This window comes from Cryptomeria japonica, chromosome 9, assembly GCF_030272615.1.
Source record: "Cryptomeria japonica chromosome 9, Sugi_1.0, whole genome shotgun sequence".
Taxonomy (NCBI): domain Eukaryota; kingdom Viridiplantae; phylum Streptophyta; class Pinopsida; order Cupressales; family Cupressaceae; genus Cryptomeria; species Cryptomeria japonica.
This window is the reverse complement of record NC_081413.1, coordinates 110,604,524-110,748,702: the sequence shown is the minus strand read 5'-3', so window position 1 is coordinate 110,748,702 and position 144,179 is coordinate 110,604,524. Positions and strand designations below refer to the sequence as shown.

General features: G+C 37.5%; 1 protein-coding gene across 1 annotated transcript; it reads right to left on the bottom strand.

Moving 5' to 3' along the window:
• Positions 1 to 31,028: 31,028 nt before the first annotated feature.
• On the bottom strand, positions 31,029 to 89,208 carry LOC131062796 (ras-related protein RIC1). Its single transcript, XM_057996530.2, has 8 exons — positions 88,972 to 89,208; positions 57,885 to 57,957; positions 57,617 to 57,664; positions 57,482 to 57,529; positions 57,152 to 57,223; positions 35,781 to 35,936; positions 31,863 to 31,966; positions 31,029 to 31,497 (listed from the first exon to the last, which is right to left on the bottom strand). Exons 1-8 carry the CDS (start codon positions 88,983 to 88,985, stop codon positions 31,404 to 31,406), a joined length of 609 nt encoding a protein of 202 aa, XP_057852513.1. The 5' UTR covers positions 88,986 to 89,208; the 3' UTR covers positions 31,029 to 31,403.
• Between the last annotated feature and the right edge of the window lie 54,971 nt (positions 89,209 to 144,179).

The window sequence follows — 144,179 nt, the reverse complement described above, 5'->3', positions numbered from 1 at the left end:
TTTGAAATTTTTAGGGTAGGGGTACAATTAGGGATAAATTTAGGGCGTAGACTTGGCAAGGTGCACGCGTTGATCATTGTTTCAGCGCGTGCACCAATGGGTTAGCGCGAGCGCTAGTGAATAGTACGGGTGCTCGCTGGGAGGAGGTGGGTAGAATAGGTTTTTTGGGGGAGGGGGAATGATTAGCACGGGTGCTCGAGCTTCGACATGGGCGCTCGCACATCCGTGTGGGTGGTCAAGAGTTTACGTGGGCATTCATGCTGGTGCACGGGCACTCGTGTTGACAGAGTCTTTAGGAGGGTTTGGAGAGGGTCAAGTTTACCTATTAGCACGAGCACCTGCAGATTGGCACGAGCGTTGGACAAATCAGCATGTGCGCTTGGGAGGGGGGAGGTTAGGCATAGGTTTAGAATTTTTGGGATAGGGTGAGGGTATGGCTGGTTCTGGAGGGTAAAATAGGACTTGTGGACATGGAAATAATGAATTGGTTTGGTGTATGCAAGCGGAGATGGGGCCATTGGCTTCGAGGGAGCATTGGCCTGCTACTATGAGTTTATATCAGGAGTTGGGGCGTGATGAGTTGGAGGTGCTAGCTGCTCTAGGATTGCACTATGTGGGTAGGTGGCCAAGGATACAAGCTCATACTGGGATGATGACAACTTTAGTTGAGAGGGGGGACAGTCGGTATAACACCTTCCATCTTCCTACTGGCGAGGTGACAGTGACTCTTTTGGATGTATGGAGGATCTTGAAGATCCTCATTTGTGGTGTCATCCTAGAGTACCACTTGGATGCAATGGATTTTTATCTTTGGGAGGTTTATGAGTATGAGACCCCACCAATGCTGGACAGGAGTAGGATGCACTTGGGTAGGGCGATGGGTATTCGATGGATTCCTCAATTGCTACTGGTGATTTGTGGATTCTTGAGCTGGCGGATTATAAATGAACTAGGCGAGCATGGATTTCCTGTTGGATGGAGTAGGTGCCTTTATTTCATGGTTCATGATGGCATGCAGTATGTGTGGGGAGTTGCGATGTTAGCTCAGTTATATCATGATATGCATCTGGTGGTGTATAGGGAGTATGCTAATTTGTCAACAAGAGTGACACTTCTCCACATCTGGGCTTGGGAGCACATTGTGGTTACTCGGCCACTGGGTGTACAGGACAGGCAGACTCGATAGCCATATGTGGATAGGTACAGGGAGCTACTGCACTATACTCAGATAGGGTCTGTATGATTTTGGCAATGGATTCTTGGATGAGCTTATGCAGTTTACATGGCGACCATTTTTGGGGTGTGAGAGATGGAGGGGTGACTGGTAGCTGCACTGGGCTGGGGTGGAGATGTTGATGTTTGGGAGATCAGTGTAAATTATGGAGTATTATGCATCGTATAGGGTGGCGAGACTCAGAAAGGTTCAGGATATAGTGGGGGACATCCTAGTGTATCCTCAGATTACACAGGAGGTGAGATACTGGGGCGTGACGATGAGTCCATTGGAGGGCAGGACCAGTTTTCAAACCATGTCTCATTTGGTCTGGGATGTGCAGATGGGGGCAGGTGAGGATACAGGAATGACAGGAGGATCTAGGAGCTGGTGGGAGGGGCACTTGCCAGTATGTCTTACTATTCCTGGGGTTTTGGAGGATGATGAGCTACAGCTGGCCGTAGACCAGGTAGTTGGTGGTGAGGATGATGGCCTAGGGGAGAGAGTTGTGGTTGGTGTAGGGTGTGGTGCTGGTGGATAGTAGAGGAGAGTGAGGGTGGTATCGAGGAGGGAGAGGGAGAGGGAGAGGGGGCACTAGTAGGAGAGATCGCAGAGGCCATGGGTGGCAGGGGAGAGGATGTTGTACCTATGGATGTTCCCAAGGCATAGGTGGAGGAGAGGGGAGGGGTATCACAAGCTGATTTTGACAAAGTATAGTAGGAGTGAGATACTACCCGAGCGAGGCTCCATTCTTTTGAGGATGAGCTCCAAATAGAGAGAGCTGGGAGGGAGAGTCTCAAGGTAGAGGTGGAGCGACTGACGCAGGAGATAGAAAATTTGACGGAGAGCCTCCATACAACGACGACAAAGGTAGATGCCCTAAGATAGGAGAGGGAGGAGTCTGAGCAGATGTTAGAGGAGGCACGGATAAGGACAGCTATAGCAGCCCTTTAGGATGTTATCCGTCAGCAGGATGATGATCTAGAGGGGCTATAGGGCAGAGTGCAGAGGGCAGAGGTAGATGTGATACACCTACAGGGGGAGAGGGATGCAGCCCACCAGGTGTTGGTTCCTGTAGGACTTGGGCAGATATATGTTGACATTATGCAGCAACAGGATAGGGCGGAGAGGGAAGTTTGGGAGGTAGAGTACTACAAGGTATTATATCACGGAGCAGTACCTGTGGCACAATGAGCAACTTCTTACACTAAGAGTGTGTGATCTCATAGGACATAGAGTCAGTCGCCCACATAGAGCCAACAGACAGGTGGATCGGTGGGTTTTAGGCCACCAAGAGCAGGGGAGGCAGGAGGTTTAGGTGGAGCAGGTACAGTGGAGGGGGTGGGGAGATAGGAGGGGAGAGCTAGCTCCATTTTGGCTTATGTAACATATTTTGACCCTTCAGGGTGATCATTGTATTATGACAGACATATTCATCCCTTTTGAGCATATATATATGATTTTGTGATGATGGATGATGGATTCTCTTTATTTTCTTATGATGTGACGTATGGATGTAATTATGGATATGTTGTGCTGACCTATTTGTGATGCAGTGTAGATGCTTATATATGTATGCCTATGATATGTTGCTGACACGTTTTTGGATGCAAGATGAGTGATCGGGATTTTTGATGTGTATATATGTTGCATATGCAAATGTATGATGGATATGTAGATATAGATGATTTATGATGCAATCTATATGAGGAATGAATGTAATGTCATGATAATGTAATGTAATCTACGTGGCTGAATTAATGATGTATGTGATGAAATCTAAGTGCAACCTATGTGATAAATATTTGTGAAAAAATGACAATCTAAATGAGTAGTGTAATGAAATGAAAAAGTAATGCAATCTATATGAATAATGTAACCTACACGGATAAAGTGAATGAATAATGTAAAGAGGGAATATGCCAATAATAACACAATGATCTTAGATAGAAAATAGAAGAATAATGAATAGACGGGGAATGGGGGAAATTGAGGACTCCATGGGGTTATTAGATTAGGACTTTATGGAATGATGGTGAAATTTGTGCACAAAAATGTGGAGAGCCAACCTAGTTTGATATTGCCTCGAGTGACTTGCACCACTGATTATAGGAATTAGGATGCCATGAGAAACCCAAGGCGTGGACTGACGCACAGTCAAACGGGAATTCCCTACACACAGTTATGTAAGTGTTGATAAACACTAATACAAAGTTGTGGGTATGTGCAAGGAAACCCTCAAACACACCAATGCCTCTTGTACACGAGAGGGTAAGTGTTGATAAACACTAGTACCAGGTCGTCGGTTTATACAAGAGAGATCCAAAATATGCCATGCTATGAAACTATGTCCCAGTATGCACCTATTGTTAACATACCTGGATATGGAAAATCCGGACAGTCATAAATAGATGCAGTCATAGGGAAAAAGATGCAACTCTAAATGAAAAATCCAAAAAATTAAACAAGTCATTTACTCATGACCAACTGATACCTCTTGCCAAGAGTAGGATTAGGATGGAGGATTAAGTTGCCAGGCGAGGGAAGGATTCATCCCTAGGGTAAAGGATAAAGTGGGTGGACTTTTTGGATTTGGGAAAGTGATTATATGGCCTGGAAGATTAACTTGTGGACTTAGGATTGTTCTGAAGACTTCATGAAGCTCACACAGAGGCACGGAAGCTTAGTTGATGGGATATTCCTTATTCATGATTTAGGCGAAGACTCATCATCATACGCGTGATTTATTCAGAGGTGGAAGGGAAGGAATGTTGCGATGGATGGATTGGATGGGAGGGTGATTGGAGCACCAATCTGATAGACAATGGATCCGGTTAATTTACCTTAGCGCCTGCATGGAGGTTTTCACCAAGGTACTTGTCCATAGCGCCACAAAGTGGTTTTCACTGATGGATGAATTTTTAATTTTTTTAATTTTTTTTTTGCATGTCACAAGGTGCCTATTTGCCAGGTTTTCACCAGAGTGACGATTTTTTGAGGATCTTTTTCTTATTTTTATGTATTTTTCATGATTTTTTTGATTTTTTTGATTTTTTTGACAATTTAAGACTTTCTGAGGACTAGGCATAATATTTTGAGTTGCACAATATTTATTGGATCATCCAGACGATCGCCTTCAGAAGTAGCCAACTGATAGGCCCTTGATCCATATTTCACTATGATTACATATGGTCCAAGCCAATTAGGCTCGAACTTGCCTTTCTTTTCTCTTTCTTGAAGGTTTTTCTGATTCTCCATGAGGACAAGATCACCAATTTGGAATTCCCAGGTTCTGAATTTCTTGTGATAACTCATGCGTAAACGGTTCTAATATACCTGGAGTAGGTTCAAGGCCTTGAGGCGCCTTTCATCTAACAATTCTAGCTCTTGTAGGTGGGCAATTCTGTATTCTTCATCTGGTAGGATATTTTGTAGCGATACCCTTAGAGAGGGGATCTCGATCTCAAGGGGGAGGACAACTTCAGAGCCAAAGACAAGGGAATAAGGGGTGGTGTCTGTGGGTGTGCGGTTGGAGGTGCGGTAGGCCCAAAAAGAAGGATGGAGCTAGAGGTGCCAATCACGGCTAGCTTCATTGACTGTCTTTTTGAGGATTTTGATTAGGGTTTTATTAGAAGCCTCAACTTGATCATTACCTTGGGGGTAATATGGGGTGGAGAAGCGATGTTGGATGTTGAATTTCTAGCAGAGTTCTTTGACATCCTGGTTTTTAAATTGTCTATCGTTATCTGTAATGATAACTTTTGGAATGCCATATCACCAGATCAAGTAGTTCAGGATGAATTTGGATATCTGCTTTCCAGTGGTAAAAGTAAGAGGAATAGCCTCTACCCACTTGGTGAAGTATTCGGTGGTGGTGATAATGAATTTATGCCCATTGAAGGATGAAGGGTGGATATTCCCAATGAGATCGAGCCCCCACTGTGAGAAGGGCCAGGGTGTAATGAACGGCTGCAATTCTTGTGATGGTGCATGAATCTTGTCACCATGTTGTTGGCCAGGGATGCATTTCTTCATATAGTTATATGCATCTACTTCCATTTTAGGCCAGTAATATCCTTTTCTCAAAATCTTTTTAGCCAAGGTGAGCCCACTTGAGTGTTCCCCACAGATGCCTTCGTGTACTTCACGTAATGCCCATTCCACCTCTTGTTTATCTAAACACCTTAGGAGGGAACCATTGAAATGCCTTCTGAATAGGGTGTCTCCAAGGATGGTGTAATGAGCAAATCAGCGAATGAAGGTTTGTTGTTGGGTTTTGGTAAGGTGTGGGGGAATGGTGTTGTATATTAGGAAAGCAAAGGTTTCTTGGTACCAAGGGGACTTGGGACCAATGAGTACACACACCATTTCAGACTCTGGTATATCGTATGCCGGTATAAATAGTTGCTCGACCAAGAACTCACACTTCTGACTATGTGCTGGCATTTGAAGGAGGGAGCCAATGGTGGCCATTGCATCTGCAGCCCTATTGTTTGTTTGTGGGACTTGATCAAACTTGATTGTTGTGAAGTGTTGCTTAAGATCTTCAACCATGCTATGATAGGGAAGGATTTTATCATCTTTTGTTTGGTATTCGTTATTGACTTGTTTTATGAAAAGTTGGGAATCGTCATAGACTTGTAATTCCCTTATCTTCCACTGGATAGCCAAGCGTAATCTTGTTATGAGTGCCTCATATTTTGTGATGTTGTTGGTACATGTAAAATCTATCTTGTATGACTTTGGGATACCATCTCCTTGAGGTATGATCAATAGTATTCCTACCCCCGATCCATTTTGGGTGCATGAGCCATCAAAGTACAATTGCCATGTGGAAGATGTGGTGACAGTCATAATGAATTCATCCAGTAATTCTGTGAGAATAGGATGGTCACCTAGAAGTGGAGTGTCAGCCAACTGGTCTGTGATGACTTGTCCCTTGATTGATTTTTTGTCTACATATTCAATGTCAAATTTGCTTAAGAGCATGACCCATTTAGCAGTTCTTCTAGTGAAGGCAACTTTTGACAAGAGATATTTAAGAGGGTCAATCTTAGCAATTAGTTTTGTTTTGTTGTTCAGCATATAGTGTCAGAGTTTTTGTGTGCTAAACACCAATGCGAGGCATGCTCTTTCAATGGGGGTATAATTGATTTCATACCTAACTAGTATTTGACTGATGTAGTAAATGGCATGTTCCTTCCCTTGATCATATGTTTGTGCCAGCAATGCCCCCAATACCACTACGGTAGCACATATGTACAAAATAAGAGGTATTCTAGGAGTAGGAGGCATAAGTACTGGAGGTGATGCCAGATATTCTTTTAGTTTTTCAAAGGCCTTTTGACACAAGCAGTCCCATTTGAATTCTGTGTCTTTGCACAACCGGTGTGCAAATGGATGGCACTTATTTGCTAGTTATGAAATAAAACATCTAACAAATTGGAGTTTCCCCTAGAGGCTGCGCAGCTGTCTGAGAGTTTTCGTTGGAGGCATTTCCATGATGGCTTTTACCTTTGTAGGATCAACCTCGATGCCTCTACGAGAAATAATGAAACCTAGTTGTTTTCCCGATGTGACCCCAAAAACACACTTCTTAGGATTTAGACGCAATTTGTATTTTTTAAATCTTTCAACGATCTGCTTTAAGATAGGGATGTGTTCTTGTCTTGTCTTTGATTTGCCTAGCAGATCATCCACATAGTCCTCCATAATTTTATGCAAGAGTTCATGAAAAATTGTCGTCATGGCACGTTGATATGTGGCTCCAGCATTTTTGAGGCCAAAAGGCATGACCCAATAACAAAAAGTCCCCCATGGTGTTGTGAATGTAGTTTTATGTTGATCTTTGTCTGCAATCCTGATTTGATTATATCCAGAGAATCCATCCATAAGTGATAGCATCTTGTGCCCTGTTGTAAGGTCCACAATCATATCTATGTTGGGGAGTGGGAAATCATCTTTAGGACAAGCCTTATTTAGATATTAGAAATTAGTAAAGATGTGGATGCCCCCAGTGGGTTTGCTGATAGGTACAATGTTGGAGGCCCATTCAGTGTAGTCTATTGGTTTCATGAATTATGCATCCAACATCTTTTGGACTTCTACCTTGACTAGGAGTGCAATATGTGGATGCATTTTGCGCAGCTTCTGTTTTACAAGATTTGTGTATGGGCGGACAACGAGATTATGAACCACCAAGTGAGGATCTAAACCTAGCATATCGGCATAGGACCATGCGAAATTGATTTTTACCTCTGTAAGGAAATTGATGAAGTCTTGTTTCTCTTTTTCTGTGAGGGATTTGGCAATGAGCACATTTTTTGGAATGTGTTTGGTGCCCATGTTGATATTGTCTGTTTCTTCTATCAACAAATTTGACCTGTCTTGAGGAAGGTAAGGGAGGTCAAGTCCCTCATCGTCAAGTGCCTTTTCTAGGTTTTCACTGTTGGATATGCCCTTTGTTTTTATTTTTTGCTCATCCAAAGGTGCCTCGAAGAGGTTTTCACCCAGGGAATCATGTTTTTTGCTTTGATTATCTTTTTTGTGGCTAAGGGCATTAACCTGACTACCAAAGTATCCCTTTTCATGTAGTTGAATATCATCTACTCGGTTGCAGTCTTCTAAATTTTGCATAGTCGGGATAGTAATGAGAGCATTATCATCGACGCAGATATCTAAAGTGGGTTTGTCTTGTTGGCCCCAGTCTATGAGTTTAGGATGGACAAGATGTAGCTCATGTGAAATGGGAGAGGTTATGGGGGTGATGGCATTGACGTGAGTGTCAAAGAAGATATCATTTTCATATTCATAAGGCATTTCATGGAACTCCTCTTTGTTAGAGCTTTCGATATCCAAGGAAGGACTTGAAGGGGCACCAGAGATAGTAATCTTAGGCACGGGGGTGTACCCGAGGCCTTTGTTGTACTTGTAGGAGATAGAATTTATGGGTGCGTTTCTTCCTTTCTCCTCTGGTCCCAAGTCATGTCCTTTGTAACCCATTTTTTCAACTATAGCTGATGCTTTTGGATACATTTTTTTAGATATTTTTGCTAGATCTTCATCTTCTTCACGGTACAACCATGAAGAGACATATGTGTCGAGGCTCTCCTCATCAAGTGGGCCCCATTGTTGGAAGGTGGTATCTTTGCATTGTATGACCGGCTTCTGATCTTTTTTGAGCTCTTTTGGTTTTCCAAATGACTAGATAGGGGGAGGTTGCCTATTAATAAGACATCCTCCAATTTGTATTCTCCACGGCCATTATCCAAGATCTTGATTTGTGTGTCTGGTTGGGATGAGGTGGAGGCAATATTTGATGTGTCAGATGGAAGAGTTGGCGAGGGTCTATTTAGTGGGCAATGATATGGACGTTTCCCCTCTAAGAGCTTGCAATATTCAAAAGGTTGTGTATCACCTTTGATAGTGATCTCTCTTCCATTGAAGGGGAATTTGATGCATTGGTGATAAGTGAAGGGTACGTCTTGCAAGGAGTGACTCCATGGCCGACCAAGGAGGGTGTTGTAGGGGAGATCAAGATCTAGTACTTGGCAAGGGGTTTCAATTGTGATAGGGCCCACTTGAAGAGGTAAGGTGATCATGCCCTTTGAAACTCTTTCCATATCATCATATGCTTTTATTGTGATCCTTCCTGATGTGTCTACCAGGTTCTCAGAAAGTCCTAATTGTTTTATTAACTTGTATGTACACAGATTGAGTCTAGATCCACTGTCTATCAAGATACGTTTGACCTTGTGTTTCTGGATAAGGGCTTCAATGTGCAAAGGCTTATTATGGTCTTCATCTATAGGAGCATCATTGGAAGTGAATACAAGATGTTGTTGGGCAGCAAGGTTTCCAATAAGAGCTTGGAATTGGGTAGCATTGATATTATCGAGAACGTGAGACTCAAGGAGGGCTTGTTCCAAAATTTCTTTATGGACAAGGGAAGTCTTGAGAAGTTCTAGAATGGAGATCTGTGCGGGGGTCATCCCAAGTTGGTCAAGGAGGTCATATCGGCCGGTGGAAGACATGGGTGGAGGGTTTGGTAAGGGAGGAGCTCCTTGGACGGTGACTTTACCTCGGTGCGTGGTTACATTGTAGTCATTCTGAGAGTAGGGGGTGGAAGGTGTATCACCTCGAATGACTATCCTAGCAGGATTAGGTCTTCTTTGGGAAGGGGGGGGATTAACTCCTTGGATAGTTATGACACTTACATGATTTTCTGCGGGCTTAATGCGACCTACTAAAGAGTCAAAGTAGGCTATGTGATTAGTGTAGTCATAGTTCACTGCATTAGATGATGAGCCTTTTCCCTTATCATGTTTCAAGAAGGGTTCCTGATACATTTTGAGTTTGTCATTGTTATTACCAGGTTTTGCATTTGCTACTTCAATTTCACCCCCATCAATGAGATCTTGTATGTAGATTTTAAGCTTCATGCATTTTTGTGTATCATGTCTCTTGATACGATGATACTCACAATATTCATTCTCATTATACCACCTAGGTTTGGGTTGATTGGGATCAAACGGGTGAGTGATCGGGAAAACCACTATGCTTGCTTGAACAAGCTTTTGAAACACCACTTCAATAGGCTCAGCAAGAGGAGTAAAGTCTCTTGGAGTCCTGTTATTGGATCGGGGTGGTCGCCCCTGGACTGAGACATTGTTGTGGGGCTTTTGGGATTGATTTTGATTGTTTTGATTGTTGAATTGATGATTAGTGGTGGTGGGTTTTGGAGGAGAGGCCACGATCTAGACCTGTTTTGCATCAGTTACATCATCATTGACTACGTTCTTGTTCTTGGACCAGAATTTTGCTTTATCATTATGATAAGAGGAAGAATTTTGAGTTGATTTTTTTGTAGTGTTTCAAGGTTCCTTCCTCTAACAAGACACGTTCGAGGGCTAGGCCCTTATCAGTCAATTTTTGGAAAGATTTAATACATTGAGATGTCAGAGGTCTTGAAAGTTCGGGCACTAGGTTTTTTTGAAATAACTCAATTTGGTGTTGTTCTGGCATGTCCCATTGGAATTTCTTGATGAGGTGTCGCCATCTTTGCAAGAAGTTGGCGAAAGTCTCTCTGGGCCTTTGCTTTGTGTTACACAGGTCCATCATAGAAACATCATTAGCCATGTTATAGGCATAGTGAGCCACAAACATTTTGCCAAGTCTGGAAAGGAGATAATGGAACCTCGTGGTAAGGACGAGAACCATGCCAGGGCATCTTGTGTGAGACTCTTGGGAAAGATCCTTCGAAGGTATAGATCACTATAGAAGACTTCTTGGCATGGGATGTGAAATTCCTAGACATGGTCGCGGGGGTCCCCTTTTCCTTCATACTTGGTGAATTTAGGGATCTCAAACCCTGGGGGGTAGGGTGCAACTGATATGGACGGGTCATAAGGACAAGGACAAAATTCCTCAAATGAGTAAGGTTTCCTCTTATTAGTCCCTTCTTTCATGTCCTTGATGATGTTTTTCATGTCCTGAATTTCTTTAATGAGGTCTTGTTGTGGATTTTGGAAATGATGGATTGCGTTCGCCCGTAGAATCGAATGAGTCATGGAAGGTGCACCACCACTAATGTATTGATATGATGAGTAAGTGGAAATGTGAGATGTGATGACTGATGTCCCAGGGACTTGAGTGATAATTGGTTGCAGCCCACAAACTATTGTGACGGGATCAAGTATTGCCCGAATGAGGTTAGCGACATTGTTGACAGGAAGTGAAGTTTGTGGAATAGAAATATATGGTTGAGTAGAAGAAGATGTTATAGAGGCATGTTGGAGAATAGATGAGATCGGATTTGCTAGTGGTATAGATGGTAAGGAGGAAGAAGGTGGAATGGAGACCACGAGGGGAGGTATCGTGGGTGTTATTGATTGAGTTTGAATGATTGGCGGGGTCGTAATTGATTGAGTTTGAATAACAAGTGCAACATTATGTGTGGGAGTGAGGTCTCCTTGTGGTTGTTGGCCAAGGGTGGATTTATCAAAATCAGGTGGGAGTTGAGCTCCATTTTCAAGGAGGGTCTTAAGAAGCGTAGTAGGATTGTGTTGGATAAATTTCTCAATCATCTCTTGGTTATAAGAGTCTGCTAGGAAAGTTTGCACTTCCAGGGAGAGTTCATCTTGGTTAACCATATTAGGATTTTGCGTTTGATCTTGAGTGCTAGGTTGCACACTTTATGTAGGATCTTGTGTAGGATCTTCATATAGGACACTAATGTCTGGCATACCATATTGTTGTTCGGCCATCTTTTTCTTTTGAGATCGAGTTGTGAGCATACAAGAATAATCTTAGAAAATATTGGAGGAAGAAATTTTTGATGAGAGGACTTAGCGAGACTTTTGGATTTTTGGATTTGTCCTTGATGAAAAGGGATTTTTCTGATTGGTAGGGTCCTTGGATTAGAACCTGGATTTGATTAGGATTGACACCTTAGTCCTGGGATGGGGATCTTAGGTGGTAGATGAAATCACAAGCGAGGTAATGACCAAGTTGGGTAGAATTTAGACCTTGGAGTGATGATTAAAAAGCCTTTCTTCCACTAAGGGTTGACTAATGACCCTAAGCAAAGCAAAGGCATAAGTTAAGAGTCTTGATTGACTCAAAGGATAAGGATAAGGTACTTGGAGAGGATTCTTATTCAAGCACAAGAGCCAAGTGATTAAGGATGAGGTCTAAATGGAACTTCACAAGGAATGCAACCTTAACATGAGGTTAAATTGGATTAAAGGATGATTTGATTTGGATTTTGAGAATTGATTTGATAATTGAAGGTAATTGATTTTGAGATTGATTGATGTGCTAAGTCCTTAAGAAAATATTGAGGATGGTTTATTGAAGAGGGATGATAGTGATGATTAGAATAAATTTGGTGACTAGGCTATCCTTGGCATGAATATGACTCAATAGATGATTGGTTCGGATGGCAAGTTGTATGAAGGGACACGACCACCCTGATTTTGATGATAATTGGTGTTGAAAGACAAACCTGAACCGGGCACGGACTCTTAGTTCATCACTAGCATCAAACTCATTGCTATGACCATGGACGTAATCGTGGTAATGATGCAAGAATGTCCTATGTTTAAGCAAAAGTTTGTGGTTTGTATACCAAAATTTCTGACGTCTAATAAGTTGTGCTTGTGTGAGCTTCTTTTTCTTGATAGGTCGATGGATTGACTTCTTAGGATGTTTATACAACTTAGGTTTATGAAACATGAAACGGACGGAGTTTTGACGCAATTAGGACTTTGCGTGGATGGTGACTTGGAGGATTGTTTGCTTTTAGACAATTTTTTTTGCAAAGTGTTTGAGGATAATGATGTGTTTTTAGTCTACTCTTGGCAAGCAAGTATCAAGGAAAGCAAACACAATGATCAAATGAATTTTAGCTCAAAGACACTCATGCTCATGTACAACATTCTTAAGGCTGGCAAGGACAATAGTCATTGGATCCCAATCGGTTTCCCAACTATGCTTACCCATAGTGGACACTTAGATGCTTGACCCCACTGGCTCCCCTCCACGGCACTCAATTCTTCAGGGTAGCCAAGCATCAATTCCCATGAAAACTCCTCATGGCAAACTTTGTGTCTCTACTAAGGGTCGTAAAAATATGGGCGGCTTCGGAGGTCCGACCTCTTGCACCAATGACTAGAAGGTTTTTGGCCACTATGCACAAGGTGTTTAATATGTCTTCCTATTGGGAGCTACCCTTCATAGTTGTGCAAGTGCAATTGAGGCCTATAGCCCAACGAAGCACCAAGAACTTAGTAGTCACGCAAGAGTGATTGAGATCTCTAGGATCCTACTAAGCACCCAATGTGAGAGTGAACTCTCATATAGCCCCAACCATTGACCCTTTCATCATCAATGGCCTATTTATTATAGTGAGTTGGGAACCCTAGGTTCGGGTGTACTCACTTGGGTCATTCCCCTCTTACCTTCTCAAAGAGCAAGTTGGGAGGGCAGGCCCGCTAAAAGTAAGCATGCAACAAACATGAAAAACTTGGAGGGTCTGGATTTCTGATCATCTAGCTAGATGAGAGCATACTCTACTACCTTTACGCTTTTCATAAAACATACAAGACAATGGTTCATTTATCATTTAATTAAATCTAGGTGCCTAGTTAAAAAAAGACACAATATTTGGTTAGGACTCCTAGGCAACCTGCAAAATAGTTCGGATTAGTAGTTTTTTTTTGTGTGTTTTTTAGGTCTTGGAAGATCGAGAAAAGCTGCAACACTCAAAAAAATAAAATCAGTAGTCACTGGCCTGCACATACAGCACACACGCTGAAATGCAGTCAATCGCGCTAAACTGCCTGTGCAGGCGCCAAAACACCTGCGTACACGCTGCAAATGACAGAAACCAAAAATAATAAGAAAAAGAAATAAAAGTAGACAGAATTGTGATTTTATACCTGTCTGTCATGCAAGTCTAGATCGGTCACGTTGAAACGCCTGCACCTGTGCTGAAACGCCTGCTCCCATGTTGAAATCCTGAAAACAAAGAAAAAGGGTTAGCAGTTTAAATTTTGAAATTCAAATTTCAAAAACCAAATTTTTGTTGAGGGCGGGAATTTTTGAAAATGGTTGCGCTAGTTAAATTTCTTAAACAAAACAAAAACCGGGATAATTTTGAATTTTGAGAACGGCTGCACTGATGCGGTGATGCGCCTACGCACACGCTGAAGAGGTATGTCTGTCGTGTCGAACCCAAATCGCTCGCGCTGATTTGCAATCTATCGCGTTGTTCTGATACCTGTGACTTGTAAACTCAAAAAAAATTAGTTTTTAGGGACGTGGGTCCCATCGGGGCGTGCCAAAATGAAGACGAGAAAAGCAAGCAAGATAGATTTGGATTGTTTGCATACAAATCAAACACTAAAAACATAAGAATATGAAGCATAAATCAAATCACATAGAAAACATGAAGACAAATGCTTTTTACCTTGCAAGACCTTTACCTTCTCCCTCGGATGGAGCTTGGACGAAGTCGAAGTGCGCCCAAATGCCTCCAACATGATGTCGATTTGCTCCTAGATTGTTTGATGTGGTTGGCTCTCCAATATTGTGCACAAATGGATGTGATGAATTTGGAGGATGAGATGGATAATATGGCTAAGTATGGATGAAGGATAACTTTGGCATGATGAGGGTGCAAAGATGATTTCCTAAGCACAAACTAATAGCATGAAGTTGCTAAAATTGGAGATGAAATGTGAGGGGATGGAGTCCTCAATTTATAGGGAGAGAGGAGGAGAAATGAAGGGCTAGGATTGACCCAAGATGGAGGGTCAGGATTCCTTGTGAGCCCGCACAAGGCCCAAGAGGAGGTGTGGAGACCAAGAGATATGTCTTAAAGGCATTTCTTGTCTCCACACTCCTCAAGGTACATTGGAAGACTTCCCAGTGTGCCTTGAGAAGAGCAAGGGATGGGACATTTCTTGAGGAATGGAAAGGAAGAATTAAAAATTCTTCAAAAGGGATGCTCATGGGGATTGGAGGAATAAGGAGGAATTAAAAATTCCTTGGAATATGAGATGCCTAGAGGAATCTGAGATTTTGAAAATCTCACATTCACCTAGGAAAAGGGCATTTAAGGAGAGTGGTTGGATGGAAGGGACAAGGAGTTGACTTTGTGGCTAATCATGATGATTAGCCACTAGCAACTCATTAGGAGAGGGATTAGAGGAAAGATTAGGTGGGATTAGGGTAGATAAGATTTGTAGGACGAGAATGAGTGGAGGAAAATAAAATTAGAAGAATAATGCTAAGTGAGCTTAAGGAGTTTCTAGAAGAATTTATTAGGTTAATGATGGTTAGGAAAAGGTGATTTGTAGGAATCACTTAGGTTAACTAATTAATTGAAATTAATTAGTTAAGAGGAGGAATTTGAGAAGATTTAATATTGAGGATTTTTTGAAGAATTAAAAGGGGATTGATTTATTACAGACTATAGTGACAATATTAATTATAATTGATTAATATTGAGGAGAATTAAAAATTGGCATGATTGATGAATTAATTATGTCAGGAATTTAAAAATAATTAAAATAATTATTTTTAAGTGTCTACACTAGGAACTAAACCTACTTCCACAATGATTACACTTAGAAGGATAATGGATCCACTTGGATTAATCACAAATCTAATTGAAAAGGACTGAGCACAAGGCGAATTCAATACTCCTCGAGTTTAATTTGATAATGAGTTATGGAAAGATGTAAATTGAAAGTAAGATCTAGGGCTAAACATGTAAAATTGATAGTAATCAACATGCATAGACAGTCCCATATCAGATATGCAGACATAAAGTATAGATCTCAAAAGAGGAAATAGTGAGGAACCTATGTTTGCAATCTAAGTTTGGAAGTGCAGGAAAATGGTGCTTGGGACGACCTTGTCCTCGAAATATCGGTTGCAGACAACTAAAGTATTTCAAAATCAAGATGTTACTCATGCTTTCCTTGAAATTTCATCAAAAACTTGTCAGACAGTAGGGGCAACCTTGTCCTCCAATTTTTTCCTCTACAAAAGCTAGATTTGTATGTCTCTATCTACTCTTCATGAATCTATAATTGTTTCTTTTGAGTCTATCACCTACACACAAAAGAAAATAAATTGTATTTTTTATAGGGGTTTGCTTAGGTCAAACCCTAGGTTTAGGATTAACCGTATAATTGAATTGAAATTGAAATGGATTTAAAATATAAAGTGTGACTTAAAAAGGTCAAATGCTAGATTTGGAATCAAAATTTTGAAATTGGAATATTATGCATTGATGAGTCTTTCTTTGAAGTCTTCGTGAAAAGGTTGATGTTGTCATTTAGGAATGTATAAATGTCTTCATAATATCTTGATCATGGATGCCATATTAAATGCTTGAAATCTGAATACTTGACCTCTCCTTCACTGCCTTGATAATGCTTGATTGATTCCTCACTTGAATTCGAATAATTGAGTGGAGAGATGTGAGATGGATACATCTCAAATGAGGGGGTAAGGCTTTCTTTTATACCTCATCTCATCAAACATGTTTAAAAATTTTAAGCAAGTCAACATGGGAAGGGAATTCCAACCCATATTTTATGACCATTGTAGGGTCCAAAATTGGGCCCCTTTATGCTAGACAAGGGCGCCTGGGGCATCATTGTCCAGCCTATCAGGGCTAAACAAAGGACCACTAAACTAGGTGATAGATGAAGATTGCAATTTTAAGTCGGTGTGAGAAGAATCAAACATGATCAAAACACGAAAGGCTAGAACGCTAAATTGAGGCCTAAGAGTATGAAATTTTATAGGGATACAATTTACGATGCTACAATATACTTACCTTCGCTTTCAACATCTAAATCCACCAATCATTGATTTTTCCCTAGGGCATCTCATCCTGCACCGTGTGATGAAAAAAGATCACTCCTTCAAGTGATTTTCTAAGGGTGCAAGGATCTATGGCGACATCACTATCTCTTTACTTCTTAAAGACTTTGAGGTCTCCTAACTTTTCTACTTATCCTTTTGCCTCCAATGTCCAATTCTTCCTCATTTGGCCTTATCCTGCAACTTTTGATCCCTACCCTTGAGTTGTCCACTCCGATGTGATTCTCCTCCTTTAGGCTTGCCTCTGAGAGGAATAGCATTTTCCTTCGTGCCAAAATAAGGTAAATCCACACCTACACTTCCCCATCTGTCAACTCCTCCTATGAAAAATCTTTGCATGTGCACCATTGCAAACTTTTAGCTAATTATGATACACATATGTTGTGTATATTGATTTAATTATAAATATTATTGTAGATATAATATTGGGTATTATTAATGTGGGTGTGAATGTGCAGCTTAATATTCCATGACCAATATAAAATTATAAAGATTCTCAAGAAACCATTGTTGTAATTCCCCAATATGCCTAGACCTTATTTGAAACGAAGGTTGAGGATTTCTTGTGTAAATGTGTTATGTCTTGTTATTAATTTATAGTTATTTTTATTATTAATTTGGAGTTAAGTTTGTGCTTAAGTATTAAATCTTGAATGTGAATTTAAGAGGATATTTTTGAGGTCCTTTAATAAAATGTTTCTTGTTATTTGAATAAAATTAATCTCCTTTAAAGTATGGAGATAGGGCATTATTTCCTTTTAAGTATGAATAAATGTTTAATTTTTGTTTTGTTAAAATGGGTGTTGCATATTGTTGTTGTTTTTATTGTGTAAACAAAATGTGTAGAAAAATATCTTGTTATATTGTGTTTATTATGTTGAAAATCATTGGGATTGGGAGATTTGTTGTGCTAGATATGGATATTCTCATTTGAGTTAAGAGTCGCCCATGTATTGGGGTTGAAAGAGATGTGGACCCCTTCTCAAAAAAAAATCTCTGTAATATGGCATTAAATGATGAGTTTTGTTGTGGAAAAGAGATTTTGACATTGAGTGTCTATTTGTTAAATGGATTTTATTGTGAAAAATATATTTTGAGGTGATTATTTTGGTTGTGAGCATATAATTTGGATAGAAAAACATGTTGATATGATGCGTGATTTGTTGATATTCAAAAATATTGAGAAAATTCAAATTTTATTTATATTTTTCTAAAATATTAGTGTGTTCCTTTGAATCCCCTTTATTATAGACCTTGAGAGAAAAAATTGTATGTGTAAGCTATTTGAGTAGTTACAAGTTTGTATGTATATTTTGTGTTGTGAAACTTGAAATTTTTAAGCCTCCTAGCTAGGAGATGCAAGGTGAGAATACCTCCATCGACTTAGATGATAAACTTTGTTTTGTAGATTTTTGGAACAATAGAAGAAAAAAAAATTATGAAGACTTACTTTGATTTTTGAAACTATTAGACTATTGTAAATCCTCTTTTGAGATGATGTGAATGTTTTTATGTGTGTGTGTATTACACTCTAAACTTATTTAAACGGTATATTTATTTCTACTTTTGTATATAAGGTTTGTTAAATGAGAGATTTATTTATATGTGTATTGAAAATATGAATTATTATACAAGAAAAAGACATTGTATTTTTTTTTTAAAAATGTTTTAATCAACCCTAATAAGAGTATTGAAAAATAGATATGTATTATTGTAGTAAATAAGGGAAAAGGTTGAATTAATTAATAAATTTAAAAATAAAATAAAATAAAATAATTTATAAAATCTATTTTTCACTAAGATTTCAAAAGAAAATAGTAAAGGAAAATAGATTTAAATATTTCTATCTATAAATCAAAAAAAGAAAAGAATGCAATTTACTTTCTTATATTGTAGAATATGTATTTAAAAATGTGCATCAATTTTTTTTTAAATAGCATTACAAAGTCAATTTTAAATCATGATGAAGGATACTCCCCTTGCAAACCCAAACACAAAACAAAAGGAGAGAAATAGACAAAAAAATGCAAGAAAAAACACCTGCTTTCTATTATCCCAATGAAATGAAATTACAAAATTCAAAAAATGGTATGCTACAACCACATGGGCTTTCTTATTACAATAATCTACAATCATAGTCACAATCTGCACTACTACCTTCTGAAACCCCCTTGTTTGCCTTCTTTATCTAGAATGTTTAATCGTCTTGGAATACTGTAAAAAGTGTAACTCCTATTTGGGTTCTTAAGTCCAATTGTCCATTCCTGCTCAAGAAAATATTTTGGAATTTCCGTGGATTTTGGTAGTTCAACTTCTCATGGTCATAACTTTTGATCCGAGCATTGGATTTTCAACTACAACATATCATTGGAAAGCTCTTGAAAAAATGATTGTCTAGAAAATGTGAACATTAGGGAACATTTTATTTTTCAACCATTTTTTGGGGAAGACTCTTGGGTAGGTTATACAAGCATTGACAACATCATTGAAGCTCAGAAAACTAGAATTTTTCTAAAACGAAGGTGGGGTTGTAGGGTTGGAGACTACATGGATTTATTCAATGAGGATTATTCTCTAGGATGACAATGGAAAGACCTCAACATCAACACTTTAAAATTAAATGATGGTTTAGGGGTACACAGCTCTAATATCAATGCTGACAAAATATTTATGATCACATGTTGAATCCATTCAGCATTGTCTAAAATATAATGTCTTTGATCTTAGGAGTGGGGCGATACAATTTTAAAAATTATTAGCAATCATAAGGCCCTCAAATTCAATCCTATTTATCATGGGCTTGATCTAATGCACAAAGATCAAATTGTGTTATGTGGAAATGATCTAAGAGAATGTATGTCAATGAACCTACTTGCCTTCATATTCTTACATGTGTAATTTTTTTAAGGTAGCATCTAGAGACACTATTAAGGAGATGGTCATATTGATAAGTGATTTTGTTCTCCTAGGTCAACCCCCTTTGTAAGTCAAATTATCAATAATGAGAAATATCAAAGACATGCAAACATACAAATAGCCTAGATGAAGATGATTATAGATTTGATTTCTTTGATTACTTTCAAAACTAAAGTACTTATGATCACCTCTTAATGAAACTAAGTGCACATTGAATGTCTTTAAATACCATGAAATAGAAACATGTTGCACTAACATGTGTTAAGTTAGCTCGTAACAACTAACAAAAGTAGGTGAGAAACTTGTATTTTGAATTTAAAATTTAAAATTTTAGGTTCATTTGTGCATATTGTAGGTTTAGGGTGAATCTTGAGTCACTCAAAAAAGAAACTTGAGGATAAAATTTTAATTTTGATGTTTGAAAAGAATATAGGAAAGTTGGTGTGAGTGATGGTAAAATAACACTTGATTAAATGGTGAATGTATAGGAACGGGTGTAAACAAGGGTAAATAAAGGTGGTTATGGCTTGGATCATGAGCCAAATTAAACACGAGTATACTACTTGTCAATATGTTATTGCATTTAAGAATTTCTACAAAGGTAAGCACTAAAGTAAATGTGAAATGACATAGGTACGCACATTTCACCATTACAAAAAGTCGCGATATGTTAATGTTGAGGCACCTATCTAATCAATGTGACAACTTTAATATGTTTTTTAAGACTAGTATCTCTCAATGAAGTGTGTGTGTGTGTGTGTGTGTGTGTGTGTGTGTGTGTGTGTGTGTGTGTGTGTGTGTGTGTGTGTGGTGTGTGTGTGTGTGTGTGTTTACAAAAGCACATGTATAAACTTATACCTATAACTGTTGGAATCCAAGAACACTAAGAGGGGGGGGGGTGTAAATCAGTGATCTACCAGAATGATCAGTTTTAACCTTATTAAGACATGCATTCACCAACCAGTAAACCGGTACATATAAATTGAAAGAAGAAAAGAAATCAATAAGCCAATCACACAAATGAATACCATAACACAGAGAATTGTACGTGGAAAACCTCAAAGAGGAAAAACCACAGTGGGATTTGTGACCCACAATATCAATCCACTGGCCATATGAAGAGATATTACAAAATATGGGGGCGTGCACTTGCAGGAAGGCTTACAGCCTAGAGCACACTGCTCATCACAAAAAGGATTCTCACTGACTACATAAAAATCTAGACTACAATCTGGAAGAATGAGTGAACTGCAATGATAGCATATCCTATGCTTGAATACAGTTCTGGTTAAGCTTTGTTTGTTCCGGTTCTGATACCCTAAACCCTTACCAGAATAACCTCTTACATAATCAACATTCCTCGCATTACAATTATCTCTCTCATATCCTTTTTACATCCTAACATATTACAAAATGATCTAATCAATTGACCTATATACCCTTACAATCCTTCATGCCTTATGTCGGCTTACATAGATAATTACAAAATGAATATACATGTCGGCTCAATTATATATATACATAAACATCGAAATCAATTGCCGATTGCCGGATCTCCCAAATTATGTCATCCTCCAATACCTGTAACCTAATGAAATCATGTCGGCATGTAATGTTGATACCCAAAGAATTCCTCCTACCGGTGAATATACATGTTGGTGCAAGTGCTGGTGCCGGTGAAGTGTCTGTCGGTAAACAACCAAACCAAAATATGAAGCCGGAACATGTTGCCATCAATGACAACATATTGAAACCAATCAAATGAGTGTCGATTTCCAACAATCTCCCCCTTTGGCATTGATGGCAACACTCATGTGAAAAATGATAATGGTTTCCATCTGTCAGTTTCATTCTGAGACTGCTCCCCCTAAGCTAAATATCCATCTGTGATCATGACCTGAACAAAATACTCCATACCTCCAAACTTGTCAATGTCAAGAATATATTTTTCACCTATACCTCCCCCTTTGACATCAATGCCTAAAAAAATACCCAAAACCGGGACGAAGAATGAAATTTTGTACAAAGAATGTCCCAAAATACCTTACCGAAGCTGAATTTACTTGAAAATTTCCGGATAGGCTTTCTCCAAAAGCTCTAGATAGGTATCCCAACCTGATTTGAGTGTGTCAAAAATAGATACAAGTCCATTAAGCATATGGGCATATCACTCTTTATCCTTAAGCTCCGTCAGTGTGGTCTTACCAACCATATCAATACACTCCTTCTTATGTACAGTCAATGAGTCCAAGCGAGGACTCACCAATCCTCCGAGACCTCTAGCTCTCCTAGTGATTTTATCTTTATCCCTCTCAAGAGTTAAACTTGAGCTTCCAAAACCAAAATCTGATCATTAATAGATGTAGTCAAATAATTTGAGCCATCAAAAGAATTGACTATACCTACAATCTTCTCCTGAGTATCCTTAATCCTTTTATCTAAATCTGTTGTAAGTAAACCTGTGTTACAACATACTCTGTAAATATTAGTACATTGCCTCAAAGCTCTATCAATCAACTTCAACTTATCATTTATCTCCTTCTTCTCCAACTCAATCATCTGGTCAAATGTTGCTCTCTTAGCCTGTGTAAACCTCTCCAATTCTTGTTGGTTTGATATCTGTTGTAAAGATTGAAAGTCCTTAGAAATGTTCTCTGTGATTATTTTAAGCTTGCCGGATGGGCTTGCTCCTTTGTCAAATTTGCACTCCGGGAGAAGTCTGTGTAAAATAGGGTAGACTGTTCAATAACTCCTTTGTCCACAGATCTTTCCTTCATCATCTTCTATGTAGCCATCATCATGAGCTTAGTAGAACTCATCTTAGTTAAGCTCTTATGTTCTACCTGTGAGGTGTCGATTGACAACAATGATGCGCTCACTACCGGTTCCTTGTCGGATTCCTCTCTCTTCTCCTCTGATGGTTTGTTAACTTTTATAGCTTCCTCTTTTGCACCAATGGCTTCGCCACTTGGTGCAGTATCAGTTACTGTCGGTTCCTCCTTATGAACTGTGATCTCAACCTATACATTCTAATCCAAAGGACTAATGTCCTCGATATTTGTAACATGTACACTCCATGAATCTGTCGGTATCACCTCTATGTCTTGTACATTAGATTCTACCAGGGGCTCTATATCCAATATCTTAATGTCCTTCAAAATTGTAGATGAGGTACCCATTATACCTTTACCTTTCTCTTCAATCGGGATGCTTGTAGTGTCAGTTTTAGCCTTCGGTGAAGTATAGAAACCAAGGTTTTTAGCAAATAATTGAACCCATGCCTTGTGGGTCTTAGTGACTATCTCATTAACCCTTCCTACCATAAGACTAACTATCATGTGCTTGTTGTGAAATATCTTTCTGTCTGCAACCTCAAGAGTCTTGTCCAACTCCTCTCGAGTAATGGATGCACAAGTAGTTAACAACTCTTGAATCTTTATATGCTTGTCCTTCTCCATAGCTGATAATCTTCTACCATATAAATTGTCATATAGTTGTGTCGATATTTGATTCTCAATTTTCAACAAGGTTTTCTTGTATATATCCAAATATAATAAAATTGCTTCCTCAACTTCTCTCTATTCAACATCATCTAAATGCTCATAATAAAATTGTACATTTTTCAACATACCATCCTTAGTAATTTCATCAACCAATTCTGCACAAGTCTTGGGTGGAATAATAGATACATTACTGGTGGCAAGTACCATATCAGTGTCATCCATCTTCTTTCTTCTTCCAATACTGGATGGAGAAGAAGGTGTTTCCTTTGGAGCTCTCTTCTGTGCTGGTACCTTGATTGTAACCTTCCTAACCAGTTGCTTCCTTGCTTCCTCCTTAGATTCTTCACCTTTCTTCCTTAATACCCTCTTGAATGTTAAGGGTGTGTCATCCTCAGATCCAGAGTCTGATGGAATAGGCTCAATAAATATTTCAGGCTCTTTCCTCTTCCTTCCTTTTTCTAGAACAACATCAATTAATACCTTGATGTCCTGAGATACTTGTTCAACAAATTTTCTTGCCTTGCCCTATTGTTTCTCCCTCTTCTTCTGATTAAACTCAATTTCAACCTCTTTCTTCTTCTGTTTTGCAGTACCAAAGGATTTCTTAGCCTCATCAATAGGTGCATCAATTAACATCTTTACATAAGCATCCAAAATCTGTGCATCAACTTCATAACCCATCTCTTCAATCCATATATTATGGGGCTTGACAACTTCCATCAAAGTTTCATCCTAACCATGAAGCATATCTCGGTTGATTATTTCTCAACAATTTTCTTTAGAACCCTTTCTCTAGAATTCATAGCCTTCTGGAATGCCTTGAAGTAACCCCATACCTTATCATCTTGCTGACTACCCAAACTAGCAATAGATTGTTTCTATTGTCTTCCTACCAGGATATCAAATGCCCACTGTCTCTTCCCAAAACTAAGAGTTTCATTAATGAAAAATAGCATCAAACAGACAATAAGATTTCCATACCAGATTGTTCCCTTCTTCTCTCCTTTGATCTTCCCTAGGTTAATTAACAATTCATCTAACATCCATCCATAGAGATCTAACTTCTCATTTTCCCTCATGATCTTATGTGTTGCATAAATGCAAGAGCTAGAAACAAAGTTTAGACGGTTGGATTGAGTTACCTTGTATCCAATAACCATGCTTCTGAATCTGATGTCTATGTCTGTGATGGTGCTAACCTTCATCGATCGTCGGTTTGAAGTTGCGTTGGTGAGCTTGTTAACCTGATCATTAGAAATCTTCTTCTCCAGTCACTGACCAATCTGCAGCAACCCGGTGTTGGCCTTGATGACCTCCTTTGAGATCTTATAAGGTTTGTCCAACCAGATGAATCCTCCATACACTCTGCTCAAAACATATCTAACAATCTCATCCTCAAATTCAGGAATATCCAAAATGCCAGCAAACCCTAGATCCTCAATGTGCTTGTACTCAGGCTTGATCTTTCTAGAATCTCCCATTAACTCGCTCATATACATGCTCTTAATATCACTAGTTCCCAAATCCTCAATGTGGCAGTGAATGTATGCTTTGACATCTTCCATATATACAACTCTTTTCGAGACACGGGAAAAAGCGCCAACCGAATCATCCAAGGTGGCAATATGCAGACATCGTTTGAAAATCGGCCTAGGACGATCCTTTACCTCAACAGTACAATTTGCAATAAAAGTAGGTGCAAAGGATGATCCCATTTCCATGATGAAAGATAAGTACCTGAGAAATAGTTGTCGGTGAAAACCCTAAGGAACTCTTCTGATTGCTGGTGAAATCGCTCAAGAAGATATCGATCGCATTGAATCACCTTAGACTCGCTCTAAATCGCTATGAATCGCTCTAAATGCAAAGTGGTCAGAAATGAAGTGGATTCAACCTTTTATCCTCTAAGAAACCCTAATCTGTCATTGATATGAATGCCTTCCAGTGAAAGATATCGGATCTTGGTCAAACATCTCCATGCCGGATAAGCATTTCTAATGTCTGGAACATCTTCCAGAACCTCTTTCCAGGGCTTAAGCATTATTATCATGAATTTTGCCTACCCCTAAGGCATCTGCCTCAGTTACCGGATGAGCTTCCTGTCGGTGCAGGAGCAACCTCCTCTGTCGGTTGAGTAACCAGAGCATTCCCATCTGTTGGTTGATCATCTGACTTCCTGGCCCATTTCTTGATATGATCTTGCTAGATTTCATTGACCTTCTTTTTTCCTTTATCATTTGATCCATCATTATTAACCGGTGGATTTTTGCTTCTACAGAACTTAACTATGTGTCCAACCTTGTTGCATGCATAACATGTAACATTGTTCTTTTGAATTGCTTTGCGAAAATCAATATAATTGTTTGACCTACACTGATTATCCATATGTCCAAATTTTCCACATGCATAACATTTAGCATTCATTCTGCAATCTTTTGTCTTATGACCATACTTATTGCATTTAGAACATTGACTGGGAGCATAATTATAGTTCTGATTTTCTCTATTTCTACATTACCTAGCCATGTGACCAAATTTATTACAAACAAAGCATCTACCATTAAATTTGTAAGCATCAAGCTGCCTTACCGGTACCTTCTGGTTTTGATCTTCATTAGCAGTACCGGAACTCTAACCTTGTTCAAATCCAAGTCCACTGGAATCTCCATTTTGTCTTTGACTTTTCAATAATTCATCAAGTTGTGTTGAACTAACCTTGAATTTGTCCTTGTACTCACTTGCAATGGTCAGATCATCACTCAAAATTATCATTTGTCTCTCAAATTCTTGTTCATTACTCTGGGATTGCATGAAATCAGTTCTCAACATATCATTTTCATGAACCAACCGAATGCATTATTCAGATCTAGCTTTCAGGGATCTCCCAAGGTTTTCTTCATTCATCTTCCGATCTTCAATCTCCTTTGATATTCTCATAGTTAGGGCTTGCATGTCATTCCTCATGACCATGTTTTCTTGACTCAGCTTCTGACATCTTTCATTAAGGGCATCTTTCTCATCATTATCTTGATTTTGCAGAAGTTCCTTCTTCCTAGCTTGAACAGACAACAACCTCTCCTGTAGGATAAGAATGAATTCCTGAGTAGAATTCAATTCATCTTGTAACTTCAAGTTCTTCATCCTTTCAGCATCATAATCTTCAAGTGCTACCTCAAGTTGTTTCTCCAAACTCATATCCATGGATTCCAGATTCAAGATCTTCCTCAAGTTGCTAAACTTCCTCTGAGGCACAAGGCTCTGATACCAATTGTTGGAATCCAAGAACACTGAGAGGGGGGGGTGAATCAATATTCTACCATAATGATCAATTTAACCTTATTAAGACATGCATTCACCAACCGGTTAACCGGTACATATAAGATTGAAAGAAGTAAAGCAATCAATAAGCCAATCACATAAATGAATAACAGAATTATACGTGGAAAACCTCAAAGAGGAAAAACCACGGTGGGATTTGCGACCCACAATATCAATCCACTAGTCATATGAAGAGATATTACAAAATATGGGGGCCTGCACTTGTAAGAAGGCTTACAGCCTAGAGCACACTGTTCATCACAAAAAGGAGTCTCACTGACTACAATCCGGAAGAATGAGTGAACTGCAATGATAGCATCTCCTATGCCTGAATACAATTCTGGTTAAGCTTTGTTTGTTCCAATTATGATACCCTAAACCCTTACCGGAATAACCTCTTACATATTCAGCATTCCTCGCATTACAATTATCTCTCTCATATCCTTTTTACATCCTAACATATTGCAAAATGATCTAATCAACTGACCTATATACCCTTACAATCCTTCATGCCTTATGTCGGCTTACATAGATAATTACAAAATGAATATACATGTCGGCTCAATTACATATATACATAAACATCAAAATCAATTGTCAATTGTTGGATCTCCCAAATGATGTTGGCCTCCAATACCTATAACCTGATGAAGTCATGTTGGCCTGCAATGTCAGTACCCAAAGAATTCCTCCTACCGGTGAAGATACCTGTCGATGCCGGTGTCGGTGAAGTGTCTATCGGTAAACAACCAAACCAAAATATGAAGCCGGAACATGTTGCCATCAATGACAACATATTGAAACCAATCAAATGAGTGTCCATTGCCAACAGTAATATATTTGTAGACACTTATATATTTATTATGTGTACATATACATATATATTGTATATGCATTCAAATATGTATGTAAATATGCTTACATACTAAATTTTTTTGAATTATAGTAGATAGCTGTATTTAAAATAACTGTCTATAATAATGTGTTGTGTGAATTATTTGTATACACATATATTATACATATGTATTTGTAAAGTAGGACATACAAATGTGCGTGTGTGTGTCTGTAGATACTCAAATACCTGTATTTTCATGTGTTTTTGTATTTATATTGTATATTTACAATAGTATATATATTTTAAATAAATCTATATAAAAGATATTGAAAGATATGATACTATAGAAAGGTATCCAACCTATGTCACAAATTCAATATAATTACCTTGAAATTACTATCTCTTGTCATCTTTTAAATAGATGCATTAAAATATCTACAATAATACTTATATAGGTGATAGCATAAAATAAACAATGAAAAGCACATAAGACAGACATTTTATTTTTTCATTCAATAAGTTTTTGTCATAGTTACAAGAAATTTTTGATAGTATTTAAGTCAATTTTACATTAAGCTTAAATTAAGCTTGCATTACATTTGACATAAATTTACATCAAGTTCAAATATTTGCACTTCAAATTTACATCAAATATATGTCACGCCCTAATGAATTGCATTAAATTATATAAACAAGGAATAATCAACTTGACTAACATGTAACATATGAACAAGAACTAAACATAACATAAAATATAAATGTGCTAAAAAAATTGTTTTCATTTAGAACTTTCATCCTCTATAAAAAAAAAAAATGGATCAAGAAAAAGAAGGAATAGAAAGTTTCCAAAATTAAGACTATATCTTTGAAACCACTAAATATAAATAGAATGTTTTGAATCCAACAGTCAAGTGAAGTTAAATCACAAGAAATATTCAAGTGATTGAATATAGATTAACACCAACCATCAAAAATATCTATTTTAATATACAAGGGGGGACTTTGGTTATATTTATCTAAAAATATGCCTTTAAATTCGCTATCCACTTTTTGTCATTAATTTATAATTGTATATTTTGTTTAATTTTAATTTTTGTTACTAAAAATATCCTCCCAAGTCTAAACTGAGCTCAAAAAGCAAGAGATGACCCTCACCCTAATAGAGTTATCCTTTAACCCTCGAGGGTTTGTTAATGAGCTAATTTCACTCACATGACATCAATCCTTACTCTATGAGTGAAATTTAATTCTAAGAGGAGCAGCAAAAGTTTTGAGACCCAACATATTCAAATCTAATTAATCACATATTATGGACTTTAAAAAAATTAATGCAACACAAACAAAAGGCATTATTGAAGATCCAATAAAAAAATCAACACAAGATTGAAATTAGTGACTATAAATAATTGATTGGTTTTAAACTGGTTGTAGGCATTATGTGCGTGCAATTCGTCCCTCTTATATATCATTTCAGAGTAAATAATTCATATTTTTCACATGCTTTTGTCCTATTATCCATGGTGGTGATTTGGACATCATGCTCTTCGTAATGTTTATGGTGAAGATGCATTTTTAATGGGCCCTCTGATGTAAAAGGTTCATGTGCTTGTACTTCTAAACTTCCACAATCTCTGTTCTGCCCATTGTCTTTTATGGCTATTAAAACAATGTGTGGATCTTTTACAACCAAGGGGCCAACTAAAATCTGTACTTTTGGTCTGTGCTTTTTGCTATAAGCATTTTTTACTTTGTTGAATATAAATGTTTTAATTGACTCGTTAAGGTGAAAAACTCACTTAGTTTTCAAAAATTGTGTTAGGTTATCAAACCAATGGTTTAGATGAATGAGCAATATGAGATGCAATGAGAAGCTTTCACTTAACTTTCAAAAATTATGTTAGGTTATCAAACCAATGGTTTAGATGAATGAACAATATGAGATGAATGAGAAGCTACACAATATAAGCTAGACTTGCACCACATAGGTGCAAAGATATACCTGATATAGTTATAGAATACAAAAACCCTGTTCTCAGACCTAACCTCAGAGAGCATCTATATATAGTTGATTTTGTACGAAACATCAGATAGCCACAAATAATGCATTTAATACATAAATTTCACTCAATCAAGATGAAAATGCATGCCTTATATCCTCCAAATCTTCAATAATTATGCAACGTACATGTTCTAATGCATATTCATCTCCTCCAAGAAATAAGGACAAAACAAAATGTCGATGCTAGAACCTTTGAACATGATAACAAAAAACCTAAATGTAGCCCATCTGTGAATAAACTTAAGCAAGTACCAATTTTACATTATATGGAAATTTGGATTTCAAGCAAGGTTACATTTTAAACGTATCTAAAATTGACATGAAGCAACTAGTGATTCTGCTAAAAAATCCACTACATTTCAAATTCTAGATTCAGGCCTTAGACTATATCTAATTTCATCGTGTCCTGATATCCTTCATTTGAATAAATCGCTGTGCAAAGGACCACAAACTTATCGGTCAAGATAATGCATCTTCAAGCACAGAGCACACAAACATGATACTCTCAAATATTTAAGTGTTACTCTGTAGAGTTGAGCACAAGTTTGAAATTTCCAGGCAACCAAACCCACTAAGATTTCAAACATTTTTTAACATTGAATTTATTTTAGTAGGGTGTTTAGAAGCATTCCAGCTAAAAGAATATTGATTCAATATTATATTTATCAAAGTGCATCTCAGAGGTGGACTGGAAAATAACTCTATTATCATTTGTTCAATGCCAAGTAATAAAAAGCAACGCCATGGGAAAATGTATATTCCTAAAAAACTTTAACACTTTTATTTAGAATCTATATAAATTTGCAATGTGCACCAATGAACCAGAAAGATTTTGTTGATGATATAGCGTCGGTAGAAATCCTACAGGCCGACTCAGCAAGATCAAATGTGTGAATGGCCTATTGGCCTTACACATTTGATGAATCTATCAACTTATATTAATCCTTTAATATCTTTATTAAGTCACATATGCATTATCAGGTTTAATGATTAAACATACATTATCGAGTTTGACTTATCGGACTTGTTTCAAAGGGGCCAACTTTTGGTTAAAGTCTGCCACCCCTCATTTGAAGGCATGTGATGCTTCATGAAGGTCGTGCCTCCTTGATGAGATCCGACTCTTGGATATCTCCTTTTGACAGATATAAATGGACGTGGTCTTCCCTCTATGGAACTGAGATCAGACAGCAAGTTCGATCATAATCAGGCAGATCGAATTCATGTACAAGCAGATCAATTGATGGTGAGAAATTTATGTAGCATGCTCGGGGGTGATGATAAGAGCTTATCGTCTATGGTTGGGAAGGCAACAGATCTGATCTTTGCCTGTGGTTAACAAGCACTACCTTAAAATCAACATGGTATCAGAGCCAGGTCCAAGCTAGGAGCCCCAAGCACACGAGAGGTGTGGCTTAAGGGGGCCACTACCTTAAAATCAACATGGTATCAGAGCCAGGTCCAAGCTAGGAGCCCCAAGCACACGAGAGGTGTGGCTTAAGGGGGGGTGTTGATGTTGGAAATAAGCCACACCCGGACCGACGATGGACTGGTCCAAGAGGGGCCAGTAGCTCAGTGGTAGACCACTCCAGCAGCGTATGGAAGGTCCTAGGTTCGAGTCCTAGCTGGTCTATGTCTCAACAGATTCAATTAGTGAAAATGTTTGTAACAAGCGAAGAAGCAATGGAGGAGGAAATGAAAACCTATATATCAAAAAGCTCAAAACTTGTATGTTATTCACAAATGCTAGACTAAATGACACAATCAGTTAACAAAGGTGAAGGGAATGAATGGATGCTATCTCAAATTATATTTAAACCATTGAATAACACGTTACAGTGTCTAGTGGAAAGCCTGATGTAATAATCAAAATATAACAACTCACATTCCTCCAAAAATGACCAAAATAAGACCATTTAGAGAATTTTGAGAATGTTTATCACACTTGGCAATGTGTGAATAGTAAATCACTATACATTATTCTTAAATAGTAGTCAACTCCAATCAAGGAGATCGGATTTGCAATAGACAGTTGAGATTATAGGTCTCCATGAATTCTAGACCTCTTTGGAGCAATCACACAATACAGATAAATGAATCCAAATGTGTAGCCTGAGAAATCAATATTGTACAAGTCTTAACACAAATCTGCATCATCTATGAGCAGCAGCCACTCTTAGAGGCAACTGGTTCTCCTTTCATTTGAATTGTACTTGGTCTTGTAGTATTCATGGCCGGTTGACTGGCCATCCTGCAATAAAAACCATAGAGATTATGTAAATCTATAACATTGTTTCAGGGCACATTCCTCCCTTCCCCTTCCCCCAACAAAGTAAGCATGTTATAGCATTAGTCTGAAATTTCTTTATTGCAACAAAAAGTCTTAAAACTTTGAAAGCATGAGACAAGAATGATTAAAAACATGTGGTCCAGATCATTATAAAGCCTAGGCATGCACAGCAAACAAATATTTGAAGTATTCATAGGGAAAAAATCATACCTTACACTTTTTAAGACTTTTCTTTGGTTGAATAGTTTTCTTATTTAGTAACATTTTAACATCTCTTCCTTCTATTCCAAAGGGATATGAAAGATCAATGTCATAATACAACACACCTGTTCTTTATTTCAGCAGCCATGGTCATGAAAGCTTCCTCCACATTTGTTGCATTCTTAGCACTTGTCTCTAAAAATGGAATCCCAATCTCATCGGCAAACGACTGGAAACACAAGTAATTCACATTCATTCAGCAGAAGTCCAGTCTATAATAATTGCAAAGAAAGACAATCAACAAGATGAAATTAGTAGCAGAAAATTTATCAACACATAAAACACCAACCCAAGAATCTATTGTAACTTTGTCGACCCATAGTAGCAATACACTTAGAAAACCCATGAATAATCCCAAGTAATCATGACCCACCACATTTTTTGTGCCCTTACCCAAGTTTTCCCCAGATATCCAAAAGTGGTTTAGAGCTATACACACACACACAATTAATACAGAAAAGTAAAGAGCAAAGGCAGACTGAACATTTTTTATTTAAAGTTAGGGATAAGGTATTTTAGATTTTCTTGAAGTTTTAGTTTGAATATATTTCTTGTAGAAGATAAAATTTAAACTGAAATGATGGGTTTTCTTTTAATTTGTACCAAATGAGGGTTTCGGTTAAAAATGCAGGACTACCCCTGAAATGGTAGGCCAAGCTTCATGACAAAGCTATCCAGCCATTTGTCTTTTATACATATCCTTTTAGGTGAAAGTAAAAAATGATTCTTTGAAAGTCCTATGCATTTTTTTATAATTAACAATTATATAATGCATAACGTCTTTTCTTAATCTATACGCACTATATTTGACATAAAATAACAACATTACTTTATTTATATATTTTTACAGAGTACATTTTCATACACATGTTTCCATGGTGTATCAGATTATGTGAGATGATTTATCCAAACTAAACTATGTGGTTTAGAAGGACTCGTCCCTCATGACCTTTATGGTCCATTTAGCATTCATTGCATCTAGGTGACACTCACATGGATGAAGCACCAAAAGAAGAACCCAACTCTCACAGCCATGAATGGTCCACTTAGCATTCATTCAACCTAGTTGACACTTGCATGGGCATCCATTTAATCTAGGTGACATGTCATCTAGAGTGAATGAATGTTAAGTGGAGCATTCATGGTTGTGAGAGATGGGTTCTTGTGCTAGTTCTTCAAGTTGGTATTTTGTATTTGAATCTGGTTTTTGTATTGCTTTGGCATTTGATGTCAAAGGGGGAGAGATATCTATGAAAAAACACATTATCCTTGGGGGGAGACACTGTTACTTTGGGGAGAAATTGTTGGAGAGATTATTACTCTCTGTATCTGTATTTTGATTTCTGGTTAAATGATCTCTTTGGGAGATTGTTGGTTTTTGGTTTTTGGCATTTCTGTTTTGGCACTTTGATGGTTTTTCCATCTTGTGTTGCCATCAATGCCAAAGGGGGAGATTGTTGGTATTTTGGATGTGTTGCATTGGTTTTGTCATTGATGTCAACACTTGTCAACATTTATCAGCACTTGGAGATCTTTGATTATGTTCACTGGCAAGTCAGTGACTTATGCACAATCACCGGTATTTGGTTCACCGGCAGGTTATATTGTTCACCAACACTTGGAATGACTTGGAGACTACTTGGTTATGTCGAAGACACTATTTGATCACTTGGTTTTGGCGATTTGTTCATTGGTTTGCATATTTGTTGTTATTGGCAAATAGGTCCAAGTTATGCACCGGCAAGCATATCTATTCCAGATCAGCACAGCACATTATGAAGATGATTTGTTATTATTGTAAATGCATTGAGCCAACATGATGCATCACATAATGATTTTATTGTAATATCTTCTTTAGTGAGCCGACCTACTCAATTGGTCTTAGGCTATGGTATAAATGTAAGATCTCATTTGTGAGATTGATATGGCAATGTAAGCAAGTGTGAATAAGGTATATGCGAAAATAAGCAGAGCTATACACGTAGACATCATTTAAGATTGAAGGAAGCTATTGAGAAGGCATATCAGAGCTAAACCGGTACTGAATCCAGCATATGAAAATGCTATTTTGAGCAGTACATTGTCATTGGATTTAACCATCCAATTGTAGTCAGTGTGACTCCCATTTTGTGATTGAGCAATGAGCTCTAGGCAGCTGACCTTTCTGCATGTGCAGACTCCATATTGTACACACATACTATCTGCAGTAGTATCATCTGATTGTGGGTAAGGCTTCCCACCATGGTTTTTCCCCTTACAGGGTTTCCACGTACAAATATCTGTGTTATGTGTTGTGGATGTTATTGTCTTTCTGTTTCATGCATTAATCTTTACCGGTACTGCAATTAATTGATAAAACTGTCTACCGGCATAAAGTTTGGTTTACCGGTATTAAGAATTAAGTTTTGGTTAAGTTAATTTTGGTTTGAATTTATTGGACAACTGATTCACACCCCCCTCCCCCCACCTCTCAGTTGTCTCCAGGACCTAACACTTCACCCATGAGAGTGTCACCTAGATGCATTGAATGCTAAGTGGGGACTAGTCATGGTCATGAGAGATTAGTTATCTAAACCAAATCTGATTCAATGAGGATTGACTCAAAACTACACAGTTGAATCCCACATGACCTGCCAAGAAGTTCTAATGAGCATTATCTAGCAGCAACGAGTGCTAAGTGGATCATTTATGATGATGAGAGATGAATTCTTTTGAAGCACTTTACATAAAATATGGTTGATGAGCATTTGACTCAAAACTACAGAGTTGAATTCCAATAGGTTATCACTTAAAAAGTACATTGTTCTTTATTATATTGCTCCCTAGTTTTTGCTAAGTTTTTCAGTTTTAAATCCAGGTAATTAAACTCCATTTACACTTCTACTACACCATGTCAATGCCATGTAAATGGAATACTAATATGATTAACCAATTACAAACTAGACAAAAAAGAATCATAAAACATAGAAATAAAACTATTAGCATTGGGAATGACTAGAACTTATACACTTTAACAACCTAACAGGATGGTATTTATGAGCCCCTTCAAAAATTGCATCTCAATCACTCCGAGCCACTGTTTGTCACTGTTAAAGAAGTTTTGAAAAGTGACCCAGGATTTTCAGTAATAAGGATGTGTTTCAGTTAAAGATTTCAACTTCTAATAACCAGTATTTTAAACTCTGTGTATGTGCTTTACGCCAATTCATGATCACTTAAAATTCATAATATTATGTCAGGCATAGTTTATGTGAGAATGGCAACCAAAAATCCAAGTACATAGAACAGTTGAATCGAGGTCGTTGAAGACAAATATTAACATGAAACTGTCTCAAATGCCATGCACCAAACTGGGGTTAACATGAGATTATTAGACTTATGATATTGCTATGACTATGCTATTTTAGATAGGCTTTATGTATGATAATTTTTTAGTAAACTCCCTTTCCCTTTGCCTGCCAAACCTATTTTGGACATGTAAAGGATTATTGTATTTAGTTAAGAGAAAATTAGCAGTGGCTTTATTTGCAGGTGCCAAGCTCAATGCAGGAATTTTGGATGCCTTCTTGCATAGTTTTACACCTCCAGTGATATTGACCCAAATCCATGCGTATGGCCATATTTCTGAACTAACTAGTAAGAGACTCTAGTGAAAACCCTATTTTTACTTGACAGTAAAAACATGAAGTAATATCATATAAGGTCGTGGGGTTCAGATTGCCAATTAATACACTGATAAAATTAAAGGTTTTCCACTATATGCGAATATTTTCTGAGCAACACATGTTATAGAACTAAAAAGAGCGTTTATTGTCAAACCACACTCAAAACTAGAAAAACTGTTCAAACTAGTGATAAAGAAGAGAAAAGCTGCTATTTGTCTACAGTGAATTAAACAAATTTATAATACTCGGGGCATAAAGAAATTGACAGAAACAAACATGCACCTTAAGCTTTTATAAACAGTTATTCTATAAAATTACCTTAGCTGTTTGATAATCAACTACTTTCTTTGCAGTCAAATCATTCTTGTTACCAACAAGCAACTTATTCACATTTTCACTCGCATAGCGGTCAATCTCATTCAACCATTGCTTGACATTGTTGAAGCTCTCCTGGTCAGTGACATCATATACCACCTGCCAAAATTAAGAAAATTATTGATTAAGTTTGTTTACATTTTTGGAAAGCTTGAAAAGAATCATTCAGCGTACACTATTTGACATTTTTATTTTGGGGCTGAAAAAAAATTCTAAAATCATCCAATCAAGGATCCAAAAAAAAGATTTTGCACTGTATAGCTGGACCATAGAGTCTAGAAGTAGGGGCGAGAATTCCTGCACTCCTAGTAAGACTCCTAACAAAGGTGATTCATTAGTAGAGGAGATGGATACCATATCCATGGAAGATAAAAAGGAGGATATTTAACACTCAAAAGGAAAATTGGATATCAATCAAGGATATATATGTAGCATCCATAGCACATTGGCAAATATCAATGCTTTTATCCAGAATCAATCAGGCTCGCAACCAGATGTTTCAAGTGGCCACGGTGGATCATCCAAGCTAGTCAATCTTGATCCAAATGCTAACACACATATGGGATATAAGAACCTGATACCGAAGGTGAATATATGCAAGTTTGATGGCAAGGATCCCTTAACTTGGATCAATCAAATGGAGATTTTTTTTTTAAGTGTATCAGATTCCAAGTGGGCAAAAAGTGACAATGGCTTCCTTATATCTACCAAAGCAATTCAATTGGTATCAATGGCTATGTGTGCAAAGGAAGAAAAAGGCTCTCACTGTCACATAGTCAAGTTGTACAAAAGAGTTACAGTCACACTATAGTAATAGTGTGTCAGAAAACTAGTTTAGCCAATTAGCTAAACTATGACAAACAAGATAAATCAAGGATTATATTCAGTGATTCCATAAACTATCCTTGAAAATAGATACAATTCCAAAAGAGAACGTGAATGACTTATTTCTAGGTGATCTCAAGGATCACATCCAACATAACGTACACATGTTGAGCATTACTTCTATATCCACGCCTTTTGTCCTAGCACGCCAAGAGAAAGAGAAGTCATTAATTCCTAGAAGATAAGGGTTCAATAGCATAGGAGAGAAGAGCTTCTCAGCACAACCATTCACAACCCACTACATTGACTCCAACCAATTTGAAAAATAAAAGGCAAAAGGATTATGTTTTAATTGTGCAAAAAAGTCTTCGGACATGTAGTGTCGCAGTTAAAACACTTTGTTGGTGAAGCGGCCACCAAGGTTCAAACCCCTGTTGGGCCATTGTGCTCGCAGGCCTTGTGTCTTCGCTGGGTCGTTGTGCTCGCGGGTTTGAACAAGTGAAGTGTGGGGATGAAGTCCCCTGGTTGTGGCCTCACCGGTTCATAGCTCCAGGTCAAAAGCGTTTCACGTGGAGCCGGAGGGCGTGTCATGCCAGCGTCACCGATCACGTTAAAAAGTTTACCAGCCATTATAAAAAAAATTAAAAATAAAAATTGTGCAAAAAAAAAAAAATTGTTCTATATTGAAGGTACTCTTAAGGAAGAATATGATGAAGTTAATGCGCCAGAATAAGAATCAGGAGACCCCCAACCAACAATTTTTTTTCATGCATTTTCTAGCATGAGCACCCCACAAACTTTCAATGTAGTGTGTTTCATGAAGAAAGAGAGAATGACAGTGTTGATAGACTTAGGAAGTACTCACAACTTCATCAACAGAAAATCGGTTTTCTCATCTAAATTCTTTTATATATTCAACTCCAAAACTTCAAGTCATGATAGCAGATGGGGGCACTATCAATTGTTTAGGGAAATGCCATAACATTAAATTGTTCAAGGGAGAATATAAACTTGAGTGCTATATGTTTGTTATCTCCATTGGTGTAGTAGATCTTGTACTAACATATCAATGGATTACTAATTTGAAGACAATCAAGATGAACTTCCAAGATTTATTCATGTGTTTTCACTCAGAGGGAAGGATAGGAGAACTAAGAGGATTGTGCGCAAAGTCTCCATAGGTGGTAAGCTCTCATCAAATGCAAAAGATGCTTAACAAAAGTGCAGATGGGTTTGCAGCCCAATTGTTTTCATTAGAAGAGACTTCTACACCACTGGATCTGCAAGCAGTTGTAGCTATGCATGCAATAGTTTTTGGTGAGATGCCAAAAGCATTGCCTCCTAAAAGAAATCATGATCATGCCATTCAACTGGTACCAAAGAGCCAACCACCAAACATCAAGCCTTCCAAGTATCCATATGTATGAAAAAAGTGAGATCAAGAAGATGGTTCAAGAGACATAAGAAGCAATTATTATCAGGCATAACCAGCATGCTTACTCCTTTCTAGTAGTAATGACGTGGAAGAAAGATGAATTTGGATGAATCCTAACTATAGAGAGCTCAACAAGTACATCATAAAAGATAAGTTTCCCATTCTAGCAATCGACAATTCGTTAGATGAGGTTAATGATGTTTATTTTACCGAATTTGGTCTTCGTTCTAGTTATCATAGAGTTAAAAACAGAGATGAGATTGTACATAAGAGAAATTTTCAGACCCATGAAAGCCAGTATGAGTCTTTGGCAATGACTTTTGGTCTCACAAATGAACCATCTATATTTCAAATTTTGATGAACTCTATCTTCAAGCCATTTCTACAAAATTTGGTATTTTTTAATGACATCGTAATATTTAGCAAAACATGAGAGGAATGCTAGCAACATGTAAGCCACATCTCCAACATTCTTGAGTAGCTTGAATTGCATGCTAAGCCATCAAAGTGTGTGTTTGAAATCAAAGAAGTGGAGTATTTTGGTCATATTGTTTCACATGAGGGAGTCAGGTGGAGCCTTATAAGATCAGAACATTGTAAAATGGAAAATGCGTAGGATCCTCAAGAATCTATAGGGTTTCTAAGGGCTTACAAGTTATTATCACCAATTTGTATAGAATTATGGTAGTGTAGCATCATCTGTCACAGCATTATTGAAGAAGGATCCCTTCCAATTGAATGAAATAGCTACCCAGGCATTTGAGCAGCTAAAAGAAGCCATGTGCACAACTCTAGTCCTAGCTACTACACAGTTTTCTAAAACATTTATTGTGGAAAGTGATGCTTTCAGACATAGCATTGGAGTAGTGCTCATGCAAGAAGGAAGACCCATAGCATTTGAGAGCCACCAACTCAAAGATAAGAATTTGTCATAGTTCCACGGAGTTTCCTGATGGGGGGATGAGGGGACGGTTTCGGGGACTGGGGGACTGTTGTGACGTTTTCACACATCGCCCCATTGCAAATGGGGACCCATATTTTTTGCTTTTTAGGGTTTGTTCTTTCGGTTTTTTAGGGTTTTGTTAGCTAGCCTTTGCATTTTGAACGTTGCCCAGGGGATCACATAGGATAGCAAGTCCGGCTTGAGTGAGGTCCTGATCCTGAAATTTGGCTAAGTCTGGAATGCCCTGATCCTGAATTTGACTAAGTCTGGAAACTGAAAAAACCTCAAAAAACTAGATTTTGCAATATAACTCCTGGAGGTCTGAAACTACTCTCAAACATCCTGAAAGTATATATGGAATATAACTTAAAGTATAAGAAAGAAGAAACATAGAAGGAAATGTTATATTCCATAAAAATTATCCTGATAGAGAGTGCGAAAAGTCAAATTTCGCTCGTGTCCTTCTCCAAGGGTCCAGAGCGAAAAGCGCTCCTGTCCCTCTCCAAGGGACCAAGGCAAATCGCTCGTGTCCATCACCAAGGGACCAGAGCGAAAATGCTTAGTTGAGCCATTCCTGACCTTGTTTGGACGAATCGAGACATCAAAGGCATGGTGAAGGACGAAATGAGCATGATAGAGCATCCAGACTTGATCAAAAACAACGAAATGATGAAGTTTTTGCCTAGAGGGTCAAATTCGCTCCTGTCCCTCTCCAAGGGACCAGGGCGAAATACTTTGTAGCTCCCGTCCCTCTCCAAGGGACCAGAGCGATGTTCTTCATAAGGCGAGATTCAGGCGAAGATCAAGTCAAGTTTATGTTTGAAGGCAAGGAAGGATGTGAAATGAACTCATTGAATACAAATTGAAGATTTTGAAACGTCAGCAAGGACCCAAAATGCCTAGTTCGCTCCTGTCCCTCAGGAAGGGACCAGAGCGATTTTTGTTATAGATGATTTTCTTGCCAAGTTACAACCGATCTCAAGGCATGAATGAATGAAATGAAGTATGGCGAGACCGTTGAAGATAAATTTGGAAGCTGGCGAAGTGTGATGGAGACTACAAGTACAAATTCGCTCCTGTCCCTCTCCAAGGGACCAGGGCGATATCTTAGTTATGTTGCCTTTTCCTCAAATTCAAACCACTCCAAGTCAAGGAGAGAGGTGGCAAGGACATTTCGAAGCGTCTCAATCAAGCACAAAGCATCAAAAATTGCCAAAGATGAAGGATTTGCACCAAGACATCTAATTCGCTCCTGTCCCTCAGGTAGGGACCAGAGCGAAATTCCTATAAAGGCCAAGATTTTGAAAGTTTATCAAGTGTTAAGTGATTAAGGAGAATCAAGGGACTTCATTTTACGCATTGAAAGCAATGGCAAGTTGAAGAACGCAAGAACAAGCTCAAAACCTTGAAGTTCGCTCCTGTCCCTCTCCAAGGGACCAGAGCGATATTAATCATATTGGCTAAATCCCTCAAAGATCACGTAAGGTCAAGGTTTTGCAAGGTCGTATGAGGTCCAAGGCATGATTAGAAGGTGATATACAAAGACTTCAAACGTTAAAAGATCCTTAAATTGAACACAGAAGCTATATCGCTCCTGTCCCTCTCCAAGGGACCAGGGCGATTTGTATGGGATCCTTCATTTTCCTTCAAGTTCATGCCAAGTCAGGGTTTTTCGGGGTCACACAAGGTATAAGGTGTCATTTGAAGATGATATGCAAGAGTTTTGAACGTCAAAGTGTTACCAATTTGTGCAAGGAACTCATATCGCTCCTGTCCTTTGGACAAGGACCAGGGCGATATTTGCCAAAACACATGATATCCTTTAAAGATCACGTTGAAATAAGGTTGCACAAGGTTTTAAACATCATTTGGAAGGCGATACAAAGGGAGATAGACGTTAAATATTACCAGTTTGAGCTTAAAATGGAGAAAAGACAAGGATCGCTCCTGTCCCTCTCCAAGGGACAAGGGCGATGATCCTTTAAACATCAAAATGCCTTGTGAAAATCAAGTGGAACAAGCATGGAATGAACAAGCAAGGTTATTATTCACCATACGAGGAAAAGTTGATATCCAAATGGAGAATTTCAAGTGAAAACATTAGGATCGCTCCTGTCCCTCTCCAAGGGACCAGGGCGATATTACATCCAAGGGCATTCCTTCGCACAAACAAGTCAATCAAACTCAAAGGACCCAGCTAAAATGTCGATTTGAACGTGCAAATGAGGACTTTGGACGTCAAAATTGCAAGAATCATGACAAAGTTGATGGATCGCTCCTGTCCCTCTCCAAGGGACCAGGGCGATGAGGTACGTATCTTCCGTTTTCAAGTTTTGGCGCCCAAAGCAAGTATTTTTGAATTTATTTAAATGCTAAAAGTCGATATGTTTCGAAAATTTAATATTTAACTATTGCGCTTGGTATCAATTAATTATTTTGCCTTGTAAAAAATCGAAATTTATTAATTAAAATTGAAAGGCATTTAATAATTAATTAATTAATTAATTAAAAAAAATCGAATGGAGTGTTTGGTTTGGAGAGTCGGCCTTGTTATTTATGAAAAAAATCGTTTTTTTTGCTATATTTTTACAAAAGTCGGCCTTGGGGATGATAAGAGGTGAGCGCTATAAAGGGAGGGTGAAAATTGTTATTTTCACATCATTATTTGTCATTTCATATGCAATTTGGAGTATACAAAGGAAGTGCGAAAGTATCATTCAAGAGGAGGAGCGAATTTCAAAGGGAAGGTGCAAGCATTATCAAAGGAGTTCGAGTTTCAAGTTAGGCGAACTTGCCAAAGACATTGAGGAACACATCAAAGATATCCCCAAGGGTGGCGAATGGACAAAGAGGACGTTCATTATCCTTCAAGATCACGTCGAAGCCATCAAATTTTGATTTTTGCCTAGGCGAATTCCTCATTTTGCATTTTAGAGTTAAGTTCTCAAGTAAGGTATGGCAAGATCTCTTGTTTTAATTTCGAATTTTGATCGTCATTGCCTTAAGCTTGAATTTTCAATTTTGAATCCTTAGCTCAATCTTTTTTAGGAAATGATTAATAAAGGACTTATCATTAAGTTTCCTAAAATTTGCTCTCTAATTTATGTTATGTATTGCTAAATCATGTTACTAATTTTGAAATGTTGTGCAGGCATCAAATGGAGATCTCTTCAAGGAAAATCAAGCCGGATCCAGGACGGTCTTTGCCAGGACGGTCTTCGCCAGGACGATCAAGTTAGGACAAGGGCTCGTTGAAGAAGCAAATAATTTTAGAAGAGTTAATCAAAAATAACTTCTCAATGTTACCAAATTGAGTATCAACCAAGTGTCAGATGAGGTGGCATCCTAGTCATCACGTCTCCAATCAGTGAGGTCCATCTCAGCATGTCCAGATTCAATGTACTTAACTCATGGAAGGTGGCACAAACTCCGATGTACCTACCCTGGCTATCCATTGGTCGATTTTTCTAGAGAGGACATGTGTCCAAGCAATACAATTTTATCATTGGTCAAGCATTAAATGTTATGTAATGGTTGTAACAAACCCTAATTAGGGTTTTCATTGTAAAATCTTGGCCATTGATCTTGAATTGATCTAAGCCATCAAATTGTATTGTGGGCACTATATAAGCCCAGGCATTTCATTTGTAAAGGCTAATTAGCAATAAGTTAGAGATAGCATGTAAATAGTTGGAAGAGTTAGAATATAGTTGATAGAATAGTAATTAGAGTAGAATAGGAGGACAAGGCAAGAAATTGTTGCCATTGATTGTAAACAAACTCCATTTTCATTGAAGTAATGGTGAAGTGTGTCGTTTCTTGCAATTTGCATGGTTTCTTGTTGAGTCTTCAATCTTAGATGGTAGATGATTAGATGAATGGAGGAAATGTGATTGATTGATGGTGGAATTCGTATATCCATACTACTAGCAGTTTGTTGATTGCAGACTTGCCTTGTGTAGTCAACTGGAATCGTTCAGCTTAAGCTCAATTTCAATTTGTTGCCTCTTCATTGATATGCATCAACTTGGATGGTATCTATGTCTGCGGTGATGATTTGAACATCATAAAGCTCCCTTAGAAGATCGCACTAGTCTTGTGTAGATGTTCCATTGATGTCAAAACAAGATCTAGTTAGAGTTTCATCAAAAATCAAGTCATTGCTCCTACATTCTTAGTATTAGGATTAGATCCTCTCTTCGCCCTTATCCTTTTTTCATTTTTTTTCAAATCTGAGTTAGAGCCTGTGTTCCAGCAAAGCAGATCGGAAGTTCAATCATCACATGTAAGTCCCCTTGTGATCCCAGCAAATCACATCATACCACTGGAGCTTGTCCACACATAGAGACCCTACTAACAGAACCTTGGAGTCTTCCTAACTGATCCTTTATGCGAATCTTCAGCAGTTAGAGACTTTATTCAAGAGAGGATAAGATGCCTTTAGGTATTTTATTCTGTGTATGATGGTGTACAAAATACACGTCAACAGGGACCAAGGGCCTAAATTTGGCAATGGCGAGGGGAAGGCAAGGGGATGGCGGAGCGGTGGTGGGGGGCTGGTGCTGATATAAAAATAGAGGTGAATTGAAATCTTCAAGGAAAAATCTTCAATATAACATCTCTGTGAGTGCCCCGTGAAAGGCCAACTAGTTTTCACAAAGTTAAAGGTTGCAATCAGCATGTGACATATGGCAAGCAACCCAACGACATCCTCGGTAGAGGCAGCTGAGGTGACAGAAGTGGTGGTGCTATAGGGGGACGTTTCCCCCAAGTCTCCGAGTCTCGGAAATGTCCCCTTATAGGTAATGTAGGTTTTTTGGGGGGGGCGCATCCCCATGGAACACTGGAATTTGTTGATGTCAATTTATGAAAAGAAAATGTTGGCTACCTTGCATGTAGTCAAACAATGAAGACCTTATCTGATGGGAAGACACTTTATGCACAATAGTAAAGGGCAATAGATTGAAGCAAGGACTAATAAGTGATGCAGCAAAGATCTGTTTCCTTAACCCACCCAAAACAAAGGTTAATCCCGAAAGAGACAAATTGAATAAGCAAAGTTTCAAACTGAAACAAGTATAAGGTTGAGATAAATCATGATAGTCTCAAATATCTCTTGGAACAAAGGTTGTCATCTAAAGAACATCAAAAATGGGTCACCAAGATGTTGGGATATGACTTTGAGATAATATATAATAAAGGCAAGGAGAATGTTGTGGTTCATACTCTTATCTAGCAAGGATGTGTTGATGTTATAGCGACAGGAGATATCTTTCTCCCGACTGCTGTCGCAACCTCTATTAACATTTTAATTATTCCTTATGATAGCTCTCAGCGATTTCATATCTTTTCTAACTATTATGTTTTGTTAGGATCACTTTGTTTACCTAATCGCTGTCTTACTAAATACGTTTTCTTCATATCTTAACCGATTGTTAAGCATTATTAATTCTATGCGATTAAGTTAATTTTCTTATCAGGTTGCTAAGTGAATCGCAACCTTCTATCTATGGTCGTGTTCCTTCCTAACTGAAAGTTGTGTCATTTCATTGACAGTGAATTGTATTTATATATCCCTTTATCGGGATTATTAAAAGATATAGAGAGTGGTGCATAGATAATAGAGATACACACAAAATATAGCTGTGCGAATTCTAGACAGCTGTGCATGAAGATCTCTGCACTTACATGCTATGATATACGTGATCGGTCTGCTAAGTGTGTTTGAAGAAAAAGGCTGCAATATATATTGCTGTGTGAATATTAACTACTGTGTGCGATATATATCCTGCAATATATATATATACTGAATGCAATATATACATACTGCGATATTTATACTGTGAGCAAACATAAATAATCAATTTATTTGTTGAAGGTCATACTGCTTATACCCGTATAATACTTGTCAAGATTCTGGTGTACATATATACATTGTCTGTGTAGATATTGCTGTGCACACTTGCTTCATCTGTGAGGAGTTAACACACTCAGGTATATCGATTATCATAATTGATATCTTCAGCAACAGGAGATATACTCTGATATAATTTTTGAATTAGAACAGTAATATCACAAATATTGCTCTGTATCTCTACAATTTCAATTCTGATCCAAAATTTAACAGAATGAACCCACAAAATCACCATTATATGTCATTTCCATATTACACATAGATTGGGTGATTGAGGCATGAGAAGAGTGGGAGGAGGACATGGATACTCAAACTCTCATTGAGAAACTCCAATAGGATTCAAGTGTATCAACCAAATTCACAAGGAAAGGAAATGCTTTATGGTAAAGGACAAGTTGTACATATGCAAGAACTTAACCTTTAATTTTAAGGTGTTGGCAAAATTGCATGCTTCTCTAGTAGGTTGACAATTTGGATTCTTGAAGACTTATCATGGAATCAAGAGAGATTTTTTTTTTTTTTCGGGGGAGGGGAGGGCTAAAAGGGATGTTCAGATTCGTAGTAGAATGCATGGTATGCCATCAAAATAAAAAGAAGACAATAAGACTCCCAAGTTTTTTGAAACCCTTATCTATTACAAAATGGAGGTGGGAGGAGGTATCTATGGATTTCATCATAGGTTTGCCCAAATCTAAAGGAAAAAATGTCATCATGGTTGTTGTGAATCATCTCACCAAACATGCACATTTATATGCTTTGGCACACCCATTTGTAGCAAGCACTATAGCAACAATCTTTATGAATACTATTTAAAAAGTACATGGGACTCCAAAAACTGTAATGACTATGATCCTACATATTTACAAGTTATTTTGGAATGACTTCTTTTCATGCTTGGGCACTAAAAATATATTAATTTCCCACAAATAACCCATGTCTAAAAATGGCTACTCTAAAGATAGATCATCACTTCGAAAGTGGGGCCTATTGGTCTAGAGCTAGGACCAAACCTGCTTTGTTTTGGCCTTCTTGGTTATGTAGACCTGATATTTCTTAACAGCAACTCTCACATCATTTGGGTTAGGCAAGTTAACACAATGGATCTTGGATTTGTGTCAGCTGATCACATCCTTGTTCTGAACTATCATCTTGTGGTAATATCTATCATAGTTGTAGTAATATTTATCAAGCCATTTGCTCTATTTGTATCAAAACCAACAAAAATACCTAGATCTTCTCTTATTTGTTTAGGAATTTATTTTTCTAATTCAGTAGCATCTCTTGCATTAGTTAACATCATTCAATGGGCATTGAATGAACTCAGTAGAATATTTTTCCTGTTTTATTCTTAATCAACCAAGGCCTTCATATTAGCTTATAAAGTCTCCAATTTAAACGTAATGATCTCATCCCATTCAAAAGAATAATGTCTCTCGACTTTTGAAAATGCTGAGACCAACTAAATTTTTTGCTATTTACTTCAAATTAAAGCAGTTGAACTAGATCATTTAACACTATCCTTTTTACTGAGTTGTCTGCCATATTCATTTGCAGCTTTAGTTTATGAAAGGTTCTTACCACTTCAATTATTGATTGTAAACCTTTTACTAGTAACTGTTTTGTCCATGCATCCATTGATTGCCAACAAGCTGCAATTTGTCCGGTCATGGCCATGTAGAATCACCTAAACCAGAAGAAGATAACGGCTGAGTTGCCCCTTAAATCAAGTAAAGGCTTCACCAATTGTTCAGTAGATGCCATCAATTTTCTTACCTGTTCTATAAAACCCAAGTTATCCTAAACATCTCTATTTATTTTGTCCGGTAATGATGCGCTGCAGTAACTCCCAAGAGGTTCAAACCTGCCTCTCTGGTATTTTCCCCCACGGGTATTTCTTTCATAGCATAGTCATCTGCTTCAACCTCATATGGTTCCTTGTCTAGCAGTGGAAATGCAATCTGCACGTTAACATTCCTTGCTCATCTTGTCTCAACAATGTTTGACCTTTTGCTTTCTTCACTAAAGGATTTTATAGCAAAGAGATTGCATTTAGCTTCAACAGAGCAGGTTGAACAACTTCTCTTTTTCTCGTTACCATCCTCTCAACTCACTCTGGCACCTCCTTCCCATGTCTACAGACACTTTCTTCTTTGGAAACTGTACTTGTTTCTCAGTAGCTAGACTTTATGTTTGAGCTTATGGAGACACGGATGGCTCAGTGAGGTGAACAGGAAATTGAGGACATACTAGACTGATGGATCAGGAATTAATCATGTAATTTTAAAACTCTTAAATTGAATGTTTTGTATCAAAAAAAAGAAAAGCGATTTTCCAGATTTTTCAAAGAATTATTATTATTTTCCCAATACTTCAAAAATGCAATTCTTCCCAATAATACACAAAGAAAATTGTTTGCCCACAACATCAAACTTAAGGATTTCAGTAATCCTGCCATTAAACATTCATCTCAAATGCCTCATTAAGTGTTTAATAACAAAGATGCAAACCACAGTGATCCAAATTTTTATGTTCCATACCCTAGCAAGCTTTGTCAAGTCCTTGAAAGTCATCATCATGGACATGTTGAAATGTTGTCATTGATGTCAAAGGTACGAAGACAAAGTTGTCATCGATGTCTAAGTCACGTCAAGAAGGGTTTTGTTGTCTAAGCATATTGAAATATCCCACCCTATTCTGGATTTTTTTTTGAAAGTATATATTTGCAAATATGTGTTCAATGAAGAGAGTTTGCTGATGTTTTCAATCAGATTGCATTCAAACAAGATACAAGCATAAAAATGATATATTTACATCATAACATAAAGGATAAATGCTGTTTAGAATAAGTCTTCTTTTCAACTTCATGAGACGTGTTCAAAACATTACAAACAGATTTCTTGTAATGTCCCCTATTGGGATATTCCTATATTTTTACCCAAGCACCTTGTAAATGCACAGGTCTGCTATTTATAATATATATCAATCTGATTTGCTGCCTATACTCATATATATATGTATGTATGTATGTATGGGAATCCTTTCTATTCCATCAGGTCTGATTTTCTAGTTATTGATTCAATGTTTCCTCTTCTTTTCCTTCAATGCTTGCTTGATTAATGTTTGCAGATTTGTATTTGTGTTCTGATCTCTTTGATAAATGTTCATATCATTCTTCCACTATAGCAACTTCAAACAAAGTCATAAATTCTTCAAAAATCATACCCTGAAATTTGTCTCAAAAAAACTTAACAAATTTTGCCTAACAAATCCTGTAGAGAGATTTCCAGTTGAAACCTTCAACAGTCTGAAAATGAAGCGCAATGGTGAATCCTGGATTAATCCACACCAAAGATGGATTTGGATTTCCATCCAAACCACCGAAAAACTCCAAGGGTTTCAATCCTCAAATTTCCTGCAAGCTAGAGCTCCCAACTTCTTAAAGAGAAAATAAATTAACCAAGTATATGCAAATGAACTCCAAATGATATTTGTTTGCAATTGGGAATAATAATAAAGTGACCCCTTATATAATTTTAATTAACATAAAATCACTTTATGAATTAATTTTATATTCACCTTATATCTCCCAATGTTGCGCCTATATCCATAAAACACTTTATTAAATCATTTAAAACCTTGTAACTCCATAGGCACCAAAATAAAGTCACTTTATGAAATCAACTTAAAAATCACTTGAACCCCCTTTATGTCGTCATATTATAAAAACATTTAATATAATTAATATTATTATTATTAAAGTTAAACTTGATTTAACTTTAATAATTGTCAATATCAACTCATGGGAATAATCCATCCACTTTCTAGATATAGATATGATGCCAACTAACCACCCAGTGACTTACTATAAATTGTAAGTATGAGCAAAACATCCAAGTGACTTAATAAAAATAGTAAGTGTCAATCAAAGTGTCATGAATGATCTCCAAAAGGCACACCACAAATAAACTAGGACACTGAGCTGAAGGATACTGCAATAAGCACCAAAAGGTCAGCTAAAGAGCCATTGAACACCCTCAAAAGGGTCCCCTAATCACCACGTTAGCCTATGGGGACCAAAGTCATAGGCTAACCTCTAGAAATTATTAGAATAATATTAGCATATTTACTTATTAATGGTCAATAATGTAATCTTTAGTTAAGTTAGATAGTTTCTAATTTAGTCTTTAGTTAACGATTATTTCGTTAGAAACATCGTCTTTGTAATCTCTTTAAATAGAGCTTTCGTCTTTAATGTTAATTATACAATTACCATTATATGGTATCAGAGCAAGGATAAAAAAAATTTGGAAAATTTATCATTCTAATTTTTTTCTTATTGATATTTTTTCAAAAGCTTTTAGTGGGCATCCTTGTTTGAAAATCGAAGGTTTTTTTTGTCTTGAATTTTCGAGGGTTCGTGGCTTGCAAATCATGTTTTTTCACAAGGGTTTTTGTTCAAGGAAATATTGCGGCAAAATAATAGTGAGAAATTGTGTTTTTTAGTTGTGTATGCAGATCAATTTTTTTTGCTGGAAAGCGCCAACATTTGTGTTTCAAAATCATGGATATTTTTACTGCTGCGGTTTTTTTGTTCGTTGTTTTTGAGCCACAACTATTTTCGTGTGTCTATGACTAGGATTTCTACAACAATGATGCTCTTTTTCTACAACGTGCGGGTTTATTTTCCACATCGGACTTCCGAGACTGGATTCTTTTTCCGCATCATGTTTTTTTTTTAATTCTTGGCCACGCGATTTCCGTATTTCTTTGTGTCATGTTTTCTTTGCGTCAATTTTTTGTTGTGTGATCTCCTTTTCTGGTGTCTTTGTGGCCGCGTGAAGGCATCTGCATTTGAGTTCCTACCTATAGACGCGATTTTACTTTTTTGGGTATTTTCAACTGACCTAGGGTTTCATTCGACCTAGGGTTTTGCTAATAATTTCTCTACGACCTAGGGTTTTCAGCAAAACATTAAAAAATTTGGTTTTTCAACAAATATTGAAATCTATGCATTGGGTTTTGTGCCAAGGTTTTCAGTGTTTTTTTCTTCTTCCTTGGGAACTATGTCGGCTATTTCTTTGATCTTATTTTAAATCAAATAATTCTGCCTCATTTTTGTGTCTTCACAAAGTTGACCTCATTTGACCTCAGTATTTGTGAGTGTCTTTCACCAACATTATGTTGGAAAGCAGTTAAAAGTTCAATGGCCACAACTACAACACTCGGAAACAACGGATGCTCACCATCTTCGAGTATTGGTGCCTAGACGAAGTCGTGTTGGGTACTACACCTCATCCTACTGTCGTCGATAAAGATCAAGACAAGTATGACAAGTGCAACTGTGAAGCTATCATGCTCCTCAAACTATCTATCATTGACGATCAGCTACCACACATCCCTTCCAAGAAGACAACTGTAGAGATCTAGTCCCACTTGAAGGATCTCCATGAAATGTCAAACAAGAGCAAAGCGTTCTTTCTCAAGAACATGCTCTTTTCAATCATGATGGACAAGAAGATGTCTCTCCAGGAGCATTTGACAAAAATCAAAGATATTTGCAACCAACTAGAGGCTATCAATCGAAAAATGGAGGAAGAAGATATAGTGATCATCACTCTAAAAAGTCTACCTCCTGCCTATGAGCATTTCATTGAAACACTCAATATCACATCCACCAGTGTTGATCTCAAGTTTCTTGACCTCTACAACAAGCTTCTACAGCAAGATAGATGGAAACAACAGTCCGGGACCAGCACCAGTACTACCTCTTCTGAGCAAGATTTTACAGCAAAAGCCTCTGATAAAGACAAGGGAAAAGGCAAGTCCTTTCAACAGAAAGGTTAGGGCAAGCCTCCGGATAATCCTAAGGAGAACATTCAGTGTAACTATTGTCATAAGTATGGCCACATGAAGAAGGATTACAAGAAATGACTGGCATCTGACCAATCCAGACAGGGAGGGTTTCAGCAGAAGGCCCACGCTGCTACGCATCCTAAACAGGAGTCTTCCTTTAATGCATTCATGGCCATACGCCCATCTGATCATGTGAAATCATCTGCCTGGTACATTGACTCCGATGCCTCTCAACATTTCACACATCGTCGGGATTGGTTCACAAAATACACGCCTTTCACTAATTTTGTAATCTTTGAAGGAGGCGAAAGGTATACTGTTGTCAAAAAGGGCAACGTGTAGATTCAATCTAGACGGAGAAATTTAATATTTTTCAATGTATACTTTGTACCTGGCATGGAGCTGAATCTATTTTCAGTCAGACAAATTAAGAGCCATTCTCCTATGCTGGATATTGTATTCAGTTCAAACAAATGTAGCATTGTTGACAAGGAGACTTGCACTGCAATTGCTATGGGTCTTGAGGATCATGGTCTTTATAGACTTGTTGACACTAGTGATTCTCAGGAGCACACCATGGCAGCCAAAAGTAATTCCATCAACAATATTTGGCATCAGCGGTATGGGTACCTGAATGTGCACTATCTCTCTCAGCTAGTGTCTAGTTGTTGGTTTACCTGAGATTCAGACTCAACATCATGGAGTCTGCAGAACTTGTCAAGTTGGAAAGCAACATCGGACTCCGTTTTCAAATGGTGATTCTTGGAGAGCCTCCAAGGTATTGTAGTTGGTTCACACAGATGTCTGTGGACTGATGAACACTCCTTCAGTCACTAGATCCAGGTATTTTTTTTTTCTTTGATGATTTTAGTAGAAGAATGTGGGTGTAATTTCTTAACAAACAAATCAAAGGTGTTTAGCATGTTTCAGAAGTTTAAGGCCTTAGTAGAAAAACAGTTTAGTTGTCCGATAGTCACTGTTAGGTCAAACAATAGGGGAGAATTTAGTTCTTCTGATTTCTCCAACTTCAATGCAACACATGGCATTAAGCGCCAACTTACCACACCTTACACCCCTCAGCAAAATGGTGTTGTTGAGAGGAGAAACCGCACAATCACTGAGATGGCCCGGTCTATGTTGGAGCACAAAAATGTTCCCAAGACATTTTGGGTTGAAGCAATTTACACTAGATTCTACCTTCTAAACTAGTCTCCTACACAAACCATTAAGAAGATGACCCTAGAGGAAGCCTGGTCTGGTAGGAAACCCAAAATCGATCATTTGAAGGTCTTCGGCTCTACTGTCTATGTTTGGGTTCTAGATGCCAAGTGCACAAAACTAGATTTCAAGAGCTAGAAACTCATGTTAATGAGCTATAGTGATAACCACAAAGCTTATCGGTTGATTGATGTAGACATTGATCATCTCATATTCAGTCTTGATGTTGCATTTGATGAAGAACGAGGACCCTTTCAGCTCTCTTCTCCTGTTTTGAGCCCTAAGGATCAGCCTCTGAAGGCTAATGATTTAAGTGTTCGTCTTCCCTTAGGTCCACTTGATGTTGAGTCTCCCAAGCATGTTATTGCACCACCCGATTTTCCTCAGGAGAATATGAATCAGCATCCAAATGAATTTGTTCCAAGTACCCCCCGGTGATGTTGATCCTCCTAAATTGGATGTTGGTACTTCTACTCTCCGACCTAAGTGGTGGGCCAAGACCATTGGTGATCTTCATGATGATGAGCTTATTGAGTGTAGATCAACTAGAAGCAAGTGCAAGCAACAGAACACAATTAACTTTGCGATGATGGCTAACAATCATAGTGTCTATGAGCCTTAGACATATTCAGAGGCTAAAGGAATACCTGAGTGGGAACTAGCTATGGAAGTTGAACACCATAGTCTTCTGAAGAACAACACTTGGAAGAAACCCATTGGCTACAAATGGGTATATAAAATCAAGTATAAGGCTGATCAAACCCTTGATAAATACAAGGCTCACTTAGTAGCTAAAGGGTTCTCGCAAAAAGAGGGCATCGACTATGATGAGACATTTGCTCCTACAGCCAAAATGAGCACAATTCGGCTTGTCCTCGCTATTTCAGCCCAGTTTGGATGGAAAGTCCATCAAATGGATGTCAAAAGTGCCTTCCTCAATGATGATTTGGAGGAAGAGGTATACATGATGCAACCTCCTAGTTTCAAGGTTGTCGGTAAAGAACAGCAGGTATGCAAACTAGTGAAAGCAATCTATGGTCTCAAATAGGCTCCTCGGGCATGGTACATGAAAATTGATAAGTACCTAGTTGATCATGGTTTTTAGAGGAGTCCTGATTCTAATTTGTATGTCAAACAATCGGGTGATGATATACTTTTTCTTGTTGTCTATGTTGATGACTGATCATTACTAGGAGCTCGCCACATTTGATTGAAGAAATCAAACAGAATTTGTGTCACTCCTTTGACATGACAGATTTGGGACTTCTACATTACTGTCTCGGTGTAGAGGTTTGGTAGACAAATGGTAGTATCTTTTTATCTCAGTCAAAGTATGCCAGAAATCTGTTGGATAAGTTTTGGATGAATGACTACAAACCTGCATCTACACCCATGGAGAAAGGGCTGAAACTATCAGCCAAATCGGATTCACCTGTAGTGAATGAATCAGCGTTCAGGCAACTAGTGGGTAGCCTCATCTATCTCACTGCCACTAGACCTAATCTCAATTATGTTGTGAGCTACATCTCTCGCTTCATGACAGCCCCTAAAGCTGAACATTGGGTTGCAGCGAAGTGTGTGCTGAGATATGCGAAGGGCACTCCTGACTTTGGCATTTTGTACAACAGAAGCAAAGATCCTAGGCTCATTGGTTTTAGAAACTCAGATTGGGCAAGTTTTGTTGATGACAAAAAGTGTACTTTGGGTATGTTTTCAATTTGGGCACATGTGCAGTTACATGGACCAGCAAGAAGCAATAGGCAGTAGCTCTTTCCTCAACCAAAGTAGAATATCAAAGAACTGTAAAGGCAGCTTGTGAGGCAGTTTGGCTTTGAAGGATGCTTTATGACATGCAAATGTCTCAAGCAGGTCCTTCGCCCTTGTACCGTGACAATCAAGGGGTGCTGAAACTCGCCAAAAATCCAGTCTTCCATGAACGAACCAAGCATGTTGAGTTTCATTGTCACTTCATTTGCAAGCTTGTAAAAGATAGAACAGTTTAGTTGCAATATGTTACAACTGAGGATCAAACTACAAACACCCTCACCAAGTCTCTGAACCCAAACAAGTTTGTAAAATTTGGGGGGCAACTTGGTGTAGTTGATAGATTGACCATTAAGGGAACGTATTAGAATAATATTAGCATAGTTACTTATTTATGGTCAATGATGTAATCTTTAGTTAAGTTAGATAGTTTCTAATTTAGTCTTTAATTAACAATTGTTTTGTTTAGAAACATCATCTTCGTAATATCTTTAAATAGAGTTTTTGTCTTTAATGTTAATTATTCAATTACCATTATAGAAATAGTTGATGCCTAAAAAGGGGACATTACACATTATCTTTGATGTATGGACAAGATTATTAGAAGGTAGTCATTGATGTCAAAGGTGTATTGAAGATTGTTGGTAAGCTTATTGCAACTAGTTAACAAAGGATGTTTCCCTTGAAGATGCCTTCCTACATGAATGGGATGCCTCTCTTTATAAGACCATGCAATGGTATAAATAGAAGATGAGTGGGAAATAAAATAAGTCACCTCTATTCAAAGAGATGTCTCTTTTTATGAAGAGGAATAAGGATATGCAGATATAAAAAGTGATAGTGAAATGTGGAGAAGAAGATGAGTGAGTAGCAGGAAAAAAATATCATTCAGATTTGAAGAACAGACCCTTGAAGAGTAGTAAGAGCTAAATTATGAAGGAAAAATGAAGAATATTGCAGATCCACATGAAAGACAAGCAGATTTGTGAAGCATTTATGTCAGATTTATAAAGAAGAGTTTTATGCAGATTTGTGAAGCATTTATGAAGAGGAGATCATGCAGATTTGTGAAGCATTTATGAAGAGGAGGTCATGCAGATTTGCGAAGCATTTGTAGCAGAATTTTAAAGAAAAGTCATGACCATTCAAGTGGTCAGCTCCTTTAAGAAGAATCACATCTCTTCATAGGAATACGAAGATATATATTGGCATAAGAAATATGTGAAGTGTGTGTTGGATATATATATATATATATATGAAGATAAATAAAATGTTCAAAGGCAGTGATTAATATTTAGAAGTTTGTCTCTTTCCTAAGAGTTGCACCTTTTCATGAAGACACTGAGATATAAGATAAGGGTATGACTTGTGAAGATAAATTGAGTTTATGGAAATGGTCTAAGAGATGGGAGTGAGAATAAAGATATACCATTCAAACATAATCAAATTTATTAATAAAGAGATGCAATTGGCATGTGGAATGAAGAGTTATGTTTTAAAAAGGTGAAATGAGATGTCTCTAAATGAAATTGCCTCTCTTGGGAAGATATAAAGAGAGCATTGTGTGAGAGATAGAAAGTGTAGATCGAACAAAGAGTAATATCATCTATACACCAGCAGATCCAAATATATGAAGAGCAGACTTTTAAGAAGTATATATGCAGAAATTATGAACGGTTTATCTGCAATATTATAAAGATTTTACAAGTAGACTTATAAGAGTTTATAAACATTTATTGAAGATTATATGAGCAGATCTATGAGAGTATGTGAGCAGATTTATGGAAAATTATAAGAGCAGATTTAAGGGCAGAATTTGAGGATATGCTACAGCAGATTTATGAGCAGCGTATGAAAGATTGTTTGTGTGCATGAATGGCATGATTAAGAAGAGGTTACGGAAGAATTATATATCAAATACATGAGCAGATTTATGAGATTCTTTTGATCTCATTTTGTGAAGACATTGGAACAAACTTATGCATGATTTGTGAAAGACTGTTGTGAAGACTTCAACAAGGGTACGAGCAGATTCGTGGAGAAAAATTTGAAGAGGAAGTTTTCATACATCTATCATACTGTACTTTGAAGATTGGATCCTCCTATTCTAAGAGATCAGTAGGTTGGTGCCTACAAATTCAGAAGTGGGAGTTGGTGCTTCTAGTGGGTTGGTGCTCACAAATTGAATGAGGGGTTTGTGCCTACAAGTTCAGAAGTGGGAGTTAGTGCTTCCAATGGGTTGGTGCTCACAAACTGAATTAGGGGTTGGTCCCTCTAGTATGTTAGTGCCTACAAAATTTGTAAAAATAAGAATAATAAAAGCAATATTTTGCCATGGTTTTTTTCCCGTAAGGATTTCCACATAAATATCGTGTGTTCTTGTGTTATTCTCATGTGCATGATTATTGATGTTGAGTTAATGATGTTATTGAGATTGATAAAGTTTTAAATTGGTAAAATTTGCATTATACTAATTCACCCGTTCCCCCCCCCTCTCCCCCTCCCCCTCTCTCAATATAATCAGGTGCTCATCAAGACATACTACATATGTCACTTTATCATAGATTCATTACCTTATTGAAATTTAAGTGTTTAAAATCAAAGATAAAAACCACAATGATTCGAATTTTTATGTACTCTAGCAAGATTTGACAAATCCTCAAAAGCCATCATCTTGGACATGCCACATATCCCACTTTATCAAAGAGTCATTACGTTATTGAACTTTGACTAGCAAAATCCTATTGCACCTCAAATCCATTTCCTAAAACAATTACATTCCCCATCTTTTCATTACAGATTCTCTCTCTCAACAATCATCTACATCATCAGATGGATCTAAGAGTGCACAGTACCAAAAACAAACCTTTCCATATAAGTTATAACAATACACATGATTTCTCCGGTGTCACCAAATTGTGCAAAGCTAAAAATAAAATGAGCATAACCTGAGAGCCTGGTGAAACTTTTTTTTTATTGTTCAGGCCAGCAATAACATTATTTGCTTCATCTGTATTGTCTATTTAATGTCCATATTTGAAGTGGGCCATGCTCTATAATAGAATCTTATCAAATACATATACACCAAGGAACTGACAACTTAGATATGAAGTTGAAACCTCCCCAAAATTTTGCAAAATCTAGTGCAAGCAATACCGCACAAAAGATTACTATTTTAGGGATATTAAACTTTGTTTTTTAACCTAATTTAGACTTGCAGCATCAAAGCAACCCATTTGGTTAAATGTTCTTTAAGTCTTTCTATTGCTCTTCTTTTTATGTATACCTGTAATATTTCCTATAAAAATAAAGTTTATTTCCAACAAAAGGAAAACAAAGGTAGAATGTATGGTCATACTTACAATAATACCATGTGCACCACGATAATAGCTACTAGTTATCGTTCTAAACCGCTCTTGCCCTGCTGTGTCCCACTGAAATCAAACCATTTGGTTATGAGATAAGTGGGCAACAAATTCATCACACGGGAAGATTAAACACAAAGATTAAGCATAGATTGGGAAAAATAATATATCAGTAGAACAGTTTATTGCTTCTTTCATTATTTTATTCAAAGTAAATACAGATTTTCAAAGGATATCATGAGTTTCCAAATATTCTGCCAAAACATTATATGCATGTGTAAGTCATTATAACTGCAAAATACATAATGTAGAGCACTGATTACTCACAATCTGAAGTTTTACTGTCTTTCCATCCAGTTCTACTGTACGAATTTTCTGTGCAAGAATATTTCGCCAATAAGTTTAATTGACATCATCTATATTTATAACTTGTCTAGGAGAATCATAACTGAGATCACTTACAAAATCAACACCGATTGTACTGATATAACTCTCAAGATACGAATCATCCTGTAGTTAATATGAACAATAAACATAAGTATGGGTTCCTTCTAACTGCATTCCTCCAGCACAAAAAAATCAGATTCTATATACAACATTGCACCTCGAAAAGTAAGTACTAGAGATGAGATCCCTTCATTGTGGGGACAGAAAATGCACAGAAGGATAAATAAATAAGGATTTAAAGCTGATAGTCAATTTTATGAAAGGAAAGGTGGTATAACAGTACCGCAAACCTCAGCAGAAGACATGATTTTCCAACACCAGAATCTCCAATCAGCAGCAGCTTGAACAAATAGTCACTGCACAGAATACATGCTTCACAGTTGGAATAATCTTCTTATTGGAAACATGTCAATAAATTATAATATTAAATTAATCAAATATGTTTTTATAAGTACATTTTAAGGTTTACCATGAAAAGTGATCAGTAGGTATGCACAGCCCAAAAAACATATTATATACTAGGCAAAAAAACCTAGCAAACCACTGCACAACAATGAGTAGGTGGTGGATCATTCCAAGGATGGGATTAGCCCAAGCAGGGTTTACCCAAGGAAGGATCAAGGGCCACCCAATATTCCTTGCAAGTTTCAGTCTCAGCAACTTTCAAGGGCCTTCATCAGAAAGAAGTTTTGAATTTTGAAACTTTTGTAACACAGAGTTTTGTGAGAGGTTTTGTACAAACTAGTTTGGTAACATATCCATTCCTTACAAATTGCTTCAGTGAGTACCTTCAAGGCCAATGTTCCAAAAGGCTAAAAAACTATAATATACTAAGTGCACTCCACAAAGGAAATGAAGAAATCTCAAATGTTCCAACTTACAACAATATATTTTTCACATACAAAATTCCCTAATTCATTAAACGAGAACAAAAATTATTGAAAGGCTTCTAATTGGAGAACCTTTTACAATTATTCCTGTTCTGAGTTCCTGAAAATAGTTTTATAACATATGCAGGCAATCCAGACATAACACAATTCATTCAAAATGTGTGATCTGGCAGTTATATTCAATGTAGAATAGCCTAAAAATTGCAATGCCATATGATTAATACTACACATTTGATACATTAAGCAAAACAATGAGGACAATAGATCAACAAACCATTCTCTAGAACATTGGAAAAAACAATAGTCCAAGGAGTTCTGGGGCAATGGCACTGAGTGAAAGGAAGCTGAGGTGCAGAAAATGCTTCCAACACTGATATAATCAGGAGAGTGAATGCAAAAATTCTTTTTAACTCTTAACCATTACAGTTTTAGATGCACACTCAATTAAACATAAATAAATTAAACCAATGCAAACCATAACACCACGATTTACATGGGAAAACCCTTTCAGGAAAAAACCCACACTCCAAACACTCAGCTTAATTGTATTAATCAGCAACAACAACAGTTACAATACAATGTACAAAGCCAGTGCTCTACAAGAGTAATCACAACAACAAAGAATCCTGAAGTAATTCTGGCAACACGACGTCTCAGAAAATATTCAACCTGTCATACAAAATTAACTAAGGCACCACATATTTATAACCACTCCAACAAGAAGAATGGATGCCAAACTTGCATAAAAATAACCATCACCTAGGTGTGTACAAGAGTCCAATATGGCATGCTATCATAGTCAAGACTCGATGAAAACAGCAATTTACCAACTCGATACTACAAATTCCAACTCCAATCCATAATAGAAACTGCACAACAAGAATCTTTAGTAAATGTAGGAAGTTGCTATATCAATTTTCAATCCAATATGGGAATATATTACAACATCATCCTAAAATATAGCATCTTCCAAGTGGATGCCAACTTCCTAAAAAAGAGGAACCTGGTCATAATCATCACCTGTCATGTAGGATGTCACCTCACCAAGAGGTCCCGCAAATTGATATGACAAAATAGGAAGCTGGCAACTTAGAATAAAACGAATACATATCAAATAAACAATTAAATCAATGCTAGGACTCCAAGGTTGAGACACCTTAATCTCCAACATTCTCCTACTTGTTGAAGGCCTATCAAAAGTCTATAGTATCAACCATAGTCGAACTACTCGCCAAAAACAAAAACTCGCCAAGGCCCAAAAACAAAACTCGGCAAAAACTCGACAACTTAAAAATTTGCTTAAATTTAATTAGAAATACGGTTTTTTTTTTGCAAAATTCAATGATGAGACGCATCCAATGAGTCAATAAATGAGAACACAAAAGAAACAAGCTGAGTCTACATATATTTAATTGATCTAAATGCAAATTGGGTACAAAATGGCATCCTCTTGTGAAATGCTGATGTCTGATAGACTGAAACAAAATGAAATAGCAAATTGTTTTTGTAAAACTAAAAGTAAATACTACATCAAAACATTTTAAATCTTCCTCTTCCAAGCTCTAGTGAAAACTAGGGAAGAGTTAGAACAAGAGAGTCTAGTCCTAGGAGTCCAATGTGGCTCCTCCACCTCGCCAAAATGAGGTTGAGGGTAGCACCCCTCGCGGGGGTCTCAGGGTGAGAGAGAGAGAGGTAGAGAAATAGGTCTAGATCTTAGGGGAGAGAAGAGAGAATGAGATAGAGAGTGGTAGAGAGAAGGGATAGAGGAAGAGTGATAGGAAGATAAATAGGTCTAGAATTTGGGGCAGTTAAAGTGAGTGAGAGAGAGAGAATGCTGATAGGAGCCTACTGATTACTGAAATTTGACTGTCTGAAAATTTAAAAGATCTAAAACCTAGAATTTGCATTATAACTCCTACAGATCTAAAACCACTCTCAAACATCCTGCCAATATATACATGAAATATAACTTAAAGTATAAGTCACATAAGGAAAAAGACATTGAAATGTGACTTATACTTAAATTTTATATTTCATGTATCTATTCTGATGAAGAGAATGAGACTGATGCTAAAATCTTTCACACAATCGAATCCAGAAATGCTCTCTTGATTATGTTTGGTCCTCTTCTTTTTATGCAGCCGAGTTTTTGCCAAAGACTTGCCGAATTTTTGTGAAAAACTCGGCGAGTTTTTGTGCGAGTTAATGGCGTAAATACTCGCTGAGCAAAAAAACTCACAAGTTTTTCAAAACTCGCTTAATCACTCTACAAGTATTCCATCTATGTGATACAGAAGATCAGACTAATGCTAAAACATGTTTAGAACTACTCAAGGCCCCAAGGCCTATGGAATTAGAACACCATTTGAACTTCTTTATGCTCACTGGCTTTGTCAATGCATCTACAACATTCGCCAAATTGTCAGCCTTCTCCAACTTCACCTTTCCATCTTGTACCATATCACAAACAAAATGAAACTATACATAAATGTGCTTTGTTCTGGCATGGAAGGTAGGATTATTTGCTAAACAAATGGTAATTTGACTATCACAACATATAGTAATTTGTCCTACACCAAATCAATGTCTGAACACAAAATGGCTTCCTTACAAGCATGAGTAGCTACCAATAAATAAACTCCATAGCTGTAATAGCACCCACAGCAAGTGCTAACACATCAAACCATCCATGAAACACCACGAACAACTGGAGCACGAACATGATAACCAACAGCATCCAGAAAGCCATCTAGAAGCCCGCACCAACACCACTTATCACATGCATCAAAAGATCTTCAACAAAACTCTGTCGGTAAAACCCTTACCGGTGACCAAAAGGCTTACAAGAACAGATGATAGCTCCTGAGTCATCAAATCTCGAACCAACTGATCGTGATATGCATCTGAATAGCATGAATGACAAATCCAAACCAATTCCACAAACCAAAGCATACTGGATCAATATCATAAACCAACTGCTCTACCGGAACCCGATAGGCAGCAAAACAGCTAGTGTTGACATCAATGCAACACATAATCAATTCCTCCAAATTGCCAACAATCTCCCCCTTTGGCATTTTGATGGCAACACTAGATGTGAAAAACATCCAAGGGCCAAAAAATGCCAAACAAGTCTCCCCCAAAGGAAGACATCCAACAATCTCCCCAAGATAATATGACAATGAAGTTCTAAACCAATAGACCAAACTCCCCCAGTGGGATACAACCAATCTGAAATCCTGTTCCTCCTCCTTGTGCCAACAATCTCCCCCTTAGACTGATATCTCTGTTAAGCTTTGTTTTTCACATAAATATCTCTCCCCCTTTGACATCAATGCCAGAAATCTGACATAAACACCAAAGAAAAATCATAAATCCTCTGAACCACACAGCTGACTACTCCCCCTAAGTAGTAGCACCACCACATCAATCCGGAATGAACGATAGCACTGATAAATGCATACCGGACTGATGCCAATCAGCATCACTCAGGTCTCTACCGAAGGAGCAAAAACCCCCAATCTATCTCTGAAGTACTCAAATGATTCCTCAAACCAATCTGACTTCATTACCTTCTCCTTCAGAAAATTATACTTGATAGAAATGTGCTGTCTTAGAATGAAATACCGGATTCTTTGATATATCAATAGCAGCATAGTTATCACAGTGAATCAGAGTTCCGTGACTCGCGGCGAGTCACGCGAGTCACGTGAGTCAGCGGGTCGGGTGACCTCCGCCGGGTCACGGCGACCCTGACCCGGGCCCGGACGAGTCACAGGGTGTGACTCGCCTGACTCGCCGAGTCAGCGAGTCACCCTCTGACTTGCCGAGTCCGAGGGTCGTGACCCGGCCGGCGTAGCTTGCAAAAAGTGGACGCCAAAACAAAAAAAATACAACACATTTTTATTATGTTTTGTGCCATTTGCCTTTGTTATAACCCTAAAAGGGATTGCCATTCAGTTTTATGAGTGGACAAGAGGAAAAAAGAGAGGAAGAGAGGAAAAAAGAGAGCCATAGTTTTGCAACCAGCTGAGAGGAAGAGGTGAAAAGCTTGCACAAATCACATTGGGGCAGCACTACAGTTGCATTGAGAGCATCAAGGAGCTCATTTCAAACACTTGTCAACAAATTTGAAAGAGGTAAGTGTTCATTTTTATTGATTATGTTGGTTTTTTTTCTATATTTATGGATTTTTTCATTTTTTTGTTTTTTTTTTTATTAACTTCAGCTTTCCAAATCTATATTGCTGCTTGCATACTTCAATGATTCAATCACAATGACATAAATAGAACAATAGCATAGCAAACCCTAGACTTTTTTTTTGAAAAAATTGTATACATGTATTTATAATTTTTTCTAAAAAAAATCTAGGGTTTGCTGATTTTTCTGAATTGTTAATTTCTTTCTTTGAAATTTGAAAATTTTCAAGAAAAAACACAATGCACAAATTAGTCTTTGCTGATTTTTTTTAATTAGTTTAAAATTTTAAATTTAAAACTTTGTCAAACACAATGCTCAAATGGAGATTTGTAAAATTGTCTTATTGCAGCAGCCCTCACGTTTTGAAAACAATTTTTTTTCCTAATGACTCATCCTAATCCTCCACCTAGGAAACATGGTCAAAAAGATGAGGCATGGAAATACACTGAAGAATTCCCTGGTAGACAAAGAAATCAAACCAAGTGTATGTTTTGTAAGGAAATTAACCATGGGGGGATAAATAGATTAAAATATCATATTGCTGGCATACGTGGTCATGATACTGAGCCTTGTGACAAGGCAACTCCCGAAGCAATCCGTTTTTGTTACGTCCTATTAGAAAAATTTGAAATACATAAGCAAACAAAAAAAAGACAAAGAGAGGAGTTATGTCATATTGGTTCCCCTCCACCCACATCCGCATCCGGCTCCGCATCCACAGCTGCATCCATAGGTTGTGTTGGAGAGGGTTCTTCTATGCCTCCCTTTCGTCCTAGTGCTTCTGCTAGTGCCAATACTTCTATTCCTACTCCTAGTCACACTTGTGGTCCTAGAGTGCGAAAATCCAAGATAGACAATTTTTTTGTACCACGCACTACTCCTGGCGCACAGCCCTCGCTTGAGAGCATGTCTTGGAACAAGGAGGTCCATGATGCAGGAAGAAAAGCAATTTGCAAGTTTTGGTACTTCTGCAACATTCCATTTATTGCAGCCAGGTACTTTTTTATTTGATTGTTTTAAATTAAAATTTAAAATTTTATGGTTTGAATTTGAAAGTTGAAATTGAAATTGAACTTTTCTTATTTAATCTATTTCAATTTGTGACAGGTCTCCTTATTGGCAAGGCATGATTGATGCAGTAACCATTTGTGGGCCGGGGTTTAAAGCCCCTAGTGATACTGAGTTGAGTGGCCCTCTCTTGTTGGAAATGGTGGAAGATATGAAAGTTGACCTAGAGGACCACCGCCAATCTTGGAGCCAGAAGGGTTGCACCATCATGACAGATGGTTGGACTGATAGGAGGAATAGAACACTCCTAAATTTTCTTGTTTCCAGCGGAGGTGATTGATCATTTTACTTCTCTATATGCATTGTGATTGAAATTGAATAATTTACATTCTAATTTATTGATAATTAATTTGTTTTATTTTCAGGATCCACCATGTTTTTGAAGTCCATCGATGCTTCCTCACATGTCAAAAATGCGGCATACTTATGTGAGGCTATTGAGGAAGTTATAGATGAGGTGGGGGAAGAAAATGTGGTGCAAGTGGTGACGGATAATGCAGCAAGTTATGTTGCTGCAGGTAAACTTTAAAAGTTTTCTTTTAAGTTTTAACTTTTAACTTTTAAACTTTTAAGTTTTTAACTTTTAAATATTAATGGTAAAATTTCACATCTAATTCTTTAACTAATTTAAAATTGTTGCAGGAAAACTTTTGATGGAGAGGCACCCAAAAATCTTTTGGTCTCCACGTGCGGCCCATTGCCTTGACCTCATGCTGGAGGATATAGGTAAGCTTGGATGGGTGAAAGGATGCGTTGAAAGGGCCAAGAATATATGCAAATTTATTTACAATCATGCATTGGTCCTTAGCATTATGAGGCAATACACGGGGGAAAGGGAGTTGGCTCGTCCCGGTATAACGAGATTTGCCTCAAATTTCCTCACATTGAAATCCTTGTTAAAATCAAAGGCATCTTTGAGGCACATGTTTGTTGGTGAGGAGTGGACTTCCTCATCCTATGCTACGACCACTGCAGGGATGGATGTAGTAGATTGCATTTTTGATGAGCCAGGTTTTTGGATCCCTTGTGCAGAGATCGTGCAGGTAATTTTATAAATTTATAATATTATATGCATATTTTTGTTTTGTTTGCATTGTGCAACTTTGCAATTTTTCTTATTTTCATGCACACTTGTGAGTTAACTATTTTTGTTTAACATTATTTGCAGGTCACTGAGCCCCTAGTAGTTCTCCTACGAGTTGTTGATGGGGAGAAGCCCGCTATGGGCTACATATATGAGGGCATGGATAGGGCCAAGGAGGCCATTAGATCCATATATGCTGGAGTTGAGGATAAGTATAGGCCCATTTGGGACATAATTGATAGAAGATGGCATAACCAACTTCATAGGCCCATCAATGCAGCAGCTTATTACCTCAATCCATCATTTCGTTTCCGTGCTGATTTCAAAGCAGATGAGGAGGTTCTTAGCGGGCTATATTCGGTAGTACAACGGATGGTCACTGATACCACAGCTACACTTCTCGAGATGGATGCATTTAATAATGCATCAGGGGCAATCTTTGCCAGCCAATTGTGCAAAGAGGGTCGGACAAAATTGCAGCCAGGTAGAAAATTCTAAAGTTTATGACATGCATTTTAATTTTTCATTTTATAATCTACCTTTAAAGTTGGAAATGAGACTAATGTTTTTTTCTTTTCCTTATCTCAGATAGATGGTGGCAAATGTTTGGATCTTCAACCCCAAAGCTTCAAAAAATTGCCATCCGCATATTGAGCCAGCCATGCAGCGCTTCTGGATGTGAGCGCAACTAGAGCATGTTCGAGCACATCCACTCGAAGAGGCGAAATAGATTGTCTGTGGAGAGGTTGAATGATCTAGTCTTTGTTCATTACAACCTTCGTCTCAGGACCAGACAGATTTTGGACGATGACTCCTCTCCGATCACTCTAGAGGAAGTCGACCCCGAGTCCGATTGGCTCACTGAGTCCACCGATCCAGTCTTCACTGATGAAGACCTTGAGTGGGTTGACCAGGCAGACAAAGAGGCTGAGGCTGTGGCTATGGCAGAGGAGGAGGATAGAGCACGATCAGGCACAGCACCTATGGCTACTCAGACTGGCACATCACAGGCAGAGACTATGGCTACTCAGTCATCCAGGACCTACCTTAGATGCCTTTATAGGAGGCAGATAGACGAGGCTGAGCCTGAGCCTGAGCCATAGACTTGTTTTTTTTTACACTTTACAGTTAGATATATGTTTGGGAACATTTGAAGTCATGGATTTTATATTATACATTGGACAACATTTATAACTCTATATATCTATGTTTTCTAATTCCTTCAGCTACAATTTACATTTCTACGCATGTGATGGATGTATGTTTATGTATGTGATCAAATTAGCTTCTATTTGATGATGTTATAGTGTCTTTAAGCTTAATTCAATAATGGGTGTATGAAACAAGTTTTAAATCGTTAAAAATCTCTAAATTTCAAGGGTTTTCTTATTTTGCCGAGTCGTTGCCGAGTCATTGCCGAGTCCGAGCCGAGTCACGAGTCGAGTCAGCCTTGCCGAGTCATAGCCGAGTCCGAGTCTGGGAACTTTGGCATGTACAATAGGCCACTTCCAAACAATGGCAAGGTGGAATTCTGATTTTGTTTTACAACTGCCCCAATAGGCTGAGAACTTCAAAGCAAAAGATCAGAAAGATAGATCTATGCAATACAAATGTCAAATTGGCCAAATAAGATCATATGATGAAAGTACAATTTCTACCCACAATTGCTGCAAACTGATAGCATATTCTGAGAGTAGACAAAAAATAATGCACTTTCAAAAAAAACGGCACCTGAAAAGGAGTTCGTATGAGCCCAAACGGAGCCCTGGAAGCTGCAGAAACGGGGATTGGACAGGTACAGTCACCAAAAACTGAGAATTCTGAAGAATCTGTCCATCAAAATCAGAAAATAATTCCACCACGTGAAAGTACACGAAATTCTAGCCCATTTCAAAAAAAATTGCACCAAAAAAAGAGCAAAAATGAGCAAGATATGGCCATTTGAAGTTTAATTGCAAAATCAAAAAGCTCAATGAGAGGGGCCTACGAAAAAAAAATTTAAATGATGACGTCAGCGGATTGCGGGGTTAAATTTGACGGTCGTATGACTGTCGCCCAAACTTCACGGCTGAATGGGCACTGACTGTGCAAGTGATTTGGCAGGTGATGTGGCAGCCAACTGGGCTACTAACGTGGCACTGACTGTGCGCTGCTGACTGGGCAGAAGGTACGGATCCCAAAAATAATTTCCAAAAAAATTTATTTATTTTTTTTTTTTTCAAAAAAATTTTCAAACTGGAAAATAATTTTCAAAAAAAAAATATTTTTTTTTTTTGAAAAAAAATCCGAAAATTCCGTACCATACCGCCCAATTTGGGCAGAAAATTTCCTCCACACCCAAAAATTGATTTTCGCCAAAATAGGTCGAATTTATACTCAATTTTTATGGAAATGGCCTCCCGGACGCAATGGTGAGGTCGAAAACGCTCTATGATGCCTCCAAAAAATGCAGTCCCTCAAATCCAAAAATATAAGCCTTCCACAATGTCTCCAAAAACCAATCAATGAAGCCCCAATGGCTCTGATACCATGTGAGATTTTGCCAAGATCAAGAGCTCAATGAAAAGTAAAATAGAGAGACAAAATATAGGATAAGAATAAACTGTATTCTCATCAATAGATAAATGATCAATTGTTCAATTTTCATACAATGTAGATGAGCCTGCTTATATAGGCAAGGCTTATGGATATGTGAGCACACAAACATGACATGTGGCTCAATAAGAAACAAGGGTAGGTAGGAAATAGGTGTGGGTAGGTAGGAGAAACAATATAATAGTCCACATGAGGTGGATCACCCACTGAATGTGGAGTGTAACAACAAGATCAACACCATAAAAGGTGGAAATTCTCCAACACACTATCCCAATGTGGCACAAACACCCAAGTGTCTCATACCCAAACTACTATGAAATGCATTTCCTAAGTAAACTTAAGTAAAGTGTAATAATATCCATGATGAATAATTATTTACACCAACACAATTAAAGAAATTATGCATACCTCATCAGTTGCCAACCTTCTTCCTGTCCAATTATCTGATCTTCTGAATGATTTAACCTTACATACCTAGGAGTCTTCTGATTTTCTGTTCCTCTGCTCTGATCTTCAGTTATAGTTGAATTTTTTGATACTGTCGGGGTAACTGGTTTAACATTTTGTTCTGGTACAGGTGCTACCGGTTCAATTGTGATCATCTCCACTTCTGGTTCTCTCTCATAAGTTCTGATTTGACCTTTGTACAACTCATCCACCTTGACATGAGCACTCTCCACAATTCTCTGAAATCTTTTATTATAACATTAGTTTACCAAACCAGATCCAACAAATCTTCATCGGTTAACCTTCAAACTGACTTCTCCAAAGTCTAAAATAGGCTTTCAGACCACTACCAGGGGTAATGCAAGATATGTCGTCAATTTGCCTCCCCCTAAGGCGAATGCCTTAGTTGCTGGATGAGTTTCCTGTCGGTGCAGGAACATTTGTCAAGTTGCTGCAACACAAGAAAAGAATCTCGCTATGCCACTACAACCAATCACAGGTGAAACCATTTGCTATGTGGGGACTTGATTTTATCGGTGCAATAAACCCACCGTCATCAGTGCAACATAAATACATCTTGACAACAACCGATTACTGCACTAGATGGTCTGAAGCTCAAGCTTTGAAGAATTGTACAATGGATGCAGTAACTAAGTTCCTAGAAGAACACATTATTACAAGATTTGGATGTCCTAATGCTCTAGTGTGTGATAATGGTTCCGCTTTCACCTCTTTAAGATTTTCAAACTGGGCATTCAATTATGGGATAACCCTAAAGTTTTCTTCCAATTATTACCCTCAGGGTAATGGACTGGTTGAGTCAACCAATAAGAATTTGCTCAGCGTAATCGAGAAATTGTTAGAGAAGAACTCAAAAGACTGGCATACCCAGCTAAGGTTTGCTCTATGGGCAAACAGAACAAGAGCCAAAAGGTCATTGGGCACTTCTCCATATCATTTGGTTTATGGACAAGATCCAGTTTTCCCAATCCAATTGAAGATTCCAACACTGAAATTTATGCAAGAATATTTGGATCCAGAAGAGAGAGTTCATACTCATCTCTCACAACTGTTATTGTTTGGAAGAGCAAAGAGACCAAGCCCTGGAGAATTTTGCAAAACATAAAGGGGTAGTCAAACAATGGTTTGATTGACAGGCCACTGTGAAAGCATTCAGAATCTCCGATTTGGTCCTTTATTGGGATAAAGTCCATGAGCAAAAAGGAGATCATGATAAGTTTGATTGCTTGTGGAAAGGACCATATCAAATTGTAGAGATATTGGGAGAGAACGCATTCAAATTGAAAACTTTGACCGGAGATGACATTCCTTTGCCCATTAATGGGCAGTTTCTGCAGCATTATTTTAATGCCCTAAGTTCCGTGGTGGAACTTGTTTGTACATAGTTAGAGTAGTTGTTTTGTTTTCTTTTGTTTCTTTAGTTAGTTGTTCTGTGGTTTGCTTTTGTTAGTTTAGTTGTTTTTGCTTTCGTTAGTTTAGATGTCTCTACTTTTGTTTGCTTTCGTTTGCTTTAGGTTAGGAATAAAGAGGATTTATGTTAGCAAAAGGGTGATGTTGCATACCACGCACACTCTAGTTCGACCCTGCTAAGTTAGGTTTGGGGTATTCCTTTGGTAAATATTTGTGGAGAACTTCTGAATCTTAGATTAATTGTTTCTAAAGTATCTTAAAGTTAGGATTAGTGCTTGACTAGAAAGGGATTCATCTATTGTATCTCTACATTGAATTTTTCAATCATTATATCATACACACTTAATGAATTCTCTGAGTCATTTTGGTTTCCTAGGAGAAGTCATGGCAAGAAAACATAAAGAAATCATCGAAAGTCTTACTTCAGCACCACTATAATGCTCAAGCCCATTGTGAGCTTCATTGCTTACGAGCCAAAGTGTGGAAATATGTGAAAAGAAAAGAAAAGAGAAAGAAAAGAGAAGAGATAAAATCAGGACACTTGGCTTTTTTGGGTGTGCAGAAATCTCTATAGGTGTACACCTCAATAACAAAAACATAAATCGCCGGAAGTAGAGCAATCTCTATGAGATTATAGAGATAACCTCGCTAGCGCTATAGACGTTTGCTGGCAGCGAGGCTCTATCCAAGGATGCTTTTGGAGTTAAGACAAAATAACACTTAAACTATAACTTGCCATGATGGAACCGAAGAGTCATCTTGTTCTCGTGAGACGGGAATGAATGCATCTGCACACACTTATAATTGAAGGATGAAAGATCTTGATACAATCTAGGTTTCCTCTTCCTTTTTGAGTACCCTTCTTAACCGGCGGGTAAGTTAGCTATAATTAATTTTTGATTCTAGGTTTGAAATAGGTTTTATCTTAGGAATGTTCAAGAACATTCCCCATATGGAATCGCCAGATGTTGTGACCTTTTCACGCATCACCCCATTGCAAATGGGGACCCTCCCTTTTTTCCTGCTTTCTAGGGTTTTTGTTAGAGCCTTGTGACCTTCCGGCATCGGTATTGCCCAGTTTTGTTAGTTTTGAATGGTCTAAGTTTTGAAGTTGTGAGTCAACACCGTCAAAGTGCCTAGAAAGCTTGAAGAACAAAGATTGCAATCGATTTGAGTGGATTTGGACAAATTTCTATTTTTGGAAAGTTTGTTTTTTTGCTTTTTCCTATTTTTTAGGAAGTTTCGTTTTTGGGACTTTAAGCACGATTCCCGAAATGGCTATTTTTAAGAAAGTTTTTCCTATTTTTTAGGGATGCTTTCTTTTTCTATTTTTGGAAAGGGGATCTAGGGTTTGCATTATTGGCTCTGAGATTCACTGAAAATGATCGTCAAATTCCTCTAAAATTCAAGTTTTGTTCAAAAAGGCCAATTTCCTAAATTTCAAACAAATCCGAGAAGAATTGCACAAGTTATGAAGATTTGAAGTTTTGATCTCATGGTGCATGAATTTCACCAAGTCCACCCTCCTTGGTGCCTAAAATGAATGAAATCCGCCCTTGGTTGAGTGTAAGATGCATGAAGTTAATGAACTCCGCCCTCCCCTTGGTGCATGAAATCAATCAAGTCCGTCCAAGGGATTTGAAAGTGGCATGAGAAAGGTTCCTAAGTCAAGGCAAGTCCGCCTAGCAAACAAGCAATGTGGCATGAAGTTGATAAAGTCCGCCCTCCTTGGTGCCCAAGATAAGTCAAATCCGCCTTGAAGGAGATCGTAAGTGGTGCCTAAGCATGATAAAGTCCGCCCTCCTTAGAGTCATAAATGTGATGAAGTTTGCCTTGAAGCTAGATAGGAGTGGCATGAACTCAACAAAGTCCGCCCTTAACCAACATAAAGGTGCATATATTTTGCTAAGTCCGCCCTATGAAGAGGTTGAGTGCACAAGATGAAGGAAGTCCACCCTAGCATGATATATGGTGCACAAACATTACAAAGTCCGCCTTCCTATGTAGGGAATGAAATCAATAAAGTCCACCCTAATAAGATATTTGCTAATTTGGAAAGAAAGAGGGTGATGTCATCAAGATTTATCTTCAAAAGTTCGAACTATGGCTGATTTAGAAAGTTTTTGAAAAGAGAATATTGAAGAATGAGTTCGAATTGCAACTGAAAACCAATTTAGAAACTTGCTTTGCAAATTCAAAAGACTAAATGTCCAAGTTCGATGTATGAAGGACAAATTAGAAACAAATTTTAGAAGATCCTCTGTGTTTCTAATTAGGAAATTCGAACTTCATACAAATACCTTCTTCATTCTTTCATTTCTTCATTTAAAGTTCGAACTTTCAAGAGCAAGTTGAGAGTGTTTAAGAGAGATTTTGTACAGGTGAAAGACATTTTGAAGAGTTTTTGCAGGTTGGAAGTGATTTCAAAGGATATTTCAAGTATAAGTCTGAGATTTTCAACAATTTTTCAGAAGTTCATACACAGATTGAGGAAGATTCTTGACTGTTTTGAAGAACAAATTCACAGATTTTCTGAGACAGACCTCTGATTTTCTATCTTAAGCAGCATCTTTTCTCTTCTTTTTCATTTCTGAAGGTGAAAAATGAATCTTATGGGCAGATTATTGGGTTTCTTAACTGAATCTTTTCAAAGAGAAAGAACAAATTCAACTAATTTCCCTTCTTTTCTTTCTCATTTTCTGCTACATAAGTCAGTTTGATTGAACTAAATCGAATTTTGTTGGACATAGTTTGCTCTTAGGTTCTGATTTTTGATTGAGATCAGACCTTGAACTTCTTGAGTTTGGCGAATTTCAGGGGTTTTCTTAAAATTTTCAGAATATCCTAAATGTTGAAAAACCCAATTTTAAGGCTAAGTGTTGGAAAGAAAGTAAAAAAATCATGATATACTTAGCTACCTGTTGACGTGTATTTTGTACACAATCATACACAGAATAAAATACCCAAGGGTACCTTATCCTCTCTTGAATAAAGTCTCTGATTGCTGAAGATGTCGCAAAAAAGGATCAATCAGGATGACTCCAATGTTCTTTTATGTAGGGTCTCTACGTGTGGATAAGCACCAGTGGTCGTTGTGATTGCTGTTTCATCAAGGGGACTTACGTATCCGAAATGCAGGAACAAGATTTCCTAATACTAATGAATTCCAAAAAAGATCAAAAGGGTAAGGCTTGCAAGAGATAAACTCTAATCTAATCCTAAGAACAACTCAATGTAGGTTAGACTTGGCAAGATTCTACCAACTTCGGTATTGCCAGGGAATTACAACTTTACTGAAACTGATGTGATCTTCTAAGGTGAATAATGATTTTCAAATCATCAAGAATCATAGGCACTACCATGAAAGTACATATCAATGACTCAATAATGAATGAAGGTTTATGCAATCCAAATATTTCCAGTAGACCACACAAGGCGTCCTTACAATCAGCAAGAAGCTCATGGTTTGGAGTATGAATCTCACCAAAGATCAAACCCAACACTTAGTCCTTCAAATTTAAATACTACTTCGACCGAGAATGATTCAAGAAAGTAAACAACCATGAAAATAGCCACAAGAATTGCAATAAAACACCATAACTTCAATATTTTATTGATCTCAAAGCCATCATAAACAACAATTGTTTGATATTCCTTCCTCGAAGCTCAATCTTGCTACAAAATAACTTGCTTCTAAAACTCTAACTACTTCTTATTGCTCTCTCTTAATTCTATCTCTCTATCTCTATCTATCTATATATCTATCTATCTATCTATATCAAAATGAAAATGAATGAGGGTATATATAGCATCCTCAATTACAATGAACGGTCCAGATCAAAAGAAGATCAATGGCCGAGATTATGACACCTAAACCCTAATTAGGGTTTTATTACAAAAAGTCCCCTTTTATTGCACAACATTAAATGCATAGCCAAATATTAAATTTGGCACAAAAATTAAGGAAACATAGACCAATGACAATTAAGGTGCCACATCATCTATAACAACCTTTCTTCTAGAATCTTATTCCCTTTCCAATGCTCCTTTTTAGCATATGCAATGAATCTAGACACGATTCCTTCGATCTCAGCAATTGGAATCTCGGGAAGATTCTTCATTCGTTCCTCCAAGTGGATGACCTGATCGAAAGCCTTGAGAAGAGCAGTGTCCCATCCAGGTTCAAGTTCTTTGATCTTCTCAATTAGGAGCATGGTGGCAAACATCTGATCTCGTTGCTCATTTGTAATAACATTCTCATCTTTGCAAAAGATGACCTTGACTCTATCTTCTAATTCTTGCAAATCCACATCTGTCTCAACTGCAATCCTCCTGCCAAGAATAGCACATAATACTTCAAACACTTTGTCCTGGATCGGATGGATAATCTCTTCAACTTGATTGCATTTGTTACTGATGTCCTCAAAAAGAACTTCCTTCATCTGGAGTAAAGTTGACCATTGGAGTAAACTATGAGGTCCTCCATCTATTATCTTTTCTTGTGCTAGGATCATATCTTTATGTTCTGGCAAGTGAAGAGCTTCACTGATAGCTTCTTCTGCAAGATAAGCAAAAGTGTCTCCCTCCTTGGACACTATCGATCTGGATTGTGGATCATAATGGCGAGCACACTCGATCATCAACTCATGGCACTGGATTGCTGGAGGGAAGCCCGCCGCCTTGATAATGCCACTTTCAATTATTCTCCTTGCGACAGGTGATGGCTTGCCAATGTAAGGGACCTCTCGAAACTTCTTCACACTGAAGTTTCCCAAGTTGGTATCTCCAATGTTGCTCCATTTAGACACGATCTTGGTCTCCAATTCTTCGTTCTTTTGATCTTCCTTCATGAGGGCTGGACGACTGGTAGATGCTCCTGCCTTCGGGGTCGCCATCGTGACACCTACACAACATTTCATAATGAGTAATAGATTTTGCAATATAGAAATATAGATTGGATTAAAGATTGAATTTAGGAAACTTCATGATAAGTCCTTGAGTTATCATTTCCTAAATACGATTGAGGTACTGGAAATTCAAAATTTCAAAATTCAAAATTCAAGACTAAGACTAGGACGATTAAAATTCAAAATTTGAACAAGGGAACTTCGCCATACCTCACTTTGAGAGCTAACTCTAACAAAAGGATGCAAAATTAGGAAATTCGCCTAGGCAAAAATGAAGATTGAAGTCTTCAACGTGATCCTCCTCTAGCAAAGGCGCCTCCTTACTTAATTTCACCACCTTGAGGACAAATTCGCTCCACTTGCAACAAAATTCGCACTCTTCCTTGGATGGAAATTTCGCACTTCTCCTTGCCTTCTCCAAATCGCATGCAAATGAATGATTAAATGATGATTTGAAATGCGATATCATACTTCCCTTTTATAGGCGCTCACCTCTTTAATTACCTCTAGGCCGACTTGAAAATAAGGCAAATAATAACAAAAAATTAAAATAAAAGGAGGCCGACTTTTGTATAAATATAAAAATAAAACCCAAGTGCTCTCCCTCTTATTTAATTAATTAATTAAAATACCTTTGTAATTAATTGTTTCGATTTTTAAAAGGCAAAATTAATTATTAAATGCCTTGTGCGCACCCATTAAATGCCAATTTTAATTAAAAATATCAAGGTTCATCGAAATTTAGCATTTAATGCAATTTGAAAATGATGTTGGCGCCAAGACATGGGAAGAATAATGAATATTAACCTCATCGCTCTGGTCCCTGGGAGAGGGACAGGAGCGCTTTAGCATTTTGTTCTTGAATTTCTCGCTTTTAACGTTCAAAGTCACTTCCCTTACATCCAAACTGGCATTTTAATTGGGAACCTTGATCTTGATCTTATTCAATCTTTTGAATGAATGTCTCTTAGACCATTTTCGCCCTGGTCCCTTGGTGAGGGACAGGAGCGAACTTTGCTTTTCTCCTTGATCCTTGATCATTTTAATTGCCAACTTACGTCACAAGGCAAGAAATAACTTCATCCATTCATTCTACGCATACTTAACTTGTCCTTTGCAAGGCGAATTTGATATTTGAGTGATTTTCGCCCTGGTCCCTTGGTGAGGGACAGGAGCGAACTTTGTATTTTAGCTCAAAATTGTCAACTTTTAACATTAACTCCTTGCTCATCACCTTTCTAATGACATTTCAGACCTTGCATGACTCCGCCTTGATATGGTTTTTTGAAGGAAATGATTGTTTTAATGAATATCGCCCTGGTCCTTGTCTGAAGGACAGGAGCGAACTTTTGCTCCTTGTGCTAATCCTTGATCATATCGACCTCCAATTGTCTTCAAAGCGTAAAATAGTGTCTCTTACTCCTTCTTGAACGTTTGAAAAGGAAGTGGCATTCAAAATTCAAGCATACTTGACTATTTCGCTCTGGTCCCTTAGTGAGGGACAGGAGCGAGTTAGCTATTTCCATCAAATTCTCATAGTCTTTGTAACTTTGTTTTCCTTCGAAGCACCTCCAAACATCATCCCCATCATGCGTCTTAGCTTGGATCCGACCAAACTTGACGGAAAAGACTTGATATTCTATATTTCGCCCTGGTCCTTGACTGAAGGACAGGAGCGAATTTGCACTTATAAGCTCATCTGCGCTTTGCCAACTTTCAAATTTGTCTTCAATGGATTTATTATGCTCCCCTTCACTCATTTTTGACATGAAACTCGCTTCAACTTGGTGGGAAATTTGTCTTAGGAGGAAATCGCTCTGGTCCCTGGGAGAGGGACAGGAGCGCCTAGGCAAATATGGGCTTACTTGGCGTCTTGCAATCTTCAAAATTATCTTCAATAGAGTGGTTACGCCTTGTTTCATTTGCCTCAAACTCAAAACTCACTTCACCTTCGCCCGAAACTTGTCTTTTAAGCAAATCGCTCTAGTCCCTTGGAGAGGGACAGGAGCTATCATTGAAATTCGCCCTGGTCCCTGGGAGAGGGACAGGAGCGATTTTGACTCTTTGAGTAGATTTTCTCCATCGAGGTGCACTCAAATTGTATTCAACTGATAAAACACATTTTCTTTGTTCTCCTTAAATCGCGAAATCATTAAAATCTTGCAAGGACAAAGCAATCTTGGATTTCAAGCTCCGGTCCTTCAGTGAGGGACAGGAGCGATTTTGTCCTTCTAGCACATTTCCTTGTTTGCAAACTTCTTCAAATTATATTCAATGGACAAAAGATGCCCTCCTTGATCTCTTCCAATCCAAAAATCGTCTTGGTCCTGCAAGGACAGTTGAATTCTAAGAAACAAGCTCCGGTCCTTCAGTGAGGGACAAGAGCGATTTTGTCCTTGAGGGCAAAATCTCAACTTTTCATTGCAAATGACTAAATCCTGGCGTTCCATCATGTTGATTTCACCTTCCATTGCGTCCTTGACGCTTCAATTTGATCAAAATGAGGTCAAAAATGGTCTAAGTCAGTCATTTCGCCCTGGTCCCTGACTGAGGGACAGGAGCGATTTGACTTTAAACTTTAAAAATTTGCCATTTTGAGTCTCAAAAATCTTCTGAATCTTCAATTATTGCATCTCCTGGCGACCCTGCACAAGACAAATGAAGCAAGTCAATAACCCAGACGCATAAAATACCAATTTCGCCCTGGTCCTTGGCTGAGGGACAGGAGCGATTTTGCCTCTATAGCCAAAATATCAAGAATTTAGGCTTTAGTCACTTCACAAGGCATAACTAGGCTATCTCCAAGGCCAGGGGACAATTATCAAACTTTCCAAAATTTGGTCAAAATTCACCCGAACAAAATTGCACCATTCCATCACTAACACTTAGGCAAAATTTGAACTTGCTTTCAAAATTCCGACTGGACCTAGTCAGACACACCTGACATCCTGACAGACTCATCATATTTCAAAATTGCAATTCATGCGAGGATGCTCAATAAACTTTCAAAATTTGATTGGACTTCGGCTTGAAAATATCAAAAAAGGAAAACCCTAAGGCTTAACCCTAGTCCAAACGACTCACTCACTTACTCAAAACCCTAAAAGCAGAGAGAAGAACAGGCAAAACCTAGCAAAAAAGAGGGGGTCCCCATTTTAATGGAGCGATGTGTGAAATGGTCTACCAAACTCCAAAATCGCACCTAAAAATGCAGATCCTAACTTAAATTTATTCATTTCTTTTGCAGATTTGGATGACCTCTGAGGTTGGAACATCACGCAAAGTCAAGATGAAGTTCCAAGTCGACAAAGATTCCCCTTTGGAATCAAAAATGAACTCCAAGTGGAAACAAGTGGGTGATACAAACCTACGACACATAAACCTTAGGGAGTTCAAGAAGCGGATGCAAGGCATAGACACTCAATTACCTACAACGATAGCAAGGAGAATGATGCGGAGTGGTACAGTGCAAGCTGCTGGTTTCCTTCCAATGATGCAATGTATTGAATTGATAGTAGAGTGTTCCAAGCATTATAACCCAGAGAATAGAGAGATAGTAGCACCTGATGGAAGGATTCTCACAAATATTGGAGAAGTAGCAATTAGAGAGGCCTTCCATATCCCTGAATACCACAACACGGTCTATATGACCAGGGATGAAGCAACCCAGCTAAAAAATGACAATGTAGAAGAATATGAGGCTAATATCAATCATTCATGGTTGGAGAAACCTAGGAAAGGTGTTTCCAAGATACCTAAGCCCCTTGTGAGGGCATATTTCAAAGAAAATTACGGAGACCTCATCATTTTACTGAACAGAGTCATGGGCAGCCAGCAGGGTGCTCCTTGCGAGCCATGGATGTACTATTTTATCCATGAAGTAATTGCTGGAGTTAAGATGATAAACTGGGCCAAAATCATTAGTGATAATCTGGATGATCAGTCGAAAAATTTGGAGAAGAATAGAACCTTTTATATGAGTTCATATTTAATCTATTTTTAGCCAGGACATACAGATATAGGGGCCTTGTATGCAGAGGAGCTGTCAGAAATAAGGAGAACCAGTTCGCTGTCTATGATTGTTATCCACAACCGCACCTAGAGGAGAAATTTCATTTGAAAAGAGTTAATGATGCATTCCTAATGCATATCACAAGAACCCTTCAGAGAGATCTTCATCAGCGACTCTCTCAAGAGTCAAAAGATTTTATCAGCAGGTTTGGGTATTGGTATATCCAATATCCCGAGTTCACCTACTTAAGGATCCAGGGATTCTCCGGACAGCCGTATAGACTACCCATGTTTCCTACAAACAGAATGGTACTACTTGAAGTAGTAAGACAGTTGGAGAAATCTTTGATTGTGCAAAGAAGGAAACAAAAGACAAGAGCATCTTCTCTCACTATTGGAAATGGATTAAAAACATGTCCATCAACCCAAGCTGCTACACATGCCGACAAAGAGATTCAATGGTATCCATTCTTTCAATATCAAGCAAGGAGCCATTCCGATCCTTTTCATCGAATGAAACAAGTTGATGGAGAAAGGTTCGAGCATAGACCAGACCTTGAAGATTATTGGGCAAACGCAGCCGATAACTTCGAGATCAGAAAGAGGTTTTGGTCCAGGATCCCGTTGAACTTGATCAGGGCATCCAAGGAACGAGTGGCAGACCAACTTGAGGAAGACAATGAATATGAGCAGCCACATTATGCCACCCTAAAGAATGAACATCTTGCTCTAGTTGATTGGACAAAATCTGAAAGAGTTGACCTGGGTGATCTTATGAGACCTGTGATCGAATACTCCAAATGGTGGGCAGCTCAGAGAACAAAGCAACTCAGAGCAAGGAACGTTGCCTTCACCTATGATCTCATGGGGACTGATGAGTCCATGTCTTCGAATCACAGGAGTACATCGAGTAACCCAAGGAATCCAGATAGTGTTGGGTCAAGGAAGAGAAAAGAGCCCACTGAGAATTCCATAAGGGCTAAAGGAAAGAAAATCACTGGAGATGCAAATGTGAGCAGAATGCATAGGTCTGGTGAAGGTCATTCGACTATAAGCGCTACATCTACTGCTCCAGTAAGAATTGAAATTGATGAACAAGAACAAGATAGTAGAATGGGAAATAATGAGACAAAAGTTACTCCTCCCGTAATTGAGGAAATCATGGAGGAAATGGTTCAAGAACCAAGTCAGCCCCCTATTCCCATCAAAGTTCTAGAAATTGAGAACCTAGAACCTCAAAGAGAGTTCCTCGATGGCATAGTTACTACACCAAAGGAAGTTGAAGATAATTTTGATGAGAGTGGCATGGAACAATCAACCATCCCGGATTGGTTGAGGGAAAGAATGAAAGCCAAGGTTCTTGAGGAGGTTCATCAGGTAGAGAACACAGCAGCATTCTTGGCTGAATTAAATAAACTAGCTGAAATAAGACCACCCAAACCAGTTAAGAAGTTCTCTTTGATTCAGAGAGAGTGCAGGGTTCAGGTCAATACAGGTAGCAGTACCAAAGGCAGGAAAAACTCAAGACAGCATTACTCCTGAGGACTATGAAGTCACTACTATAAGTTTGGGAAAGACCACCAAGATTCAGGAAGTCCAGGAATTCGATAATACCTACAAATCCATGAAGGAGAGGCTAAACAAAGAGGTTGAAAAGAGAAAAAGATTGGAAGCTAAGAACAAACAATGGAAAAAGTATGTTCAACACTCAACAAAACCACTTGATCGGGAGGTACCAGTTGCTCCTCCTGCACCTCTTCCACTAGAGTCAATGAAGGATTATGAGGATATGAAGATTACATTCAAAGAGGCCAAAGGATGGACTTTTGATGCCTTGGAGAGTGCTGACATACTTGTTGCAAACCTAGTATTAGCATATGACTCCACCTCTTTCTTGTTAAGAAGAATCCAGGACATAGCTGAAGCTTGGGAAGATGTTGAGGAGATTCAAAACAGAATAATCCCACACTTGAAGACCATCAGAGGGCTTTCTCAACAGGATTTGGTAGATGGAGAAGTTATTCAGTCGGGGGACAGACATGATTTCAGCACTTGGTTCTTTGCTTTGACAGCTAGGGTTGAATCTTTGAGGAAATCCGAGGCTAAGTGTTTGAAATTGAAAAGATTGTCAGAGGTATTCAGGACAAGGTTTTCCTTGTAGCAGCCGAGATATTGCAGCAAGATGAAGTGCGAGAAAAACGTTTACGTGCAGAGAATCTAAGGGCCAAAATTCAAGGAAACTTCTTCAAAGTTTGAGGACCGACTCTCAAGGATGATCTCACCAGGATTTTGAGATTCTTACTCATTGATGAGAACTTCCTAGTACAGGCGGCTGACTGGGAAAACACTCTCGCCACATGTACTGATGACGTGGACATGGTTGATTACCAAATTGGCAGTTTGCCAAGTGTCACCATGGAAGAGGTTCGACTATTAGTGTCCAAATACATTGCATCTACTGAAAAGGAAACTGGATGCCCACCTCAATGAAATTAGCAGCTACGCCACTTGTCTACTATTTTGTTCAAATTGTTAGAGTTTTGGGAAACCTTAATTAGGGTTTTGATCTTTTAATCTGGGCCCTTGATTACTGTTCAATCTCGGCCATTCAAAATTTTTGGACTCCTATATAAGGTTGCCTCCTCTAATTTGGAGAGTGAGGTTTTTTGAAATATTGTTGCAAGGTCATTTTCAAATAATACATTACTTGTGTGCTTTTTCTTAAGGCTTTGTAATCTCTATTATTTGAGTGATTAGCAAGGTTTTCAATTTCTTCAACACCTTAGTTAGATTTTATTTCATGTTGTTAGATTGAATAAAAGATTTGATAAGTATTGGTTCGTGGTGTATCTCCGCTCATACTTTTGATGAATAGATGATTTTTATTCATTGTGTAAAGTTAGTCTGAGCTTTCCATTTTGTGTATGCTTAAACTTCCAATGATAAGCACATCCCTTGAAGATTGCATCCGCTTTGCGTAGTTGTCTTAAGTGAGGTGAAGCAAAGTGTGGTTTATTGAGTTCACCAAATCAATACCGTCTCTTAAGTTCATAGGAGTAGAGTAGACTTCTAAACCCTTATCCTTTTATCCTTTTTTGAGAGTCTTAACCCAAAAATCCAAAAAAAGAGAAGAGTATCAATCAATAAACCTATCTAAATCCCAAAGTTGTGAACAATTCAAGCGTAAGTCCCTTTGTGTATTACTAGCATATCGCAACGCCCATTGAGCTTATCCACATGTCAAGACCTGACAAAAGAAATCTTGGAATCGCCATATGATCTTCTAACAATCTTAGCATAGACGGTGGTTTTTCAAGAGAGGATAAATTATCTTTGGGTACTTTATTCTAATGTTCGATATATGATAAAGCGTACACCAACAGGACCCTTGCAATGCTCCTAACTAGTTGTGCAAGGACTCGGATGAGGACTTGTTTGTGATAAAGAAGGCATATAACCCTAAGATTCTGCTTATTGATGTTATTATTGCAATGGAACCCTCAAATACTCCCCCTTTCAGATATCCCTTGAAGTCTGCTCGTGTTCTAGACTCTGTTGTGCATGGTTGTTCTCACACCCTTGATAGGGTTGCTAAGGAAGTGGTGGTGAATAATGGACAGGTAGGTAGATCAAGTGGCTTCGGGGAAGAATGTTATGAGGATTGGGAAAAGTGGGCTATTGTACCATATAAAGGTTTTGCCTCAGTGGACTTGTTAGAGAATGCCATGTTAGAATTTGGCTCTAGGAAGGCCAAGGCCAAAAGGAAGAAACACACTAAGGTTGGTAAAAAAATCATAGCCCCTCCTCTTGGGGTTGAGCAAGTTTTTGAGTTTATAAGGAAAAGGGGTAGGCCCAATGGTTCCAACAATAAGAAACAAGATAGATCTAATCCTAAAGCTTAGCTGCCCAAATGTTACAAAACGTTTAGGGCTCCAATGGACACCTCTCCGTAAAGTTTTAAATGGACTTGAATTGTGTATCTTGGAATATAAGGGGTTTGGAGTCCCCAGACAAGAAATATGTGATAAAAAGGTTCTTAAAAATGAAAAAGAATGTTGATTTCCTTCTACTTCAAGAGATTAAAGCCATACAATTCTCCCTAAAGATCAACCTGAAATGTATTTGGAGGGAGGCTGAACATTTTGTCACAAATCACTCTAAAGGTATAGGTGGGGCTGCCATACTAGTATGTAGTAGGTGGGCCAAGTTTATGAAGAGGTGGGGCTGCTCCCCTTGCAATAGAATAGTATGGGTTATTATGAACTATAAAGACCAAGAGTATGGGGTCGCATCTATCTATGCCCCAAATGACCACAGGGAGCAAATTGAGCTCTGGAATTGGATTGCTCAGCTAGAGGACATACCTCGGATCCTTGGTGGTGATTTTAACATGGTGGAACATCCACAAGACAAGGTGGGTGGGAATAGGTTTGAGTGGAAGCCTAATGAGAAATTCTTCTGGTGTAGGATGCTTAATAAACTCGGACTGCTTGATCCTCTGGCTGGGAAGAAAAAAGATCTCAAAGAAATTTGGCACACTTGGTGCAATTACCAGCAGGGGAGCAAGAGAATCTATAGTAGATTGGATAGATTTTATTTCAATAAGGACTTGATCAGTATAAAGCAGGATGAGAAGGGTTGCACTGTGAAGGTTATTCCATACACCCTTTCTGAACATCATCCTATACATGCCACTTTTTGTCTCAACTCTTCCCCCCCTCTATCTTAGGGTGTGAGGGATGTTTTTTCACTAAACATCAGTTTGTTGGGTGATGAGGATGTTGTGTTTGCCTCATATATCATTAGACAATACAACTTTTGGAACCCCAATCTATCCAATGCTATTGACAGATAGAATCAGAATGTAGACAGTTGAAGAATTATTTTCCAGACTGGGGGGAAAAAAAAAGTAAAAGATGACAGGAGATTAGAAATTGAGTTGCATAATAACCTCATCTCAGTGGAAGGAGTCCTCCAGCTTCAACCGGGGAATTTAGAGGCTGCTGATAGGCTCAGAATAGCTAAGGAGGAATTGAGGAAAATTCAAAATGTGAGGATTCAAGGTGCTAAAATCAGAGCAAGGATCAACTAGTTAAATCATGGTGACAAAGGATCAAAATTCTTTTTCCATATCCTTAGAAGTAAGGAAGCCAGAGAACGGATTGATAACATATGTGATGAAGGAGCTAATATTTCAGATCAAGAGGGAATCGTAAAAGCTTTTTCTCAACTCTATCATAAGTTGTTTCCTACAAAAGATTTTGGCCCTATAAAGGAGAATGCCAGGAAAAATATAAGTTCTATCATCCCCAAAAGGATAGTGAGGAAGATATCCTTTTACTGGATAAAGATTTGTTTGTGGAAGAAATCCAAACGGCTATATAGTCCCTTAAGAATGACAAGGCCCCCGGACCTGATCGGTTGCCAATTGAATTCTATAAGAAAAATAGTAAGTGGATAGGAAATGACCTTCTTTTATACAAGGAAGCTATTGAGAAGGGCTCTCTGGGCAGGATAAGCAATAGTGGTGTGATTAAGCTCATACCCAAGGATGGAGACAAGTCTCTCATCAAGAACTGGAGACCCATCACACTTCTTAATGTCTCTTACAAAATTCTGGCTAAAATTCTGGCCAAAAGGCTTGAGAAGATCCTGCCTAAGGTGGTAAATAGTACCCAAACCGGGTTTGTTAAAGGGAGGTAAATTCTGGAGAATATACTCACTTGCTAGGAAGCAATGATCTGGGCACATGAATCTAATTAGAGTGGGTCTATAATGCTGATAGATTTTGAAAAAGCTTATGATAGAATTGAGTGGAGCTTTGTTATTATGATGTTGGAAAGTATGGGATTCCCCAAACTCTTATACCAGATGGTGAAAACTCTCATGAATGATGCCATGACCTGCGTTGAAGTAAATGGAGTTAGATCAAATAGCTTTTCTCTAACCAGATTAATTAGACAAGGTTGTCCTTTAGCACCCACCCTTTTTGTGATTGCTGCTAATGCGTTGTTTTTCTTAAGAGACAATTCCCTATCAACTAAGGTGAAGGGTATAAGTCTGCCTAATGCAGAAGAAATATTGAACATACAGTTCGCCAATGAAACTGCTATTCTGGTTGAATTGGAAGAAAATAAGCTGTGTGCATTAATGACTAAACTTGACATCTTTTGTAATGCATCCAGAAGTAAGGTTTCCCTGCCAAAGTCCATTATGTTGGGGTGGGATCTTCACCCACCTACCTGCTTTTCCAAATTCCCGCTCATGTGGGGTGGACCCAATCATCAAATCAGGTACTTGGGCATACCATTTGCTATCAGCCCGAACCTTAAGGAGATGTGGGAATGGGTGAAGGTTAAAATAGACAAGAAATTGAGAAAATGGAGTAAGCACTATCTCTCTTTGGCTGGGAGGTTTCAAGTTTGTCAAAAGATTCTATCATCCTACAACATCTACTATACCTCGGCTTGGTTGCTTAGTAATTACAAGTTTTCATTCATCCAGAAGCTAATTAGGGAATTTTGGCAGTCTGACGGTAAAGGGGGCAAGAAAAGACAAGCAGTCAAGTGGAGATGGTGCACCATGAGTAAGCAGAAGGGGGGATTAGGATTGAAAGACTTGAGAGTGCAAGGTATTGCACTTGCAACCAAATGGATCTTCAAAGCTCTGCAAGGGGAAGAGCCTTGGAAGATTCTGGTGAGACATAACATTGCATGCTTTGTCCCTAAGCAAGGCCCAGCCTGGAAAGGTCTATCATTCAGCAACTTGGTGGCTGGACATTTCTCTATAGCCCCAGCAAGCATGGGAAAGTGTGAGGCACCTTATCTCACATAATGGTCTAATCAATGATGATAATAAGTTATGGGGACAGAGGTCAATTTGGTGGAATTTGTCACATAAGGACAAACCACTGGCTCTATTACAAGGTTGTTCAGCAAAATCATGGGCAAGGAAAGGAATTCAAGTATTTGATGATATCTTTGAAAGGGGGAGGTTGTTATCCTGGCAGGAAATCATCTCTAGATATAATATTCCGCTATCCCAAAGCAGGACATACTCTGTTCTGAAGGCTGCTTGCTCCTCATTTCAGGGCCCTTCCTGTGTAGTAATGACTGCAATTGCTTTTCTTCCTTTACTTGGACTGATGGAACTGCTCTCCATGAAAAGTTATTTACAACTGTCTTGCTGATAATGATAACATTTTGAAGCATCTGAGCTGCTCCTGGAATCTTAACCTTACCCCTGTTACTTGGCAGAAAGTGTGTGTCCAATTGTGGCGTAGACCTATTGAACCCAAAAAGAAGTTCTTTATTTGGCAGCTATTGTTGAATAGGCTACCTCTTAAGAAGCCTGATGGGGAATTTAATACCTGTTCTTTCTGTAGACTCCCTAAAACTGTTTATCATTTGTTCTTTGATTGTTTATTTGCCAGAGAAGTTTGGTATATGTTTGGCCTTGCTATAAGCTGTAATATTAATGTCTCTGAAATATTATGCGGTTTTGTGGCCAAACTCAAGAAAGATTTCAATTTTTTTAGTCTATTCTTTCAGCAAATATTCTTTGGACTATATGGAAAATTAGGAATGATAGTATTTTTAATGGTAGATGCAAGGCACTTACTAAGTCTCTGAGGAGACTCATTATGTATGATGTTTGCTAATAGGTTACAATGGTAATGAGGCTATCCAAAAGGAAATTTGAGAACCTAATGAATGATGGCATTGCTAGAGTATTCAAGTGGGAAGTCTCTCATGGTTTCTCTTGGACAAAACAGGATGGGAACACTGCTCCCTTTGAAGCTGCCCTACACAACTTCATGAGGGAACTCAACAAGATTAAGCACAGAGAGCAGCAGCAATAGCAGGAGTTAGCAATCCCAGTAGCTGAAGTCTTCATACACCCGTACCTGGATCATATTCAGGCTGGGAAGGAACTTGTTTGGATGGATAGCCCTGCTGGTTGGACGGCTTGGTATGAGACAGTTGGAGACAACACCCCTCCTGATGGGGTCTTCCAGTTTGGACAGCTCCCCTCTTGATGAGGTGGATATATTTTGTAATAGAACTGATGTATTTTTCACTTCTGATGTATTTTTGCAGCGACGGTATATGGGCAAGGATTGTAATCTGGTAATATCTTTTACTTCTGATGTATTTTTTGCAGCAACTGTATATGGGCACGGGTGTAATGTGATGTTTCTGGGATTGGGGACCGGGAAATAGTTATGGTAGTCTTGGAATAGATATGTGGACTGTGAAGTTATGAACTTCCGCTGATATATTTTGTAATGTGACTCCTTGATATTTAATATAAAAAAAAAATTATCATTTTTCATTTAGTGCCATATATTATAAATTTATAATTTATGTTTCATAATTGTCAATGTTAATGCAAATTCAACAAGTTACAAGTTCTTCTTCAATTGAGTGGAATTAGAGTGCATACTCCATCTACCTGGTTAAACGCAACCTATTGGAGGCAAAAAAGATGAAGACTTAGTCTTTGTATACTCTAACAGTCTAACTTGTGTCTCTTGTGACATCAAAGACCTAATTACAATGAGAGGGTGACAAAGAATCGGGATCTGACTCCTGAGTGTGCCAACTTAAATGCTATGATTCCACAACTTGCTAAAGTCTCCATAGATGAGCAGCTACTAAACATAACATGGCTAGTGGGAATGGTGCTACAATCGATTGTGGTTCAAATAAAATTGAAGCAAATGTTGACTTTGATGCTCTCAATGAAAAACAATGTGAAAATTATTAAATATTGATTGTAATTTTCAATGTGTATTGACAATTGATAAATTACTAAATTATGAATTTATGAGTATTTTCAATTTTACAAATTATGACATAGTTTAATATTTTGTATTGAAAGAATAAAGATAAAGAAGATGAGGGGTGATCTGTTCCTGACATTACCCCGGACCCTGCTGATGTATGGGATAAACCAGATGACCGGAATCCTCCGCCTTCTCCGATTGGAGTTGCTCTCACCGCTTAAGCAGCTTTAGTTTATGTTGTTATGAGCTTTCTGGGCTCTGCCCGCCTGACTATGGGGCTGTGCTCTTGTATCCACCCAAACTTTTTTTGTGAATATGTGTACTTTAATTACTATTTAATAGAATCTGATGTAACTATTCATAAAAAAAATATTTTGTGTTGGCAATTATGAGTATAACTGTTTTTATTTTATAATGTTAAGACCCAAACCATGTACTTGTACCAAGACTAACGACTTAGCAAGATATATTACAAGTAGTTATATAACATCTTTTATGTAAGTTGACAACCACAAATCAACTGACTGCAAGTATATCCCTCTCAATTGCATGATTGAACAAGAATACATAATTAACAAATTAACTTATTATTATGGTAGGGATAAAGAGCTTCCCCAGCTTGTCAGACTATAGGATAGAAGTAAGTCAGTACACCTCCCGCCACGATTGCTCAGGTTCAAACCAGGCAGGCTCTTGTCCATGTGGTATAATGTGGTGATTTAGATGCTACATATGAAATAGAGCTCAATACTCTCTCCATGTGATGGATAAAGGGAGTTTGTCGTTCAAGATAAGAGCAACCTTGACGTGAAGAAAAATAATGGATACCAAACAAAATGTACTTATAAATTCAGTGAATTGCCAGTTCACAGCTCCAAAAAGAGTCTTTAAAATCTAGAGCACATTCTTTTTCAAAATAATTGTCACTCAATGGAAAGTAAAATTTAAGAAAACTGCAACAGATTTCAACTACACGCCATAGTAAACCCAAACCACTTAAGTGCACTATGTCATTTTCCATCCAGGGCAAAGATGCTCGAAACATAACAAGGAAGCTGTGCCTAAAATGTGTAGCAGCTGATCATATAAGATTCTTAAAAATTGGTCTACAAATAAAAATTAACTCAGTTGGTCGTATAGCATTCTTAACACTTGGTTTTGACCTAAAAATAGCAGCAGCTGGTTACGTGATGTTTTCATATTGGATTACAAATGAAAATTTGTAACTGCTGATCATATGGCATACTTAAAACTCAGTTTAGACCAAAAAAATTTCAACAGCTGGTTCAAATTCAATACTTAAAGTTTGGTTTAAAAATGTAAAATTGCAAAACTTGATCATAGGACAGGATTAAAAATAAGTCTAGAAATGCAAATTGCAACTGATGGTCATGCAACATGCTTCAAACTCAGTCCAGAAATTAAAAATCAGCATCTGGTCATATGAGACTTTTCGAAATCCGTCTGGAAAAGAAAAATTATAACAACTGATCGCGCGAAATGCCTACTAATCGGTCAACGATTGTTGATTAAAACTGCTTAAAATGGTCATATGAGACACATAAAAATCATTCTCTAAATGAACCTTACGGTTTAAAATTTTCATCACACACCGCGAGGGTTTAGAAACTTAAATTTTACATATAAATCTATTGCGGCAAGCCTTATTTAAAAACAATGTCCTTCAAACCTACAAAATAAATTACTTCTTTTGAAATACATACCAAACGGAAGCCTGAACACCAATAATTATATACACAAACTATGTAGAATATATGGTTAGATCCAATTAAATTCACTGACGCTATTTACTAAATTAGGGTAAAACCCATATACTACAACAAATGATCTGAAATCCAACTACATGCGCACATAAAACACCCATTCAATCCAGTAAATTAAACAAAGGTACCAGAATTTTCAGTTAATTTTTGGGTTACAGCACTTACTATTCGGGATTCATGGTGGAAATCTGCAGCAATTATTCGAGGAGAGCAAAAAATAATAATGATCTTAAACTGAACCTCAACCAATTGTCAAGTGCTTTTTAACTAAAATAAGATAAAACTTCAAATGAACTTAAACACTCTTCAAAATAGATCTGAAACCAAATCTCGACGATTTCCTCCAATTATTGAAGAAATCGAAGGATTTGTAAGACCGTCCACAAGCAGTAAAATAAGATTTGCGTGCGTATATTTTATAAAATAAGGCCGAGAGGACCGGGGCTTACAACGTCGAAGTTACCGGCTTCTTCCGGTTGCACAAATAAGAGAAAGGGAGGAGAGCTGGTCTAAACTGAATTTAAATGTTCTCATAAGCGGACCTTTATGAGATTAAGTACGTATTTTTTATTTAATTTTGTTGTCTTCAGGTCATGTTTGACACTTGTCTATTCAGGGATCAAAAATGAAAATCTTATCAAGAAGATAAAAAAAATTAAGTCCCTTCTTGGTAAGATTTTCATTTCTATTGTCTGGATAGACATTTCCTCATGTTTGTAGGTGTGTGAACTGAATTCAGTTCAGTCACTTAAAATCATAAAAAGTCTTTAATAACACCCCTCCTTAATCATAGTTTAGGTGAGACAAGAAGAGTAGGTCCTCACATCAAAGTCTAATAAGGTATCCAAGTACAATGCCTACGTACAATGCACTTCATGAAGAAGATGAGAAAACCCTATGGAAAAAAACTCCCCCCAAAATAAGAGAAAAGATAAGCTCTTTATATGATGAGAAATAGAAAACCCCCAAAGAGGGAAAAATATTTCTCATAAGAGAGGAGGAGAGAGATCATGTAGCCCCCCCTAATGAAGAATCTTTTGCACTGATGGTAGATGCACGACATTGAATGCTAAAGATGATCCATGCTCATCAAAAAACATTCCTCCCCTTGAGAAGAAATAGAACCACAAAAGCATGTAGGTTTTTGATATTATAAGCAACCAAAAAACAAGGGGGCTAACCCATAGGAACAACAAGGAGAACAATGGCAGAACCATTATCCGCATATAATCAGCAGAGTTACAGCCTTTTACCTCTATCAAAAACTATTATCATTCTACGAGAGTTTAGCAAAAATAAAGCAGAAATAAGAAGAGTTTTAGACATATGCCACGCAGGGCAATAGACATAGAAATTCAAACAAAAACATAACCTAACGCTATCCGCCCGCGGGCTACTAAACTTAAACAAAAAACTAGCTTTCCATCGAATTCAGAGAATTTACTTCTTTTTCCCATGGCTCCTCTTGGGGAGGAGCTTTCTTGCCCATTCCTTGGTGAGGAATTTAAACAGGGCCTTGTAGTCCTCATCATCCTTGCCTTTACCCTTGGACGCACTTTCCTGCATGAGGCACGGAGTGGTAGCCGAGCAGCGCATCACATTCAACGCGAATTTAGAAACATCATGCATTTTGGATTCCGCCGCCTCCAGTATGCTAGTGATATCCTGCACATTATCACAAAGGGCCACCATTTTTTTCTCCAGCTCCACCAGGTTTTTATCCTCCTCCTCTTTTATTCTACTTGCCTCCTCCACAACCATCAATTTTTCCAGTTTGAAAGTCGAGGAGGGGGGATTTGCAGGCTCCGGACTCTTTGAAGAAGCGGGGCTTTCAGAATCCTGGGTGGAACTGACAGAGTGAGGTGTCGGGTTATGGTGGAGGAAAACCACATTATCAGTTGGGATAGAATTTCCAGTGTCATGCGAAGAGGAGGGGTCTCTTAGAGATTTTTCTGAGGGTTTAGAGGCAAGCCTGCTAGAGCGACGGGGGGTATTGGCCTCGTCGGTGATATCCATGTCAGAATCAATCTCCTGGATTCTGACTTTCTTGGGAGTTCTGACCTCTTCAGGGGAGTGTTTTTTAGTTTTCTTGCTGCAAGAGTCAATTTTTGGGAGCCGAGGGGGGCTAGCATCATTTTTAGCAATAGGGTAGGTCGAAGGACTGGTATTAGTCACATTCTGGATGGAGATAGAACGGGGCAGGCAAAGAACGAGGTGGAAGTTGTACAGGCGAATAATGAGGCCCTAGTGGAGGATAGGGAAATCTTTCCCCTTTTTCTTAGCTTCGGCAATATCCTTTACATTAGCATCCAGAGAATGCAACAAGAAAAATGGAATGGAAATATAGTCCTTATTTCTCAAATGGCTAAGGAAAGGGAGATGGTAGTAATAGAAGATACCATACCTTCCCTCCAGTGTGAAACACTTCATCACAATGTAACAGACCTCATCCCACAGGGAAGGGAGCTCCTCCCGGTTGAATCCGCTCGCCCTTTTAACAGGGTTTTTGCCCTCGCAGAAGAACTGGTTCAGACTAGTGGTATCCGCAATACGACTCTGCTTTTTCCATTTCCTCCCCTCCAGAGAAAGACCTGTCGCCTGAGCTATGACATCTTCATTGATTTCGAATGAGATACCCCCCATGGTAACTCTTATGTCTTCCCAGGAATTCACAAATTGCTTGGAAAGTCTTTCATCGTTTCCCTTCATACTTTCCATGAACTTATCAATGCCGCCCTCCGAGCAGACGAACCACACCGCCGATTTAGCTCTAAACTCATCAACTTTATCGGGTTCCAGTCTGAGCCTGTCCCCCCCCCCATTCTTGATTCCTCCAGCTTAACAGAGTAAATGTGAGACCTTCTAGTAGAAACGCAAAGCCGAGGCAGGATTAAGGCAAAGTTGATATAAAATCATGTAAGTTGTCTTCCCATTCTTGAAAATAATATGAGAAAAAAAAAACTCAAGATGAATGAAGCCTCTAAACGTTGCTCAAGTGTCCCCATTTCAATGTTGAGAGGTATCCCAAACAAATTGAGTGCTTTAGGCCACAATGACAAAGATGACAATCTAGAATCTAATAAAGGCCAATGCAGATCATAGTCCAAAGGCAAAAATGATCCCTCTAAATGTTGCTCAAATGTCTCTAGGCCAATGGCAAAGTGTGATGAATGCTAATAAGATGAATTAGGTATCATAGGAGATTCAGGTACATTGATCATGAATGTGTGGTGATAGTTGGACCAATGAGAATCTAGGACTACCACGACATAAGCAAATATAGGCAAAGAGAGAACAAGAGGGTCTGAATATGCACCCATAACATTAGAAGAAGATGAATCAACTCCATAGGAGTTGTCAAAAAAGAGGATATGAATATCCTCATTGGTGTGCTCCAAGTCTACAATGTGGGACTCTACAAACAAGGATGCAATGTCTAGTAGAAATATGTCCCAATAAGCTATCTTAAGAAAACGATGGAAATATTGTCACACCAAACCACTGGAAGTTGTTAAAGAAACATCATTGAACTTGGAAGTAGCAACACTAGATGGAATATCCTCAACTAGAGGAGATGAAGTGTCCCTAACTATGGATGCAACCATATGTGAAGGAGTGTTGTATGGCACCTGATCACTCTATGAAGATGTGTCCAAACAAATTGGGGTGGTAGGTGCCTTAGTGAAGGGAACATCATAATCTCCAAACAGTTATTGGATGATGGACCAACGAACAAAAGTGCACTTAGTGTTCTCTATGTGATTGATTTATCCCTTGTAAACTGTAATGCCTATGAGTTCATAAGCTTTGTCATTTTTGTTAAACCACCTGTTCTTCTAATATTTGCCATGAGGATCAAGAATGAGTCCAAGGAGATAAGGTAGTACAGACCATGCTCATTATAGTGATTCAAGATCCCTTACTTCCAAGACAAATATTTCTCTAGATTAAGCCTGACATATAATGATGAAATTTTGGTTTAGACGACATGATGGATCCCCCCAAAGTGGAACTTTATCTCATTTCGTGATTGTATGAAGATCCCAATGACATCTCAGTTAGTCTAAAACTGAAGAATGGTAAGAAGAAGTGTTGAAGCATACAAGTTACAACACACAATACACCCCCCTTGATTCAATTTTAGAGGCAGCCCTTATAAGTGGCACTTTATGGGTGTAATGCATAGACAAATCCAAATGGAATGAAAAAAATAACTTTTATAATGAGAGTGTGATATCAAATCCATTGGATTGGGAAGGAAAAAATACACACTTTTACAAAAAGAGGCACTCAAATTTGAGGTGTCAAGCAAAAGTTATGCCAATTACAAATTTTCACTGATATGTCTAATGTAGCATTACAAAATTTTACAAATGTCTTGCAAAATTTTTTATAAGAAATGTGTTCGAAAAAGAGGGGTAAATTGAGAGTTTTGTTGAGATCATAAAAACCTGCTGGATTAAACTTGACAACTATCACTAGTTTGAAAGCAAAGCAAATGCAAATAAGGAAAATACAATTCCAAACTCAAATTGGAAATTTTCTCCATTATTTCGCAAGCAAAGCTTACTTCCTTCCACACAGATTTTAACTCTTCCAATTTAATGACTTGTCATATTGCACATAATTTGTCACCCAAAATAAGGGGAAAGTGCAAAAAAAATCCACATACAAAAATACTTTTCAAGTTTGTTCGAGAAAAGGAAAGTGTTAGTCACCTCAACAAAACATTTCACTAGTCAATTGTAGGTAGGTTTCCATGCCAAATATGATAAAATGTTTCCTTGCAATGGATCAGTCCAACTCACAAAAATATTTCGATGCGCTAGTAGGTCAAGGTTTAAATGCCTACCAAATAATGACAAAGTCTAATACCAAAGAAATGTCTTTACACTGGCCTTTACCTTTGATCCAAAAAGCTTGCCTAAAGGAGCTCCAAAGGGAGCCAAAATGCAGAGATCTAATGCCAAGACAATGCTAATATAGGAAGCCAAATGAGAAACAAGCATGTAGGCTACTAACGTAGCAAATGAACACCAAAATTAAGATCAAGATGCAAGTCACAGGTCTAGAAAATCAACTAGTTGATGCCAAAAGATAGTTGAATGCTTGGGAGAATTTGTGTGTCTTCGTTAATGAAGTCACTAGCTTTCAAAAAATAAGTAGTCGTTACTTTTTAAAACACCTCACAAGCAGAGGCCATTTAATGTGGGGCCTCACATGGGAAAAGTATTTAATTTAGTATCGGAGAAATATATTTAATAAAGTGAAAAGTTAGTATCCAAAATTAAATGAGGGGTTGATGGTTTTGTAATCTCATGGTATTAGTCACATGGTTTTATGTAATATCACTTGATGGTTTTGTGTGAACCTTATTCTTCAAAAGAAAGCACATGGGTAGTTGTCTAAGGTTGGTTAGTTGGACATTTTAGCCAAAGGGTTGAGAGCATCTCTTGTTAATATTTGTGAGAGTTTGAAGCATGAGATGGGATGTGTTCTTACATGCTTGTTCCCATGGAGTGTTGGTAGAGAGCTTGTGTTTTAGAAGTATTCATGGAGGACTCTAAAGATGTATTGTAATGATTTCATTGTTGAATAGTATATGAGCTATGTATGCTTTTGGAGGCTGGGTTTTTCCCTCTCAAGGGTTTTCCCAAGGGGTATCTCATGTCATATTTGATGGTATGTTATCCATTCTTTTGTATGTGGATTATGAATACTTTTTTGTATATATTTCATTATTTGGGTTACATGGGGATTTGTCATATATGGTAGGAAATTTCCTTACAATCCATTATAACATTTCTTCAATGGATAGCATCCATGTAACTAGACACTTTATCCCTTCCTTCATCCTTTTATTACCCATCCACCATATTTCAAATCCTCTTATCCACGTCCTTATCATCATCCCTCTCCATCCATGTCATTCCAAAAATCCCCAAAAAGTGGAAAAAGAAGAGAAATGATCTTTCAAATGGTAAAAAACACTTATTTTGGCCCCTTGGGCAAGTACCATGATGAAAACTTGGTAAACAAGCATCATGTGTAATTCTTATCTCCTTGCACTCTACACTTGGGGTAAGCTACATTCACACTATCCTACCTACCCCATCTTATCCACATACCCAAATATCTTCCATACCATATCCCTCATCTCATCTCCTTCCTTACATCCTAACCAAACCCATCCACCCCTCCCACCTATAATCTTGATAAAGATAAGGGTAAAATATCCATGCATTGTTTGAACAATTCAAACCTTACTTCCTCTAACAACCATATCTCCTATGTGATGTCCTTCCATCTCATACATATTTTTCCACCATCCATCCATAATGACACTCCTTTTCATGTGGGGCATCTTGTCTCTTTTCAACATATTCCCTTGAGCTACTTCCTCTTATTCCTCATCCAATATACTCCTATCTTGTATCAGTATCCATCCACTCAATCCCTTTATCTCCTATACAAGCAATCCTTACATCTTTTACCAAACCTTAGTTTTCTCTTTTCATTGTTTCCTATCCATTCCTTTATCACAACTATCATATCCTCCATGCAATCTTATCCTACCCAATATAATTATCCATACAATGAAAAAATCCCAAAGCATTCCATATAAGTGTTGTCAATCCTAATTCATGCAATCCAACCCATCATCCCAAAGCATTCATCAATTTTGATACAAATTAGTTGATAATTTATTGATAAAATTTAATCTAATTATCATCATAGGATACATCCTTCCCAATCTCTAGGATATGTATTATACTTATCATCATATCTGCTATCCTTGACATCATCAATGCATCCATCACCCAAATAGTTTTCAACTTGACTAGGAACAAAATCCTAATTTATTTTTGGTTTTTAATGCATGCTTTGTTATTGCTTATGTGTGTTATTATTATTTTCATCTATCACAATTTGTGTACCATAATTTCACAAGGGCAACATGGTCTTCCATATCATGGAACCTTTCATAAGGAATATATGTTTTCACTTGACCTTTTTTATCATGTACTTGACACATTGTCACCTTGGTTCCTACCCTAATACATAACAACAAGTACCATATAAAATATAGGTTGCTTACACCACCTTAGCATGAATACCATCCATCCTCCCTCTGTATCTATATCTTCGTCGTCTATATCTTTTTTCCATCCATCTTCTCCAATGTCCTTTTTTCCTTCTTCCTCCTATCCTCCCATCCATTTTGAGAGCACAATTATGTTCTTCAAAATGAGGGGGCATACAAAACTCTATCCTCATCATCCTTCCTCATCCTTGTAGTAACCAAGGTATCATGCCACTAGTCCTCGTCCATTCCTATCAATTGACTATATTTTATTATTATTTGATATAAGGTCACTTCTTGTAGTCATGATGCTATATCAAAGAGGGGCATAATGTACAACGTAAATTTGTCCATACCTAACCACACTTGGCTTTACCCCATCCTAGTCAATTAAATAAATATTTATTATTCATTTAATTCATTGACCCCTCGCTGTTAATTAAATAAATTTAAATATATTTAATTAATTTTAACCTTCACCTTTATTCCTCACCTTTAATTAAATAAATAATTTATTTAATTAAGTTTAACCTTATTCCTCAAATTCTCTCACTAAACTGGTTAATTAATACCTACTTGATTCATTGATTTAAGCTAATTAAACTTCATTACTATTTTTCCTTAATATTTAACTCCACCTCATGCTCAATTTGTGTCCATTTAATCCTAGTCATTAGATCCATCGAAATGGATCAAGATCTAAACTTGTCATCGCTTTACAAGTGTCCCTACCGCCCTCGTTCTCACACATGTGTGAGTATTAAAAGGTCACTTCAAAGCTACCCTACATATTACACATGTCATAAGGTAGCCACCCTACCTCTCCCACTTGTCTCTTATATGAGTCTCCTTATGGGTGTGCTCACACCTAGCTCTTAGACCAATGAAACATGTCCTTGTCATACTTCCACCTTTTGACACTTGTCACAAGGCTAAGCCCTTTATCCATGCCCTCACTCTCATTAAATCATATCCATCCACTAGACATTGAATCTTGGCCCTTGATTTTTCTCATAAAAAAATTATAAATTGAGGCCTTTACTCTCATTTTGGACATTTTCCCTTACCATACCATTGTGTTGCTATTTTTTTAATCCATAATATTCTATAATACTAATTACATGTTGTCCCATTCTCTATCCAATCTATCCTCATCATAATGTACCATGTTGCTTCTATAAGAAACCACATTCCACCATTCGTTACCCATCAAAAGGAGAAAATCAAGTGGAAGGGTACACTTCATTTTGGCCTGATCAAAGGAGAAAGATGATTTAGGTATAAGATTCAATTGATTGTTTTATCTTTTATGTTTAACAAATTTTATCTTTTTTAGACCTACAATAATTATTTATAATTTGTATATGCCAAATACAATGCATAAATGTGGATAGAGAGTGAATGGCTTGGTAATTATGCATGTTCATATATATAGGGATAATCATGCATAAAATTAATCTAAGGATATTATGTAAGGTTACATGCAACTTGTAGTTCATTGTGAGCAAGATTGCACTATAATTTTACTTAAACATGATTTTATGAACTAGTATACCTATATTTAAACAATATATGTAAAATATGCCGAGAGATATCTTATAATAGAAGAGAATCATCTGTAAAATAAATGTTCTTCTAAAATACTAAACAACAAGAATACAAATCCATTAAAGTCTTGCATGCAACAAGATGTGAATCTATCTGGAGACAAGTGGCGAGGGTTCTATTTTATTTGGAGTAATAAAATAACACCTCCACAAAAGCTGAAACATGGCATATTTCATGCATTTACCTGTCATTTGCATGTCAAATTGTTTCAAAAATGGATTTTTGTTTACGAACATTTTGATGTCATTGTAGATGCCTCTTGGCATAATAATTTAGGTGGCACTAAGATATAGGCACCTATATACCCATATATGTAATTATATAATTATGATATGCTAAGACATCAATCACTACAAGGTGACATCACAACGATGTGTCCACCTTTTGGTCTAAGTAGGATATTAAAAACTGATGTTTTCATTTTTTGTCAATTATAGGGAACAAATGATCAAGAATCTAGGGATGATGTAAATTAATGTGTAGTGGCATCTTCTATATAAATTCAGGATATCTAATTTTAATTTTTAAAAAATTATATCATTTTTTTATTTTTATTTTTTCAGTCAATATTTCTTATTATTTTTATTAAGTGACATCATTCCATAACACATAACTTTCATTAGAAGTTTTCAAAAAATACTTTTTTTAAACTTAGATCATTAACATCAATGTCTAGTGCATGGATTTTTTTTGGTTTTTTATTAAATATATTTTTTATTAATAATTTTTTAATTAGTACAAAAAAATTAGACGTGTATTATTATGTAACACATTTCTCTTAGCATTGTTATTGTTAATTTTATGATGGGGATGAGATCACTTGTTTGTGACACATTGGTTTATAGCTTCGAGTCAAAAGTGTTTACCCCTTTAAACAAATGCATTTCTCTTAGCATATACATCAAAATTATTATATTTTTTATTAAGACAAGAAAATCTAAGTGGAGTGTGTTGGTGTTTTTTTTCTTACAACCCTTGACCCTAAGGATCTCATCACACTTCAGATTAGGGAGTGAACTTTTGATATCGATTAGAAACTATCAATAGGTTAAGGACAAGGAAATCCAACATAAATAGGGCTTAACTAAGGGGCGTGTGCACAAAGATGGTGGTCAGAAAAGTGGACACCACCCAAAAAAAACTTGGAAAAACAAGTAGCGCGTACGCGGTTTTAAAATTTCAAATTCCCGCGTACGCGCTTAGGTTTGTTCTTCCCGAGCCTAGAAAAGGTAGTGCGTACGCGCTAAGCTTAGGAAACTGAGCGCGTACGCGCTACGCATAGGAAAATTAGCGCATACGCGCTGCTTATAGGAAAATGAGCGCATACGCGCTAATAATCCTAGTAAAACCGTGTACGCGGTGCCTGATGAAATTTTTTTTTTATAAAAACTGGGTCCTCATTTACCCGAAAAGCGCATTTTTTACTTTTTTTTTCCCCATTTTTTAAGCTAAACCGCGAACGGGGTGCGAAATTTGTCCTCAGGCTATGGATCAAGGTTAGTTTTTTTTTTTTTTTTGTCTTTCTTTCTGGTTTATGCAATTTGTTTTACATTTTGAATTTAATTTCATTAATTTTGATTAGGTTTTTTCATTTTTTGTTTCAAAAACCAGATTCTTCTAATCCAGAACAAGAACAACCAAATGCACCTCATGAAAACCCACAAGAACAACCAAATGCACCTCCTGAAAACACACAAGAACAACCCCCAATTCCTCCTTTTGACCGCACAGCCGAAACACAGGAAGAATTGATTAATCAGTTAGGGCAAAATACATCCAAAATCAATAGACTGATTGTAAAATTGAAAACTTCTGAACTTGACCATCATCAATCCCTCGCCACTAGCCTAGAAACATTAGCTAGTGGTGCCATAGTTGTTTCCACTGAAATTACCAAATGGGGAAGCTTTAGGGATAGGTGTCGTCAATTCTATGCCAATGGGCTATCATACGATGGAGTTAAAAACAAAAATATTTCTAAACAACAAATATGTGCCCTTTTTGTTGACCCCAAAACTGGTCAGTCATTACCTCCTAATGCAAAGAGGTTTCCCATACATTGGTGTACCAATGTGCAGATGAAGAGTCTTTTTTGGCAAAGGTGGTGGATGGTCTTTGACGATCCACCTTGTAATAATTATGAGGTGCCATTATATTTTTTGAGAAAAATATATTGTGAGTTTGTGCTCAATGTGCGCCCAAATTATTTTGACATGAGAGAGTTTCATGGTAGAGGTGGTGGCTCTGCCCAAGATAGACCTGGAGCTCGTAGGCGATTAGGCACGGAGAGTTGTTGCCCCCTAGCACCCAAACCCAAGGTGCATCACGTTGTCCCATTAGAGCTGAAAGAGTCGATGGAGCTATAGACTCTTCAGGCAGCCACAGTATTGACTGGTGCCATCATCCAGCATGGGACATCATTAGCACACCCTATTGTATTGGATGATGAGCCGTTAGAGTGCAACAGAGAGCCCATCGAGCATATGTGTGTCAGTTGCTCGGGGATATGCTCGGGGATAGATGATGCAGTCGGTGCAGATGGATACTCATATCATCTATGCACGATTTGCAGTTGTAGATGTCAGGCTCACACGGTTGAGAATGTCGTGCTGACAGATGAGTTGATGGACATGGTGTTTGCCCTTGAGCCACAGACACAGGTGCGTTGATTTGAATTCATAACATTTTATTTATCAGTCACTTTAATTTTGTAATTATATAAATGAACTTTCATTTATACATCAATTTAAATTGAGACAAATAATATGCATTTCAGGATGCAGCAGCGGTATCCCATACACCTCCCCCAGTTACCACAGCTGCAACTTCGACGCCTGAGGTATAAATTTTGTAACATGTTAAAATAGAATAGTACACTTTGAATTCAAAAAAATACAAGATATACTAACTATCTTTAATGCTTGGTCCAATTTCTGGTTTGTAGATGTTGACAGGGGACGAAATGTCCTAGATTGATGACATCACATTGTCGACGATCGATTTTGGCCTACAAGGCTATACGGTATCATATTTTGTACAACTCTTTTTATGTATTGTTTTGATGGAATATGCAAGTCATTTAATTTTAGATTTTTAAAATTATGTTTAATTTATTATCTGTACTAATACCTCATGTTAATTTTCTATTTTTAGGGCACCCCCTCTGCGTCTAGGGCTCGTTCGAAGAAAAAGAATATCTCAAAGACGCCAAAACGTGTGAAGAAGGTAATTGAACACATTTTTAGTTGTACAATTGTTTGAAAATGTTGAAATCAAGTATTAGTTGGGGTTTGTAGATCGATTAGTGTTTTTTGTCTATTTTACATGTACAGCGGCCATTGAGCTTTGCGGATATGTTGAATGCACCTGATTCGCCCGCGAATCAAGAGAGGGCGGAGGTATGTATCTCTACTTTATTTTCTTGATTTCATGATTATATGCACGCATACATGTGAACTTGTGATATATTATAATCTTATATTTTTTTCATACAACAAATATCCATACCTATTTCGTCAATGGCGAACCCTCCTCCTTGCACTGGAGAAGCATATCAGGATCTGGTACACTTTTGTTTGATATGTAAAATTAATTGTTTTCAACCTTCAATACTTATCATTATATTAATTGTATTTAATCTTTGTACATTTTTTTGTATAGGTAATAGCGACCGTTTCTACATCGATGGTGAGCCATCCTTAGTCCATTGGAGAAGCATCTGAGGCACAGGTACGTCATTGTTCTCTATATTATAGCTTTTAAGTGTTTTTGATATATTTATGTTAGTACATTGTATTAATTGTACATTTAATCTACAATAGACTTGTTCGCGGTACGGCCATAACGTGGATCCATTTAAGTATGTCTTCAAGAAAACTCCTAAGAGTGACAAGGAGAGGAGAGCGAAGACATTAGCTCCTGGATCAGCTGATGAGGTAATCTACATTTCAATTGCAAAGGAATTAAAGTTAAATGCATAGTTATGATGTCAATTGTGAACTATTTTCTACAAAAGAATTCTAACTTGGCTTTTGAATTGTGGTTTTGCAGCCATCTATAGAGTCGCGTACTGCGCCGAAGAGGCTTGATTTTGATGATCCACCAAAAGTTTAGGATCATATAGTGTTATTTTTGGTCATAGAATGACCAATACATGTAAATATATTCTACATTTTTATTGTATATCAATTTGGACATGGCATATGCCACATTTTTGTAATACTTGTATTGACTTGGCAGACATGCCTTTTTTTATATATATAAATATCGATATTCGATCCAATAAATGTGTAATGAGTTCATTATTTTGTATTCGTTGTATTTTGTGGTTGTCCTTTTATAAATTTAAATGAATATTTGTATATGTAATCAACAATATGAATATAAACAACAAAAAATATATGATATAAAGCATTGCAATCATGGAATATGATTTGATAAAATTTCTAAAATGTTGAATTAACTGTACAAAACTCCTTGTATTCAGTTCATTATTGTGTATTCGTTGTATTTGGTGGCTGCCCTTTTATAAATTTAAATGAATATTTGCATATGTAATTAACAATATGAATATAAACAACAAAAATCGACAATATGAATTTAAACAACAATGTGTTTGGTGCAAGAGCACCCTCACGCTCGCAATGGTCAAATTTTATTCCTCGTGTGCACAAACCGACGTCGTGAGCGCGTTCAGGTGGGCATTTTTACGCTAGGCATGCCCCTGTCATGCATCCCAAAGCACCAGAACGTCGAGAGTCATACCCTACCGGTGAGATCTCTCAAGTGCCCTGAGTCCAAAAAATTGTCAAAATTTGACGGACTGTTTCTTCCAATCCACGACACATACGGTCGATCTGTTTGATCCCATGGGGTCGCGTGAGGCTCCTCTACAATGGCCTATCTCGGTTTTCGACGACTCAAAGCCATTTTCAATTAGTAGCATTTTTTCGCCTGCTCAAAAAACCGTCAGTTGCTTGCAAGGAAAAGTTGCAAGATTGGCTAGAATTGATTTTGTTCCTCGTGTGCACAAACTGGCATTGCAAGCGCATCCGGGTGGGCATGTTTACGCTAGTCATGCCCCTGTCATGCATCCCAAAGCACCAAAACGTCGAGAGTCATACCCTACCAGTGAGATCTCTCAAGTGCCCTGAGTCCAAAAAATTATCAAAATTTGACAGACTGTTTCTTCCAATCCACGACACATACGATCGATCTGTTTGATCCCGTGGGGTCGCGTGAGGCTCCTCTACAATGTCCTATCTCGGTTTTTGACGACTCAAAGCCATTTTCAATTAGTAGCATTTTTTCGCCTGCTCAAAAAATCGTCAGTTGCTTGCAAGGAAAAGTTGCAAGATTGGCTAGAATTGATTCTGTTCCTCGTGTGCACAAACTGGCATTGTGAGTGCATCCGGGTGGGCATGTTTATGCTATTCATGCCCCTGTCATGCATCCCAAAGTACCAGAACGTCGAGAGTCATACCCTACCAGTGAGATCTCTCAAGTGCCCTGAGTCCAAAAAATTATCAAAATTTGACGGACTGTTTCTTCCAATCCATGACACATACGGTCGATCTGTTTGATCTCGTGGGGTCACGTGAGGCTCTTCTACAATGGCCTATCTCGGTTTTTGATGACTTGAAGCCATTTTCAATTAGTAGCATTTTTTCGCCTGCTCAAAAAATCGTCAGTTACTTGCAAGGAAAAGTTGCAAGATTGGCTAGAATTGATTTTGTTCCTCGTGTGCACAAACCGACGTTGCGAGCGCGTCCGAGTGGGCATGTTTATGCTAGGCATGCCCCTGTTGTGCATCCCAAAGCACCAGAACGTCGAGAGTCATACCCTACCAGTGAGATCTCTCAAGTGCCCTGAGTCCAAAAAATTGTCAAAATTTGACGGACTGTTTCTTCCAATCCACGACTCATACGGTCGATCTGTTTGATTCTGTGGGGTCGCGTGAGGCTCCTCTACAATGGCCTATCTCAGTTTTCGACAACTCAAAGCCATTTTCAATTAGTAGCATTTTTTCGCTTGCTCAAAAAACTGTCAGTTGCTTGCAAGGAAAAGTTGCAAGATTGGCTAGAATTGATTATGTTCCTCATGTGCACAAACCAACATTGCGAGCGCGTCCGGGTGGGAATTTTTACGCTAGGCATGCCCCTGTTGTGCATCCCAAAGCACCAAAACATCGAGAGTCCTATAGGTGAGATCTCTCAAGTGCCCTGAGTCCAAAAAATTGTCAAAATTTGATAGATTGTTTCTTCCAATCCACGACACATACGGTCGATCTGTTTGATCCCGTGGGGTCGCGTGAGGCTCCTCTACAATGGGCTATCTCAATTTTTGATGACTCGAAGCCATTTTCAATTAGTAGCATTTTTTTGCCTGCTCAAAAAATCGTCAGTTGCTTGCAAGGAAAAGTTGCAAGATTGGCAAGAATTGATTTTGTTCCTTGTGTGCACAAACCAACATCGCGAGCGCGTCAGGGTGGGAATGTTTACACTAGGAATGCCCCTGTCGTGCATCCCAAAGCACCAGAACATCGAGAGTCATACCCTACCGATGCAATGTAGAAGTTGTTTGACAACTTTTTTGATAATTTTTTTGACAACAATGACATTTTTTGCTCAAATTGTATCTAGTCTCAATCTATCACCCCTATGACCCGATAATGACTCAAATAATTATCTATGATTATACAAGAATCAAGAATGCTCATGATTGACCAGGGACACATCACATATACTCAAAACATAGTCACAAAACATTGACACACAAAATAGTCACAAAACATTGTCACATATTATTCAAATCAGCTCTTGGCTATTTGATTATACAAAAAATTGACTTACAAATAATCTCATGGGCTTTTATACAAAATTTGGCATTACAATATATGCGATTCAGCTCATCGCCATTTTAATATACAAATCATCTCATGGGCTTTTATACAAAATTTGGCATTACAATATGTGCGATTCAGCTCATCGCCATTTTAATATACAAAATTTGGCATGTACATATGTACAAATCAACTCATTGCCACTTAAATATACAAAATTATGCCCCTAAACATGTAAAAATCAGCTCATGGGCATTTATATATACAAAAAATGAATATAGAACAATTCATCGACGATTTATACAAAATTCTCAAAATCATTCTACTCTGAACCGTAGAAACAATCAAGTGAGCCTTCAGGATCGACTCTAACCTATATTGTGTCAAGTATTGCCGCGTGGTCAGATTCATGAACTTTTCATAAAAGCTTGTTATGAGGTCTACCATGATACTTCATCAAATGAATATTTGTTGCAACAACAAGGCTAGAGAAATGAAGAATATGTTTGTGTGTTTCAAAGTCCTTGAACAACCAAACATCAGAATTCTTGATAGGGTATCTCCGAAGCCATGTTCCTGTCATGACAACAGACCCTATTGGGTATTCAATACCCTCTCCGTCAATGATTGTGGTTGTCAATTTTCTTTTAGGCTCAACACAACGACACAAATAGTAATATGTTCCTTCTTCATTGTTCTCTTCTGCAACAACTGCATACACATGACCTGCATTTTATAAAGTGTTAATTAGTACCAAAAATAAAGTATGATGTACAACAAAATGAACCAAAAAGAATACTTGCAAAAAAATTAACTCAAAAAATCACCTGAATCCACTAGGTCGGATACATGGTCAAAATCCACTGATGTCTCCATCTAGCTCAACTGTAGTGCTTTGGGAATTTGATATGAATCAATGGGAACCAACGGTCTACAAGACCATTTGTCAACCCACTCTTCTGATTCACATTCTTCCCACAAACAATACATGCATGAAGAGCAAAAACATACCATCTGTCTCGTATAAATTACCAGTGAACTTGAATTTGAACTTATAAATGAGTGCATGTCACTCGATCCTGCAACTATACAACAATCTAGATAGTTTTCAATGTTAGATTCAGTAATCAACCAAAAATATCTATGAACCAATGACGTACCTGGATTACCTGGACCCATCGTAGACTTACACCATCGCACAATTGTTTTTGCATCTACCAACTCAGCACCACCTTCGTACTTCAATTCTTCCCTGGCTAGGGCTCTTTTCACACATGCTCATGCAACATCGTGCTCTCCCTTACCATGTCCACCCTTAGTGAAATTCCAAAAATGTTGTACGCCGCTTGTCACATGCATCCTTGTCAGCCAATAAAACATCCTTGCATTCTTGAATTGTGCGGTGCAATTATCTGACCATATTAAGTGTTGGTTGTATCGTATGTTCCTTTCCCTTAAACTATCATAGAAAACTTTAAAGCATCCTTGTACAAACTTCGATGAATGAGTACGATCATCACTTATGTAGAAGTGATACTCTCTTACAACCTTTCTATCCTCCTCTATGCTATCATCTGCATGCATGAATGCTATGTGTGCAAAAATAGAAACTTGTGTAGAGTGATAATACATGGATTGCACTTCATTTTGAGGTTGTAGAGTATAATTTTCAGTGAAATCAACGATAGAGACAATGGTGCCAAGAGGAAATGTGTCCTTACACAACTTGAATTGCTCATCTAACCATCGAGCTCTATGTGTATGCATTATGTACTCATAAACTAGTTTCTCTTGAAACATTTTCATAAATTGAGCTACACATATATCATTTTTCACTAGCTCACATCTCTTCAAATCTTTTCCATCTTTAACTCCATATGTGATTGTCTTGTATTTTCCAAAAGAAACTAGTTTTGTACCAATTTTATGTGTGCTCTCCAAATGTATGCATCTTGGTAAACATTGCAAACCACCACATATAGCACAAGAACCTTCCAAACAAGGCATCTTATAATAAATGCAGCCATCATGTCTATTACATAACACACTTGAAATAAATTCTCTTGCTGACTTAGGAGGTGCTTGTATATTACATTCCTGCAAAACATCGTTAGTGTGCAAAGTAGAACAAATATGACGAAAAATATCATAATGCATGGAAAATTCAATATGCATCCTACAACAACACGTGGTGCGTACATGATTAATCTTAATATAAAAAGGTTTTTCCATTTCAAAAAATCTTTGAGAAATTTTTATTTGAGGAAACTTTTGAAGGAATCTTTCATAAAATTTAGTTTGAGTCATATCCAAATAGTGTTTCACATGTGGCTCACGATTTTTAGACCCAATTCGCCTTCTAACAACATCTCTTTGGTTGGGTGATACTCTTGTGTTGTCATGCCAAAAATTTTCAATTAATGTTTTTAGTGCATCTACAACAACCTTGTCTTTGCATGGTAGTCTACTCGAGAATGCCCAAAGAGAATTATTGTTAGGTTCCTCTATTTGTTCTCGCCTCTTTAATGCTTTACTTAATGTTGTTCTACTAACGTTCAATGACTTACTTGTTTTGCTTATCAAACGATCTTTTTTTATTTTCTTGCTCATTATGGTTGATGTAATGACACGTCGAGTAGCATTAGAATCTTTACTACGTGATTTTGAACCAATAGATTGATATGCATCAAATAGATTTCTGACAATAGTTCTTTCACTGTTACTTTCAGATGATCTTAGGCCTAGAATTTTCATTGTCTCTCTAAAATTCAAATTTTTAATCATTTGAACAATTAATTGACATCTTGCGGTTTGATTTAAGTTTTTAAAATTGTTTTGCCATATTCTTTTAACCATTCTCCTACAAGTTCGTTCATTCATTTTATTGGGCATTGACTTCAATATATTCTCATCAATGTCAATTAGATACTTTGGTTTCCTACGAATGATTCTAGGAGGTGTTAACATCGGTGCATTATGTACATTCAATTCTTCAAGTAGAGAAGGTGTAATATATTCATCATTTAATTGATTATTCAATGCGGTATCTTCTTCAATTGCATTAGGTTCAAACGGTAAATTATCAAATGTTTCTTCTTCAATTGCATTAGGTGCATTATATTCGTTTGGTAAATCGAATTGAGATGTTGAGGTTGACATACCTTCTTCTCCCATTGTTCTTATGTCACGCAATTTCTTCATACGCTGCCTTTGTTTTTCCTTTTGAGCCTCTCGTTGTTCCATCGTTCCTCGCTTGTTCTTTCCCATGGTTGAGATCGGTTGACCTAAATAGAATCATATTACATATATATGTAAAGAAAAGTTCAAAAATAAATAAATAACCATAAGTATGCATCTTATCACTATTTTTTGGAATCAAACTATTAAACAATCACAATTTAATCATTTGAAACCATGCAAAAACAAAAAACTAATAAAAACAACAATTCAATCATTTGAAATCATGCAAAAAACAAAAAATTCACTTACTTTTATGTATACAACAGTGATAGAAGTGCAGACACAGTTCCAGCGGGGCCTTCAACGACCTCAAAAACTTCTTTTGAGGTCGTTGAGGCTCTTGGGCAACTAAAACTATGTCTATAAACTGCGTACACACTACATTGATAACCGCGTATGCGTTGCTAGGCCATAAAATGTAGGCAAGCCCAACGACATTCTCGGCTTATGAGTAATAAGTACCGCGTACGCGCTTATGTGTAAAAAGTACCGCGTATGCGCTAATAAGCCTTAAAAAAGTTATGGAAGGGGTATGGAGGAAGGGAGAGGGAGAGAGGGAGAGAAGAGGGGGGAAGGGAGAGAGAAGGAGAGGAGAGGGGAGAGGGAGAGTGGGAGAGAGAGGGAGAGAGGGGAGAGGGAGAGAGAGGGAGAGGAGAGGGGAGAGGGAGAGAGAGGGAGAGAGGGAGAGAACATGGGGGGAAGGGAGAGGTAGAGGGAGAGAAGAGGGGGGAGGGAAGGGGGAGAGAGAGAGAGAGAGAGAGAGAGAGAGAGAGAGAGAGAGAGAGAGAGAGAGAGAGAGAGAGAGAGAGGGGAGAGGGGAGAGGGAAAGAGAGGGAGAGAGGAAGAGGGGGTGGGAGAGAGAGAGAGAGAGAGAGAGAGAGAGAGAGAGAGAGAGAGAGAGAGAGAGAGAGAGAGAGAGAGAGAGAGAACATGGGGGGAAGGGAGAGGTAGAGAGAGGGAGAGAAGAGGGGGGAGAGAGAGAGAGAGAGAGAGAGAGAGAGAGAGAGAGAGAGAGAGAGAGAGAGAGAGAGAGAGAGAGAGAGAGAGAGAGATAACATGGGGGGAAGGGAGAGGTAGAGGGAGGGAGAGAATACATGATAAAAATCAAAGAGGAAGTTGCAGATAAGAAATAAATTCACTTACTTCTATAGAAGTGCAGACATAGTTGCAGTGGGGTATGGAGGGAGAGAAGAAGAGAAAGAGGGATGGGGTATGGAGGAAGGGAGGGAGGGAGAGGGAGAGAGAGAGAGAGAGAGAGAGACGATACATTTACATGTGTATATATATGTTTAATATATTATATGTATATAAACATATTATATATACAATGTCATATTATACACATATTATATATTACATATATTATATGAATATACACATATTATACATAGAATATCATATTATACAATAGCGAGTACACGTTGTTTATAGTAAAGATAGCGCGTATGCATTGTTTAATGGGAAACACGCGCGTACACGCTTCTTACACTATAAATACCCTGTACGCGCTTTTTAAACCATACGTACCCCATACGCCCCTTTAACTTTTTAGGCTTGGAAATAGGCCTGGATGACAAAGCTACGGATTGGAAGTTTGATTTCCCTCCATTTCTCTCATTTTTGACGTGTTTTATTTTATCAACTTGGTTTATCGACTTTGTCATCATCAGGTTTACACTTCATAAAGTGGGTATTTCTAAAATTGCCACCACATTTTCACCCATCTTCTGAGCTTTCTAACCATATAATTTTTTTTCAATTTGAACAACAATAATATATTATTATTGAATTTTTTTTACTAGTGTCTCCATAGTTCTCAGAGACATAGGTGCACCATTTTTTGAATAACTTTTGATATACGTATCCAAATTTAAAAAACTTTATATATTATTTTAGTGCACTTGATTCTTTACAATTTAAAGAAAAAAAAATTGTATTTTCGATTTGTTTAGTGCAACTTATGCTTCACGCACGAACAGGTACTGAATTTTCAGGATGTGCTCGATTGGAAAAATCATTAAAAAAAAAAATACTCAACAAAACATTACAAAAAAATACACATCTTATAGTGCTCACTCTTAACTATCTTTTTGCCAAAGGATTTGTCAAAATACTAAATCTAACTATGACTTTTTTGATGCGCACGTCAGACACTATGTTATGTTTTTCAGAAAAAAAATAGGGTCAATTTTTTGTGCGTGAAGGATTTGACCCCCTTAATCTTATCCAATTTTGAAAAAGTTTAGTATTTTGGAAACTAGATTCAGAGTACTACAATATTTGTTCTTTGATTATCTTCATATCTTGAGTGGACGACTCTCAAATTTTGCCTCTAAGTTCAGGTTCACATGATTTCAGAAAAAAAGTGTCCACTTATACCCCCCTTTTTGACCACCATCTTTGTGCACTACCCTAAGCCTTCTTTACTTCGAGCTCTACCTAACTCAAGAGGGTATTCCTATTATGACCAGTAAACTTAGGATATTTTCAAATTCAATGCAGATATGTAGCTTTACTCCTTGGTAGATAATTCTCAGTCACAAGGGGACCCTTTGTATGCACAACACACACATATCCCTGATCCCGCAACATTCAATATTTGACTGAGAAATTAATACATATGTGGTGCTAAAAGATATAGGGGGATATGAGCACGCATTTAGAAATAAAACCCCTTGCCCACTCAAGACAAAAGAAAGAAAGAAGGGAAAGAGCTTAATTGAATTTTTTTGAAAAAAAACTCTCAAAGAAAAAAGTACAACTAATGCATATCCAAGGGAACAGAGTCACACCCATAAACTGAAAACAAAACCCCAGTCTACAAAATAGTTCGAATTAGGGAATTTTCCTAAATGTTAATGTCTGACATTAACATAATTCCATTAATCTAAGACAGTTATCCATTCTTGTTAATCATGTGAGTATTTCCCAAAATCATTGTAATCTGCAAATAGAATTTAATTTCCTCCTTGAGAGAAACCTACAAGCATGATCACACATTGATATAAATACACCAAGACAAGCCAATATATCCTTAACACATTAGCTTATACGAATTCATAAAATAAACGAGGACACAAAATATGCAATAATAAAAATATTTATGTCATTACTAATTGATTTCTTACAACATGAAAGTTGTATCTTCCTTTCTATGAGTTGACTCAAAGAAAAACCTTGAACATAACATAAGAATGCAACTACCCGACCCGGTGATGTCAAAATTTCAGAACCCCCTTCTACAGCCTTGGTATTCTGTATATAACACAAGGAATGCACAAGCTACAAGTTGTTTTACAGTTGGCCTCCTTATAGATTGACACATCCACCCTATAAGTAGAAGAAAGACCTCCTCGCTAGGTTTAGAAAAAGACGTGTGCATCATAACCGCCTTGATGGAGAATGATTTCATGTTGTTGTCTAACTGTTTTGAGCTATGCCACCATCATGTTGTAGTTGTCTCAGTGGGAGCATGATTTGTGCCGCTCCAACCAGTAGAGGAACTCTACACCCTCAAAACAGAATTACACAGCAAAAGAAGCAAAGCATCCCCAAAACTAAAGGAGGAACTCATACTTCTAGATTGGAAGCCATTAAAATGGAAAGAGGATCTCACAGTCTTAGAATGACAACAATGAAAGTGGAAAGAGGAGCACACAAATGAATATTGTAATCAGAGGAGTCACAACTTCCGTAACCTTGCAGCATCATACCAAAGTTGCATCTGAACCATCCACCTTCCCCAGCTGCCTTTATCCACTCCTCTTTCACTGCCTCTATGCAATTTGGTGGTGCAAGGGATAATGTGGATAACCCTTGAAAGGTTCCTTGTGACTTAAAAGGCCTTTCAAGACCCCTTTGGTTATCCAACACATTTTCAAGGCCCCTTTGGCTATAAAACAGTTCATTGAAAATCTCTCCACCCTGTATCACAGAACTTAAAACTTAGAAAGGCACAATCTTGTCCTGCGAGTGAAATTCCCACTTTCGGTACCATCCTTAGACAATCATGAAGAAACATCTTGACAACTGCCCAACCAAGATTTAGATTGTTGCTCTTTATAGGAAACTGGGATTTCTAAAAATAGCTCATTCTTAAGTAATTCTTCACATGCACGCTATTTCCCGCTTTATGCTTTTTAAAAACTTCTCCTACTCCCTTTCTACCGCCAATTCAGTTGTCCTTTCCAAAATATCCACCACATGCAACCTTGATCGACGTCATTTTGAATTCCTTATGCTTAGGGACAACACAAAATTTTCAGTCACTTATCCTAGACTTATCTTGAACAAGCAATTTTGTCGTGATTTCACCATCCTGATGTCGTAGAGCTCATTCCTCGAAGCTCCTCACCTTCTGGTTTACTCATGTCAACCTTCCTCTTTGATTATCAGACCTATATTCGATTGGACACTAGCCTTCATGTCTGTCTTTTCTCATGACAACCATTCTAATTGTGAGGACCTGTGTTTGCAGTTTGAAATTCAACCATTGATGCTACCCACACAATTTGATCTGACATTTGGGCTAGCTTTGAAATCCACATGGAAACCTATTGGAACACCATCCTTCAACTTTGAAAAGTCACAAAGTATTCCTACCATATGCATGCAATCCCTTTTGTTTTCTTTAGTTTCATCCTCATAGGGGTGCGAGATACACACTCCTTACTTCTTTTATTCTACACGTCTGCGAGTCCCTTTGTCTTCTATGGTTTTGCCTTTGCGGGGTTGCAGGCCTTTGCTTAGTGGCACTCCTCCATTCCGCTCACCTCCAGATTTCTCTTTTACTTCATGAAGTATCCCTACAGGAGCATGGTCTCTACTATTCCACCATTTTGCATTCCCGCAAAAGACTTAAGGCCTTAGGAAAGTTTGTTACAGAGCCACGGGCTACACCTTTCTCATGCTGAAGAGAAAATCCCTCTCCCCACGCGTCTGCCAGTTTTTACATTCTCACCCATCCTAACCATGCAAGGGAGCGGGGTTCTACTCCTTGGTCTTTTAGCATCTTTCCGCAAGCCCGCACAAAAGACCTTATGGACATATATCGTTCCGTCAGGATGCAGGCACTTACTACTGCCAACCAGACAATACTTTCGTAGGCCCGTAGGATAAGAGGTAAAGGCTAACAACAACCAACGAGAAGCAAGGTTAAAAATTTAGTCATAAACTGAAGCACATGCAACTAAAATAAGGGTTAAGGGTTCATGGCTATTAGGAAACAAACAAAGGGGATCCTAGTGAAAATCACAAGACTATAGAAGAATACAATCCATTTGTTAAGCTTAGGCATAATGAAAAATAAAATCTCCCCATTTGAATATAAAATTTGACGGCCAGAAATGCAAACCACTTAGGTTATAGAACCAAAAGCCATATTTTACAGTCCTAACAATGGCTCTTGTTGGGGACACTTGGGAGAACCGAACAAGATGAGGATCCAAACTCTAGGATGTGGACCAAACCAAGTATTTACAAATGTACATTACATATAAAACTTAATCTATTGTACACATTGCATTCAAGAATCAGATCAAAACTTTGCAAGATTTACCTTTGTCGAAAGTCTGATCCTCATTTGAATATGTGATCACCAATCTAAAAATACCATTGGAAACAAATTGATCATATACACAATTCCTAGTATATTTAATCATATCTTTGAACATTCCATCATCACCGTCAAATGTACCATTATTTTGTTCAACACTAGGTACTAAACTCTTTGTCATTATTTCTACTCCATCATCCATGGATGAAGGTGTGCCACATTCATTAGGTAATGCATCCATGTACAATATGTAGAAGCTATTATATGCAATCAAACAATCGTTCAACTGACATGAAACTGGAATCTTTGATTCTTATCTACAAATGTCATTATTATTAGCCGAGACACATATTAAATTTTGATCAGTTTCATAATTCCTTGCTTCATCAAGCAATCCATTCTCACAAACATATGAACTATGTTCAATAACATTATCATTATTAGAACCACAAGAAAATTTTAGTATCATAAAAATGACATTAAATCAGATACAACATCCTGATCAGCATACCCATCCATCTTATAAAATGGTGCAACATTCAAATCATCTGAAAGCTTAATTACCTCTTCATACAGTGGATTAGAAAACTCATTGAATCCACCTTTAAACACATTATGACTGAGAACCACCTAATCCAAGTCTTCCTTTTCATTAAACAGAGCATTAGAAACTTCACTAAAATCAATTTCAACGCTATCCTCAATGTCATCTTCAAGAAAAGAACAGTCAAAATTAGCATCATCATTTGTAACATCAGCATAATTACCACCCATATTGGCTTCACGAGATGAACACTCATGGCTGTGATCCTCATAGAGAAGGTCTTCATTAACTTCAATAGATCTGGTGTAACCGTTTTGACCACTATGAGCTTCAACTTTCTCAGCCATTCATGCCATATCAGGGACATTTCTATGATAAGAACATTGAGAAGCAGTCTGATCTATAATGTGTAATGGTGTTAGTTCTGGTACACATACCTTAAGTGGCTCCTCATATGCATCATCTTGGACAAACATATGAGGCATTTGCTCAGGTAGAAACATGTTCACTTCATTAGGACACAATATGCAATTTCTTGGCTCAACTTTCATTTCATGAGATACATAACCAACATAATAGGTAAGTACACTATCAAGGCTTTTAATTGGAGCAACAGACTGGTAACAACTTGAAACAACATTTTCAACCTCCAAAATACATTGCTCATTTGCACATGATTCCTCATGACATCTCTTAGGCTTAGGCTTGAACCTTCTCATCATCCCAAACCTTGCAACTTTCTCTATGTTCATAGCAATCTCTAATGCTTGCTTCAAGTTGTCTGATTCTTCCATTCTTAGTGTGTAGATCATATCAGAATCAAACATGCCTAAATAGATACATAAAGATTGAGCCTCATTTGGTCTTAGACCTTCAGGAATCCTCATCAAAGTCTTCATAAATATCAGATTAAAAGTTGATACCAATTCCTCTTTCTCAATATGAATGTTAAAGAAATCAGTGAGAAAAACAAACTCGCTGACACATTCACCAAATTGCTCATTAAATGCTAATTGAAATTCTGACTAAGAATTAATGGACTGTGGGAATAGATTTGAGAACCATTCCCGTGCTTCGTTTGTCAAAGACTACACAAATAATCTCATAATGACGTCCTCGTGATCCACCTCATAATGATCCATCAAATTAATGAATCTTTGTAGATGCTTTTCAATTGATTTACTTTTCTCACCACTAAATTTAGGTAGTCCTTTTCTAATCTTAGGTGGAATAGGATTTGGGTAACCATAAATGCCATCAAAATTTATGGCTCTATACCGCTCAACATTGAAACTCTTTCTACTATATGGTTGTGATAGATCAGAAGGCATGGTTACATTTTAAACTATGCAAGGATGCATCGAATGAAACATATTTAACACTTATGCTCTTACATACATTCTTTTACAACAGGAGACCTTAAAAATACATAACTCGTGACTTATTACAACAAAGGCTAAGGTCTCCTTCAATGAGCATAAATGTAATCTATACACACACTTCTTTCATAACAATAAAATAATATCAAAGAGAATTGAGAAGTGTGCTGGAACGATCTCTATCTTTTACCTAATCTAGTGGTCAATTCACTTGAAGGGAATATTTACCATCTTATGCTCTCAAACATAGCATCTATCTCTTAAATTTTTTGAGAATACCTGGAAGTTTGCAGCAACTTACTGGTTCTTTTCTAACTGAAAATCTTGAAGATTTCTTCAAATATCAGGTTCTATCTTCAAAGTTGCCACCTCCTTGCAGAGAAAAAAATTTCAAACAGTGGGAAGCTATTTGAAACACATATTCATTTTGGGTTTCTTACAGCAACAGATTCACACATTATTTATTCAAATTGAGCTAAAATAAAACTTTCTCTAGGCTAAAAATTCCAGATCGAAAACAGATTTCAAATTTTTCAACTTCTTGACTCTTCCTTTCAATAGATTTAGCATGGACTCCCCAACAGAGTCGCCATTTTGTTGGTGTTTTTTTTGTTGCAACCCTTGACCCTAAGGATCTCATTACACTTCAGGTTAGGGAGAGAACTTTTAATGTCGACTAGAAACTATCAATAGGCTAAGGACAAGGAAATCCAACATAAACAAGGCTTAACTAAGCCTTCCTCACTTCGAGCTCTACCTAACTCAGGAGGGTATTCCTATTATGACTAGTAAACTTAAGATATTTTCAAATTCATTGCAGATATGCAACTTTACTCCTTGGTAGATAATTCTCAGTCACAAGGGGACCCTTTGTATGCACAACACACACATATCCTTGATCCCACAATATTTAGCATTTGACTAAGAAATTAATACATATGCAGTGTTAAAGATATAGGGGGATATGAAGCATGCATTTGGAAATAAAACCCCTTGCCCACTCAGGACAAAAGAAAGAAAGAAGGGAAAGAGCTTAATTAAAAATTTCTAAAAAAAAACTCCCAAAGCAAAAAGTACAACCAATGCATATCCAAGGGAATAGAGTAACACCCATAAAATGAAAACAAAACCCTAGTCTGCAAAATAGTTTGAATTAGGGAATTTTCCTCAATGTTAATGCCTGACATTAACATAATTCCATTAAGCTATTACAGTTATCCATTCTTGTTAATCCTGTGAGTATTTCCCAAAATCACTGTAATCTACACATAGAATTTAATTTCCTCCTTGAGAGAAACCTACAAGCATGATCACACATTGATATAAACACACCAAGACAAGCCAATACATCCTTAACACATTAGCTTATAAGAATTCAGAAAATAAGCGAGGAGATAGAATATGAAATAATGAAAATATTTTTGTCATTACTAATTGATTTTTTACAACATGAAAGCTATAGCTTACTTTATGTGAGTTGACTCAAAGAAAAACCCCGAACATAACATAGGAATGCAACTACTTGACCCGGTGATGTCAAAATTTTAGAACCCCCTTCTATAGCCTTGGTATTCCTTTTATAACACAAGGAATGCACAAGCTATAGGTTGTTTAACAATTGGCCTCCTTGCAGATTGACACGTCCACCCTATAAGCAGAAGAAAGACCTCTTCGCCAAGTTTAGAAAAAGACAAGAAAAAGACGTGTGCATCATAACCACCTTGATGGAGAATGATATTCTGTTGTTGTGTAATTATTTTTAGTCATGCCACCATCGTGTTGCATCCATCTTAGTGCAAGTGTGATTTGTGCCGCTGCAACCAACAGAGGAATTCTACACCCTCGAAACGGAATTACACAGCAAAAGAAGAAAAGCATCCCCAAAACTAAAGGAGAAACTCATACTTCTAGACTAGAAGCCATTAAAATAGAAAGAGGAGCTCACAATCCTAGATTGGTAGCAATGAAAGTGGAAAGAGGAGCTCACAAATGAATATTGTAAGAAGAGGAGGAGTCACAACTTCTATAACCTTGCAACATCATACCAAAGCTGCATTTGAACCATCCATCTCCCTTAGCTGCCTTTTTCCACTACTCTTCTGCTACCTCTATGCAATTTGGTGGTGCAGGGGATAATGTGGATAACCCTTGAAAGGTTCCTTGCGATTGAAAAGGATTTTCAAGACCTCTTTCATTATCCAACTCATTTTCAAGGCCCCTTTGGCTATAAAATAGTTCATTGAAAATATCTCCACCTTGTATCACAAAACTTAAAACTCAGAAAGGCACAATCTTGTCCCGCGAGTGAACTTCCCACTTTTGGGACCATCCTTAGACAATCATGAAAAAACATCTTGACAACTACTCAGCCAAGATTTAAATTGTTGCTCTTTATAGGAAACTGGGATTTCTAAAAATATCCTATCCTTAAGTAATTCTTCACATGCATGTTATTTCCTGCTTTATTCTTTTTTAAAACTTCTCCTACTCCCTTTCTACCATCGCCTTAGTTGTCCTTTTCAAAATATCCACCACATGCAGCCTTGATCATTGTCATTTTGAATTACTTATGCTTAGGGACAACACATACTTTTCAGTCACTTATCCTAGATTTATCTTGAATATGTGATTTTGTCATGATTTCATCATCCTCATGTCGCAGAGCTCATTCCTCTAAGCTCCGTACCTTCTGGTTTACCCGTGTCAACCTTCCTCTTTAATTATCGGACCTGTATTCGATTGGACACTAGCCTTCATGTTTGTCTTTTCTCATGACAGTCATTTTATTACGAGGACCTACGTTTGCAATTTGAAATTCAACCGTTGATGCTACCCACACAATTTTATCTGATAGTTGGGCTAACTTTGAAATCCACGTGGAAACCTATTGGAACACCATGCTTCCACTTTGAAAAGTCACAAAGTATTCCTATCGTATGCCCACAAGCCCTTTTGTTTACTTCAGTTTCATCCTCACGGGGGTGTAAGATGCACACTCCCTACTTCTTTTATTCTGCACACCCACAAGTCACTTTTTCTTCTAAAATTTTGCCTTCGCGGGGTTGCGAGCCTTTACTTAGTGGTGCTCCTCCATTCCGCTCACCCGTAGATTTTTCTTATACTTCATGAAGTATCCCTGCAGGAGCACGGGCTCTACTATTCTGCCTTTCGCATTCCCACAAAGGACTTAAGGCCTTAGGAAAGTTTTTTGGGGAGCTATGGGCTACACCTTTCGCATGCTGAAGAGAAAATCCCTCTCCCCACACACCCGCCAATTTTTACATTCTCACCCATCCTAAGCATGCGGGGGAGTGGGGTTCTACTCCTTGGTCTTGTAGCATCTTTCCGCAAGCCCACACAAAAGACCTTATGAATATATACCATTCCTCAGGGATGTGGGCACTTACTACTGACAACCAAACAATACTTTTGCAGGCCCGCAGAATAAGAGGTAAAGGCTAAACAACAACCAACAGGGAAGCAGGGTTAAAACTTTAGGCACAAACTTAAGCACATGCAACTAAAACAAGGTTTAAGGAGTCTTGTCTATTAGGAAACAAACAAAGGGGATCCTAGTGAAAATCACAAGACTATAGAAGAATAAACCCTTTGTTAAGCTTAGACATAATGAAAAAATAAAATCTCCCCATTTGAAGATAAAATTTGACGGCCAAAAATGCAAACCATTTAGGTTATAGAACCAAAAGCCATATTTTACAGTCCTAACAGAGTGCAAAGTATTTTATTTTAATTTTAACAAATTTTGCTATTTTTCTTTGTGTCTTGAATAGTGGTCATTATTTTTCATAATGGATCTACATTCATTATAAAATTAAAAATATGTAATATTAAAAGAAAAAATAATATGTATAAATTTTAAAAATATAATACTAAAGGTTTCATACTTACAGGTGTTATTTGCCTCCCCAACCCCCAACCCCTTCCCCTCCAAACAAAAAACAAAGGTGAAGCAAATTTTTGTCATCATTTTGATAAGTGCAAAGAAGACTCCATCAATAGTTTGATTTAAAATTGGCATTTTCTATCCAAGGGGGTTTTCTCTAACCCCCTTCAATCTAACCCCTCTAGGCTTAGATCATTAAATTTTGTAAAAATTACATGATTCCAAGCAAGATTAGGATGTCTCATAGGTGGGACACATTATTATGTAATCAACCTACTAATGTTGAGACATCAAGACTATTTGGTAAATTAGTCTATGAAATAGTAATAGCTTATAGATTATAGGGTGTGGGAGGCCTAATTCACACTTAGTGGCTAGGTCTAACTTAATCTTAACATTAAAGGTTAAGCTCACTTTCAAGATTACACACTTTTTTGTCTCACCACATGTGCACACATGAGATTAGAAGCTTTATCATCTCACCTCATTATAGGCTGGAGATATTCTATCCTTACCTTATGGGGAGGTTGGAAACTTTGTCCATCACCCTCCACATGTGCTCACACATGTCTATCTATCTGAGCCTGGTTAGTCACAATTAGTTTTCACCTTCTCACCTCACACCCATCTTGTATATATTCGAATGTTCTCATTTGATTATGTACTTCATCAATCAAGTTTATGCTAAATGATGCATTGATTATTATTTGACTCACTTTTAGTTTATACACCCCGTGAATGATTATTTGGATGTGACTCTATGATCTTGGCTTCCCCAACAAGATCAAAAGGTGAAGCTCAACATTATTTAGGTGGGACGATGAGAAAATGTTAGTATACATGAGGTTTTAATTAGTAATTACACATGAGTAGGATAATGGCTAATGTTTTTTCTTTTTTATTAAGAACCTCTTAGAATATGTGTTGCTACTTATTAAGATCTACCAAGTTGTAATTTAGAGTGGTTGTAGAAGGTGTTATAAATAACTACATACTACTCTTTTTAGTTTGGTTCTATTACTTAATCGATGAAGCATTGCAACTCTTTTTCACTAATTAGAAGAAATATTTTTACATTAGATAAATATTAGGCGAGGATGATGCCAATCAAAGAGCATTATGAATCTCATGTTATGAACCACTCACCTCTCACACAAGAGGATGTTTAATGGAGGTGATCAGTTAATATCTCACAAATAAAAAATGTATTTATGGAGTCCAATATTTTAAGCATGGAATGCTTGGAGTGTAGAATAAGATGGAATAAGAGAAGAGAAGTTGCAATTGTGACCTTATAGAAGGAGAAATCTAGGAAGGAAAAACATACATTTATAAATTTTTGGTTGGATGATCAATAGAGTCAAGTGCAAGGAGAATATATCATAGTATAACATATGAAGTAAAATGATTCAAACCTTGAGATCTTTGCACACTCAAATAGGGATGAGTTAGTCGCAACCCCAACATCACAATCTTGTAAGGAAAAAATACAAGTGTAGAAAGTTACAGAGAAGAACAACAACGCATAACACACAGATTTATGTGGAAAAACCTAGTAAAATTATACTAGTAAAAAACCATGAGCAAATGTCTTTCATATATTAATTCTCAGGAATTTTCACAGTTACAACAATCTCAAAAAGTACATGAAAACATTAGTTCGATTAGCATATAACAACTGAGTTGCAAAGTCCTAATTGAAGACATCTTACTAAATATAATGAGTATGACTCACACAACTACATGTATGACACATGTGGAAAATACTATTTATAGTAAGTTTCCTAACAAAACTTGCTATTTATAGTAAGTCTCAAAAAAATTGCACCTCCGACAGGCTCGCCTTACAACGAGCGCCTACCGACGCCACTAGATGAGATCCATGACGACTAACCACATCTAGATGAGTTAGTCGCAACCCCGACATCACAATCTAACATGGATTTTTTTATTTAGAATATGCTTTAGTGATAGTCAATAAGAGGTTTCATTTCTCTTATTGACAAGGAATAGGCTAAGATAAGAAGAAAACAAGATATAGGTAGTAGTAAACGCAATATATGAGTACTTGATTAACCTAGAAATTGATAATATGAGGTTCAAATTGACACTATACAACCTTTTTCTACAATGAATCTTAATCATTTCATCATGTGTAGTACCTCTCCATGCTTTTCTTTAGATACTTATTACTTCGACTTGTTAGTCTATGTTTGACTCACTATGTGTGGTTTATTTCGTTGGTGTGTGTGTGTATGGATACATTCATGTGATCCATGTTATTGGACTATTTTATGATGCTTATATGTTTTAGGACATGATTATTGTTATACCTTATTTGAGATTGAAATATTAATGTTAGTGATAGTATACTTATGATTGAGATTATATATTGGTGATTTATTATGATGTTTTATGAGATGTTAATCTATGTTAGGTGTAAAAAAGGAAATCTTTTAAAGAACCTACTAGTGAAATTTGGGCGTTTTTCATGAACTTACTATTTTTAGCAGTGTCTACTTTTAGTAAGTCTATTTTTAGAAAATTTCACTGTGTCTCCAATTGGCCTAATTTTGTGTTTGGACAAACTTTCTATTTTTAGCAACATGTGAACGTTGACTGTAAATGCTATTTTATGTGTAGAATAGATATTTATTGTATTGTTTGCTTGGGGTTTAGGGTGAAAGGAATGATTTCGTATTACTCATTTGTGAGCTCCATACGATGTCACAATTTCCTTTCACTAGATGGGAGTAGATATATATATACATATGTTTGTATGCAAAATATTTTGTGTAGGTTGCAGGTACCAAACACCAACTCCACCTGGTCCCATAGGTTTGAGTCTGCCATTAAATCCCAATGGTGGTACATGAGATAATACAAGGCCCAGAATGTATCTATCCCTAGCAATTATCCTAATCTGGTGACAATTATCTAGTCTTTATTTTTATCCCATGAGAATTGTCATATAGACAATATTTGATCACCTTGTTGTCTATGGTAAGTCTTGTTTTGATATTAGTATTATTTTATGATTTACTTGTGTGTGTGAGATTTTATGTTATCTTAATTATTGATATTAATTATAACTTGAGTGTTATAAATTAATTAATAATTAATTATTATTTGATATTACTTTAATTGATATTTTTCGTGTGGGAGTTATCTTGAGTAGAAATTATGCTTTATTGTGGAACTGATTGTTCTATTTTCGTGGAACTAGTTGTTCTTTTTGGTGGATACTTATATTTTTAGTTGGAAATAATTATTTATTCTTTGCATATTGTTGAGTGGGAGTTATTTATTTTCAGGGGAGTTTTTATTTGGTGTTTTAATATTTAAATATTATTGTTTAATTATTTTATGAGGATTTTTATTTAGAAATTAATTTATTTTTTTTAAATATATATATATATATATATATTGATAAAAAGCCACTAAGGGGCAACACCTTTGTAGTAATAAAAGATTTTTGCATTGTGCTTAGTTACATATGGATATTCTACTACATCCCACATATACCTTCACTATCACCTATTTTTGCGCAAATATATCAATTATCATTAACATGTACATTCATTTACTACCTATACTTGATGATGCTCGTATAGTAACAAAACTAAGCACAAGCATTCGAAGCTAATGACCATTATGCACCAAAAAAGAAACATTACAAAATTGGGCTTACACCCCATCAGAACCAAAATGAACATATAGAAGGAGAACACAACAGAAGATTGATAGAAAATAGAAGTCATCCCTAGTCCTCATTATATTTTGTCTCGAACTTGCTCTCACCTTGTGCACTGCCAATGCTCTGGCAACCATGGGGATTTCTGGACCACACAAAGCATGAGTCTAACAAGCAATGATTTCCTCAACATCTCTGACATTGTTTTGAATTCATTTTTCCCCCAATCCCAAACCCTAGTTGTTCTCCCCATCCTCATTGTCCATCTCATCAATGCCAATATCTCTACGCCTAGTAAATCCTTCCTCAAGGACATAGCTTCCAAAACCATCTTCCTCAGGACCCACCTCAATTCTCGTGATTATTAGAACAAATGTAATGTTTTGGTCCTTCTCTGGCCAACATAGTTTTAGCCTCTCTGGTTCCAAGGTTTGAATAATCAGATACTTCTTGACTTCTACACCTTTGCCCAATGACATGTAATAGTTTTGCGCTAATGGGATGCAAAAATTCCTGTCAATGTTGTCTAAGACTACATCTATCTCCCCCAAGAATGCATGCCTAAAGATCATTTAGCACACCTTCTTTTCCCTTTTCTTGCTAACACCCATGTAAACTAACATTGCCAAGTGTAATGGTGAAAAATTAGGGTTTCCACCACAATAAGGATGAAAACTGCTGATTTTTACTTGGGGACCAATACATTAGGGAAATATAGGAATTAGATAGATCTAAACCTAATAGATCTAGATTCTGATCTAATTCTAAGGGGTCTTGGATGGGCTTCTTCTTTCCATTGAGTTGAATTGATTTGTTGAAGATGTTGAAATTAGGGTAAATGTGTTGAAATTGAAGTAATTATGCACAAATAGTGAGCTACAATCGTCGGATCGAGCCACAAACTTGTATCTAAGGATTATAAGAGTATTCAGACCTATTCCTAGAAGGAGCTCTTGATTTATTTCGACCAGGATGGTGGTCACTCTGGTCCTCCACACTTTTTTCACTCCAATGGGGGATCAATTTATCACTATAAATAAAGTCGATTCTGAAAATTGAAGCTTCATACCTATTCCTGCGCACACTAGAGAAGGGAAATAGATTGGTAACCCCAATTTAGGAATTAACATTAAATGAAATGTTGCAAATACTGAAATAAATAATAGAAATATATACCTCAGATCTACAATGGTTGATAATGATGCTTTGCTTCTTGAATGTAATCACATATGTTGTATGAAATGGCATGAATATGATAAAACCCTAATCACACACACATGCTTGCATATGAATGATGTAATTTTCTCCACAATGGTTGAATAAAGGAAATGCAGCCTTCAAGATATTTGGAAATGCTTGACGACGAACACTTCAATGTTGGAATGCTTGATTTCTTGAATATGGAGACTTTGAATGCTTAGGATGAAATTAAGTTCATCAAATGCATTTATTTATGAGGATCTAGGTCAATTTACCAATAAGGCCAACCTTCAACACTCACATAATTCATTTCCTGCTAGAGAGATAGGCCTCATCCCTCTCTTGAAAAATGGGCCCCATTGAGTGGGACGAGGGCGCTAGCACCCTGGTCATCCTCAATTAGGGACCAAAATTTTGGCCCTGAGAGAAGGACACCCCTCCAGAGAGTCATTTGATAGATGTATGTGGCATAAAAACTAGAGTTAAGGCACTTAACGAACCTGGATAGGAGATGAGGAAGAAGTGCGCTATAGTAGGGGCACAAGCATGAGGTGTAAATTATCTCACGAAAATTTACAACACTACATTTATCCCCCACTTTAATGGGAGTATGAGCCTATCCAAACACTTGTGGTAAAGTAGATGAAAAAGATGAAGGAGAGGAGAAATGAGGAGCAGAATCACAAGGAGTATAAGAAATCACTAATTTTGAGGAATTGAGCCTCCAATATTATGATCTTAACTCACTCAAACACATGCAAGGGCACACAAGACAAAAACAAAAAGGCAAATAAAAGGCAAACAAAGACAATCAAATACAAAAAGGAAAAATACACACAACACAAAAGCTAAAGACCAAAAATAAGATCTCAAGTCAACTAGCTGAGGAGACCTCGTTATCAAAATGTCTCAACAACCAATATCATTCTTGAAAGATGCCATCTCAAGAACACAAGTGATCACACATAAAAGAGAAAAGCATGCATCATCCATGAACCACCAATAGAAAAGCTATGAGCTCATGAGAAGAAGGAAAGAGAGAGCATGGATACATGCTAGATGTGTTTTTCTAGGTGATCCATTTGGATAATGATGAGAAAGGACACATATACATACCCTAGATGTGTTTTTCTAGGTGATACATGTTGGGGAGAAGAGTAGGAATAGTCTATCTATGTTTTGCTAATTCCACTCATCCTCATGCGTGTGTCCAAGTGATGTCTAGTTTCAAGTATTTAGAACCCCATACATAAGAGTTTGTTTCCTTTGGTTTTGAGTGTGCATCAAATTTATTAAGACATATAATGCAAATGCAAATGCCAAGGGGTGAGTCTGGTTCCAAGAGCTTCTCGCATAAGAGTTTGTTTTTCTCTGGTTTCGTGAATGTGTAACTCTGTACAAGACAAATACATGTCTGGTTTAGAGTACATCCCATGTAAGAGTTTGTTTTCTTTGGTTTCGGTGATGTGCACCCCATCTAAGACATATATCAAATGTTGGGTCTGGATTCGAGTACGAAGCATCTCGTATAAGAGTTTGTTTTCTCTGATTCAGATTCTGAACACCTCGTTTAAGACATGCAAAGATATGGTACGATATGATACAAAGATGGAAATATGGGTGCCCCCCTTAAGATGTCAACATAGCCCTATGTTGATGTCTTAAGGAAGATAAAAGCAAGGATAGCCATCTTCAACACCAAGGAGATATCCTTTAGGCAACAATGTCATAAATCCAAGCTAAAGAGGGAATACTCTTCAAGCAAGGGATAAGATGTTGGAATCCAATAACACTGAGAGGGGGGGGTGAATTAGTGTTATACCACAACGATCAATTTTAGCCTTATTAAACATACATACACCAATCGGTATACTAGTACATACAAAATTGAAAGAATTAAAGAAACTAATAAGCCAATCACATAAATGAGAATCAAAACAGACAAAATTATATGTGGAAAACCTTCAAGAGGAAAAACCACGGTGGGATTTGTGACCCACAATATCAATCCACTGGCCATATGAAGGGATATTACAAAATATAAGGGGCCTGCACTTGGAGGAAGGCTTACAGCTTAGAGCACACTGCTGAATCACAAAAGGAGCCTCACTGAGTACATATAAATCCAGACTACAATCCAGAGAAGTGTTGAAATGCTAAGATAGCATCTTCTATGCCAAAATACAGTTTTGGTTTAAGCTTTGTCTATTCCGGTCTGAAACCCTAAACCCTTTACCAGAATAACCCTTACACAAATATCCTCACATACATAATCTCTCTGATATATTTCACATTATATCACATTCACATATCCATCATCATCTTATTTTTTTTGTTGATATCAAAATAATCTAATCCAACCAACCTATATACCCTATACAACTTATCATGCCTTATGTCAGCTTACAAAGATAATTACAATATTAAATTACATGTCGGATTAGATAACATAAATGCATGAATAGGTATTGGTGTATATCACTGAAGACGATCTTTTTTTTGGCTATGGGTGGAGAGGAGCGGCAAGCGGAGCGACGAGCGAGAAATTCAAATTTCAAACCAGGGGATGGCGGAAATCATGGGGATGGCAGTCTTTTTGCGGTTGGAGCTGGTAATCATGCAAGTCCCTAGGCTTCTCAGGGTACTGAGGGGGACAAGCCGACAATCAAATCAGTGGAAGATAAAGATTCCAAAACTGGGGACCCACATGATAGAGGTAAAGAAAATAAATGGCCTGCTCTTTTTGGAGTCAGGCCTTTGGTGAAATTTGGTCTTTCGGAAGTTAAAAATCTCTCTGATCTGGCAACAGGGGTTTTTGCTATATCTGTTCCGGATATGCTAGTTGATTTCAATATGTTTGGCTTAGCTATGACTTTGGTTGGATGATTTGCTAGGTTTAGACCTAATATTAATGTCGTAAGGAACTTTATAAGGAGGAAATGGGTTCTCAAAGGTCAAGTGGATGTGGCGGCTTTGCCTAGGGGTTTTTTTCCTTTGCTTTTAATAATGAAGAAGATATGAATAAAGCGCTTTGTGAAGGGCCATGGATGTTCGACAAGTCAACCTTGGCTTTATAGAAATGGGCTCCTAACCTCCCTTTGGATGATTCCTTTTTGGTGTCGGCACCTATGTAGACGCGTCTCCCTGGCCTTCCATTGGAGTTCTGGAATGAGGAGGTCTTTAAAGGGATTGTGGGATCATTTGGTGAACTTCTTTCGATCAACCCAATGACAACAACTAAATCAAGGTTGGTTTTTGCTCGTTTTTGTGTTAATATTAATCAAATGATGGATATGCCTCAAACTATTGAGTTTCTGACCAAATTGGGGAAATGGACCCAAGTGATTGAATATGAATCTCTCTCGTTTGTTTGTTTTCATTGTAAAAAGTCGAGTCATTGGGCAAAATCTTGTCCACTCAAGGAGGGTAAGAATGGTAAAAATGAGAAAAAATCGAAGCAGAAATGGCAAATGAAAGGGAAGAATGATGATCCACCCTCAGAGGTTGTCCCTGAGAAGGAAGTGACCGAGATGGAAAACAAGGAAAAGAAGGGTGTGAATAATAACAATGAAAAATCAGTTTGTGCCTGTTCTAACAGTCAAAAAGAAAGTAACAAGGAGGAAGAGTATGGGAAAGAAGAAAAGGTTCAAAAATATGAATCAGAGGATTTGAAGGTTGGTCCTATTATCCAGGGTAAAGCTGATGAGTGCTCCTATGATGATACTTCAGCTTCATCTAATAATAAAGAAAATGAGGAAGACTTTAATGAAGCACAAGACTGTAATATTTCGGATATTGAGCCTTTTTTGTTATTAATCAATGGAAGTCCTAAGCAGACTGGAAATATGATCCTGAACTCCCAATGCAAAACTCCTCCTAAAAGTTTAGAAATGGTGGATCTTGAGGGAAATCTTAGGATTTTCAGTATTAAAGAAGGCAAGTCAAATAATGGAGGACCCAATGGAGGTATTTCAACCAGAAGCAAGAATAAGAAAGTGGCAGATGTTGGAAGTCACAACAAAAAGCAGGGGAGACCCTCTCTAAAGAATCAGAGGGAACAAGAAAGTTGGAAGAACCATGCTGATGGAACACAGAGCTCCATTGAGTCAGCCTTATCCCCGGTTAAAGTATGAAGATAATTTCATGGAATATTAGAGGGTTGAATGCCCCCCATAAGCAGGATATGTTGCGTAATATTGTAAGAGATCATAAACCAGATGTAGTCCTTATTCAGGAAACTAAGATGTGTAAGGATAAAGTGGAAAGGATTAGAATATTCAAAAGTAATGGGGTAATTAGAACAAGTTCAGAGGGTGCCTCTGGAGGTACAACTATCTTTTGGAATCAGAATACTATTATAGGTAAGGAAATTGCTTCAGGGGTCAATAGGACCTCAGTCTTTCTTGAGCATATTAAGGATAACTTTGTCTGGATTATCACTAATATCTATGCGCCTAATTCTAAAGTTGGAAGAACTAAATTTTGGAGGAGCATGACTGAAGATAGACTAAGTTTTGGTGATAAAAGATGGATGATTATAGGAGATTTCAATACCCCTTTAAAAGAGGATGAAAAGATGGGAGGCCTTCCTTTGCAGTTGGAGGGAAGACAAGATCTTATGGATTTTATTAATGATCAAGCTTTGATGGACGTGGATCTCCAAGGGATTAATTACACTTGGACCAATCAAAGAACTGGGTTTGATCTTATTCAAGTCAGGTTAGATAGATCTCCAATTTCTCCTGATTGGCTTTCTAAGTATAATTGTTCTTTGGCGTCTATCATTAAGATTGGTTCTGATCATTACCCTATTTCTTTCACTTCCAATTCAACTTCTACAAAGTGAAATTTTCCTTTTAGATTTGAAAAAGCTTGGTTGTCCCACCCGTCTTTGGAAGTCTGTGTTGCTGAATGGTGGAAATCAGAGGTTGAGGGAACAACCTTATTTAGAGTGGCCAAAAAGCTTAATATCATAAAAGCCAAAGTTAAAATCTGAAACAAAGAGACTTTTGGAGATATCTTTAAAAGTAAAGCTCAAATTAAGACAAATATTAAAGAAGTTCAATATGAAATCCAAGAGGAAGGGCTTTCTGAGGATTTGAGAAATGTTGAAAATGGGTTGTTGTCCAAATACCATGAAGTTATCTCTAATGAAGAAACTTTTTGGAGACAAAGATCAAGAGCTTTGTATTTGAAGGAAGGAGATAAAAACACCCAGTTTTTTCACATGACTGCTCTTAAGCATAGGGCGGCCAACAGGATTTGCAGGTTATTCTGCAATAGGGGGATTTTGTCGGATGAAAACGAAATAAGAAAGGAAGCTATGGATTTCTTTAGCAATCTTTTGGGAGGTGTGGACATTCTGGATATCAGAAATCAAGACCTTCTTGCTCAAGCTATCCCTCCCATTTTAAATGAGGATGACAACAAAAATCTCTCTTAGATCCCTTCGAATTAGGAAATCAAAAAGGCTGTGTTTTCCTTTCTTGGAGATATGTCTCCTGGTCCAGATGGATTCCCTATGTTCTTCTTCCAAATCTTTTGGCATATTGCGGAGATTGATATTTGTAATAGAGTTAAAGAATTCTTTGGTTCAAGGCGGCTTCTAAAAGAACTCAATGCTACCTTTATCGTTCTTATTCCTAAGATCTCTGGAGTTGACTCTCTCAATAAGTTCAGACCTATCAGTCTTTGTAATTCTGTTTACAAGATTATATCTAAGGTTCTTACTTCTAGAATGCTGGATATTCTCCCCTGCAATATTTCGGCTCAGCAGAACGGTTTTGTCCCTGGTAGATAGATTCTGGATTCTATCATTTCTGTTCATGAGAATATACATTCTTTAACTGCTGCTAAAAAATAGGCCTTTTTTCTTAAGTTGGACATGTTTAAGGCCTATGACAGAGTGAATTGGCAATTCCTTTTTAGAATTATGAAAGCTTTTGGGTTTGGGGAAAAGGTGAATCAACTTTGTTCTCAGTTGACTAGAACTTCAACCTCTGTTGTTATTATTAATGGATCCCCTTCCAGTTTCTTCAAAAGTTCTAGAGGCCTAAGACAGGGGGATCCCATCTCTCCTATCTTGATTACTATTCTGGCTGAAAGTTTGGGTAGATTTATTATGAGAAATGTGGAAGAAGGGAAACTCAAAGGCCTTAAACCTTCATCTTCCAACATAACCTATACTCATGAACAATTTGTTGATGATTCGATCACTATAGGAGAAGCTACCATAAGGGAAGCGAGAAATATGAAGAGTGTTATGGATTCCTATGAAGTTGCTTCTGGTCAAAAAATAAATTGGGATAAGAGTTCTTTATTCTTCATCAATATCCCAGTGGATAGACAAAGAAGGATTGAAAGAATCCTTGGATGCAAAATTGATGAGTTTCCTTTTACTTATCTGGGTCTCCCTCTGTGCTTAAAGCCTTCGGAGAATTTTTGGATGAAGCTAGTTGATAGATTCAATTCCAAATTGGCTAGATGGAAAGGAGCCCTCCTTAGCCAAGTGGGTAAGGTAACATTGCCTAAAGCTACCCTTCAAAATTTTCCTATCTATGCCCTTAGTCTATTCAAAATCCCTAGAAAGTTTTCTGAGGCCATTGAAAGAATTCAAAAAAAATTCTTATGGTCAGGAGTGGAAGATAAAAATAGAATCCCCCTTATTGCATGGAATAATATTTGTACTCCTAAGGCTTTTGGGGGTTTGGGGTTAAGGAACATTATGACTATGCATAATGCCTTGTTAGCTAAACAAATTTGGAGAATGAAAGGGGAGGAAAGGGAATGGAAAGAAATACCTTTACATGCAACCATCTAAGGAAGAATTTATTGAATTTTTTTTTTTGTGGAAGGCTCTGCAATTTGGAATGCAGTGCAAATGGCTAAAGATTGGGCTATAGCTGGAAGAAAGTGGAAATTGGGGAATGGGAGAATTATTAGATTCTGGGAGGACAGATGGCTTACGGATAAACCACTGGAGGAAATCCCCATCCTTGAGGAACGGAAAGATTGATTCAAAAGCAGGCATGGAGTCTTTATTAGAGACTACTAGAGAAATGGGAAGTGGATTAAGTTCAGCCAACTTTGTCCGGGATTAAAATTTTTAGAGATCTTGCTTTCTTCTAAAAATTTTATGGACAATTCTGAGGATTGTTTGATTTGGAGGGAAACTTTTGATGGGAAATATTCTGTGTCTTCCATGGTGTCTATCCACAACAAAGTTCTGGAAGAGATCCCTTTGTGGGATAAAGTGTGGATAAAGCAGTTGACACCCAAAATTAATATCTTCTTTTGGATTTTTATCCAAAATAAGGTGCTAACTCTTGATAATCTCCATAAGCATGGATTTGTTTTTCCTAACAGGTGTTCTCTTTGCTACAGGGAGGAGGATTTTGCTTGTCATATCCTCTACCAGTGTATTTTCAATCAAGAAATTTGGAATATTATTTTTAGTAGGTGGAAGTTGAGCTGGGTTTTCCCGAACTCTCTGGAAGAGTTTTGGTAGCAATGGTATTGCCCTAGTTCCAATTCTAAGAATGTTGAGCTTTGGAAACCAACTCTCCCTAATGTCATATGGAACATCTGGAAGGAGCGAAACAACATGATTTTTAGGGATAAAAGTGCAAACCTTGAAGTGGTGGTGGATAAAATCTATAGAGGGATCTTTGAATGTTTATATGGAATTGATAATGGTTTAGCTGCTAAAGAAGACTTTAATGAAAGATAGAACCTCTCAAATAACAAAAACAATAAGGATAAGGGTAGGGGTGGTCTTTTCTGGTGCTTTCCTTCACAGGGATGGATTAAGGCCAACTTTGATGGAGCTTCTAAGGGGAACCTAGGGAAAGCTGGTTATGGGGGCATTGTCAGGAATTTTGTTGGAAGTTGCCTTTTGGCTGTTGCTGGTCCTTTGGGTAACCAAACTAGTCATTATGCTGAAGCCTCAATGACTTTGAATACTTTGATTATAGAAAAAATCTCAATCATGATAATCTATGGTTGGAGGGAGACTCACTTAACATTATTAAATGCCTTAAGGGAGAAACTGATCCTTTGTGGACTATAGAAAATATTATTTTTAAAGCTAGAGAAATTATTTCAAGCTTTAAATTTATTATCATTGAACATGCCTTCAGAGAAAAAAATGTTGTTGCGGATGGTCTAGTGAACCTTGGCGTAATTTCTGAAGCTCAAAGTATATGGAATGGGGAAGTTAATATTGATTTTAATATTAAAGAACTCATCAGAAAGGACAAATTTATGGGGAAAGATGGATCACACGTTAATCATGAAAGTATTAATGAGTAATCTTCAAATTTTTAGAAAGGTGATGATGACACGTCAGAAGGGTAGAGTCCTAATCAAGAATATTAATTTTTTGCACGCTGTGTGGGTTTGCATTTTCAAAAAGTCGAGTGTCATTTGGAAGAAAGCTCTGAAGTTGCAGAAGCAGAGAAATTGTAAAACAAAATCTAAAATGGGGGGGGATCTAAGAAGAGAGGAACCTGATAATATTTCTAGATGGCAGGAGATGCCTAAGGTTTGGACAAAGATGGAGAAAGGATGCATGACGAATTTCATTGAAAAATTGGTCGACTATGATAAAGGCAGAGTTAACCTAGCGGTCACCAAAGTTACTAAAAACTGGATAAATGGCTCCTTCAAAATTCATGGTGTTAGGTTTAAGTTGGATGCAGACCTCATTTCGATGGTCACAGGTATGCCCCATTCTGGTCTTAACCTCTTTAGAGCCCTGGTGTCTAATAATGCAGTTAAGCTTTTTCTACGTAAAGAGGAGAGAGCGAAACTAGGAAAAGCCATTGGGGGGTATTATGATGCTTCTAATATCAAGAAAATCTGGGGCTGTGTGCTTAATGCAATTATGGAATATATTACTATGGAGGGTCATTTTACCAACATACCATTTTGTGCTTTAAAATCATTTTAGACATGAGAAGAGGATTTCTCTGCCCTATTACCTCTTTAGGTCTTTATCATGGTCTCTGAATAAGCATAGCAAGAACCCTTCTTCACCTGTGCTTCATTACGACCTTATTTTGCTCATTTATGAGCATTACAAGATTCTGGCTATCCAAGAAAACAAGAGATTGTCGATGTCGCTGGGGAAAGGAAAGAGGAAGATGGAGGAAGGTGGGCCTAGCAAAGATGAGTTGACACAGAGCAAAAAGGGTAAAAAAACCACTGTGGAGAAAATTCAAGAGGGCATGGGTAATCAAAAGGATACAGAGGTTGATTCTGAGGACATGAGAAAAGATGGAAGTGAGATGGAGACCGATGAGTTTGACGGAGAGGAGAATTGGAAAGAAGAGGAAGGAGGAGCTGAGGATGTTTCTGATAAGAATAGCCCTACCCACATCGTGAGTATAGGTAATGTTAACAACCAGCCAATGGAGGAGCAAGACAATCAGATTAATAAGGAGGAAAGGGAAATGGAAACCGAGCAGGAGAAGGATAAGGAGAAATTGAGCAGGGATCAGGATAAAGCTGGAGATGGGATTATTCTGGATAAACTCAAAAACTAGTCCGAGGTTCAAATGGGTTATGACATGTGGGTTTATGAAAGAATCAAGAATTTGGAAAAAAATGATAAGCAACAGGAAGAGAAGGGAAAGAAAGTTGAAAGTAACCAAGAGCAGCGGAAAAAGGGTATGGAGGAAAAAAGTTGAGAAGCTGGAAGCTTAGATTAGTAAACTGGAGGAAGGAAAAATAGCCATGAAAAACTTTTTGGTAATGATTCCAGATATCCTTACCTCTGTGACTAAGAATTTAGAGGAAATTACCAAGTTCCTTGATGGCTCCAACACTTCCAAACCTGTTGTGGACCTAGATATTGATGAGGATGCTATTGAGCCAGGGACAATGGAAAGTACTCCTGGTGGTGGGGCAAAAAGAACTAGGGTGAGTATGAAAAAAGCTGCTTTGGCCTCTTCCAAGGATATCTCTATGCTCAGGGATAATATTAAAGATTTGCAAGGGATTAGCAGAAATGTGGCTAATGCCCTTAAAAAGATTAAGTAATTTGTCTTTTGTCTTTTTTCTATTTTGGTTGGATGTTGCTAGTTTTATTGGGCTTTTATGTTGTTTATTGCCCAGAACTGTGTTGGTTTTTTGGTAGAATGTCTTTTCTTGTTTCTTAATGCTATTATCTTTTAAGGATCTTTTGTAAAGGGTTTCAGGATCCCTTCAAAACCTGTTTTTCTTGTAATAAAAAACATAAATGCATGAATATCAAAAACAATTACCGATGCCGGATCCAAGAGATGTCGACCTCCAATACCGATAACCATATTATAAACCATGTCGGCCTGCATTGCCGGTAACCAAAGAAATCCTTTTGTCTTGTCGGTGTCGGTGCCAGTGTAGTGTCTGTGAAGTGCCTGCCGGTACACAACTTAACCAAAAACATGAAGCCGGAACAAAATACCATGTTGCCATCAATAACAACATAGTGAAACCAACCAATTGAGTGTCAATTGCCAACAATCTCCCCCTTTGGCATTGATGGCAACACTCATGTGAAAAAATGGTCAAGGTTTCATTTGTCGGTTCCATCCTGCTTGGTCCCCCTGAGCTGAATATTCATTAATGCCAAATACTCCATACTTCCATATCTCCATATCTCCCCCTAATGTATACAACTCCTTCTATTCTTTTTCACATCTATATCACTCCCCCTTTGACATCAATGCCATCAAAAATTCTAAAAAGAATGTCAAAGATCCAAAATAAACTGTACAATGAATATCCCAAAAATATCTTACTGGAGCTTAAAAAATTTCAAAATTTCTGGATAAGCCTTCTCTAATAGCTCAAGATAGGTATCCCAACTATTTTTGAAAGTGCCGAAAATAGATACAAGTCCACTTAATATATATGCAAATGACTCTTTCTCATTTACCTCTGTCGGTGTGGGCTTTCCAACCATATCCATACATTCTTTCTTATGTACATCGAGTGAATTCAACTGGGGACTCACCAAGCCTCTCAGCCTTCTGGCTCTTCTTATAATTTTGTCTCTTTCCTTCTCAAGAACAGAAATTTGGGCTTCCAAAATCAAAATTTGACCATCAATGGATGTAGTCAATGAAGTCAATCCATCAAAAGAATTAGCTATATTTGCAATTTTCTCCTGAAATTCTTTTATCTTCTTATCCATATTAACTGTAAGTATATTTGTGTTACAACATAGCCTATAAATATTTGTACACTGCTTCAAAGAATTATCTATCAGTTTCAGCTTTTCATCAATCTTCTTCTTCTCAGATTCAATCACCTGATCAAATGCATCTCTCTTAGCCCGAGTGAACCTCTCTAGTGCTTTCTGGTTTGAAATCTGCTGTAAGGATGGAAAATCCTTTGAAATATGCTCAGTAATTGTCTTAAGCTTGCTGGATGGGCTCGCTTCATTGTCAATCTTGCACTCTAGGACTAGTCTATGTAAAACAGTGATTGACTTATCAATAATCCCTTTATCTGCAGATCCCTCCTTTGTTAATTTTTGTGCTGCCATCATCACGAGTTTAGTAGGACTCATCTTGATTATGTTTTTAATTACAACCTATGAGGTGTCAATTGACAACAATGATGGACCAACTACTAGTTCCCTATCAGATCCCCCTTTCTTCTCCTTTGATGATTTATCCTTTATAGCTTCCTCACTTGCACCGGTGGCTTTGCCACTTGGTGCAGTCTCTGTAACTGTCAGTTCCTCTGAAGGAACTGTAACCTCAACCTGTACATTTGTATCCGGAGGACTGTTATCCTCAAAATTAGTATCCTATACATCATTAACTTTTTCACTCTCTGTATTAGCCGGTATCTCAATATCTGTTTGTACATTTGTATCTATCGGGGGCTTGATTTCCACTATCTTAATGTTTTTCAAAACTAAGGGTGAAGTACCCATAATGCCCTTTCCTTTTCCTTCAACCGAGGTGTCTACAGTGTCTGTCTTTGATTCTGGTGAAGTAAAGAATCCTCTGTTCTCTCCAAAGAACTTAACCCATGCCTTTTGAGTCTCTTTTATTATTTCATTTACCCTTCCTAGAATCAGACTGGTTATTCTATGTTTGCTATTAAAGACATTTCTATTTGCTACCTCAAGTGTCATTTCCATTTCCTTTGGAGCAATAGTAACACAAACATATAATAACTTTTGAATTTTAATATGCTTGTCTTCTTGCATTATATAATTCTGCCAGTATTTGATTTTCAATTTCTATTAATACTTTCTTATAAATATCCAAGTATAATAAGACTACTTCATCTACCTCTCTTTGTTCATCATCCTCTAAGTGTTCATAATAAAAATGTACATTCTTTAACATGCCATCCTTAGTGATTTCATCTACTAACTCTGCACAAGTTTTAGGTGGAATGATAGTCACATTACCAGATTAAATTTCTAGATCGATGTCACTCTTCTTCTTCCTCTTTGCAGTACTGGATGCAACTGAAGGTGTTGCCTTTGGTGCTTTCTTTTGTGCCGGTATTTTGAATGTAACCTTCCTAACCGGTTTCTTTTTAGCTTCTACCTTTGTTTCCTTTGCTTTCTTCCTTACAACTCTCTTGAATGCCAATGGTGTATCATCCTCAGACTCAGACTCTGCTGTAACAGGCTCAATATGTACTTCTGGATTCTTCCTCTTCCTACCTTTCTTTGGGACAACATCAATTAATGCTTTGATGTCTTGTGAGACCTTCTCAAAAAATCTGCTTGCTTTTCCTTCCTGTTAGGTCCCGGAGACAACTGAGAGGGGGGGGGGGTGTGAATCAGTTGTCCAATAAATTCAACCAAAACTTAATGCTTAATACCGGTAAACCAAACTTTATGTCGGTAGACAATCTTAACAGTTTAATTGCAGTACCGGTAAAGATTAATGCATGAAACAGAAAGACAATAACATCCACAACACATAACACAAATATTTGTACGTGGAAACCCTGTAAGGGGAAAAACCACGGTGGGAAGCCTTATCCACAATCAAATGATAATACTGCAGATAGTATATGTGTACAATATGGATTCTGCACATACAAAAAGGCCAGTTTCCTAGAGCTCATTGCTCAATCACAAAATGAGAGTCACACTGATTACAATTAGATGGTTAAATCCAATTATAATGTACTGCACAAAATAGCATCTTCATATGCTGGATTCAGTACCGGTTTAGTTCTGATTGCCTCTACAAAATCCTTCCTTCAACCTTCAAATGATGTTTGTGTGTATAGCTCTGCTTATTTTTGCATATACCTTATTACAATCCTTTTCACAATCACAAATTAATCTCACAAATGAGATCTTACATTTATACCATAACCTAAGACCAATTTGAATAGGTCACCTCACTAAAAGATATTACAATAAAATCAATTACATATAAATCAATATCCAATGCATGATGTCGGCTCAATGCATTTACAATAATAATAGATCATCTCCATAATGTGTCGTGCTGATCGGGAATAGATATACCTACTGGTGCTTATCCTGGAGCTATTTTTCGGTAACAACAAACATGCAAACCCGAATAAACAATTAACCAAATTGCCAAAACCAAGTGATCAAATAATGTATTTGACATAACCAAGTAGTCTCCAAGTCATTCCAAGTGCCGGTGAACAATATAATCTGCCGGTGAACCAAATACCGGTGACTGTGCATAAGTCTCTGACTTGCCGGTGAACATAACCAAAGATTTCCAAGTGCTGATAAGTGTTGACAAGTGATGACAGGTGTTGACATTGACTAAACCATATCAACATATCCAAAATTCCAACAATCTCCCTCTTTGGCATTGATGGCAACACAAGATGGAAGAACCATCAAAGTGCCAAAACAGAAATGCCAAAAACCAAAAACCAACAATCTCCCAAAGAGATCATTAACCAGAAATAAAAAATACATAATATCTCTCCCCCTAGGAATAATCTCTCCCCAAAAGAAAAAGATAATGTGTTTTTCCATATCAAACTCTCCCCCTTTGACATCAAATGCCAAAGCAATACAAAACTAATTTTAAATACAAAATACCAACTTATTATACCAACTACTCCCCCTGAGAAGTAGCTCTCCTCATCAAAAGTCGAAATAAAGATTTCTCTGTTAATTTTGTTGGTTGATGACAAACATCAACTGTCTAAGTCTCTACTGGTGGGGGTAGGACTCCAAGTTGCTCTCTGAGATACTCAAATGTTTCCTTAGGCAAAGGCTTTGTAAAAATATTTGCAATCTGCTCTTTAGTATTCACATAAACCAGTTTCACTTCTTTTGCTTCAACATTCTCCTTTAGAAAATTGAATTTGATAGAAACATGTTTAGTCTTATAGTGAAATACTGGGTCCTTTGATATATCAATTGCTGCCATATTATCATAGTAAATAGTTATAGGTTCCTTGCATTTTACCTTTATGTCTTTCAACATTTGCTTGATCCATAATACCTGTGTACAATTAGTTGCTGCTGCAACATATTCTGATTCTGCTGTTGATAGATTTGTACAACTCTGTTTCTTGCTCAACCATGAAATTAGTCTGTTGCCAAGAAAAAATGCTCTGCCGGTGGAGCTTTTTCTGTCATCCACATCTCTTGCCCAATTAACATCTGTGTATGCACATATACCATAAACCAAGATTTGTAGTGCTTTGTAGGTACCGGAAAATCATTTTCACTGCTGATTCATGATTTTCTTTAGGATTACTCTGAAATATTGAAACAATACATACTGCATTCATAATATCAGGTTTTGTTTGTGTCAAATACAGTAAACCTCCTATCATAGACTTGTATCTAGTCGGATTAATAGGTGTAGAATCACCCTTCAAAGATAATTTATCAGTTGTAGTCATAGGTGTGCTTACCGGTTTACAATTTTCCATGCCAAATTTCTTTAATTATTCTTTCAAGTACTTAGATTGACATAGGAATATACCTTTATCAGTCTGTAAAATCTGCAATCCTAATTTTTTTTTATCTCTCCAATCATAGACATTTCAAATTCTTGCTGCATTTTGTTAGAAAAGTCTTTACACAAACCATCTTCTCCTCCAAAGATTATATCATCAACAAAAACTTCAATAACCAAGATTTCATCATTAGTCACTTTGTAGTATAGATTGCTATTAGCATTACCTTTAGTGTAACCAAGCTTCAAAAGATATTTGTCCAATCTAGCATACCAAGCTCTAGGAGCTTGTTTCAAGCCATATAATGCTTTCCTTAGCCTGTAAACCATGTCTTTGTTATCTGTCAAAGAAAATCCATCAGGTTGTTCAATATAAACTTCTTCTTCAAGATCTCCATTCAGAAATGCACATTTAACATCCATTTGATATACTTTATAGTTCTAGCCAATAAAAGTCTGACTACCTCAATTCTAGCTACTAGTGCAAAGGTTTCATTGTAATCAATTCCTTCTTTCTGTGAATATCCCTTACACACTAATCTTACTTTGTTTATGATTACCATACCATCTTCATTAAGTTTATTTCTGAAAACCCATTTAGTTCCAATTACATTTTTGTCTTTAGGCCGGGGAACTAATGACCAAGTGTTATTCTTTTCAATTTGTTCCAATTCATCTTCCATAGCTTTAATCCAATATTTATCTTCACATGCCTCATTAATTGATGTAGGTTCAATTTGAGAAATAAGACATACCTCTTCATTTTCCAATCTTCCTCTAGTCATAACTCCTTGAAATTTGTTTCTAATAATCTGATCTTCAGAATGATTCAATCTTACATATTGGGGTGTTTTTACTTGCTATTGTTCTTCAGTGATTGTTGAATCTCCAGATGATGCCGATGTCACTAGATCACCATTCTGTATCTGTAAAGCAGAAAAATCGCGATCGAACCCTAGTTGCTCTCCCCTCTTCTGACTCCGAGGAAAGAGAAGGGAGGTTCGCTAGGATTCGATGGTTTTTCACTTAGGGGAGAGACTTTACATTCAAAAGAGGGGTTGAAACTCATAAGATCCAATCCCACGTAATGCAAGATTGGATGCTAAATGAATTTCAAGGGTTAGGAAAGCAAGGCTACCCTCTTTTGTAAAGAATGTTGTTAAGGAAATTAAGCTAAGCATGCATAGAAAGTCATAAAGATTCGCTTATAAACTGAGTTCGGGTTATAGGATGAAGTTGCGGACCTGGAATTAGCAGTAAAATGTCGATATGGCGCTGTCCTGCAAATTTGAGCAAAAGTTGTCGGGACGATGGCGCCCGGCGCCACGGTCCTCCAAAAAATCCGCGAAACGAAGGGGGATCTGTTCGTCTCTGCACAAGGATTCCAGATCTTCAATTTCAGCCGCGTACCTGCAACCTACACACAGAAAAGCAAAGACGATTGGGGGGTTAGGGATTAGGGGTTTGCCTTTAGGTCAAACCCCGGTTTTGGAATTAACCAAGAAATGAGCAAGAGCTATAAATGTAAATGACTGTAAAACAAGTACTAATACCTTGTTCTAAGGATGTTGGTATCCTTATGTGCGAAGGTTTAGATGTTGTATGTTGTATGTTGTATGTTGTAGCATGTAGTATGTGATCTCCTCTTCAATGGTTGAATCCTTGTCTTGAATGCAACACTTAGCCTTGAATGGAGACTTGAGATGATCAATTGCTTGAAAGAATGCTTGAATGCTTGAATGCTTGAGTATAATTTCCACGCTTTTTCCATCATATCGAATGAAAGAGGAAAATGTCATTTATATACTTGTCATTTAGGGCTGATAGACTGATTTTCCCGACCTTAGGCCGACCAGGGAAAGTTAATTTCCAAATTGCAAACAAAAAGACCCGAGCCCCTTAGGAGACCGGGCCCAAAATAGGACCCAGGGACCAGGGCGCTGGGCGCCCTGGTCCTGAGGGACCAGGGTGCTGGGCGCTCTGGTCCCACCTCCCGGGACAGCAGGGTGCAAGGAGGTTCAGGCCAGGGTGCTTGAAAAATGCAGTTTTCAGTGTCGTGAGCAAGTTTCAGGGTCTCCATTCAGGTTGCATGTTGCGTCGCCATCGTGAAGACCGAAATGCAGTCGAAATTGCAAGTGTCGCAATTTTAGGACGCTACATTTAGCCCCCACTTTAGCGGGAGTATGTATGCTCATACTTCTGGTAAAGTACAAGGAACAATCATTGAAAGACTTTCACCACGTCAAGGAGGCAAGATACACCAAGCCCCCAGTGGACTAAGGATCTTACGACTTCGATTGACAAAGTAAAAGGGAAGATCGCGAGGAAGAACCATGACTATTAGTAGTAAGGCTCCCTCACTATGAGTCATGCAAGAAAGATATCAAAAATTTTCAAGGCAAGGCTAAATTTGCTAAGAAATTTTCAAGTATCTTGAAAAGATATGAACGAGATGTATGCCCCCCTACGTTAAAGCGATCGCACACGCCTCACTGGGGGTGATTGTTTTAACGTAGTGATACACATAAGAAATGAGAAAGGAGCACGTTATCACAAGGATTTAGCCCCCAAGTGTGAGATAAACCCAAGGATAATAGACACAAAACACAAAGCACAAGGTGACTTCGCTTTCCTTGGGGTCAGTATGCTGTATGATAATTCATGTATATATATCATATGTATGTATGCATAATTGTTCTTCATTCCCCAATCAAGGAAGGTCACCTAGAAGAAGGGAACACATGTGTCTTTTGAGTCAACATGAGAGAGATCGAGAGATCTCAATGCTTTGCATCGTCCTCAAGTAAACAACACTAAGGACAACAAATAGAAGAATGAGAATAACATATAGAAGAAGTAACACAAGAGAGGAGGAGAGAATCTGCTATGCTAATGTAACTAGTCTAGCACGTCATCTACCCCCCGATCTTGCTGATCAATGTTTCGGGAAGGCAGGGAACACGCTAGAGGAGGAACATCCAACACAGCAGATGGAGCTATCACAAGATCCAAACAAGGGCTATGTTCATGTTCCGAGCCACATTGTTCTTGTCTAGGAGCTAGGATAAGTGCTTTAGAAAATTCGTTAGATAAATGGTTATCAACATCAACAAGTTCATATTCACTATCAGAAGCAAGAGGAGTAACATTTTCATCTATATCATCATCAAGATTTATAAAAATAGGATCTTTAACTCGCACAGGATCAAGACCATCATGCATCTTATGTTTAGGAGATTTCGGCTCAATTTCCGGCTGAGGAGAAAATGGAATAATGCTTGTTGAAGGTGTTTTTGGAGATTGCAAAGTTTGAGAAGCAGCTGCTTGAGCTCTAAGACGATGCTTTCGTCGGCGTTCACGTGCAGAACGATTACGTCTAGTCTTAGTAGGAATTGGAGAAGACTGAGGAGGAGGAATGTTCTCATCCTTAGCACTTGGGTGTTTAGGTTGTGGTCTCTTAGGCTGGATAATAGGAGAAGAGGAAGGTCTCTTCTCTCTATAAAAGGAAGGAGGAGGAACTGCTCCATATAAAGGAGGAATATTTGGTTTAGGAAGGAGACCAAGTCCGTCATGACGAGGAGGGATAGCTCTACTTTTAGGAAGTTTATTAGGCATAGACATAGTCACATCCATAGGGATGGGTTGGGAATCTTCTTGAGGAAAGACATTAGTTTTATCTTTCAAAGGAAGAACTTCCTTCTCAAGAATGATAGGAATGTCAAGTTTAGGTGTTCTAGGTTCACTTAGAGATAAGATCATATCTGTTTTCCACTTTTGATAAGATTTGAAAAGATGATCACTTCGCAGAGGAAGAGATTGGAATTGTTTAGGCCAAAAGTAATCAAGAGGAACACTAGAGGTTCTTTCAGCTGGTTTAAAGAGACTATGATTGACAGTAACAACTTCACCATTGTGGGGAAATTTCAAACACTTATGAATAGTAGAAGCAATAGCTTTCATGGAAGATAGCCAAGGATAGCCAAGCTTCACACAAAATTGTTCGGAAGATGGAATAATAACAAAGTTCACATCAAGAGATTTGTTATGGACCTCAATAGGCAATGTAATAGAACCAATTGCGGGAGAAGAAAATGCATCAAATAATTTCACAATCACATATGTTTTGTCATAGATCACTTGATTCAATTGCAAAGTAAAAAGAAATTCTTCAGTAATAACATTAATCATGCACGAAGGATCAATAAGCACTCCACGGCAAGGTGTATTCTTGACTTTTGCAACTATGTATAAAGGACCATCAGGTGCCCTAATGGTTTCGCTAGAATCAAATGTGATGGAAGGTTCTTCAGGGATTTCTTGCTGCTCTACAAAGTTAATCACATTCGGAGTCATAGACACAAAACCATCAGATGAGAGAGAGGAATCATTAGCCTCAATTGCATTAGAGGTATGAGAAGGCAATGGATCAGTGAAAATCTGAAGATTTTGATTAGGAGGAGCTACAGATGTGTTGCCTTTATCATTCACTCCAGAAACAGAGATAGTATTATTATCAATCAAATCTTGAATTTTACCCTTTAAAGAAAAACATTTTTCAGTATCATGCCCAGGCTGACGGTGAAATTGACAAAAGGCTTTGTTATCAAAATAAGGTGAAGTAATCTTTGCAGGATCAATTTGTCTTATAGGAGGAAGAGTAAGCACATTTTGTTCCAATAACTTATTCATAATACTATGCAATGATTCATTCAAAGGAGTATACTTTCTTTCTTTCTTGAAAAATTTAGAAATAGGAGGCACACTTGATGCTGCATTCACATTGTTGTTGATGATGTTTTCATTGAATTTGATGGAATCTCTGTTCGGTTTAAACTTCCCAAATGGTTGTTGACTGCTATCACCCTTATCACTCGGAGCCATAGGATGTGATTGTTCCATTTGACTCACAGTCAGTTGATAATTGTGAAGAGTGGCGCACAACTGTTGGAAAGAAGTAAACTCAGAAAACAGAAGTTTGTCTCGAATATCTTTTTGTAAATTAGAAATAAAGATTCTTTGAATATCATTGTCAGGCACTGGAAAGGAAATTTGAGCATACAAATGCTTATATCTACCAATGAAATCAGTCACTTTTTCTTTAACACCTTGTTTACAATGCATTAAATCAATCAAAGTAACTTTAGGACTTATATTGTTTTGAAATTGTTGAATGAAAGCATTTGCAAGTTGTTCAAAAGAAGTAATAGAATAAGAAGGCAAAGAGCAATACCATTGTAGGGCTTTGTCTCTTAATGTTCTAGTAAATAGTTTTGCAAGCAACCTTTGGTCATAAGCAAAATTAGTACAAATTGTTTGAAAAGTCTTAACATGTGTTAGAGGATCTCCTTTACCATTATAAAGTTCCAAATGCGGGATTTCAACATGTTTAGGAGGAATA

Bases quoted from the DNA above. Each gene is read 5' to 3' on its own strand.
- LOC131062796 (XM_057996530.2), bottom strand. The intron at 35,937-57,151 runs GTAAGTATGACC...TAATTTTGGCAG, and splicing joins GTGGTGCACATGGTATTATT to GTGGTATATGATGTCACTGA. The intron at 31,967-35,780 runs GTAATTTTATAG...TTGTGTTTCCAG, and splicing joins TTGATTATCAAACAGCTAAG to TCGTTTGCCGATGAGATTGG.